At 29.4% G+C, this 144,179-nt stretch overlaps 1 protein-coding gene and 1 long non-coding RNA gene across 2 annotated transcripts; both read right to left on the reverse strand.

The window, feature by feature from the left end:
- Nucleotides 1-5,385: 5,385 nt before the first annotated feature.
- Nucleotides 5,386-19,382, reverse strand: LOC129975595 (sterol O-acyltransferase 1-like). The gene is made up of 8 exons (XM_056088658.1): nt 19,369-19,382; nt 19,103-19,210; nt 16,869-17,020; nt 13,554-13,681; nt 10,440-10,515; nt 8,128-8,227; nt 5,899-6,074; nt 5,386-5,501 (listed from the first exon to the last, which is right to left on the reverse strand). Exons 1-8 carry the CDS (start codon nt 19,380-19,382, stop codon nt 5,386-5,388), a joined length of 870 nt encoding a protein of 289 aa, XP_055944633.1.
- Nucleotides 19,383-30,137: 10,755 nt separating this feature from the next.
- LOC129976178 (uncharacterized) lies at nt 30,138-120,359 on the reverse strand. The gene is made up of 3 exons (XR_008785096.1): nt 120,090-120,359; nt 112,238-112,305; nt 30,138-30,664 (listed from the first exon to the last, which is right to left on the reverse strand). It is a non-coding gene; the product is annotated as an uncharacterized LOC129976178 (long non-coding RNA).
- Between the last annotated feature and the right edge of the window lie 23,820 nt (nt 120,360-144,179).

Below are 144,179 nucleotides of genomic sequence, written 5' to 3' on the forward strand. Positions count from 1 at the left end.
CTCACATTATTCTTGTGATAAAAATAAGGAACAAGCAGTTTCTGCGTTTCAGAAGATAGTCGTGTCTCTACTATGAATATTTTTACAAGAATGGTGACTATGCGAAAATTACCTTCAAGTAATCCCGGACGTTACGGGATTTTAGAAGCGGTTCCGGTAAAATAACAGCATTCGGTCTGAAGAAGATGATTGATAAAGCTGAAGAGACGGGCTCATTTGAAGTGAAATGTGGCATAGAGAGGAAAGCAATTGCTTCGACATCAGGGGAGGATGTGGCTACACCACTATAGAAAGTGCCAAGTACTGCTCTGGTAATGCGCAGTATATAGGGAATTTTCCAGACTTCAGACATATCTGTGTGCATGATTTTGTCATTCTTGCAATACTACCCATTCAAAATTACACATTTTCAGGAGTTACTTCCTATTGATCTGTCAAAACGAGGAGCTATTACTGAAGCCGGTTCTTTTTTTTTTTTTTTTTTTTTGCTTCAAAGGAAATGGACAATGCATAGCCATAAATCATTTTGTAGACAAAAAAGCCCATTTAATTCTCCAAAGTTCTATCAACATTCACAATTCCAAAACACTGGTAAGAGAGAATATGTTCCAAATGCAACCATTACCTCTTCATTTTCAAAAGGGCACCGTGTGGTGAGAGTTTACGGCAACCTTTATTATTGATTGCTTAATTTTTGAACAGATTGATATTTTGAATCCTATAACCGGTACAGTCAATAGGATACGTTATGAATCTCTTTTGCGCAACAACTCATTTCAACACTGCAACAGAGTGGATGTGGACATCACAATTTTTATGCTGGGTAGCACTCCCCAGGACATTTCAACACAGCAAAGCAGATCTTGATTCTTCACTTTGGAAATGACAAAATTATCAGTCGCCATTTTCCAACAGCTTGGCCGTTACGATCAACATACTTGAACCCTGTGGAGTTACCTATAAATGTTGTGTACAGACGTCCGAATGCGGTCTTAGGTGAATTGCAAACATGCATTATGCAACACATTTATATTATCACCACTGAAACACTCCGATATGTTGTGAAACATGCAGTTTTGCTCCTTCAGCTGGCAGGAGGAAACGGTGGACAGTATACTGAAAATTTCTCAAGCAAATCATCCCCAAACTTCCTTTTCTTGAAGGTTTTACCAGTTTTGATTTAGAAACAGTTAAAAATCGATTTCATTTTTGCTTTTTTACGGTTTTTAGTCTAAGGACAGCTAAAAATCGATTTTTCCCACCTTATCGGGAAGGTGTCACACCGGATAAGGAACAAAGAGTACCTCGACAACATGTCAGGATTTTTAATTAGCACTTTATGACGAATAGAAGGACTTTCAGGGCCGAATCAGTCAACTTTTGAACTTTATTTTTTATTTTTCAAAGTCAATTTTCATTGTCCTACTTATACTCAGATCTCACTGTAAAAATATCCCAAATTTAATATAGGAAATCTTTATTATAAATTTCCACTCCAAAGGAAAAAAGAAGTTTAATCCATATCTGTTATTATTCGATATGATATAAATGTTATTTTTCAATTTAATATTTCTACTGAATTTAGATAATTTAATATTTTTATTCATAAAGTTTAATGTTCAGTATTAATGTTTTTTAATTTAAATTAATTAAAATACTTTCAACTTTTATATTGATATTTTAAAATCCATTTTGAGGAATCCCAAAATAATTTCACTTATAAACGGTTTAAATAAGGCGTATTCAAAAATATTCAATTCTACAAAAAAAAGCATTCTTAGTTTTGTTAAAACAGGCCAAAGCAGTTTTAAATACTTGTATTAGCTTTATTTGATTCCTTCTATAAACGTGAAATTTATAATCACTTTTATACTCAGTTATACTTGTATACAATAGTTTTGACTCCATATGCATGGCTCAATTTATATATTGAATCTGGAAGAAAAAAGGATTTTCAGATTTCGTAATTGTCGTGGCTGGTTCGTGAGTGCTTTGAAAAAATTAGGCAAATAGAAAACTTAACAAATTTATTGCAGATTCGTTCGTGTTACTCTGCTCAGTAACTCCTTCTCCTCCAAGAGCAAACACTCGAATGACCTCACTCCTTTAATTACACTCGCGCAAGTGGTCTAGCGCCATCTATGAACGTTTATTTCCTAACGCTTCGAAATCCAATCACTACAGTAATATTTACAATAGCTAATTACAAAATATTTATTAAAAGGTTAATTAAAAATTTTCTAAATACGCTTTTATTAGTGTGTTGAAAATTTGAAAATAATTTTAAAATGTGAAGGTGAAAACAAAATCGTGTTATCATGAAGTAGTGAAAACAATACTATAAAGAAACTGAAGCAAAATTAAAATTATAAGAAAAAGAAATTGCAAATTAATATGAAGAAAATTTCTAGGTATTCATTAATGATTTAAAAAATTATGTATATGACATATAATCGGTTACGGTTATTATATCTTGTATTCTGATGTTCTTATAATAAAACGTGCTTTAAGCAGTACAGTACACAGATATAAACGTGCTTTAAATATGTTTTTATTTAGAATAATTAAAAAGTAATTCATGAAAGGATACTTACTACCAGCTATGTAAAATAATGTGAATAAAGGAGGGAATATAAATCTGAGAGAAATGGCTACGATATATTCGTGAACAATTGCAGATAGCATAAAAACTGACAACATAGCAACAGTTCTGCTTTTCAAAATCTAAACAAAAGAGAAGCAGCGAGAAATAATCAAATACCTTTAAAAAGCAAAATATTCTGATGCTTTTAAAAACGATTTAATACAATTAATTAGATTATATTAAAGATTTAATACAATCTAAAAATTATACAGCGTTATATTTTATGTAGAAAGAAATTAATATTTACTATTGTTTCTTCACTAAATTTTTTATTAATAGGCTTTTTTTTAATTATGAATTTGGATAGAAATATCCACTTCAATTCTTTTTTAACTTATAATATCTAAGATTTTTGTTAAGTTTATAAATAGAATAATATATGTGAATTTCAGCTTAAAACTTAACACTGAATTCTTAAAACGCTTATTAAAGATTTCTTTTCTTTTCTTTGATATAAATATTTAAATACCATCAGTGTGGTGCATATTAAATTTAGATGGATATTTTCCCTAAAATACAAACACAAACGCATCATTCAACTTGTCTTCCAAATGAACTAACGCTGTTCTCGAAACAGAGAACTTATAGCATTTTTGCATTATGTGGTTCATTTAAATATGCAAATAAATTTGTTACTTACAGCGTACATATCACAATAGATGTAGGAGTACAGCCAATCATGTACAAGTATATTCAAAGATCGGTAAAATTTTGTATAGGAAGTACAGTTCCACCAATCCTTTAAATAAAAATACACGAGGTATCATCTTTTCTGGGTGCAAGTGACTTTCAGAAATACATTATTTTTTCAGTTCTTTCAGTTATTAGTAGCAGAGTAAAATAGATAAAGACAAGCATCAAAGAAAACAAAATTTAATTTGAAAAAGCAAGTTCTTTTTCACAGGCATACACGCTTGTAGTTTACTGCCTCAATAAGAAACGTTCTCCTAAAGCAAACGTGCATTCATAAGATTTAACTTCATAGAAATGTTCCGAGCCAAACTTTGAAGATATCACTTTCAATTCCAGGAAAAATTGCACAATACTAGAATCTAGATTTCAAACAGTGTAGTTTTAATAGTCTTACATAAGTTCTGTTCATCATGTATGAGAACCTTTTTAATGGAGTTCAGCTCCATGACGTCAGAGCTCTATTATGTCCAGTTCATTCACCTTCTAAATAACGCGATTTTCATTTTTTATTCGTCTATAAACTACTCAGCTATTAATTAGAATCCTTCTTCTCTAGCATGAAACAATGAACGAAAATCATGCGATTACGTATTGGAAGAAACAATGAAACCGATTTCCGTTTCATTCACAGCAATGAAAATATTATTGTGAAATATTCTCCAAAATACATTTAAAACCTAATTATATATATATATAGGTCTAAAAATCTTACAGGAATTAAATTCTGAATCATTGAAAAGATGAAAAAGATAATTGTCTGGTTATTAAAACGATGCAAAAAAAATATTTTTCATATAAATAATTTCATTCATTTTCATATAAAAATATAAATATTTTTTCAGAAGTTACCTTAAAAATCTAAATTATTTTAATTAATTTAAATTTAAATTAAAATTTCATAGAAATCACTCTGAAATGCCCATTCATACTTCTCAAAATCTGAGCAAAATTTAGTAACTCGAGGTCATTTAGAGCGCGCCCACATTCATACATATCAATAGTAGAGATGGGATTCACATGAGAAATAAACCGAAATGACTAGGATATCACTGTGAAATACGATGTACATTAGAAGGTCCATTACACTAACAGCTCTGTTTTCAGCGAGGATGCCTTGAGACTTTATTAGAAAATTTCACTTATACAACATACAAAAAACCTTGGAGGGGTATTAAAGAAAGCTTTAATATCTCTCACAATTTGAAGTTAACAAATTATTTTTGAGAAAATCATAAATATAATTATTATAAGATATTTAATTGAAGTTAAATACAACCAACATACTGAACGAAACATCTAATCGCCGAAGGCGGGTAATTGTCAATTAAATGAACACTCCAATCTATTATAATTTTAAAAATTGTAAACATTTATTGTAAATATATCAAAAAAATATTGGAAAAGAAAAGATATCTACATATAACAATTATAAATGAAATTATAAAATTTGTATGTATAAAAATAGTCCTTGCAATTAAATTTAATAAAAAAATTCGCTTAAATTTAATAAAGTAATCTTGTTTTTTAGAAGTTCTAACCACCACAACAAAAAAATGGAGTTTAATATTTAAGGAAATAAATCAAGTTATTCAGAATTTTATGGGAAAGAAATATACAATCAATATCTGTATTTGATTTCTAGCAATGAAAATTTTAAATTGTTCGCTAATATTAGGATGTATCTATAGAAAACGGTATTTAATCTTATACAATATCGATGTTTAAAACTAGGACAGCTAATGTAAGTAAGAATTTTTTTGTTCATCCTCAAAAATTCTATGAAGCTTCCAGTAAGATGGTTCTTTTTTTTTGTTTGTTTGTTTCATTTACTGCATTAGAATAAACTCAAAAAGGAAGCAAGTAACTAATTGTTTTCAGCTATATTACTTTTTTGGTGGTGAATCATAGACTAATTACTCTGACCCGTTCGAAGGCATACGGAAAAGAATGATTGGACTGCCGTGACAGCAACACTGCCGGGAACTGGGGTTGTTTCCTAAGGGCCATCACCGGCTACGGTACAACCCTTCCCTAAGAAGCACGTCCCATTATCGATGGGAACTAGCCACCCCAACATTTTGTATACCTATAAGGGTGGCGAGAACCAACCACCATGCCAAACGCTTCTCACTTTCAATTACGAGGTGCTCCCCCGTGGGACTTCCTGGTTATGAAAGCAGAAAATCTCGTTACATTAACAAAACTAATCATGATAAAACTGAATACTGAAATTCAAACAAAGGCATGAGAAATACCAGACTCATCTAACAAGTGAGATTGATTTTTTTTAAAGAATTTTGAAAATTACATTTATCACTCACATAAAGCAAAAAAAAAAAAAAAGAAAAAAAAACGTGTTTAAAATCTACATAACAAAAAATCTTAGAAAAGGTCACTCCATCAGCAGTTATTCTGAACATTTATAAACATATGAAATCAGCACGCAACTAGAAAGATACTTATGTCATAAAACAACCTGTCGCCAAACCTCAGCATTTCAGCAAAAGCATTCTGCAAACAGTGTAATATGCGATAAAACGTTAAGAACGAGATCATATTACCTGCGAAGATTGCAATAGCCAACAAACCCACAAAATGAGTGATGGGTATGGGTTCAATGCCCGACTTGTTGAAGCTATTCGCTAAAAAACAAATGTAGACAATATAGTCACCCAATACAATAAGAAATGATTGCAAAAGATTCCAGGCAACGAAACCCCAGCGAATACCAGATGTTCTGAAAATAAAAGAAAAAGTGAAACACTTTTACAAACTTTTATTTAACGTGACTTTTCCATATTTTTAACCAGAGGGAGTAGTCTTTCAAAAATTTTCACTCACAGTCCCTAATAAAGCTGTTAACCCAGAGAGCACCCTGCATGGTATTGACCTATTTTAATTATGATATATTCAACTTTGTCGTGAATTTACCATTTTTACTGAATGCATCGTGTCATTCTTGGCGAGTTTTTTTGGCGACCCATCTCTGACTTGTGTAAAAAGTATCCGAAAATCGAATTAGTATTTTTGACACGTTTTTCTCAACTGATTCAAACAAAAATTTGCTTAAAACTGCTTTTTGTAGTTACAAAATCCCATGCTAAATTTGATATTTTTAAGTCACTGCGTTTTTAAGTTTATCGCGTTTATTTGTTTCTGAAAATACAAACCAATAAGTAGTCAACCTCTTGTTGAATTTCTCTCTAAACTAGATACGTAATTACAATACAGTTGCTAAATTTATGTACTGAGTTTTATACATCTCTCTTCGTTTTGTAGTTATCGTGTTAGCTTGTGCTCTAACAGCCGTACAGACAGACTTCCTCAGAACGGATTTTACAGAAAAGTTGACAGATGGCCAGATATTTTTTAATTGTATTAGTCGAACTAGAATTCTTCGAACGTATTTTGAAAAAAAAATCCGTTCGAAAAAATGCACAAATTTTGTGCAAACACTATATACTAAATTTCAACCCTTTAGCTCAAAGCTTTTTTGAGTTATATTTGTCACAGACAGACGTAATGTCAAAAATGTGTTTTCCAAACTCAAGAATTTAAGTTTAACATATATTCATTTAAATCTAGAGTAAAATTTTTTTTAACGATTGCAATACTTTTTCTACGTGAGGAAATAAAAATGGAACTTTATAATCAATTTTTAACGCACTATAGAGTTTTCAAATTAAGTATACTTGTAAATTAGTAAATTATGCAATATTTAAATATTTCAGAATATAATTATCATACTGCATTTTTTTTTCTGCAATAGTATCACTATCTCATAGTGAATTTGAGAAAAAAATTTGTCTCAAAATTCACTGATGTTTGTGTTAATGAATTATAAAATAATTAAAATAAGAAAATTCCTTTTTTAGTACATTCACACAAGATCGCTTCTGAAATAATTTTTTTACTTAAATTTATTTTAAATCTAAGTTTTTTTTTTTTTTAAAAAAAAGAAATCAATTTACATCGATGCTTCCTAAAAGAACTATTCACCACTGATGAACTTGACTCAATAGTTAAAGTTTTAACATCTCATTTGATATGCAGATGAATTTTATTTCAGTATCGAATGAATTTATGAATAATTAAAATATTTAGAATTTTAAAACATTTATCAAATTAAGGAAAGGATTTTTTAATACTATTTCTACTACGATTTCGTGTATTTTTATTTCTTATATTGAATAAAGGAAAATGAATGAATGTGTTCATGCTATTTTAAAATCTCATCTATGCAACAGAAAAATTCTCACAAATTCATATATATTGTTTGTAAACAACATACCATTGCATAGCAAGTAATATCGTCCTTTATTTCTGTTTTCCAAATATTAAAACTGGAGGAAATAATTGAATTTTTCGCAATTAGTAGCGAATATGGTATGATTTTTATTACATAGACATAGCATGTAGGTCTCATGTTCATACTAAATAGGAAAAGGGGAAAAAAAAAGAATCCCCCACAATCACTCATGTTTGCAAAAAATAAAAATCAGTTTTTTTATTCCATGATGAAATTTGGAAAACAGAGGTGTGTGGTTATTATCTTGTAAGTCGCAGTACATTGCACGTAAATTAACGAATGTAATTTTTTTTCTATTATAGAGATGATATTTTAAAGCGACAGAAATATATTAAAGCATTTTTCAAGAATTTGTCTAATTTTATTGATGATATATATATATATATAAACATATGCATAACTGACTTGCAAAATTCGTAGCTGCAAATTCGTAAAATATCATAAATGAAAGAACGAATGCAAGAATTTTTCCTTCTTTTACCTTGGATAGCTATCCCTGTAAATTAATGTCGGTGCAAATAAAAAATATATCAGTTTTCCTACTTCTGGACAAGGAGGTGAGTTTGATTCCTCATCATCATCTGAAAAAAAATCTTAAACGTAGCTTTTTAATTTTTTAATATGAAAAAAAAACAGTACAAATAACAGTACTTATAAAAAGTAAAGAAAAAAGTAGAGATCATTAAAAGCTACCAAAATTGCGAAATTTCTTTAATAATTACTTTTAGGCATGATTATTTTAAATTCTTAACGTATATAAAACATTAAAAAATGATAAAATTAAAAAAAACTGGAAAGCTTTTCTAACATTAGGCATAATTACTTGTTACGATTCATACGCAGTACTAAAGATTTAATTACTTTTAACCTGATAGTGATTGTTGGTTGCATATTCTCTGTATATTATTTGGTGCAGCATGCAAATTTAAAAATTATTCAAAACTCATGATAAGGCAAATTATTTGACCCTCAAAAATCAGATCTAGTATGTTTTTCGGTAGTACTCAGAAAGAGGTTTATCAAACTTTTAATTCTATTTTTAAATAAAAATTGATTAATAAATTTGTTTTTTTTTCCTAGGCAGCTTTGGCGCATGCTATAGCCAAAAAACCACTTTTACAATACTCTTAATTTCGAAAAGTTGATTTTTCAGTAATACCAATTTTAATTAACGAAGTAATTGCATAAAGTAAAGATGCTTAAAGTATTATCACAATACCATTGTTCGATTCTAGATTTATTTATTGTTTATTAATGGAAGGCTTTTTAATAAATCGCTATCAATATTTTAAATAAGTAAAAAAAAAAAAATTAACTGTCATATTCATACTGCGCATGATAAGAGCGGATTTACACTAAAGAAACTTTAACGTTTAGTTTGATTAAGTTGAATTTATTTTCTGTAGGTGTTTAAAATAAGTGCTTTTGCAGATTCTATCAAAAGAACATTATGTGCAATGACTACACTGAGAAAGGATCTCATTGTTTTGAATCGTAATTAGATGATTAGGAAAACATCAGAGCCACACTCCACACTTTAATTCGAGAATGTCTTGAATATCGACGGCGAGTTTTACATAAAGCTAGCCAACACACACAGTGAATATTCAGAAAAATCGAGTCTCATATTTATAATCTTTTCTTCTCAAAGCCGAGATATCACAATAGGATTAAAAGTCTTGGGAATTCCTATAATCATCTTATTTGTAGTATTAAAATTTTCAGTGGGACACATTTTTGCTACTGAAATACTAAATAGTGCAATATTCGAACGCAATTAAGATTTGCGCACTGGGAAAGCAACTGAATGAATCATCGTCATCCTTGTAACCTGTAGTAAGTGAAATATTTTATCAAGATTTGACATTAAATATCAGCTATTGGTGTTCTAAGCAGATTTTTATCGAAAAACGCAGGTAGAAATGTGTAGCTAGTGTTACACATACATAAAGTAGAAATGACTGATTAAAAAGTGAAATCAAAATAGACATTGGTGATTCAATTCTTTATGATAGGTACTCTTAAAGGCAAGCATCAACAATATCAGAAGATTTATATTGCTTTGAATGAATTGATTCTGCTAGAGATCCTGAGCATTTCAAGCATATTTCCGGCAGGAACTGACATATTAGAAACTGGATTATCAATCTTGGATTAGACTGCGCTGGCTTGGGGAAAGGTTTAAGATCTGGATTCGTGGCAAAGAATTCCAGATGCAAGTGGACTTGGTTACGTTGAATCTGACATCGAGGACCGAGCATCCTCCGAATACTATGGTGACATTTGGAGCAGGTAAGTACCAAATCTTTTAAGTATTCTGCATCCCAAATAACCCTCGTGATGCTCCTGTCAATACTCCTTCGTACAGTGGTTGGCGGGGTGGCCGGCTGTGTACACAAGAGGACCTCGTGATGCATTAAAAGAAAGCGTCAATATAACTTATTCAAACTAAATCTAACCAAACCTTATGTTATAAAAACTGAAATTTGAATTAATAATGCGAGACCTGTGGATTAGGAGAGGGCCACATTTTTTGCCAGTCTGTACTTTATTCTGATTTTCTTTTAAATCTTTTGATGTTAATGATGGTTGCACACGATAATTTATACATGAATTACAGTCGTATAGCTATTTTCTTATATCGTATATGCAATCTAACTTTATTAAAATTGTCATTCTAACGATAAACACCAGAAACGAAAATTTTCTTAATTTTTAACGGCATTGTATAATTTTATGGCTTTAGCAGGATTGAATCACGAAAAATACGAATCAATTGAGATTTCACAATACCTTCATGGAGCTTATACTTTAAAACTCTGGTAATGTTTTCTCGAACAAATGCATAACTCTTCATAAAAAGTCTAGACTGAAATGGAAGAAATACAAAACATATGTTAATATAGATATAAAGCGAAATAAAATATATATAAGTAAAAATTGATACAAAAAATGCTAATATTTTTCCTTTCCAATTTAATATCAATGACAATGAATGAAACGATGAAAATGAAATTTGCAGATAAAATATAAAAAAGATATTTCAAAACTATGAAAGATCAAATAATTTGAAAATCATAATTGTCTTAACTATATTTTTACTTGACAAAATGCTTTTTATCCAGGCATCAGTATGTTATAATAAGAAATAGATCTGTCTTATCAATCAATATCTGCTATCAACGCTGTAGTCTATGTTGCTCTATATTTTACGTCGTCATTATTGGCTTATCTTCATCAGATAGTTCCAAAATGTTGAATATTTCTTACTATACATCAAGGGATATAAACCATTTTTAATTGGACGTCAATAAACATTACGAGAATTAAAAATTTAGAGAGCATAAGGAAAATAAAGTTCGTTTTCCTTAGATTTCTAAAACATTTTTGAATGAATAAATGCATTATAAAAAGGCAGATGATATTATTAGCTTGTATGACTACGAATAATCTATCACTATATGTTCCAAAAAGACTTGTTTTGGATTAATTTGCATAACTTTTCCACTCTATTTCCAAGAATTTTTTTTCGTCGTTCATGATTCTGCAAATTTTTTATCTAATTCAATTGCACAGACTTTCTCTTTTATTGAGCTAACGAAAATGAGAATTCGTTTTAAATTAAGAAAATATAAAACATTTTTCAACTCACTGGAATACAATCCCTTTCATCAAATGCTCTGTTTTGAAAATTATCTCTGCCAAAAGCATCTATTGTATTTCCAATACAATCTTTATTTTTATAAGACTTAGCATTCCTTTATAAATCAATGCTTTGTCATATATCATGTGCTGACTAACCACAGAATTTAGACCAATAAAAATGAAATGCCAACTTCTTTTACTTTCATTTTTCAACAGCTAAACAATACTGATGAAATCTTATATTTTTTCTTTTGGTTAAATTATTCTTTGCTTGGAGGCGAGAATTGGCCTTTGTCAAAAGTTTTGGCTCTATAATTTGCTTCCTACATATAAAACATAACTTTAAATCAAAGTCTTTGAAAAGCACTTTTTGATAGATATTACAGCTTGCATTCATTTTGCTCATATTGCTTCTTTTTCTATAACTTCTTACTTATGAAAGCATTTCCTTATTGAGTCTGTGCATTTACAATCTTTTTTTATCTATCAATTGATAATCTATTAATAAAGTCATTAATACCTTGTTTATCAGGAGGTACATATTCACAGACACTAAGGAAATACTGATAATCTGGAAGCAAATCATCGAAAACTTCAGTGATGAGCATATGGTCACGTATATGTCCCGTAGATTGCTTTAGTTTTAAGTTCTAATTTCTTTTAAACTGGAAATACATTCCGGCATTTGTTTTCCATCGCAAGTAGCATTAAAAATCTTTTTGTAACATACACATACTCACTTTGGATTTGTGCTGATACAAAAAACATATTACTTTAGCAATATTACAGGTCCATTTTCATTCCAGCTAGCTGTGATATCTTATGAATTTAAATAACTTTTCTTGCATTCAGTTAGCTGTTTTATGTCTTCCTCTAAATCGTCATTTATTGCTGGAGCAGTTTTTTTAAATATTCTAAAATAATTCTTCGCTCTGTAAAATTACTTTTGCTTGGAATTTCCATAAATTTCAGTTCTGAGCTCCTTTAGAAAGCAATAATTCAGTACTATTACTTGATTCAATCTCACTATTGTTGTTTCAATCTTAAGTTCAACTATCTACTAAACCTAACGTTTTATTCCTCTGTTTAATTTCAACAAATTTATTTATAACTATAGCAGATATATGGTACCTGAATCCATTATCTGTTAAACTTTTAACCATTTTACTAGATAAGCGATTTTTACTGGATTTCAGATTTGTAAAAAAAACTACTTTCTTATAACCATAAATAATTAACTTGAAAAAGAAATTTATAATCTACAAACTATATACATAAATGTTTTTTTTTCTGATCTTGATATTTAAACTGGTTCCATGTAATAATTAATGACCCTTACAATTGAATATTGAACACTTGTAGTTTAGTTACCACATTATATTGCCTATTATGTACACTATCAGCGAAATAAAAATAAATAAGGCCTCCGAAGGCATAATTCAATTACTATCAAGTATCATATCAAGATACCACTGAGCTAAATAATACAGAAGCGAAAAAAGAATTCTTTAAAACCACATAAAAATATGAAAAGAACTCGTATGCAATAATAATTCATTTACTCTCAATTGTTATTTTTATTGAATGGCAACACGTGGAACTCAAATATTGCGCGAAATGCTAATGCATAAGCCTAGTGTTTAATTAATAATTAAGTCCCGTAGGTCAACTTGGAAAAAAAAGTTTATTCAGTAAAATAAATAAATAGAAAACACACTAAAATTAGAAAAGTTGCACAGATCAATTTTCAGTTACAAACTTCAAGTTACGATAATTAGAAAGGTACTGAACTCTAGAATGATACAAAAATTATAGCTCTCCAATTGCAAACAAAATTATGATGATTCCTAAAATTTCCCAACTATTAATTCTAATTTATCATTTAGAATCAAGTTAATAAAAATTAATTCGAATTTTAAAATAGCTTTAAAAAAAATTCCATTTGGGATAATCCATCTGTGACACATATTTCATCTCGATATACAATATAAAACGATCCAAGATTGCAAAGCGACGATTAAAACGAACATAAAGATAAACCAGATCTTTTATATATTTAGAATATCATCCCTAAATGGTTTTGCAATTTATTAATTAATAGATTTCTGATGTTTCACCGAATGAGAGAAGTATTAATTATAACATAACGTAAATGTAAGAGAAATAAAGACAACATTAAATTCTTATTTAACTTTTAACTTGTATACTCTATTAACTCTTATTTATGTATACTTGGTTTATAAAAAAGAATACAATACCGACCTGTTCCATTACTAACGCGCAAGATGATGCGGGTGGTATATTGCAGTCTATGATTATTTTTGGTGGAATTATCAGCAAAGCCGCTTCATACAAAACGAATAAAATGCAAAACATCAAATCATAAAGGCCTATAAAGAGATTAAAATATCCATTAATTTCATATCTACTCATGTTTATCCATTGTTTTTGTTTCATACGAAGTGAATAAAGTGCAAAATATTGAATCACAAAATCTATAAAGAGATTAAAGTATCCATCGTTATACATACAGAGCTCTAAATATTGAGCGATCATAAATTCTTTAATTCAGAAACGTTCTTTAATTTAATTTAAAATTAATTCTTTAATTTAAACGTAAGCCACTTTATACCAATTTCCCAGAAAAATGAAAAATAAAAATGGAAAAACTTTAATTCGTTGTTTGAGGATTTATATTCATATTAACCAGAATAAATTATAAAAAGTGTATTCTTAATAAATTTACCTAGTTATGACTTGATGTAAAATCAGATTTTGTATATAAAATTGTTGTAACTGGAAAATCGTCTTTTTTAAATTTCATTCCTTTGGTACTGAAAAGCAGAATTATAAAACACCTTTCAGGATTGAATAAAGGATGAGTAAATTATAGTACTGGTGTAAACTTGATATCTTCTTTGCGAAGAAATTGCGAGTTATTTCCTTTATATCAAATAATGAGTTTAAGAAAGTTAGATATGCGCTACATTGGTGATACGTAAAATATCCAATGGCTATTCAGTCTCAAATCTAGTGTTATGGGGCACGCATTTCAGACATTATTCCTCCAAGGATCTTGTAGCGAATGCCTATCATCTTTCCATATGAATCTGTAAACTACAGTCTCCGTCGAGGCTGTGTGTGACGTAATGGCGCGCTGCACATCATCCGGGTATTGACACGCACGATGCTTCTAAAAAGCTATTCTCTCCGTTTTCTTCGGAATGTTCGCGCACTCGCCTCGGTGAAGCTTGTAGTGAATCAAAATTATTTGTTTCATTTCTTAAGTTTAAAAGTAAATAAAATTATTTTTCTAACATGTTGCAATAATTGGAGTCAACCACAACTGCACGTAACCCTAATTACGACATCCTCAAAGCTTATTCATTTTTGGTCTTAAAAGAAATTCATAATTCAAGAGGTTATACTCTGAATTAGATGACACATTTTTTAGGAGGGAGGATATGGTCATTTCCATTCACATGACAACTGAGAAATTTAAAGTCACATTCAGGCGTTCTTTTTTAAATCTTTTAAATGAATTGCTATTTTAACTGAATCCTTTAACGACGTATCATGCATTAAATACAGAATTTACGTTCTTTAACTCTGTATACGCTTATTTAAAATTAATAAAAATATTAATTTAAAAAACAAAAATCAATTAAATTCTCTTAAGAATATGAGATGCTCTTTTCTTTTTTGAAGCAATAGCAATAGAAGTAAAAAATAAAACGTAGCATTTAATTGAAAGCTAGAATAAATTTATGGTTAAATACAGATTTAAAAATGAGAAATTCCCTAAGATTACTATGCTACCCTATCGGTTTAATTCCACCAGGAATTAAAACCGGTAGGGTAGCAAAAAACTGTTTATTCTATTCATTCATTAAAAACAAAATATTAAAAAAAATCTGCACTGTTATGTTTTTGCATTCAACTTTTAAATAATTTCAATAAAAGCGTTATCAAATTGCATGAGTACATAACCAATAACTGAGATTTTCAGCTTTTTTCAAAATAACGACCCGTTTTGAAACTATATTGGAGCTCTTTTAGGATTCAACTTTCAATTTAGAACGCGATTAAAAAATGCAGGTGAAAAGTGAACCACCATATCCTCTTCAAACCTCCGTCCAACTCTAGCAGGAGGATGCTCAATGGATTTGCCATACAACAGACCAGCGTTCAATCGAATCTCTATCCAGCAACCTTTTCAATCTTTAAGCCAAATATGACTCTTGCGCCAAATAAACTACAGAAAAACAACAACAATCAATCTTTAAACTGAACTCTTGGCCATAAACGACGATTCGGTATGAAGGAAATATTGGAATGTAATTTAGTTAGTTTTTCCAGAGTTTATTTATTTATTTTTATAATTTCAAAGAAAAATTTATTTTTGTCATGGAAAGTTCACACATAACAACAACAACAACAAAAAAGTACACTAAAAAATCCAAGTAGAATTTAAAGGATTAAAAAAAATCCAATTAGAATTTTAGGGAATTAAAAAAAATTCAAATAGAATAGGGAAAGCTTTAGAGAGAAATACAGCGCATCTTGGCATACAAATCCTGTAAAGATGAATGAAGTAGCATAAGTATATTTGCTGAATCAAGTCCTAAAAATGATTTATTCAAATGATCATTTTTGGAAAGATGTACTTGAAGTCTGAGTCTGAATTTTGTAGTGCTAACATGGTCTTTTGCATTTCTTTATACACAAAGCGAGACTAACTGGAAGGAATAAGTTTTAGTTATGGTATTTGAGATCATTTTAAAGACCTGAATCTCATAACTAAAAATAAATATCTTAAGGTTCTCTAAAGTCTTATTTGATTAGTTAAAAATTACTTCCAAAAGCAAAATATAAAATGTAAATCACAGTTCAAAGAAATTAGTGCGTTTTAATATTAAAAATATGACACCAAAGTATCTGGAAATTTAAATTTCATATTTCATAAAAATTATGTCTAAATGTTCCGAGCAGAAAACACATTCAGCTCTCGATTCTACCAGTTTCACAAGCATATGAAAAATTCTATCATCATATGAAGCCTTTGTCTTTTGTGCACAACGTTCTCTTTCGTTATAGAAATTTTAAATATAAGATCTTAATCACAAAATAATTAAATTATATATTTTCTAAGGAACTATATAACAATCAGTTTTTCCATTTGCAACTTAACACTAAACTTTGAATTTGAAAGTCATAAAATATGCTGATTTTTTCCTTTTAAATGTAACATGCTTTGAAAAATGATCAAAGATCTAGCAAAGCAACACTGACTTCAAAATTAAATATGTTTATTTCAAAATGTTTTTGAACATTTTGGAAAATATTTCTTTTTAGAAAGCTTAAAAATATAAAATAATAACGAAAATACAAATTAACTTTTTATAAAGAGGATGAATAGTATCACTTGAATCATATGAATATTATCTTACTATCATCATATCTTTCACTTGAGACAACACAAATCATTTCATTTCTACTTTATCCCATATTTTTCTGGACTATTCATTATTTCAATGGCATATTTATTTAAGATACCCAAAAATACTTAATACTTACCCTTCTTCTTCGCAAATGCTCTAGAAGAAGCCCAGAATCGAAAGACAGGATGTAAAAAGAAAACAATCGATAAGTTGATGCCAATCCATACGGCAGTAACAATGTGAAACTGACCAAATGACCATGAAACCAATGCTAAATCTCTCGTTAACCTAAAATTTAAATCACAATAAAATAAAATAACGAATAGAATGCAACAATTATTCATAAAATCATTATTTAAATTAAAAAAAAACTTTATTTGAATTGGATTATGGACTTAAAAAACTAAGGGATATATTCGATCATGTTGCGTAAATAATTTTTAAGTATCAACTATTTTTAAAATATATTTTTGTATTAAGGTAGTTGGGTCGACCTAAAAGCCTCAATGGGAGTAAAGGTTTATATAAAAAAACAAATGAAAAATTAAAACATAGTTCAATTTAGCTTTGTTCGAATAATGTTACTATAAGAAATTATTTGGAACAGATTTCTCAATTTTTAGCAAATAAAAGAACAAATGAAAAATTAAAAAATAGTTCAATTTAGTTTTGTTCGCATAATGCTACTACAAGATATTATTTGGAACAGATTTCTCAATTTTGAACCATGATCAAATGAATAAAAAGGAGCAAAATATGTAATTTTAAAGGTGGAAATATGTTTAACTATAAACAATTTACTAACATATTTTTAAAATAAGATTAAATTTAATTATAATTATAAAAACTGCACCTGACTGGAACACAAATATCTTCTTGAAGTGGAATAGCACAGAAAATAGTTATAATGCAGTTATAATAAATAGTATTCCTCAAAAGCTAGACTGAGAAGAAGGCAAAACATGAACACACTATTTCAATTAAAAATTTCAAATGTTTATCCAAAGAGAACATAAAAAAATGTGGTTATGTGATTTTAGAAAATAATTCGAGAAAGAAATAAAAAAAATGATATAGAACATATGACATTGTATTAATGTAATATGTTTTATAAAAAGTTAATTATGTATATTATTGTGCTTAAATATAAATAATCAACAATAAAATCTGCGTTCAGTGAATTTATTTCGTCAACTCTGTACAGTTAAAATGTTTAGATTATCCAAATATCATAATAAAATTCACATAAAAATTTGCGTCACAAAAGTGTAAAAATCCATCACATATATGAAGACATAAAATAAAGTATATGTCATAAAGAGTGAAGAAATATGAGCGAATAGAAATTTTCATCAAATCAGTAAAAATAAAAAAGGGATTATTCCAAATATTTTAAATAAATGGAAGCAGAGTAATAAAAAAGAAGAAAAAAAAAACGATTAAAATTCAATTTATAAGAATTTATCGTCCAATTAATAATAGAAAAAATATTGTCAATGAACGAATAAAATAATGCAAATGATAATTTGCCCTGAACAAAAGGGAGGAAAATATGGATATCATGCTGTATAGTTTTCTTTAAATTGTTAATCAGTGAATACCTTTCAAAATTGAATTAGGTTTATAACAATATTAAAATTTTTACATGCGGATTATCATCATTAGGCTTGATATGATATTTAAAAGTAAAAACCTTTATTATAAATTGATCAGTGATCCAGTTTAAATTTGTGCATATCATAAATGATCAACTGGCGCATTTCTATATTCTGCGGCATGATTCAGATCACATTGTTTACTGATTTTCAACCCTCCTTTGTATGTTTTTTTTTTGTGAAATAAATCAGGATAATTCCTGCTCTAGATTAAAGGAAATCTTCAATGTCCCTCTCTTCTAAATTCCTCCACTCATTATCGTATTTATTAGGAAAAAAGAAAAGAAAAGAAAAAGAAATCAGATGTGTTATAAAAAATATTCAAGAAATAGAAAGTTTCTTCCAACCACAACAAGCAGCGAAATGACAAATTCAAACCTCCTATAATGATTGTGACATTTAATTTCTTTGACAGCTACGTTCCTTATTACACAATAGTTGTGAAAAAAGTCAATAAATTTACAGTACACCTGTTTTCAGTACATTTTTTGTTCACTAGATGTTATGATGGAAATTTCTATCATCATGCAAAGAAGGGTTAAGTAATGGTATGCTTACGTATTGTGGTTAATAAACAAGTCTATGGTAGGCGAATAAAATAAAAGAATTGTATGTTTATATATACATTTTTTTCAAATGAAGATTACAGCATAGTAACTTCTAGAAACTGAATGCAAACGGAATCTAAGAAAGAAAAAAAAAATCTGGTACTTACCGTTCGACATTAAAGTAATAGAAGATAGCGATGTGCAGGTACAGGAATACAAAAAAAGCAAGAATTAAGTTATATAAAGAGCGTACGTTAGGACTTCTCCAAAGATTTCTGAATAGAAACGGAAAATCAATAATAATAATAATAAAAACTTTTTTTAAATGCTTAATATTTTTAATTTTTGACATTTAAGCATAAAATCAGTTAGAGATTCTTAAGAATTTCTTGATACATTTTATTCGAAATCAAAATTATTTAAAATTGCATACTTTGAAAAAACCATGTTTAAATTTCAGGTGGTATCAACATGCTTGCAATTTTATTTCTTCGTATGCGCAAGTGCATATATAGACATTTTTATTAAAAATTAAACGACACTAAGATTCTCTAAAAATTTGCCATTTTAGATATCGCCGAATTCAAAATAAATCTAATGAAACTATTCATTGAAGCTACTTTTATTAATATGCTTAAACTCAGAATAACTTTAATTTTAATTTTTCTACTCTTTCAATTAATCTTTAATTTATAATTAAAATTATCGTGTAATACGGTAATTATTTTTCTGAAATTATTTACAACGCAAAATTAAATTTATCAAGCCACATACTCCGAATTTTAACACACATTTAAATTCTAGTCAAATTTAGTTAAATTGATTGATAAAATAATAAATTAAGTTTTGAAATATTAGAATATTGCTTTTTTATCGAAAGTACGCAGGTACAAAAATTTTCTAATTTCCAGCATATCAAATGCATGTTAAAATGGAATAACAATCGTCAGTCCTTCTGAACATGAAATAAATCAAATTTAAATTGAATAAAAATTCGTTTTTGAAACTATTTCTGCAGACATTTTCGTATTTGTAAAATAGCATATGTTTTATCGTGTACTATAAATGAGAATTAAGAAAATAATATAAACACAACGAAACTGCATGCATCCATAAAATATATATTATGATTTTGCAGGAATTTCGTAAAAGAAAAAAGTCCCTGTTTTGAAACCTGACTCAGTCTTCTTTACTCTGTTATGAAGTTAGGATAACTGAGCGATATTCACAATTTTTTTAAAATCTCTATTGACACTCACGTTAAATAAAAAACATCGCAAATATTTTCAATTATCGCAGTTAATTAGCTTCGAAATGACCTCGAATTCAGTAAAAAATGGGAAAAAAATTGCAAAGGAATACAGAATACAATTTAAAGATAAAATAAAACTTATTATTCTGGAGCATATCGTAACATACAAGAATAGAAAAACTGTCCACAACTTGTAGGGCATTTCAAAATTCTTCTATGTATTCGAAGAATATTTGAGAATAATTATTCAGAAATGTAAAGAAAGATCTATTATTCTTTAGAAACATTAATTAGTAATAAACAACATTTAAAATGAAACATTGAATCAAGCCACCATCAAAAAGATTTGAACCATGGTTAATCACATCGAGTTCAATATTCAACTAAGACAAGATGGCTGGTGACTTATAAACAAATCTAGGAATCGTGAGCTTTCATTTGAAATTATATATATTAAGTGGTTGTAGTCAAGGAACTATTCTTTGGTTTTCCTCGTAATTTTAAATATTTTGAAACAATAGTATTTATTAAACTTAAAAGTTATCAGAATTAATGATACTTTAGCAAAAATATTTAATGGCATGGCATCTAAAATAAAACATCATTTTCATGGTTATCTGAATGGAGAAAAATATATTTAAATTAAAGTAATAATCTTATGACTTACGTTAAAGTTGAATTTCTTAAAACAAATTCTTTTCTTCGTAATTCCCTCAGAGCTTCAGAATATCTGAAAAATATTTTAGATGAATAAATGTGGATGGAAAACTACAGGCTGAATATGGCGTCGTTCCCTGGTTATGAAAATTCATTCAGCAAAAAAATATATTTAAACAAACAACTATTTTTTGTAAATTATTAATAATTTTATAGGCTGATTGTCAGTTAATTGCAACATAATTTTTATTGCTAGTGTAAAAGTGAAACTCTGCCACATATCTTTCGTTACGCAATAAATTTCTTAGCGCTATATACTTTTATCTATGGAACTACCTATGGATTCTCTAATTCTCACACTCGACTTGCATTTTTACCCCTTCCGACGCCATGAAAGGATGATTTATAAGAACAAATCCAATTTAAGTGATTATTGTCGTCACTTATTCCACCGAGAATCTCAATTTCAAATTCTTGTCTCAGGAACAATGTTTGAAAAGTCTGAAAAGTTTGTTCTGTATAGGCATACAATTCAGGTTTCCTTGAAACGTTTCTGTCCTAGATGCCTGACATGTTTCCCTTGGTGCAATACGAATTCATTTTGCAGAAATGCGCTAAAAAATAATAAACGAGATACAGAAATGTATTACTTCTTTTAACCTGCCACTTGTTGGAAAGTCATCAACAGAACCAGATTTTTAAACTTATTTAATCAATTTTTGATATTAGCTGTTTAAAATAGAGTTCACGACTCATTCCAGTTCTATAGAAATGGCTAATTTCTTTCATGAAACCATATCGTGCTTTATGTCTCACTAATGAAATTTCTTGAAGAATTAATTTTCGATTTAATGCTTTTTGCTCGGCATTTCTATGAAGAGACATTGCCTACAGATGGCGCTACTAATTTATCGTTTTGTTTCCTAATTAAGACCTTCATATAGCGGTACTAGTTCACTGCTTGGTTTCTTACTTTTAATTAATTAATTTCGCCTCTCAGAGAATCACTTATCGTTGGAATTTTAGAACTTTTTATGTTTTTAAATCACATTTGTGTAATACAACTTATATTTATTCTTTTAACCTTTTGTATACTTTATATCCGCATTTTTACGACTTTAACTGCATGTTATGACCTGTAAATGCCTCTAAAAGAAAATGTAAATATGTGGTAAATATTAAAATATATTTTAAAATCAAGCTACATTATATTCATTGGATTTTACCAAACATGCAACAGCTTTAAAAATATTGCAGTATTCTGTTTGTATGACGGATTTGAATGTTTGAGGTACTTAGTTGGTTTTGAAATGATACCGATTCCCTTTACAGTATTATAATCCTCGTCAAATAAGGCAAAAGAGAACAATAGTGTATTTCACATATAGTATATTAATAAGAGATATAATTACTGTTTTGAGACATAGGAAAAAACCTTATCTGTGATTGAAAGATTTGATGCTGTAGAATTAATATGTATTGAATTTTTAAATAATTTTGTTGTCATCCTGTAACTCATTTATTTTGCCAAAAATATGCTAATTGAAATCATGTATTGTTTTTACTAAAAAATTTAATGCAGAAAATGTTAAGAAAAATTGACTTTTAATACTATTTACATTATGAATCTGACAGCAAGGCATTTAATTATATATTAAATGTCTATTAAAGTTTTAAAATTTAAGTTTCATCAGATTTTAAAGATTTACCTTAAGCTGAAATTAATCAGAGATAAAATATTTCATGAAAAGATAGAAATAGAATACAATTATAGACATTCATAGTTGTTAGTTGTCGTTATCAATAATTTCTTTAAAGTTTTGCCAGAAAATATCTCTACATTTCTTGCATCCTTAAACTAAAAATAATAGTAAATATTCCTTAAAATTCACTAAATTGCATCAATTAGGTGCATCATTATAAATATACCCACATTAAATCTATCGAGTCAGAAAATTACAGCGTGAAGTTTGGCTTGCAATGATAAGGACTGTTATTGCTTTCGCCTGACCCTTGATAGAGTGGAGTTCGCTGAAGACACGGAACTATAATACTAAAACGTTTTTGAGACACTTTGTATACTAAAAAGATATTGAGAGGAAAAGCACGAAGGACATAAAAATTCACAAGGAAAAGCGATATAAATAGAAATAAAAATGCAAACAAAATATGATAAATGTAAAATTTATTTATTAATGGGAGATTTCTAGATTAACATTGTCTATTTCGTTCTTTGCATTTTAGAGGCATTTTTCTTCACTATTAATGAACTATAAAAATCCGGCATATTACAAGATATTAAATCAAAAAGAAAGTATCTAAACGCTCCATTGATATTATAAGTCACTAAAACATACATAATATTACATTATAACGAAATAATGTAGCAAAAAATGCTCCAATTTCTAATTACATTTTAAAATACATCTCCGCTTTTTTAAGAATTAACTTATTTCTTACATGTGTTTTGAAAATTTTTTCAAAATTCAGATGTATAAAAAGTTTTGATTTTCTTGGAGACAAAATTGTGTTGAATAAATATAAAAATAATTTTCTGTTTTAAGAGCCATAAAAAAAAACTAAAAATAATAAAAATGCTTACTTGGGTAACGATGGCTTATTTATAAAATCGTTTTGAGGTTTTTTATGTTTTAATTCAAGTTCCACGATTATTCTATTATGGCCTTTCTGGAGCTTGGCGTCGACATCATCCAAAATATCACTACTCGGATCCTAATAAAGCAATGTATATATTAAGAATATTCAAATGAAAAAAAAAATCAATTTTTCATTCAATAAATGAAATTGACAGAATATCTCTCTCTATCTATCTCCTCGTCATCTGACCGCGGTTCAAAATGACGAGGTCCGACCCAAAGTAACCCTAGTGTTGCTTTACAACGGGACGTTAATATAACTAAACTAAGATCCGAACTAGAAGAGACAGCATTCCTTCAATGCATTATAATGGAACAGGAGACAGTGGAAGCGAACAGTAATGGCACCCATTTATTGACATTCAGTAGATGAAAATTAAAAAAATAAACGCAAACAACAAATCTGGATTTATCTCTTTTATACCAATGAGAAGCCAACCACGTAAATACTATCCAGTTTGACTCGATGCCATTCGCATTCATGGAGCAAATGCAAGTAAAAAGAAGTTGCAAAAGAATTTTAAAAAGTTTTAGAATCACTAATGTATGCATATTCTGCAAATAAGACCGCTGGCCGGAATTAGTTTTTTCAAAAGAATATGAAACATCTCGGTACATTGAAAGTTTCGAACCATAAAAAGAGCATAGAAACAAAGATTTCAGAAAAACATCAGGAATAATTCAGTGTATTTTTTATTAATATAAAAAGGCCTTGAGAAACTAGCGCATTGTTGAAATATTTAATGATATTTAAAAGGAATTTATAGTGCAGGATATTATTTTACATATTTATTGATCATTATAAGGGAATATTATGTAAACAAAATTGAACTTATGCTACTTGCATGCCATCCAGTTTGTTGAAAGCACCAAAACTACTAACAAGATTTGTAAAGAATTTGAAAAATGACTATTGCCTAAAATTACTCTCCACCGATAGCTTCCGTATTTCCGAAACGGAAATTTTCAGATAAAACTTTTAATTCGAGTCATTCCACCTCAAACAGAAAAGATATATTTTTAAAGAATAAATTTGAAAATTTTTAATCAATTGGAAAACACTCATGAAATATTCCTCAGTCCAGAAAGTATAGTAATTAATTGATTCATTTACCTGCAGCATTTGCCTTAGTTCCCAAGGCTCTATATCTCGAGCCTTCTTTCCGATCTCCACCCTGCTAGACATGATCCTCAACCCTCTACTCTTGAACACCAACCCTGAATGTGATAAATTTCATACAGAACGATCAACATAAAAGCAAATACAAGAAGTGCACAACAGGTGCGAGCTCGACGGCAGTAAGCAAACAATTTTAGACAGAACACGTGTCCGGTTAAAATCCTTTTCACTACGAAACAATCGTCTGCTCCTAAATAGCAAATATCTGTGTTTAGTTTTACGTTTATTCCTTTCAGTAATTATAATAAAGCTAAGGTCCTATGTTTTGATTTTGTTATTTGCATTTTCAAATAAATATGCATTAAAAATTTATAAGGCATATTTTTTGCAACTTGAGCAATTTATTATTCAATGATAAAAGATTTTGAATAGATGATAATGGCAATTGCAAATATCACTGCATTCCCAGATTTTCAAAACTTTAAAGCTTAATATTAAAAGACCCCTTTAAATAAGCAATTTCAAAACAATCACATAGTTCTTATCTGGATATAAATGCCTTTTTGGCAATTTGAAAGTTTATGAAGGCAATTAAGATGCGATGTTATTTCCAAACACTTTTGTGAACAAACTAAAATTAAATCAACGCCAAGGAAGAGAGATACAAATTTAACTACGAGATTGATGAAACAGAACAATACTTAAAAGATGCAAATCAACGTTCCCATTTATTTTTTTGATTTAAAAAAAAATTAGATTCTATGTGTGTGTGTGTGGGGGGGGGGGGGTATCTATCAAACAATACGTTTCGTAGTCTTTCGATCGGAATAATGTTATTAAAAGAAGATCCCATCACCTTCATCTCTTTTTTTTTTTTTTTTTAAGAAAGAAAGTTTTGATTACTTATTCATTTGCAAGCCTGCTTGCTTTTATGAATGTATGAAGCTACACTGAGGAAGTGTTTTCTACTCACCAACAAATCCTCTCAAGTTTTAGTATTTTTCTACAATGGAGAACAAAGAGAATGAATTATTGATTACAATTTATGGAAGCAAAACACAAAATTTGTGTTCTTATAAAGCTTACCATGTAATGAAATGCAATGCAATTTTGCTTTTTAATTGGAATAAATATATAAAATTTTGTTTTTCAGATCAAATTTCTTTTAACATTGGAGATAATAATTTAGAAATCACTATATTAATATATTGTTATTCATAAGAACACAAAATTCTTTTCATAAATGCATAAAATTATAAATAATGGCGCTCATACCGATTTCGGGATTATTTTTATTTTAATCCATGGAAATTTCTATTCTAAGCTTTACAAGAGACTTAAATTTTTATGCTAATATATATATATATATATATATATATATATATATATATATATATATATATATATATATATATGTATGTATGTATGTAATGATATCTAGTTGAAACATGATTTCCTAATTTTATTTTCATTCAGCCCATCTTATTTTTCTTCCGAAACATTCTCTTGCATCCTGATTTAATTCTTACTTTTTGTTTTGTTTATTGAATTATAACACATTCGAAGTAAAACTGCCGATTCCATAACAACGAAGGGATAAAAATATTAAAATTCTTTTCAAAACACTCCTTTCCAAGTCTGCTCGTGTCCAAGAAATCCCTACCAAAATCTCATAGTAAAATCAATGAACAGAAAAATTTTGCTCTTATGTCGCGATGTAGATAGACGAATTTCTATCACATTTTCGATGTCCATAATACAACTCTCGTGGTAAAACAAATCAAAGTTAAAATTTCAAATATACGTATATATATTCTTATAATTAAATGAACGTAAATTGATATGTAGGAACCTGACCAAATGATAATTTTATCTTAACATTTTAGCTTTTGAAGTTGCAAAATAGTTACACACATATAAATATTCCAAAATTCGAAGTGAATACGGTACTGAAAATTAAATCGATCCCTCCCCCCCCCCCCTACCGATCAAGACAGAACATAAAAATTAATGCAACATCAGAAATTACCTTTTTACATGATATATACCTAGCCTTTGTTTTTATCGACTCTGAATCAATTAACGAATAAATGATCGAGGAAAATTCAGCTGGAAGTAATGGAAGACATTTTCCATTTTATCACTTCAGGTTATTTAGCATTTAGATGGTAATAAAAGAGAAAATGCAGAACTCCAAAGAGCGAATTCTACGCTATGAACGGATGACTCAAACCTCGTATTGAATATTAACTTCGAACCTCCATTACATCTAACTTTAAATTAAATTATCTAAATGCAGTTTTAATGGTCATTCAAACTGTCCATAAAGAGAAATTATTCAATTCTCCAAGTTTTTAATTAATTGAATTACCAGCTTATCGCAGAAAAATCCACATAAATACGGAAGCCTGGTTAGCAAACTGGATGTCAACTGAAAGACGAATCGGCTCCAACAGAAATTCAAGAATGTGTTACAATTTAAATTAAAGTTCTAAATTATTCCTTTTTTTCCCCACCTTCCAGTTTTACTTGGAACGTATATTAATTTCGCGCGATAAGGAAAAGTAATGCACACAATTTCGAATTTCTGCCGATTCTTAACATTCCAGCGGGAGCGCGTATAACAGAATTTATAATAAAGTATAATTTCATTTAACTTTTAACCTTAGGGCAGTAAGAAATCACAATTTCGACTATTCTTCCTGCCTTTAATTGAAGTTTAGAATTCGAGAATTTAAAAAAAAGTTTTATATTACATATACACACGACCCTTAAATCAAGTTCGTGCTCAAGTAGTGCAGTAATTTTTTAAAAATTTACTTACAATCAATTGCCATATTATTCTAAAAGATCTGCGATTACTGCCAAGTGATTTTATAGATGGTATATTTTGAACTATTTATAAAATGACCTTAAACAGATTAATTAAAAAGAAAAGCACAACCAAGCTTCGAATAAGTAAACGATGTACCAGCAAAGAGAAAAAGTGCAAACCTCCAAAAATGACTCGAATAAAAAAGTTTAGCTACGAGTTTTCCCAGAATTTTATGTTTTGAGCATTCGAAACGCATTTACTTGAATTGCAATAAATTGAATACTGAAATCCAATCTTGACCCTTTATCATATCTAAATGTTAATCGTTTTCTTATTCCCATAGCCGTTATTTTGCTAATGAGAATATTTGAAATTTATCAAACCCGAACTTTTTCTAAAAAAATTCTCCTTCTAATGATTTTTACTACAAGAGACCACATTCCGTTACTATACCGTCGGTCATTTAGGATATATGGAATATATTTGAAAATTCAAATATTTTCAGATTATTTTATTACATTGTTTCCGTCCTTTTTAATAAATTATTAAACTTAACCTTACTACAACCTACAGTTGATGATCAAACCAGTTAAATCTTACAAGTTTATGTGCCAAACGCTCCGCTCCTTTCTTGTTGGTATAGATGACGCCTAACTGAGAGAAAAAGTTACCATTTCATTTCTTAAGTCAAGAATCGAAAGATAAGTTGCTATAATATTATAATATATAACTTTAAACATCTTAATGAATATTATTTTTATTATTGATCACTGTTTTTAGCGAATCTTCTTTTATTTATGTCTCCCTTGCCACGAGCGAAGGAAGCGATTAGTTTTACCAATATTTTCGATGATATCGTAATTATTTTTTCAATTTAAAAAACTAGTTAAAATTTAAATCGCTGAATTAAAGAAACTGCCTCTAATTCACGGGATATTATATAATTGAATAGTAACTAATTAAAAGTTGAAATTTCATTTTTTCCCACTTGTTTGATGCTTGTCACGCATCTTATTCCTACCCAGTTCCAGTTATTCTAATAATTTAAAAGGCGACTGCTTTTAGCATACAGTTCCGGATTTTCTGATATTTACTGAGCAGGCTACAAGGTTGATAACGACTCGAAAATTCGTCAACATTCAAAAACATTATTTTTTCGACTGTCATTTAAAGTAATGTTGCCCGAAATGTAGAGATCTTTGTGCATTATTGCTTTTAAAACTTTACCGGGAATTTTCGCAAAATAACAAAATTAAAATCTGGAAACGATCCTATTCGAGATCAAGGAGTCATATTTCTCATTTTATGGGAGCAAACTTGACGACATACGCGTAAAGTTTCGGTCATCAAATATTAAAACAATACAGGGATGTGAATAAAGAATTCGTCGTACACCAGAGAACATGCTTTAAAAGGGATAAAGAACAATTAAACTCGCTTTACGATATTTAAATATAAATCTATTACTTAAATCCATTTTAAACGACCATTTAAACTAACAAAAAAAGGCCTGATTTTATCAGCGCGGGGAGCTCACATTATTTGTATGATTTTAATAAGACTAAGCATTTGGGCCTTTCATACTACTTCATTGCGACTTTGGAGAGCTCAATTAAAAAAATTTACAGAAAACAAATTACGTTTTTTTGAAAAAGAGAGATTTCAATGATTTGATTTGCAAGAGGAGAGTCTTATTTAAAACGACACGCCCAATTAAGCATTAATATCAAAGATGCATAACTCTAGTCGCTTTGGCGCAGATAAAATTTTGAATTTCCACGAGAGAGATTAAACGTCAACCGGTTTGTACTTTCAGAAGCATGTAAAAGTGCTAATTCAAAAATGCAACCTTTTAAATATATTTAATTTTTCTACGTTTTAATTTTAACTGCAATTTTGATTTCAAGCGTTTGGCAAGAAGGCGAATATAAAAAACAAATGCACCATTATTAAGAGTTTGGGGTTAGTTTTTTAGAGATGGTTTCTATAACATTTTTTCACTTAACATATGTAAATTACCAACATCAGCGCAAATGCCTGTCTAAGCTACCTTTACTGACGATAGTTTTTAGAATACAGTTATGATATCGATGATATGAAATAAGTTTGTTGATAGCGAATCAAAAACTGTACATATCATATTTCCATTTTCGTTCAAACTAGGAATTTTGTGAAATAAAAAAACTATCCGAAAGTACCTGGTATAAATATTAAATACAACAATGCTCAAATAGCGAAGTGAAAATATTAATCGCATTTCACTTCTGTTCTTCAGGGATAATAATTAGAATTTATACTGTTTAAATTCAATTATTATGTTTAAATAAAATCCCTCTACTCCAATCTCATTTAAATGACAATTTAAAATAAGAATATAAGGCTTGATTTTGATAATTATTTAAATTTTTCTAAACTTAAGATAAAACCTATATATATTATATATATACTCCCTATATAAGATGGCAAATTTGTCTTAAAAGTCAACAAACTAATTTCTTTAAATGGGAAGAAGATAATTCGCTTGAAACAGGAAGTAGAAACTACAACTACAAATTTAGAATAATACCAGATTTCCATAATTGAAGGAGCTTTAGCGCAAATAAAAGAACACAACACAGACCTACTGACCACACAGCAGTCGCATGCCAGCTCATAAAACGACGTCTGGATGCGAGCGATGCGGGTTTATGGGTGCCTTTTGGCGGCTGTCTATATCCCCTTTTCTTTTGTAGGAGAAAGATGAAGTTATATTTTTTTTTTCTTTCGTCACTTACTAAAAATAGATAATAGTTAAATTTAAATTACAAAATAATGTGGAAGCTCTTGCATGTTTTTACAAAAAGATATTCTTGCATATTGTGAAAGTCCAATGTCTATATCTGTGATAAGTCCTAATGATTTAAAGAATGAAGAAATCCAACACAAAAGATATTTCAACATAGTCTCATTCCGAAGAACAAGCAAAGGAAAAAGTCCAAGAAAGTGGAGAAGAAAGTGTGTTTAAGTCTTCTGAGAAAAAAAAAATGTCCATTGTTCATGGATCAGTAACAAATTCAGCAGATTGTCCTTTCAAATGTCAACAGGTGTCCTTGATTAATACACTATCAATTCAGTCACTTGTAAAAGGTCCTTCATTGAGAGGAGTTTCAGACCTGCACTCCTGTCCGGTATGACCAGCAAAAGTTTCTTCAGCCCAGCTGAATGTTCTTCACTCTCGCTGAATGGTAACTCCAATTGTATGGATAAAGGAAGAAAAATATTAATAACAATGCATATAAAAGGTATCAAAAATATATTAAAACGACAAATAATGGACTAAAAGACCGCATTAGATTATTTTGACATGCGAATCATCTGTGTTAACCAAAGTTAATAATTTCAACGTCTGAAATTAACACTTAACAAGAAGTGAAAGTCACAACACGATAAGGATTGGCCAAATACCAGCTCGCGATCTATCTATGTGCTATGCGAGTATGGTTTAGATTTTTGTTAATTACTTTCTTAAATATTTACCTCATAAAACAGGAATACGTCTCATGAACGAGAATTCTACAATGATATTTCAGTAGCAGGTGCTGTCGACAAGAAGCAAGCCATAAACAAACTAAACTTTCATATCATTAATAAATATAGAGACAGAAACCGCACAACGGATTTATCTGCCTTTGTGGGAAAATAAGCGTGTTCACCGACTGATACTTATTTAAATGGAGAAAGTTTATAATCAGTTTGAACCAGACTTCAAAAATTTAGAGAGTCGTACTTACATTTGGACTACCAGAAAAATTCAATGTTAATTACTTACACAACTTCTGTTTTAATTATAATTGATATCCTATGGCAAAGTTATTTTCCTGTGAAGTTTAATTCCTTTCACAACTACGATAAATGCTTTCAAATCAATAAGCCTAAATATAATTCATCATATAGCAATGCAATGGATACACAATTTTTAATCGCATTATTACGGTAAACCGACAGCTAGCGAGTTCATAGAATAAAGTAGATTTGTGAAAATTCTATCAGATCAAGTTGTTTGCTCATAGTGAATAAAATTATTTTAAATAGAAACAATCACCGAGTCCTTTCGGTTTCGAGTTACCACATACAGCACATAATTATTCTTCGGTGATAAGTACACAATAAAAAATATATTTAAAATTTTAAAAAATGAAATAAATATTTACGGAAGTTAAAATGATTTTCCCCAAAACGACAGAAGCCAATTATAGTACAAAAACCTTAGCGCAAGGCTTTCAAAAAATTAGCTAGAATTTTTATTTAATTCTTTCTCCAATTTTAATAATTTAAGAAACATTTAGCATATTTAATTATACTTTTATATATATTTAAATATGTTTATTTCCTCAACTGTAGAAATAAGATGCATTTCTTTCCTGTTCGCGTGCATTATAGTTGCTACAATTAATAAAAAAAAAAATATACAAAAGATGAATTGAACTTCGAACACTATCGAGCTACCACTATTCGAACTAGAAGAAGGAACCTTTAAATAGAAATTAATAAATAATATTCTTTCATTCCAAACATGAACTGTATTTTTTATAGAGAATACAATGCGATCTTTTAAAATATACAGCTTAATTTTTAACACAATCTATTTTTAAAAATCTTGAAAAATTGATTACTTTTAAAATTTTATATTGTATTTTCATCAATATTTGTGAGATAAAACTATAAAGGAGAGAAAATAAAAGATTTCCAAGCAGATTTTATGAATTTATTCATCGGCATTTATTTTATTAAACTGCGATTGAGATTCGAAGAAATATCTCCAACATTCAGATATTATAGATAAAAAAAATGCCCATTAAAATAGAATTCAAAATTTTGTTACACATTTTACAAACTAAATTTATTCAAAACACTTCAAAATAAGAGTGATATTTTCTATTTTACTTAACGTTAGATTGAATATTAAAGATATAGATATGTATTAATGATATAGATATGAAATGTGTATCTTCAATAGAATAAAAACTTTTCTTCTAAATATTTATGCCATAATACTTAATTTAAGCACTAGTCATAGCTCAGAAGGTAATAAAACCTATGCAAGAAATGCATTCCCCAGTTCGTTCCAACTTTTAATCCAATTTTATTGAATATTGTGGAAACATTTGACCTGTAATAACACTTGAATACAGCATCACATTCCTTACCACACTGTAACAATAAAAGTGCGAATTTATTATAATTCTTAAATGAAATTTGACAAATTAACCCTTTGCATTTGGAAAAGTAACTACATGCATAAATATATATCTAATGTTTACCTTTGCGAAAAATAAACACAATTGTTTTGATAGAATATCCACGAAAAATTAATTCTACATCATTTTACTACTCTTGAATATTCAAGCAATCAAAAGTGAAAAATATCTATAGCAGGTAAAAGTTTCCGTACGGAAGACAAAAATAAAAATAAATTAGCATTATTTCTAAACCTTGTTTTTTATCTTTGTAAATTACTTATATATGGTAAATATTAAGAGGGAGTTTCATAATAAATTTATATTTTTACAAAACGCAGCAAGTTTTTCTGTGTGCAAGTTTTAAGATAACTGATGAAGTAACATGGAAAAAAAGTTTCCGCACGCAATATAATAATTCTTCCTGACGTATTCTATAACTGGCTAGCAGTAAATATTCGAAATTTGATGGTTTCTCAGAGTGAAGAATACGACATAGCAACAGTTGTTTAATTCCAATTTGTAGAAGATCGTCTTAAAATGGAAGTTCAGAAATCTATTCGAGAGTTAGTGATTCGGTTATTAAAAGATGGATTATTTATGAAAAAATTAGTGAAATCATTAACAAACCAAAATCTACATTGCAGTATATTATTAAAAAAATACCGTGAGCTGTAAACATTTAAAGATAGAGATCGATCTGGAAAGACCTGTGTAGTTAAATTGCTTGCATAATAGAAATATGTGCAAGGGGCAATATAATCCCACCGATTAATGCAACTGATTTAATTATTGATTACAATATCAAAGTCGCACCTCAAATGGTGAGAAATGTCATTAAAAAAGGATTGTAATGGGCATGCGGCCAGTAAGAAGCCTGTTATAAGTCCCTGCAACAGAAAAGTGTCTCGAATTTACAAAGAAGCATATAAGTAAGCCTCTTATTTTTGGGAACCTGTAATTTTAAAAATGAATCAAAATTCCATATCCGTAGGTCAGATGGTCGAGTTATGGTCCGGAGGAATCAAAGCAATATATGTTAATTAGGAATTTATGTGGAACTGTTAAGCATGGTGATGGCGGGAACATGGTATGGGGGTGTATGAGTGCTGCTGGTGTCAGACATTTGTTTTCTAGTGATAAATATGGATAGATACATATATCTTGACATTTTAAAACAAAATGTTTTCACCGTTGCAGAAAATTGTCCTTTGGAACTAACTTTACTTTACAGCAGGACAACGATCCTGAGCACACCTCTAAGATATGTCAACAGTAATGTCTCGCATAATATTAAACAACAGCTTCATAGCTCTCCCTAGTCTCAAGATTTAAGGCCTATAGAACATTTATGGGAAAAAATCAGTCATGAACTAAAAGAATATGACACAAAGAACAAGGTTGAACTCAAAGCCATTCAAGACATTTGGAACAGTATTTCTCCAGACACAACAACAACAACAAAAAACTTGTGGAGGTGAAGTCACAACGTTTGAGAGAATGATAAAGCTCAAAGGAAGGCCTACCGATTATTAAATGCAAGTTGGTCAGCACGAAAAAGACCTTAAATGTACTATGCAAATACCGTACGGAAACTTTTTTTGTTCCTTATTAGTGGCATTTTCTGATTCTTTCAATTTACGTATTTAATTTTCTCCGTAGTTTTTCCTTTATAAAATTCATAAATGATAAATAAAATTGTGTTAAACCAATTTTCAAATTTTCATTTTCATAACAAAATACTTAGTGTCAAAAATTAAACTTTCATTAATAGTCATAACTGCGTACGGAAACATTTTTAACCTCTGTATATATGAAACGTCAAAATGATGCAACGGTTTGATTTGTGCCAGAGAAGAGCCATCAGAGTGCAAAGGTTCAAAAAGCCTTAATCTATAAAAAATTAAATACAAATTATTTCACGTTTAATCTTTTGCCTCACAAGTATAACTATATTTGTTAATCACTCTGATACATAGGAAAATTTAAGTCTAGTTTACATACATTTCAAATAGAAAAAAGACGAACGTAGTTTGTCATCCCATGTTAAACATTCCAGTTTTAAGCGACAGGTGGAATACACATAAAAACGAATTTTGCCCAAAAATATCTTTTTAAAAATATTTTCTCGTATTCATAATTACAAAAATACAGAACACTAGACACTTAAAAATATGCTTTCACGAAAAGTGATTTTGCAAATAGTGAAAAGTGATTTTACAAAAAATATTGCTTAGTCCTAGCATCAAACATATTCTCAAAAAGAAATAAAAAAGATACTGAATTCAAATAATTTTAGATTTCAGTTTCATATAGCCCTACAATAATTACAAGACTGAAAATAGTGTTTCACTGCTGGATTTTGAATCAGAAATAGTCATATTACTTTTAACCCTCTGACTGCGTAATTTTTTAAAATTACTATTTATTACTATTGCAAATAAGTTTAAATAATTTAAGTTTTAAATAAAGGGAATTGATACTTTATCTTTAAGATTACATACCGTGTAACATAAACACTCTAAACTTCCAAAAGCACGGGACGCAATTGAAAATGGACTGACTGTCAATCCTCTGGAATCACGGGATAAGCAACTGGAGGGTTAAAATCAGATTTTGAAACATGGCATTTAATTATTATAGGCAAGGTAAAAAGGTTTTGTAAAAAAAATAATAATAAAAGGAAACAACTTTTAAAGTTAGCAATTAAGATTACAAAAATAGATATTTTTTCTTTCGATAAAAGGCCGTTTTTGGGAGAACTATGGTGTAAAATTAAAACATTTACACAAAGATACAAAACTGCAGTAGCCAAAAACAAAGAAGAATGGGACTGTTCCTTTCTTATCCACGTGCTCTGTAATCTAATAATATATTAATCTCCCTTTATAAAATTACTGACCTTCGGTAACACCGCGATTCGCACGAGCATCTAGATTCTTATTTTCAGCAACTAGATTTTCTGCTTCATAGTACAGTAAAGAAAAACATCGGACATCTTTTTTTCTAACCGATTAAAATCCAGATTCTACCAAAGACAATTTTAGTCACAAGATCACATACCAAATTTCATTTAATTATAAACCTCTGCTATTGGGAGTCGTCCCATTTACCTGCATGTGAATGTACTGATTGATTGACGGTCAAAGCTTTGACAGATTTTGTTCAAATTTTGATACTAATTTATGCTTCAGATACAAATTCTGCATATTAAAATTTATCTATCGCTTTGTGTTTAGTTATTTTGTTCACCTGCATTAGGACAGTATAGATACATTAACGTCCAGTTTTAAAGCAATACCAGGACTATTTTGGAACGGACCTCGTCATTTTGAACCTCGGTCAGAAGACGACACCTGAGATGAAGACAGAAATTACGACGACACCTACCCTCTCCAAACTTCTCCACCACTCCCGTGGGAGAACGTTTGGTTCTGACGGATTTAACGTGCGCCAGACCCACTTACACGATGGTTCTTCGGTGGAATCGGCCTGAAACCTTCCGGTTCCGAAGCCGTGACATTACCACCTTTGCATTCAGAGAGACAACCAGCCAGAATTTCTGCGTCGATTTGGAGCAAAGTTCGGTAGAATTTTTTAAAAATTCGTATTAAGATCACACATAAAATTTAAACCATTAAAAACGCTTTTGTGTTATCGTGTTCAGTGACCGGCAAGCAGAGAGACGCCAGGTAGACGTCATTCCAACGTTGGAGGGAGGGGTGAGGGGAAGGAAATCTCATGTTCGATTTTCTTTGCATATATCATATACGAGAACGTAAAAATGGAACAGCTGTATACTGGAGTATTTACTATCGCTTCTTTACAAAAACTAGGATTATTTTTAAATTAATAAGTTGTTTAATTAAGTGGATTAACATAAAAAGTATTTCGAAATTTTCTATTATGCTCAACAATTTATTTCGTACAATCGAGCAACATGAAATAAGAAAATAAAAATAAGAAAAAAATATGATATTATAATTCTTCACGTTTTGCTACTATTGCTCGCTTCTAATTGGGCAAACAAGCAAGCTTATTTTGTATTAATTTCATGATTGAAAATTAGTTAGAAATCTACAAATTTGGTTTAAAGATCTCACACCGCATTTAAGTACATTATAAATGGAATAAGAATTTTAATCGACTTGTATCTTTTCTATACTTACGTTTTGACAATTTTTGCTAAGATCCATATTTTGATTTACAAATATACTTTCAACTACGTAGCTTTCAACTTATAAAAGCAACTTTAAAACCTTTTGATTCTTATTATTTAATTCAAATTTCTTAATTTTAGAAGTCATTGCATTATTGAACGCAAAAGTAAATACTCTATTGAATTGTTAAAAATTCGAACATTAAAATTTATTACTTCATATTTCGACCAACCCGATTCCGAAAGAGGAATTTATAGAATTAAATATGTCAGTCTGATTCAAAAATGTAAACTAGCATATGGCTTTCACAGACATTACAGATCACTTAAATTTCGATCAAATCGGTCAAAATTAAATGCAATTGTGAAAGTGCAATTATCCTGTAAGTGCAATTATCCTGCAAGTATCCTGTAAGGATTTACAGGACAAAATTCTTAGCACCGAATTTAGGAAATATAAGACATTGTATTAGAGAGAGAGAAAGAAAATTTATTGAAGTAAAAGTAGTCATTTTACTTGAAAAATTTTTTAATTTTCAATATACAGTCAAAAGGTAAATGGTAATTTGTAATACTTTAATGACTTGTATGACATATGATTGCAATGGTAAATTCATTAAACGCTTTACTTTAAATTACTTACACGCTTACTGAAGAATTTAGTTTTTCGATGGGCGAACCCCACGTGTCAGGTATGTTTACTACAGCCGCAATCTTTAGATGTTTTATTACCAGTTTTTTTTATAGTTTCTTATAATTACATATTTAGCTTTAGACGAAATTCCTATCAAAGAAAAATCAGTCCCAGAAATAAAAGAAAAGTCCTAGATGGCCATAGCATCACCCGTCAAAATATTTATCAAAATTTTCAAGTCACCGAAAATATCTATACAAATAATTTATCAGAATAAACCAGGAGAATGCGTAAGATGGAATTAAGATATCTGAACTACAGGAAATAAAAGACGAAATCGTACTGTCTGACGCCCCAAGAAGAAACACCTGTATAAATTATTAAAAGCTTTCGTTCAAACCATTATAAGGATGAAAAAAGAATGAAGAGATTACAATTCTTTAAAATACCTGGAATTTATGGGCTTAGCTATTACAGAACAGAAATGCTATTATTTAATTTTTATTTCTTTGAGAAATTAAAGAAACATGTATGATTATTTCAATATCTGCAATATCACAACTTCTGTAACAAAGGTACAAATCGAAACCTACAGAACTTCAATTATAACTGCAATGTGTTTTAAAAGTGCCAGTTTTTACCATAATAATTGGCATTGCAAATGCAATTCCCGCTGCATCAAATTCAATAGCAGGCATTCCACCATTCATTGACAAATTCAAGAAAAACAACAGAAAAGCATTTGTAAAAAGAAAAGCCAGTTAGTTTCGTGGTGGGTATAAACGCACTTATCATTCCCCTAGAAAATACACTTCCTCCTTGATAAACAAGAAAATTTGAGAGAATTTTGCTATTTTCCATATCAAAATATCACAAAACAAAAGACCAAGGTTGGAAATCAAACAGAAAGCTAAAAACTCGTAACCAGACGAAAAGAGTTTACTGGATATCAAATATAATAAAAAAATATTTGGAAGTATTTAAAGAAATGCAATCATAATGAAAAACAAATAAAGAAAAACTGATCGATACTCTGATTACGTAATTTTTTAAAATCAATATTTAGATGCGTTGTTCGCAAATAAGTTAAAAAATTTTTCAAACAAAGTGACTTGATACTATATATTACACGATAATAATATGACATAATAAAAATCGAATCGTAAAAAGACACACTAAACGGGATGCAACAACAACAATGGACTGATTGCTAACCCGCGGAAATATCGGGATAAGCAGCTGGAGGGTTAATTCACTAATGGAATAGTTCTTATAACTTTATACCTATCGTTAACTACTAGACCTGCTACGACTGGCCTCTCGGAAGCAATAGGAAATCCCCGAAAACTTACAATTTCAGAAAAATTATTTTCGTCTCCCTCTTCTATTCCTGAAGATGAAGCTCTCTTACCCCTCCTGCTTCATCAGAGCCTGTAATTCAGTTAACAATCCAGTTCATTTCTCCCACCACAAGTATAGCAAAAGCCCATGCCATCTGGAAGTGCAAAGCTTCCCACAATCAGCCCTCACAAGAGATACTTTTTCCGCAAGTAGATACTCTTTAAACGTCATCTAAGTGTAAAAAGATGAGCTGAAATTAACGTAAATTATCTACCCGCAGTTACCATTGCACTCTTACAAAACGTAGGTTCAGAACTGCTTCTTAATGAGTCTTCGTAATTGCTCTCCTGCAAATCAGTGTTTTCAGAAATCTGTATATATTTTGATATTTATGCACAATGTAATCTTGAAATCAAGCAATTTACTTATGATTTTTCCTACACATTACAGGGCATTGAATTATTCCCCAATATATATTAATATAACTATGAAAATATTTGCTAAATCAGATCATTGTTACGTAAGCATATTGCTCCGCCTCTTACTTGTAACGCCCTCAAGCGGTATGTGTGAAAAACAATCAGATTTCTAAATTGATAGATGTAGCAGCAACGCCGAAAGGCAAAGCTCAAAGGAACTCCCGAAAGAGGAGAAACAAAATCTTTAAAATTCTAAAAAGGTCCGTCATTGTTGAACCTCTCCATTCTGGCCCTAGCGACCCGGAGACGGATTAGCGAAAATATGGATAAAAATAAAGCTGAAACAGCCAAAGAGTTAAATAGCATACGTGGAAGAATAAAAGCCAAATTAACAAGTATTAAGAGGTTTGTTAAAAGTAGTTCAACGGTTGAAGAAGAAAAATTTATATTCAGCTGCCAGAAATAAATGAATTAGAAATTTATTCAAGGATTATTTAGAAATCAACGAAGAAGAAACACTAATCCAGAAGTGCGATCAAGAATTGTTGGATATCAAAGAAGAAAGAAACGAAATAGTGGTAAATTTGAAATGCTTATTCTCTCATTATAAAGTTAAGGAAAATGTAATGCATAATAAAAATGATCAAAATTCAAATTTGAAAGCTTATATCGATCATATTGAATTAAAATCGAAACTTCCGGAAATTCCCTTACCACTATTTTACGGAAAAAAAAATGGAAGAATTCAATAATTTCAAAAATCAATTCATGTGTCTAATAAACGATAATACCGAATTAACGAATGATTAAAAGTTATTTTATTTAAAAGATGCCCTCCGAGGTGAAGCTAAATTTATAGAAACAAGTGACGATGCATTTGAGTCACTATTTGCTGGTCTCAAAGAACGCTTTGAAAATAAGCGAGCAATTGTAGCATATTTTGAATGTGAATATCAACAACTAGAAAAATTAAATTTTGAGTCTGCAAAAGGCTTACAAAATATCAGATACAATAAACAAAAGTCAGAGCTTTAAAAAGTTTGAATATAGAATGCAATAACTTAAATGCTCTATTAGTAAATATAACATTAGAAAGACTTGACAAGAAATGTCCATACAATCAAAACAAATACCTTCATTGAAGGAGCTCTTGCAATTTTTAGAATCAAGAGCGAAAGTACTCGATCAATTAGGGTAAACCCCTACAAATAACAAATTCCACATAGAATTTCAAGGCGCAATATAAATAAGCCAAAAAACTTTCTCCTTAATTTGAATTAACTAAGTAATGTAAAACCATGTATTTTATGTAAAATTGAACATCTTTTGCAAAGATGACCTGAATTTTTAAAATTGAGTGCTTCTAAAAGAATTGAACTTTTAGAAAAATATAACATTTGTAAGAACTGTTTGAAATTGCATAAGCCACCCTGCAAATCCACATTCATCTGCCGAAGCTGTCGAAAATCGGGCCATAATTCTTTGATCCATTTCGATACCAAACCCAGAAGTACGCTCCTTCCAGGCGGCGAGGAGCAACTTAATGTAAGCAATGAAACATCTGGCTCGTCAAGGTCGCCACAAAAAACAAACAAATTTACCCCAATCATCCCTCATAACAGGTGGTTTTAATTAGAAATATCACTGAGCATTTCATGCATTAACCCACTGTTATGTCATGGTATGTAAGAGCGCCACCTATAACAAATATGATCTTGGACATTGAAATGCTGTAATCCGTTGGGAGCAGTTGCACAAAATAAAGCCTTAATAACTATAACATCATCCGTATTTTCTTCTACTATACATCCGATAACACGCCCGCATTTTTAAAAAACTGTAGTGCCGTTAAAGATGTTATCAACCCCCCTCCCCTCCCCCAATAAGAATTATAAACCTTGGGCAAGACCGTCAAGATTACGAGAACTCAAGACTTCTATTTTTAGAATCCCATAAGCGTTTTGCACTTAACAGCGCACAGAAAAAAAAAATCGGTTATGCCATTTTTCCATCTGATCAAAAAAGAAATTAACAATTTTAAGTAGCAAAATGACATAATCAAATTCATTTATCTCAGTTTTGCATTTGGATTGTCGCGGTTACATGTATGCGATTATACAGACTGACAGATGGCCATCTGCTTGAAGAATTTGCTTCAGAATCCGATATTAATCTGCACTACAAGGTGAGTCATCTATCAAATTATAACTCATTTCGTTTAGTTACCACGTTCATTTCTAATTGGACAAAAAAGCAAGGTTTCCCTTTATGAATTTCATTATTCAAAATGATAGAAACCTACAAATTAGGTTTAAATATACCGAATTTTAAGTACATTATACAATTTTTGGTAAGATTCATATTTTTAATTAACAAATATTACTTTCAACTACGTAGTTTGCTGATAAAAGCAAGTCTGAAAGCTTTTAATATTCATTATTTGATTAAATTTTCTTAATTTTGAAGTCAATCCCTTATATTAAATGCAAAAGTAAATATACTATTGCATTGCTAGAAATTCAAACCTCAAAATTGATTGCTTTATATTTCAAAACAATCCAATTTCGAAATAGGCATTTATAGAATTAAATATGTCAATCTGTTTCAAAGATGAGAACTGGCATTCACAGAAACTGGTGTTTCACAGGAATTGCAGACCAACCAAAATTTCGATCCAATCGATCTAAATTAAATGCATTTTGAAGGTTTACTTATCTTCATTATAGGACAAAGGGCCATGCTAAGGAAATCTAAGCGCCATACTAAGGAAACATAAGAGACTGTATATGAAATAGATAAATGAAATTTACTAAAACAAGTCATTTTACTAGGAAATATATTTCCAATATAAAGTCAAGAGGTAAATGATAATTTGGAAAACTTTAATGTCTTGTGTGATTTCTTGTGATTGCACAGGTAATTTCATTTTCACGATTTATTGAATTTATTTTTCGATGGGCGTGCCCTAAGTGTCATGTTTACTAAAGCCGCAATCTTCAGGAGATTTTTTTTATTACTAGTTTTATTTATTTTTTATTTATTTATTTTTTTACAGTTTATATATTTAGCTTTAGATGAAATTCCTATCAAAGAAAATTCAGTCTCAGAAATAAACTTAATGTCTCAGACGACCATAACATCACGAACCAAAATATTTTTCGGAATCTTCAGGTCACCGAATATATTTATACAAATGATTCATCAGAATAAAACATGAAAACGCATAAGATAGTATTAAGATGACTGAAAAACAGGAAATAAAGAAAAGACGAATTCATACTGTCTGGTACCCCAGAAGAAACATCGCTGACAATTACTAAATTCTTTCTTTCAAACTATTGTAAAGATGAAATGAGAATGAAGGGATTACAATTATTTAAAATACTAAGAACTTTTTCGACTTAGAAATTATTGACAAGAATGCTATTATACAATCCTTGGAAAATTAAAAGAAAATGTACGATTATCCCAATATCAAAACCTCAGTATCAAAAGCACTAATCGAAACCTACAGAATTCCAACTATAGTTAGAACGTGTTTTAACCGTGTCAGGTTTTACCATACCAATTAGTATTGCAAATGCAATTCGCGTTGTATAAAATTCAAGGCAGACATTCTATCACCGACAAATTAAGGAAAAACACCTGAACATTAGCAAAGAGAAAGGCCATCTGGTTTTGTGAGCTAAACGCTCATAACAATCCACTAAATAGCATACAACCTTCCTGATAAGAAAATAGAAGAGAATTTTATTCATTTTCCATATCAAAAAGTAACATACCACATTTAGAATTTAAACTGGGTAAGCTAAACAACTCATATTCAGACGAAAATAGCTTAGTTGATGTCAAAAGATATTTAAAAAAAACTAATTGGAGGTATTTAAAGAAATACATACCCCACCCCCCAAATGGATTCTCAGGTCTCAAAAGCAATCACAATTTAACAAATAATGAGAATAAAAAAATCGGATTAATGCATTAATGAAAGAGTTCTCATAACTTCACACCTATCGTTAATTACTAGACCCGTTGTGATTAGCAGTTCAGAAACAATGAAAAATTCCTGGAAACTTCCAAAATTTCAGAAAAATTACTTTCAATTCAATCGTACATTCCTGAAGATTAAGCTCTCACAGTGACTGAGTATTCACCTTTCCACTTACCCCTCCAGTTTCATCAGAGCCTGCAGTTCAGTTGAAGATTCACAGGTATAGTAAAAGTCCATGCTAACCACGAATTACATAGTTTTTAACAGTCGGCTCCTTGACAGAAGATACCCTATCTCGAAGCTGGTGCTCCTTAAACTCTGAATGAAAAAAGAAGCCAAGATGACCTGAAAGTAATGCAATCTATCCCCCTACTCTTAAAAAACGCAGGTTCCGAGTTGTTTCTTAAACGAGTATTTGTAATTGCACTGCACAAATAGCGTTTTCAGAAATATGCTTATATTATATGTAAATATTAAAATATCTTTTCATCAGGCATCGTTTAATTTATTGGAATTTTTCATTCATAAACATATTAAATTGAAAATATTTGCTAAAAAGACCACAAGCGCCACAATATCTTGCGACAGCACCGGCTAAATTACCTAGGACTGGAAGTTATCCGCTTAAGTATTGTTGCATTTTATTCCAAAAAATTATCTTTGGTTTCACGAAAAACGGCAAAAGATATAGAAACTATTAAGAATAAAAGGCATCGTGCCAGATTGGCATTAATTCACAACATATATCATTGGATTAGTCTGAATCTGTGGGAAAAATGTGAGCAGAATTCACAGATTAGAAAATGAGTAGTCTGGTTTTGATTCAACATTTGCATATAGACACGAGTCGAGTTCAGAAAAGAAAATTTGTCTGATTGTAGGATTAGATTCTTAAAATCTATAGAAATTTGTTGCTTATTTTAATATGCAAGCATTAATGAGTACTATGAATGGCGATAATACCGCCAATTGCAGTTTTGAGTAGTTTAGAATAAATATTAAATCATTCAATAGCAAATAAAATCACTAGTTAGACTTCAAAACTATATGCTTCAATGATTCAAGAAAATGAAACTGTTTTTAATATTCAAAAATTCAATTATATTTCTTGCCTTTTAACTAATGAAACAATTATATTAAAACATATTCTGAATTTCTGATAAAAAAACAAAAACAATTCTTTTAAGATAAGAAAGCTATCACAGTCCTTAGTTAAAACTACCATTGGTAAACCGGATATTATTCAATTTATTGCATCCAATTTCCGTATCATTGACGATGAGAGGTGAAATAATGCAGGTTTTAAATCCCTTAACAAAAAGCCACCAACAGATAACCTCAGTTAATTTATATTTTATTATAAAATTTCAACTCTGAAATCCATCGCTCAAAGCCTTTGCCAATTGCCGATAAAAAGTTTACTTCATTTGAAGAAAAAAAAAATCTGGAAATCCTCAATAAAAAAGGCTTTTATCTTTAAGCTTGTGGCAGTAACCGTATTGCAAATACAAAATTTCTAAATCTGCTAAATTCATTCTTACACATTTGTCCAGTGGAGAGCAGCTGTAAAATCCATAAAGTTCCATCTCATGCGCGATAATCGTGAAATATATTTGATTTTTGAGAAATTCATCATCTTCACCATAGAAACAGAATCTTGTACCAAGCCTATATTTTTCATTGCTTTGAGTGACAACTCCAATAACTTTGTCTCACCTCTGCTAACGTCCTTATCGGATAGGTTCTTATCAGTCCTCTCAATGATTATATTCATTTCAATGTTTCGAGTTCTTGCTGGCAAGACTTACTGAAAAAGGTTTCATGATTTCAGGGAATCCAGGAATGCCTTGCCTATATATCATTCGTGCAATCGCGGAAAAAGTGTACAATGTAGACGTAAAAAATTCAACTGAATAACGCTGCGGTTATCAAAGATATTGCTTAGAATTAAAAAACGAGCAGGCAAAGTTATTGAGTCTAATCCTAAAGATTATGGATTAATTTACGTAATAACAATTTGGATGGCTAAGACTGATTGTGAAACTAATCCATCTCCCCTTCAATAATCCAATTCTTGAGAAGATAAATTTTATACAGAGATGTTCCGCATTTCTAAGTTTATTCATTTAGAAAGTGATGTCACTAGCTTACTCACAATTCTTTTTGGTTTATTTAGATTTCCTCCCATATGACTATCGCAAGTTATCTCTCATCTCACTTCTGCCAGACAAGTTATATTTTGCTCATAAACGAGTCTTTGTATCCGTACTCCCACGAGAAGTAATTTTCAGACATTTATACATATTATATGCAAATACTAAAATATAATCTTTAAATAGTTCATCGTTTTATTTTTTGGATTTTCCCACAACTAACGGCTTCTAAAAGATTCCAGACATGGTGAAGTTGTGATCCGATTTAACAAATATTTTCAATTACTATAACAACGCGAAAAAATAAACAATATGTGCTTATAAGAATGATGTAAAAATTCTGCTTATTATTACGTAAATAATAAGCAGAATTTACTGATTTACCATATATTAAAGTATAAAATTCAAAGCTTCAATATCCATATCAAGTTTAGTTGCAAAAATTGGAACTGAAAATATTATGGCAATATTTTATTTAATAGGGCAGTTTACGGAAATTTAAAAGATTATATTTTTGAAACTTATTTACCTGTACATATATTGACTAAAACTATGTTTTAAAAAAATTGTTTACTTCAGGACAAGTATTTTTACAATTGAAGCGTGCACCCATTTCTAAATTAACCATTGAGGACATCCAGTAAATTCTTCTAGAAAAGATTTCTAATCCATAACTGAAAACTTTGAAAATAATACGAAAGAGGAAAGAGTAAATATACGAAGAATTATTTTTTCCCTGACGAATCATGCTTTTCTGTTTTATATAAAGAAGCACAAATTGTGCAAGGTTTTCGAATTTATAAAATTCAATTTGAACTAATTTTATAGATTATATTTATTTTATGTAAAATAAAAATCAACTACCAGTATGCTGGGGTCACTTATGCCTTTAAAAAATTAATGAAAACTGATTTCTCCCGTATCTTCTGCTCATATTTTTAAAAACTTAATCTTAAGAGAAATCTGAAGTTTCCATTATAGATATTCTTTCACTTTAATATTAAATCCAGAAAAATAATCTAGCACAATTTTATATATAGTATATATATATATATAATCTAGTATAATTATATATAATTACGCTTTTCTGTATTATATAATTTCAACAAACTTTGATCAAAATGGCAATATAACCACATATGGAGGTAGAGATGACAAAACGGGAGATTTTAGCTTCTTAGATTAGCACTGATACAAAAAAAAAGTACCAAAGTTACCAAAAAGTCTCAATTTTTTTTTTAAAACTTAACAAATACGGCCTTAAAAATGAATATTTCAAAAAATTATCTAAATACTGTTTTTTTTTATTAGACAGACTTCTAATACAAAAGGATATAAACATTCAATAAATCAGAAATATTTCTGTTGAGGCAACAAGAATCGAAACCGAATAGCCATTGAGAAAAAGCAAAAACACCGAGACAACGAAGACGAACTTTTGATGGAAATGGAGAGATGGGTACTTTTGATGGAAATGGAGAGATGGGTACTTTTGATGGAAATGGAGAGATCAATTGGTCTCGCTCCACGCTAGGTCTGATCTGATTACAGCTTTAATACCTCAATTCTAAGGGATAAAGAATTGCTTTTTTTTATTTTGATAAATAAATTAATTGTGGCAATCCATTCTATTTTACCTCCACCTTCTTTTGTCTTATTTGTTGATTCATTTTCTGTCTTATATTTTCACTGCTTTCTTCCCATTTTCTTAGCTTATCTTAAGTCTCAAGCATGTAAAAAAAAAGCACAGAACTCGAACCCCTAGACTTGAAAGTAAGCAAAAGAAATAAAAGAAAACACAACCGGTAAAAATTATTTAAGGGGATGCTGCAGCTCTGCTGCTCTAAGAGACGTCCTTGATCCCGGATCAACAAGTTAATGCATCGTATTCATTAATACATACCGACATAATTTACAAACTGCATGCTTTTGCTTATATAGACGGTTTGGACAGTTTACCAAATCAATATCAATGATATATTAGGATTCCGCATAATAAAAATCTTATTGAACTAGTTAAATACGTTTGATGTGTATAACCGTCAATACAAATCATTTTGGCACGGTCGAAATGTAATTTTTTTCTAATAAAATCATATTTTTACATTACGTTCGACATGTATATGCGTCATTGCTTGGCTTGGCTTGACTTGACTTGAGGGACTTTAAATTCCGCAGTTAACTAGTTAAGCTAGTATTTTAACTTTAAGAAAACTCTTGCATTCACTAAAAGATCTAAAGGAAACCTATTCAGAAATTCATTTACACTTGAGACGAAACAATCATTTAAAAAAAAAGTCGAACAAAAATCTGCAGCTTTCTTTTGAATTACGATACAAGCACCACAACCGTTAACTACACTTTGGTTACCAACTATTAGATGGAATTTCACCCAAATTAAAATTGTATATTCACTTCGCTAGCACATTCACACTCGAGATGAAACAAAAATCATTTTTAAAAAGGCTGCAGCCTTATTTTTGCAAGTTATTGGCAGAACGAACCGAAATGCACATGGGACAGATAAAAATCCACAAATCTTCAGTTACGTTTAACCAAAGGAACTGCAAACAGTTGAAACATTAAAAAGACTTTTTAAAAATTCTGTTCTGTTAAATTGTCAATCTCTAAAATTCTATAATAGATTTAAAATTTCACATATTTTCTGACTTTACAATAAATTTGTTCACAAACTACTGAAGTGTAGATTGCATCTACTCAGTTTCCAACAATTCTAAATGTTAAAACCTTAATCTCCTCAGTAATGTATTCTATTTTCAAATTCTTTTTATTTATTTCAGATTACAATTTTTGCTCATAAATAAATTATATGTACAAATTGTCCAATATGTCAATTCCTTCGTGATTTGGCTGTATTCTGCCAACAGTTTTTCAGACCAACAGAAACCAAACATTTTTCTATACATGTTTCTTTTTCAATGTTTTTAACCTGAAAATTCCTTGATTAAACGGAAAAAAACCAACTATAGCCTCTCAATGGAATAGTATCATCAGAATCTTAATTATCAATCCCAAATATTTCAGATACAACTTTTGAAAAAAATTTTTATCAAAGAATTTAGATTCCTGGATAATTCAAATTCATTAAATCTATTAAAATGCGAGCCATATTATACGAAAAACGGTGTTAAATTCTATTAAAATAGATTTTCTATTATATTTTCTTGCATTGGTTTATTACACTTTGCAATAAATTTATATTATTTAGAGTTTGAATAGGATACTTCCATCGAATTTCGAGAACTTATAACAAAAATCGTTCAAAAAATTAAATGGAGTAACAAGTATTATCTCCAGCTTCAAAGTCTTTTGAAAATTCTTTGGAAGCTGTGGTAATACAGCTGGATTCACTCCTCAACCCCCACTTATCCCCTTATTAATCGAAAGTACAAAGAAGAGACAAGAAATTGACACTGATACTGCATCAGTATCCATTCTTTTACATTTGCGGAACAGTCCGGGTAATACCAAGTCTCAAACTGGTTTTCTCTTCTTTCTTATAAAAACACATTTCGACTACATTTTTAAGGACTTTTACAGAACCCAACAAAAAAAATCAAGTACTTTTCTGGAACCCAAAATAGATCATAATGAAATAAAAGGATCTTGAGAAATACAGATTTAAATTAAGGTTTGAAATGCGCTGAAAATTCTTGAACACTTATAAATTAAGCACATACGAATGTAAAATAGGCATCATAATTAACAGTAAAATTTATTACGTTACTATGAACTGTATCTGCGGATACACCGGCGTCTATTAAAGCAAAACACATTGTAGGTCGTATATTTACTCTGTCTATGTATTTACATTTAATACGTCGTTTCAAAAATACACGATAAAAAATCCAACTAAAACAGCTGTATAACAAAAGCAAATGAAAAAAAAATTACCGACGAATTACCGACAACACTAGAAAACCGCGCGATTGATAAACGTAATAAAACTTAATACTTCAAATGAAAATAAAGGCAATATAAAATGTGCAACATTTAAAAAAAATCTGATTAGAGAAATGGTCTTTTAGAAAGGAAATTTATGTCACTATAAAGCTTAAATTTTAAGATTTTAGAAAATTTTCTACAAAGACTTCTTCAACATTTATGGTGGGAAAATTAAAATTTTTTTACCCTTATATCACCTCCTCCCCTTTAGAGGGTCGTAGAAACCTTTTGACAGAATAAAAAGTCCTCTCAGCTGCTAAGGAATACGTATACTAAATTTCGTTTTAATCCTTATAGTGGTGTTGCGATTCAAACATACATCTTGTTACAGCCAGGCTGTTACCATAGAGCTAAGCCGTATAAGCATTATTTGTCGTGACTGATTGTTATGCCACTCACTATCCAGCTTCACAAGCAGCCAATTCTCGAAACCTGAACACAGTCTTAAGTCCGGTCCGACCCATTCTTTCCCCTTCTCCTCTCTAGGGGCACACCATGTCGGAAAAATCATGTACCAACAGTCACTCTCCGGTTCACTCACATATTCACAATAGTACAAATATTAGAATTGTTTATCTAATTGCAAATCATTACATTAAACAATTAAAAGTTTCAGCACACTTTGACGCTTCACTTTTCCTGCCGATGCGTTCATTACTAATATAAAAGAATGCATGCCATTCTTGTAAAAATGAAAAGTCAAGCCTTGTTAAATATGAGGGATAATTTTTTGTCTACATAGAATTTGATATTCCAATTCATTTCACATATCGGGAATCGAATGGATGTTGAGGCATTGCATTAACCTGCTCAGAGTTCAAATCTCATTCAGAATTTCAATCCGCAGACACAATTGAAATATTTCAAAAAATAATTTGAATAATACACCGTTAAATTTTTAACTTCGTTTACTGATGCTTCATTTATTGCAATAAAAATTATATATTTAAAAATATGCATTATCTTTCAATATTCATAATCTCATACAATTCAGTACAATTTATTTGGAGATTAAAGCTTAAAATATATCAATTTTTAACAAATACGCCTTTATTATGCTTGCTTCGGGCAGAATTTTAAAAAAAAAGTTAGTTCGCTACAATGCCAGTCATTTTCAGAATATTGAATTCAGAATCTTTCAATTAAACGTTTTATAGAAATTGCCTTATTCACCCCGATTTTGAAACTATAAGAAAAGTACTCTGTTATGCTTCGCATATGTGCAATTAAACTATTCATTTAATACAAACACATTTTTAAATATTCGAATCATTTACTTTTAATTTAATATAATAGTACATTAAATTAAAAAGAATCCTTAAATTTTGCACGCTTAAACATGCTATACAAAAGAAACCGAAAATTTTGGAATTTCGAAAGTTCATATTGAATACTTCAATTTTTTTTATCTAACGCGTATCATTACAGTCGCAACATTTGGCAGAGATAGACTGAAACACAGAGACAAAGGAAGATCAAAAGAAAGATCATTTGACAGTGGTGGCATTAGCACATGTCACAAATTGGATTATTCAGTTTATTATTGTTTTGAGAATAAACTAGAAAGAAGGCTTTCCCCAAGCGTTTTCGAATACAGTCTATTAAAAAAAGTGACAGAGAACAACCGAGAGTTCCAGGTCTCAATTTTTTCATATTAGAAGTAATACCATAGAAATGTTTTATTTTTCAGTTCGTAATATAGTGAAAAACCGTGTATGCATTTTGAACTTTTTTCTCTCCACAAGTTTGAAAGCAAAATTTGACACCTATATAACTAAATTAATAAATATCATATAAGTCGTTGCCTTTTTGATTTATCGCACTGGTGTACGTACGTAAGTATAGATCAATAAACTACCGAACCTTGAAGAAATTTAGTACAAATTCACAATAGAGATCTATACTTAAATACTAAATTTATGTACAACATTTTATTCATCTAGCTCATATTTTCCCAAAGTGGTCCAGGTGGACCCCCAGGGGTCCATAGGAGACCACACGGAGGTCCACATAGACGTGAAAAGAAAACAGGGGTTCACAAGTTGTAAGTGGCAGTCCACCAAAAATAATAAGAAAATAAGAAGCAATGCTTTGAATACTTATTTATTTGCACTATTGTGCGATGAAAATTTTCAACGACTACTCTTGCATACTGAAGTACGCTGATTGTCGAAAGGTACATGCTTATCGAGATTTTACTCACTTTTCGAATCAGTGATAAAGTGTCGGGAAACTAAACACCAGATTTAAAAGAAAATCTGATCAAATATAAAGCGGACATTGCGTACTTAACAGATTTGTTCATAAAATTCAATGACGTTAACTTGCAGTTACAAGGGAACAGCCTTAATTTAATAAAAACAAAGGGTGTAATTTCGGCTTTTCTTGGTAAATTGAAATTAATGAAGCAGAATATTAGTCGGCGCGAATTCTTCCAGTTTCCGCACTTGTCACAGATAGAATGTCTTGATGAGGATATTCATACATACGCTCAACATTTAAATACCCTGCACGATGACTTCAAAAATAGATTTGAAGATATTCTGACGATGGAAATACCACCATGGATCCTAACCCCATTTGATGAGACGAAGAGGCGAATGTGGTATTACAAGAGGCGCTACTTGAGCTCAGCACCAACGAGGAACTGAAAGTGAAATTTAAAAAAGTCTATCAAACATTTTGGCTGCAAGCAGAAATCCCCGAAAAATATCCTGGGCTGTGGGAAATTGCGAGAAAATTTTTGATAGCGTTTCCCTCGTCATGTCTTGTCGAAAGAAGTTTTAGTGCCGTTACCAACCTGTTAACAAAAAAAAAAAAAAAAAAAAAAAAAAAAAAAGGAGCAGATTGAACATCACAGAACGAGGAGATTTGAGATTACTTCTTACGAAACTGAAGCCAAATATTGATTATTTGCTGTCAATTCATCAAGTACATCCGTCTCATTAAAAGTATGGCTAAAAGTATGTAAAAATATGAAAAGTAATTTTGTATAACCACAAGTATTTTAATAAATAGGACACAAGAATAGCTACTTTTTTTCTTCTTAACACCCCCAATTTAAGGTGATATTTTTAGGAGTTTTGGGAATACAGTAGAAATGTAGCAGCAGGGGGTCTACCAAAAATAGTAAAACTTTGAAAGTGGTCCACGAGAAAAAAAGTTTGGGACCCTCTGATCTAGCTCTTTTGTTTTACTTAGTGTTTTACCTTATATTCGAACAATCGAACAAACAAAAACATATTTATTAAAAATTTAATACGAATCAATAAATGTAATGCTAAATGTACAAGCCAAACTTCATCAACCTACCTCAAAACATTTTTATTAGGTTCACATCCATAAGTAAAAAAAAATGTGTTTTTTCTGATTTAAAGATGTTTAAAATGCTGTCGATTCATCAAAATTTCAAAATTTGACAATTGCATCACTTTCTCTTTCAATATGCATTTCTTGACAAAAAAGTTCAAAATAAGTTAACAAGTTCATGAAAATAATCCAATTATCTATGGCAAATCTAGTACAACATAATTCATATGGCCCAATTGCAAGAGAGTCGGAAAATCTCTCAGAAATTCGGGTAAAAAACGTGTAAACATTTCTTTCCGAATATGTTTGGTCCAGATATGAAATATGGGTCAACGAATTCATCATACTAGCGTTTAGGACACTATATAATACTTCCATATTTCAAGAAGGGCAAGGGCGATTCGCTTAACATTAGTGACAAAATGGGACTACATAATATTATTTTAAACAATCACATAACGATCTTCTTTACGATGATTTAAATTACTTTTATTATTATAAATCGAATTAATTTACCACTCCCATCCCTCATAACAGGTGGCTTTAATTAGAAATATCACTGAACATTTCATGCATTAAACCACAACGTTCTTAGTTTGTCTTTCGCGATTTTCAAAGATCTTCCTCTGCAGCATAATATTTAACTCTTTGTTTACTTAAAGTTCGTATTCCCGAAAAAAATTGTCTCACAATTCTACATTAAATATGGCTTAATCCTTTCTTCGAAAATTTGAATTTTTATTTATTTATTTATTTCCCAAATATTTATTTGATATGTCTCATCCCTCATATGTTATCCCTCATCCGCCACTTGAATATGAAATTTGATAACAATCCTCATATTTTTGTTTATTCTTATTCAAAAAACCTGAAACATCTTTTATTGAATTGCAATGTTCAGCCTTTGACTATTACATAACAGAATCGTAAAATAAAATAATAGCAGATTAGAAAGGAAATAAAAATAAGTTTGCTCAGATATTCAAATAATTTCCTTTGATAGTTTTAAATATTTAGATTCAATATTTAATTGCTATAAATCTAATTGTTCTTCTATGTTTCTTTAATCATTCTTTTTCAATTATCTTCATTTCCTTAACGATATTCCTTATTTACTAGCATCGATAACTGATTTCGGCAAAGGAATCAAGGTTAATCATTTCTACGTCATTCCATTCACAAGCTAAATAAAAAGGCCTGTTTTGGGAAAAATAATTTCTTTAACGAACTCGTAATTTAAGAAAATTTCTCTCTTCTTCTATTCTCTTTCTCCCAACTTTTTGCATGCATTAGATTTTCTTGTTACTTCACATTAAAGTATGCATATTCAGCAACTTAATTCTTTAAAACTGGAAATATTTCCATAAATCCATCCTATAATTTCCTTATATTTTTCTCGTACCTCTACTGTTTTTTCTCCTATTTCTTCGTCAAGTCTTTTTTTAAATATTCGAAATTCATGGTTCTTCAGATGTTTGCTTATGATGGGGAACAATTTTAACAGTGGTCTTCACTCTTTATTGCTATTCTTTCCGTTATATCATTGGAATATGCATATTCATTACGACAAAACCTACTACTTCTGCAAATATAGTAAAGAACTCAAAGGAAAAAGGAATCTAATTATACTCTGTTATTCTAATAAGGATCCATAGAAAAAGTCTTTTGCGAACGTTATTTAATATGTTCCAGAACAACAGACGGTCTCAAAACATATTCAACAAGAACCAAAAATTTTAGAAATCGGACAAATAAGAACCAATTAAACATTTTTATTTCCATATCTATTTACCATCTGATTGAGAAATTGATGTAAGGTCAAACCAACAAATGGGAAAGTCAAAAATGATCACCCCATTAAATATTTAAGGATCATTCTCGATGGGCAGCTTTATTCATCAGGCGCCAAGTTATAAAATCCACACTCACTTGCGTAAGAGAATAACAGGAACAAAAAAAAAAAAAAAAACCTTGATAAATATTACATTTCACTGAGGCAGAGAGGATGATTCTCCAAGTTTCAATTGAATAGGCTTCGAATATCCCCCGGTATAGAGGAGATTACCAGCCATTCAAAGAACATTTCTGCTATTCAATTATCGGGACCTATCGTACCGCCTCAACTATCCAGACGATATCCAAAATTTTACCTCTACGGAAGACAGAACAAAATATTTGTTACATTCGAATACTAGACTGGAAGGAAGTCCTTGCAGAAAATCATTTCTCACAGAACAGTGCGAGGCCAAAATTCCTATCTCAGATTAGAACTGGCTAAACATGATATCGGTAACATAATTAACCTGTTTACCAAAATTACAATCTCTGCAGGTCTTAATATATACACGATTTCAAAATGGAAAGAAGAGCAAATAATTTCTTCGTGGTTTTGTAGGTTAACAAATCTATATAAGCGGATAGATAAACTCCATCCTTTATAGTTTGCTCTTGGCAACACACGAAGAGGGCAAGATTATCCGATTCAAATTCTGATCTACTTAGCCAGATTTCTTCCAATATAGACATATAATGTTAAACAGGATCAAAGCGTAGACATTTCAGAAGAAAAATACGGACGAATTAGTGTATCGAGCCATGATTGAAGGAAACCAAGTTCACAACTAAATGCAGCGAGCTACTTGAAGAAATTGTTGTATGTCTAAAGAATCCGGACAAAGAATAGCAAAAATGGGAAACTAGTGGCCAGAGGATATCCAACACACAAGGTATCGCCAATTTCTAGTTAATAGTCTAGGAACTAATTTTATTTGTAACAGGGCATAGCCTATTTCCTACGTATTTCGAAAGTTTAATCTGAGTATAAAGAAGATATATAATCACCCTTCCATGTCACTTTATTCTAAAAAGCTTATTGAAACAGTGAATGAAATTTTTTTATTTGTATACATATTCCCTGATTTCTTCTCTCCCTTTGATGCTATACTAAATACTTCGTATAAAATCCCAACTACAATATCAAAGATCAAAATTATTAGATTAAGATATTCTTCCGCATATACTAAGTCGGAACCCTTAAAAAAAGGAGATGATTGCTAGTTTATTAACGATTTCGCTGTTAAAAGTTTCGGGACTCTTATACGGTAAAAAAAGGGTTCGGAATTTTATTTCATATAATTTCAGAGCCTTCTCTTATTATCTAATCTGAAAATTGGGGAAAAAATGTTTCATATCGTTTCACTTATCTCAAATGACCAGGAGTGTTCTACAATCTAGGAACGGGGATTATTAATAATTATGTATTCATAACAAAGCATGTGGATTTCGCTTATATATTGTATTACAAGATATAAATAAGTCGGTATTTAAAACTATTTCTACAGTACCTCAACGTGCAATGATATTAACAGGCTATTTCGTTGTGAATTACAAAAGACAATTTATGTGGAATGGACGTTATAACAAATTTTCAAACATTTCGCAACTTCTCATTCATTGAAATTCAAAAGAAATGAACTAACCAGATTATCGCGAAAACTGCAGCATATTAAAAGTATAAGAGCTGTTGAAGATAACGCATTAGAGGAGTCTGTGCTCCTCTAATTTGAAAGCAATATGATGGCATGTACTGTGGAATATAACATCTTGCAAAGCGTCATGAAATGCAATAAGGCTGTTACAATGGTTGATGAATACGATAATGGTTTATTAAAAAAAATTCGTTTTGATACTGTACGATGGGATATTACAGTTTAGATAACGTTACAAATATATTTTAATTTTCAAAAAAAAATGCAAATATATTTATGAAAGAAATGTGTTCTTATTAAAACAGACCTATATACCCATAGACTTTAGTAAAAGTAGAATATATGATATTGAGCAAAAAATTCGACACATGTTTAAAAGTACTTGTATTTAAAATATACAAGAGCGGATTAAATTTATTTAGAGGGAGAGGATATTCTATAAATATATACATCTTTAAATCATTAAATTAGAAGAATTAGAATATTTTTAACTATCAGAATTGCGTTTTTACCAGTAATAGCTAAAGATTTTACTAGCGTTGTTTGTTGACATTCAAGACTAATTCCAAAATTTCAGTTTCATACTGTTTTTAAAACAATTAATTGTAGCATGATAAATATAATTGGTTCTTTCGCAGCGAAATTACGTGTTATCGATGAATAATTATCCTTCAGATAATATTAAATAAGCCATAAATCTCAGTTATGTTAAATCTAAATTTTGAAATAGAATAACGTATGAATGTCAAAAATGAAGTAGAATAATGTATGACTGATAAAAAATTAAATAGAATAATACATTAATGATAAAAATAAGATGTTTTTAGAAGTTTCACAAAATTTCTGGCACGCGCTTATGTTAATTTCAATTATTTTTACGCATGATCAATCGTATGCGAAACTATAGCAATTTAGCTACATAACTGTGCAAAGTAACTTTAAACTTTTCAATTATTTTCACTGTTCTGAAGTTAAAACATGTGTCATATTGTTGAAGTATTTGAAAATGTCCAAGGAACGCTGGTTTTCTGTTAAAGCACAAGTAAGCTAAAATTTCGATATTTCACAGAATTCAAACTGATATTTTTAAATAAGGAGCTTTGGTGAATGGAAATTAAATCAGTTGAATTTTTGATTCGTTGTTTTATATCGGTTGACTTATTTTAAGTAGATTTTGTAACAGCATATTAAGAATGTGGATAAATATTAAATCTAAAAATTTTCTCTAACACTGACGTTAATTAGAAAATATTCCTTCTTTGCTGCGACTAAATGTATAGTATGTTAAGTATAACCTTAACTGTTTAAAAAATATCCGACATTTAATATGATTTTTTATTATCAGACATTAAAAATTATTTTTTAACTTTCAATATCTGGTCACCAATTATTTTTAAAGAATTCTCACACAATGAACTTATTGGTATTTGGGATCCTATTCTCGATATCTAAATTTTGGAGAAAATAATTCCCGTAAAAATTTTTAAATCTGTTTTTTTCACTGTCACTATTCTTACTGTTTTTTTAATCAATAATTTTACAAATCGGCTCAATCTAGTAAGTTGATGTAAGGGTAAAAATTTCAAGTAATTTAAACAAAACACTACTTTTAGTATTTTGTTACAGACAAGACTTAAGAAAAAGTAAACTGAGAAAAGCGGGTTTACGGATCCAAAAACATGAACATTATTAGATTTAATCATAATATTAATCAGATTATTCCCAATTATAACGTAATATGAGTAGCAATTTAATTAAGTTTTATTATTTTTCTAGTAATTAATAAAAGTTTAATTTAGGTATATTTGAAAAAAAAAAGAGTTATCATTTATTCATTGTTTTATAATTGATATATTTAGAGAACAATTCTTAATTGTTTTGACCGTATGCTTAATTATACTAAAAAATTGTTGCAAACTATTTAAATAAAAAATTTAAAACCGATTTCGAAAGAAGCAAAGTTAAAAAAAAAATGTATTTAAAAACATACTAACTTTTCAATCACTGTTCTTGTGATATGAAACAGAAATACACCATGAAAAGCAGCTTTAAATTTTGTATAGTTGAAACTAAAATGTTCTACTAAAAGAATTTAACCAAATTTAAAAAGTTTCATTTTGAAAATTTGATTTACGTGTCTCACATTTTCCATCATTTATAATAAAACAATATACGCTTTTGTTAACTCGTAGCGTTGCCAAATTCTATCAGAATTGAAAGTAATCAAAAAAATATGTTGAAGTCTTCAAAAGGCTTCTCTTTTTAAAAATGGTCCAAATCAGATAGGTAGAAATGAACAATGAAAGAATGGAGAGAGTATCAAAATGGCAAACAATAAGTGCGCAATAGCGCTTTTATAAAAGTGTGCTTTGCTTTACTTCCAGATGAAAAAATTGAAAGCCTACTTTCAAAACAAACAATCCAAATACTAAATGCGATATTTTATTCTAAGTAGAATTTAAGGCGGATTATGAAGACTACAATTCGAACATTACGAAAATGAAAACATCCAATAACTTTCTAATAACATTTATTCGATTACAATGTTTATTTAAATTGAAAGCTTTGTTTTTAAATCAAAAATATTAAGGAATGTTTTAAGTAGTTTAAAATGTTGATTAATTTTTTTCAATAAAAATAGAAGTTATCCCAAATGATTTCTTATATTACCTTTAAGTTGAAATACACAGATATAAATACCACGAAACTTTGGTTTCGGAGAAATGCATTTTTCCATCAAAAACATGTTAACTGTTTTAGGCAATTATTTAAATAATTGCTTAAAACAGATATTATTTAAATGCAAAATGTTTTATTTTGCGTAATTTCTTTGTTAAGTTTATTTTATCAAATTATTAATTTCTTAAATCATTACATAACAAGAATTTAGGAGTAATTTATCAACTTTTACTAAATGAACGGATTTTTCATTGAATATCTATTTCCGACATTTTATTTTAAAATAATAAATCTTAGAGGTTTTGGATTCCTTTATGTTTTCTATTAATACGATTACAAGTGAACGGGAAAAGAAATTAAATTCATTCACTTACAAAGTGATTGATTCAGAAGGTAAAAATTTCTAATACTAGCTTCGCAATCATTACAATAGGGTTGTCAACTGAAATTTTGACACAGATCATTAAGATATTAACATGACAGTCGTCACTTAAATTGAACTCTCAAAACTTGAATTCAACTGATAATCACTAAATCAATCGAGCAGCACTTTCAATTCGGTTTAAAATTATAGATTATTCTTAGTAAGTAAAACTGATATGAATTCATGCTTTAGTGAATATTTTAATTGCCTCCAACACTAAGAAATAATCAAAATTGAAACAATTTTTAGATGTTTTAAATATATTCAAGATATCCATCCTAACGAACTGAAAAATCGTTTGAGCTAGAGAGAAAAATAAGGTTAAAAAATGACTTTGGGAGAGATTCAGTTAAGCAGTAAAACCATCTAACATTTAATCGAATGTACATATTGAAGCGCAATAGCTTGCCAATGCAGAGAAAACGCAGTTTTCTAACTTTTGACTCCTTATATATTTGTTAACAAGATAAATACACAGCGCTGCCTGAGTATAAAACACTCATGATTTTTTAACGTAAAAACTGGCTTTCTACAAAAAATTGTCATTACAGTTCTAGCTTTTTGCGTATTGAATTTTTCTATTTGCAGTAATAATATCACAAAATTCTTTTTTCTGAAACGTTTCCTTAAAATATCTATAGCGCAGATGATTTAAAAACCATCAATAGGTGGTTTTCCCATTAATTTGAAATATTTATTATATTAGTCCTGCACATTTTACTCATGAATGCTGAAATATAAAAAAGGTTTAAAGATCATTTTTATGGCATTAAATAATTTTCATTCATAAAGAACTTGAAAATAAATAAATTTTTTCTTATACTAAATTGTTAATCCCCTGCGTTTCTGAAGTTCTCTTGAAATATGGTTCACGAGGTTTAGCAATAACTATTAGTGCGTATTTCTGTTTATCAACGATAAAAAATTAATTTTATATTTTCACGAAATGTTTACTTTTGAAATTCTTCGTATGAATTGGAGCACTGCCCTTATGTTCTATTTTGATCATCATTAAATCACTACCTTACACCCTTATAAGGGTAGAAAAATGTTTTAGTACCCCCTTTAGAGGACCGTAGAAACCTTTTAATAGAACCAGAAGTCCTCTTAGGAATAAGTATACTAAATTTCGTTTTAATCCTTTTAATGTTGTGTAATTATATAAGGCTCAAACATGCATTTTGTTACAGCTAGGCTGTTACCACAGAGTTAAGCCGTATGAACAATATTTGTCGTGACTGATTGTAATTTTTTTGACTGATTTCTAGCTTCAAAAGCAGCGAATTCTCGAAACCTGAACAGTCTGGTTCGACCCCTCCCTCTTTTCTTTTCTTTAAATGCACACTATGTCGGAATAATCATGCGCCCGTAGTCACTCACAGATTCACAATAGTACAATTATTAGAATTGTATACCTACTTGGAAATTATTACATTAAAAAATTTAAAGTATCTGCACACTTTCACGCTTCACTTTTCCTGCATATGCGTTAATCACTAATATAAAATGAAGTCAATTGCTATAATGACAGCTGGTAACAAAATATCAGTTCTTGAAATATTTCTGAAGAAATATATACCATTCTTGTAAAAATTAAATAAAATAAAAAGTCAAGCCTTATGAAATATGTGGGATATTTTTGTTCACGTAGAATAATATTCCAACTCATTTCACATATCGGGAATAGAATGGATGTTGAGGCAATGGCTTGACCTACTGAGAGTTCGAATCCCATTCAGAATTGCAATCCTCATATACAATTGAAATGTTTCAACAAATAGTTTGAATAATACTCCGTTAAACTTCGTTTACAGATGCTTAATTTATTGCAATATCAATTATATATTTATGAACATGGAAAGGTACAGCATAGTTTTAATCTCATACAATTCAGTATAATTTATTTGGAGATTAAAGCTTAAAATATATCAATTTGTACCAAATATGCCTTCATTATGCTTGCTTTGGGCAGATTTTTTTAAAAAATAAGTTCGCTGCAATGCCATTAATTTTCAGAATTTTGAATCCAGAATTTTTCCATTGAATATTTTATAAAAATTGCCTTATTCACCCGGATTTTGAAATGATCAGAAAAGTGCTCTGCTATGCTTCGCATATCTGCATTTAAACTCTTAATTTAATAAAAACACATTTTTAAATATTCGAATCATTTACTTTTAATTTAATATAATAGTACATTAAATTAAATTCCTTAAATTTTGCATAATTAAGCAAGTTATAAGAAAAAAAAATTGGAATTTCGTAAGTTCATATCGAATACTTCAAATTGTTATGAAAATGCATATAAATAGTGCGCACAAGAAAGCAACTTTTTACAAGTCAGGATCAGTTTTCTGCTCAATGAAATGATCACGAATAATTTGTATCACTTTCTTGCCGATCCCATATATAATTTCGCGACCGGATCTAACAGAAAATCATGAGAAAAATACGATTTAAGCCATATCATTACAAACGCACCATTTGGCCGAGACAGACTGAAAGACGGAGACAAAAGAGAGACCGAAAGAAAGATCGTTTGATAGTGATGGCATCAGCGCATGTTACGAAATGGATTAATCAGTATATTATAGTTTTGAGAATAAACCAGAGAGAAGGCTTTCCCTAAGCGTTTTCGAATACAGTCTATTAAAAAAAGTGAGAGAAGTACCGGGAGCTCCAGCTCTGCTCAAATTTAATTTTAGAAGTAACACACATAAATGTTTTATTTTCTTCCGTTTGTAATATAGTGAAAAACCATGTATGTATTTTGAACCCCCCCCCCCCCAACAAGATTGAAAACAAAATTTGACACCTACATAACTAAATCAAATAAATATCATAAGTCGTTACCTTTTTGATTTATCGCTCTGGTAAAAGAACCTAAGTATAGATCCATAAACGACCGAACCTTGATGAATTTGGTACAAATTTACAATAGATATCTATACTGAAATACTAAATTTATGTACAACATTTTATCCGTCCAGCTCTTTCGTTCTAGTTGGTGTTTTACCTTATATTCGAACAATCGAACAGACAGAACTAAACATATTTCGACAAAATTTAATACGAATAATAAATGTTAATGCTAAATGCACAAGACAAACTTCATCCACCTAGCTCAAAACATTTTTTAATTAGGTTCACAGCCATAAATAATTCCAAAAATGTATTTTTTCTGATTTAAAGATGTTTCAAAGGTAACGATTCATAAAAATTTCGAGTTTAAAATGAGCTTAGAAGTTCATGAAGCTAATTCAATTTTCTATGGTCAAACCTAGAGCAACATAATTTGTAAGGCCGAATCTCAAGAATGATTCGGAAAATCTCCCCAAGAAATTCGGGTAAAAGCGTGTAAACATTTTTTTTACGAATATTTTTGGTCTAGATATGAAATATGGGTCAACGAATTCATCATTCTAACATTTAGGACACTGTATTATACTTCCTTATTTCGAGAAGGTAGGGGTGTCTCGCCTAAAATAAGGGATAAAATGAGACTACATAATATTTCTGTTAAACAATCAATTAACGATATTTTTTAACGGCGATTTGAATTATTTTTACTATCGTTCATCATTAATTTGCCACTCGTCTTTCATAACAGGTGGCTTTAATTAGAAATATCACCGAACATTTCATGCATTAACCCACAACGTTCTTAGGTTGTCTTTCGCGATTTTCAAAGATCTTCCTCTGCAGCATAATATTTAACTCTTTGTTTTCTTCAAGTTCGTATTCCTGAAAAAAGTTTTTCTTACAATTCTACATTAAATATGGATTAATTCTTTCTTCCATAATTTGAATTTTTATTTATTTATTCAGTATTCAGCCTTTGACTATTAAATAACAGAATCGGAAAATAAAACAAATGATAGCAGATTAGAAAGGGAAAAAAATAAGTTTGCCCAAATGTTCAAATAATTTCCTTTGCATAGTGTTAAATATTTCGATTCAATATTTAATTGCTATAAATCTAATTCTTATTCTAGGTTTTTTAATCATTCTTTTTCAATTATCTCCATTTCCTTAACGATATTCCCTATTTACTCACTGATAATTGGTTTCGGCAAAGGAATGAAGGTAAATAATTTCTACGTCATGCCATTCGCAAGCTAAATAAAAGGCTGTTCTGGGAAAAAATTACTTCTTTAAGGAACTCATAATTTAAGAAACTTCCGCTCTCTTCTTCCACTCCCTTTTTCACAACCATTTGCATACATTAAATTTTCTTGCTACCTCACGATATTCAGCAATTTAATACTATAAAACTGGAATAATATTTGCATAAACACACCCCATAATTTCCATTAAATTTGTCCCGTTCCTCTACTATTTTCTCCTATTTCTTAGTTGTTTTTTTTATAAATATTCGAAAATCATGGCTCTTCAGATGTTTGCATATGATGGGGAGCAATTTTAACAGTGGTTTTCACTCTTTATTCTAATAATATAACGGAAGGAGTAAGAAACTTATTCCTTGAATAGAAAATTAAAATGATTCAATAGGTTTCTTTTCCACTGAGGAAAATATACTCGGTCATATTTGTAAGTTTAATTATTACCACAAAGGGCTATGAAAGTTTTAAACAATACAACTACGGAAAAATTCTAATTGTAATTCATTGCGTTATCGACCAAAATAACAAAATCCAAAATTTTCTACAAAATCCAAATTTTTTTAGGATTTTGTAGAACTTAAATAGCAGATATTAACGAAGATCACCTCCCCGGAGAAAACAGCCATCAAGCGTTCATAAAAGCAATTAAATGTCTTAAATAGAGAAGAAAAACGGGCCAGAAAAAATAGTGACAAAAATCAAACAAGAACGACAAAACCTACTACTTATGCAAATATAGAACAGAACTCAAAAGAATAAGCAACCTAACTATACTCTTTTATCCTTCTAAGGATTCATAGGAAAAAAAAAGGCTTTTGCGAACGACTTCGTTATTTACGTATGTCCCAGAACTACAGATAGTCTCAAAATCTATATTAAACAAGCACTAAATGTTTTTTTAAAATTAGACAAATAAGAACCAATTAAACACTTCTATTTCAAAATCTATTTACCATCCGATTTGGAAACTGATATAAGGTCTAGCCATCAAATGGAAAAGCCAAATAAGTCACACTTTTAAATATTTAGGAATCATTCTCGATAGGCAACTTTATTCATCCAACACCAAAGCAAAAAAGCCACAATCGCATAAGAGAAGCAGGTACAAAAAAAAACCTTGTAAGATATTACACAAGATATTTCATTCAGAATGATTTTCTAAGTTTCAACTACATAGGTTTCGAATATCTCTTCTAGGACAGAAGAAATTATCCATCCAAAGAAGATTTCTTTTATTTATCATCGCGACTTATCGTACCACCTCAACTGCAAGATATCCAAAATGTCACTTCTCTATTCACTTCAAAATTTCATTAGTTAGACAATATTAAATAGGCCATAAACCTCAACGAGTTATGTTATATAAAAATAATGAAATGCATTAATACATGAAAGGAAAACATAAGATAGTTGTAGAAAATTCTCAATTCAAAATCCCTGGCATGCGTTTATGTCAATTTCAATTATTTTCACATATAATCAATCGTAACTCAAACGATAAAAATTCAATTATGTAACAACTTTCAGTTATTCAATTATCTCCCTATTCTACGAAATTAAGCATAACATGTATCGTATTGAAGTATTCGAAAATATCCAGGGAACAGTATTATCGCTAGTTTAGTTAAAGCATATTTACGTTAAAACTTTGTTAGTCCACCGAATTCAAACTGATGATATTTTATAAACGTCAGTGTTAAAGAAAAATTTTAAGGATGTGGATAAATATTAAATTTAAACAAACTGTAGCAAAATATACTGTTTAAGTAGAATCTACTACAATAAAACTTTTTAGTTAGTTTTTTTACAGATGCAAAAAATTGAACTAATATGGTTTCCATTCACCAAAGATTCCTATTTAAAAGGGACTTTCTACAATTTCTAAAAAAATTGCCGTTTCCTGTAGTGATTACATGTAAATTGCTCAGAATTTTAAATATTAAAAACCATTTTTTATGCTCAAATCTTTGAAATTAAAATTATTATTTTCCAATAATCACCAAATATTTTTAAAGAACATCAATGAACTTATTGGAATTTAGGATCCTATTCTCACGATTTAAATTAATTTCGAAGAAAATATATTCCCAAAAAAGTGGAGTTTGGTTTTGGAAAATTGTTTTTTGTTTCACTATCACCATTCTATTTTTCTCAATTATAGCGAAGCATGTAATCGAGAAGTGATTATTTCATAGAATTTAATCGTTTCTCTAGTAATTAATATTGCTTTATTTTAATTATATTTGGAAAAAGTTAAAATTATTTATCAATGGTTTCATAATCGATAGATTTAGGAAATCATTCTTAATTTTCTCACTGGATGCTTATTAATACCAAGAAATAGATTTAAATATTTTATTTAAAATAGTTTACAACCGATTTTGAAACAAGAAAAGTTTTCAGAAAAACGGATTAAATAAAAACTTGTTTAAGAATATTTATATTAACTTTTCAATCACAATTCTTATACTATAAAAAGTTTTAAACTTTGTCTACTTGTCTACTAAAATGTCCTAATAAATATTCAGAATTATTTCTTTCACTTTAAATAAAGAATTCAACAACCTAAGTTAAATTTTTTCATTTTGAAAATTCCATTTACTCGCCTCACATTTTCCTTTATTCATAGCTAGCCGCCTTTGTCGACCAGCCGGTTCGTCAATCTTAATGCACGTTAAAATTTTAATGATTAAATATTTTATGGAACTCCCATTTTAATTGCTTCTTCATTAAAATATTTTAAAACTTCAAATTTTAATAACCATATAATTTACTCATAATATTATAAAGGCCTTCAACCATAACGTAATATGTATCTCTAATTTTCGGTTAGCTCCTGTAGAATTTAAATCCCTTTAAATTAAAGTGGAAATGATTAAATTGCAATAAATATATTTTTTTTTACTGAAACGAAGCATTTTTTTTAAATACGAGTACTGAAAACAGAGTCGCTGAGTATTTAAACCTTATGGGCACTAAAGAATATTTTACTCAATTTATATAATATCTGAAGAAGTTTTTCAACAAAATTTTCTCAGATTCATCATGAACAGATCGATTAATTAACAATGTTTAGTTTTAAATGCATCAATCACTTAAAAAATAAACGGAATTCTTTGAAATAATGTGCCGAAAATTTCTTAAGCCTATCCTTTTTAGCGTGAGAAAAAAAATTGAAGCTTTACTCATTTGGCGGTGGAGAAATGAAAAGATTTTTTTGGCGGGAAAGTTAGTTTTTAATTAATAATTAAAATTATAATTAAAAATTCAAAAAAGGGACACCAGTGGCATATTCCCGACCTCCATGGTATGCATGTGGCAAATTTGGTAGCTATAGGTCGAACGGTCTGGCCAGTAGAGCGCCAACACACACACACACACATTGAGATTTATACGAGTATAGATGAGACAATGCCTTTTTATTAACTAGCAGCGTTTCCAAATTCTATCGGAATTAAAATATTCAATTATGCTGAAGTCTTGAAAAGGACGATTTTCTTTAAAAATGATCCAAATTAGATGGACAGAAATGAACAATAAAAGAATGGCGAGATTATTAAAATTGCAAAAAATGAATGAACAATAGCGCTTTCATAAAAGTGCGTTGCTTTACTTCAAGATGAAAAATTTGATGTCTACTTTTAAAACAAACGTTCGAAGTATTAACTATGATTAATATGATATTTTAATAAATTTTGTTTGAATATGATATTTTATTCATACGTAGAACTCCAGACGGTATATGAAAACTAGAATTCGATGAGTAAGAAAATGAAAACATCTAATAACATATATTCGATTACAATGTTTATTTGAAACGAAAGCTTTAGGTCTTAAGATTAAGAATTTATTCCGTTAAATTATTTTCAAATATATTAAAAAATTTGTTTTACAGTAGTCTCAAACCTTAATTTTTTTTTTCAATAAAGATAGGAGTTATCACAAATGATTTCTTATACTACTTTCTAGTTGAAATACACTGATAAATACACGAAACTTTGATCTCGGAATAATTTTCCATCAAAAATATACTAAATGTTTTATTAGTCACGATAAACAATAATTTAAATGCAAAATGCTTCATATTGCGTAGTTTCTACTGATAATTTATTTTTATATCAAATTATTAATTTCTTCAATTATTACACAACAAGAATTCAGGAGTAATTTAGCAAATCTTACGAAAGGCACAAATTTTTCTTTGAAACATCTATTCCCGACATTAAAAATAGATCTTAGCGGTAGCGGATTTCTTTGTCTTCTATTAATAAGGTTGCAAGTTAATGGGAAAAGGAAATTAAATTCATTCAGTTGCTAAATGATTTAATCAAAAATCTTTACAATTTCCAATAACAGCCTCGCTATCCTTACAACAAAACTGTCATCGGAAATTGACGCTGTTCAAAGATATTGGCATCACAGACGTCACTTAAATTGAACTCTCAAAACGTTAATTCAACTGATAATCACAATCCATCGAGCAGCACTTTCAATTCGGTTAAGAAATATAGATTATTCTTAGCAAGTAATACTGATATGAATTCAAGCTTTAGTTAATATTTTAATTGCCGTCAATACTAAAGAAATAATCAAAATTAAAACAATTTTTAAATGTTTAAAAAAACCCCAGATATTCATCCTAACATATTGAAAAACACACAATCGTTTGGGATAGAGGAAAAGCTCAATTTAAAAAATGACAGATTCAGAATAGTAGTAAAACTATAACATTTCATCGAATGTAAAGCGCAATAGCTAGCCCATGCAGAGAAAACGCAGTCTTCAAACTTTTGACTGCTTATATACGAGTAAACAAGATAAATACACAACGCTGCCTGAGTATAAAACCCTCATGATTTTTTAACATAAATATTGGCTTTCTAAAAAATATTTTTTTTATCATTACAGATATAGTTTTTAGCGTATTAATACTGCAAATAGAAAGATTTAATATCACAAATTTTTTTTCTGAAACGTTTCCTTAAAATATCTATAGAGCAGAGATTTAAAAACCATCAATAGGTAATTATCTCATCAGTTTGAAATATTTATTATATTTTTCCTGCAAATGTTATTGATGAATGCTCAAATATAAAAAAAAGTTTAAAGAACAGTGAGAGTATTGAATAATTTTCATTCATTACAAAACTTGAAAATATGTCAGTAGTTTTCCTGATGCCAATTAATAATTCCCTCTACTTTTCAGGTTCTCTTAAATGATAGCTGATGTAATCTGGCAACAGCTCTTTGTGCGTATTCTTGTTTATCAAAGATAAAAAAAAAAATATTTCTTTTGCTCATAAAGATATATTTTTGCATTTATTCGCTTGAATTTGACCAGTGCACTTTTGTTCTTTTTCAGTTATCGTTAAATCACTACTTTAAAACAAACAAGAAACATTATAAACAGTTATGTATTAACGTGAGACATTAAAAAATGTATAGAAAAGCCTTTATATTTAGTGGCAAAGAAGTACCTCTAAATATCCATAGCCTCCGCTAAATGTTCTTAAAAATCAGTATCGATCAAAAAATTAAAAATAAAATTGACATGGTTGAAAAAAAGTAAAGTTTGAATTTTTAAATGCAAGTAAAAATATTTTCTGGTATAATTTTCTCGGAAGTTATTATAGACAAAACACTCAATTTTGGTTTTTCCTCATCGCTAGAAGCTGAAATTGACCGTTTATTAGCTTTTTCAATTACTGACGAAAGCTTTACTTTTCATGCCTCTGATTGAGAGAGTGAAGTACGTTTACGTTTTGGCAACGTTAAAGTATTTAAATTCCATTAAAAATGACTACATGTGAGTACAAAATAAAAGAATTCTTAAAACTAGTGGTATAATAATTTAATAAGTTGCCCAGAAATGTATCTACAAATATTCTTATGCCAAAATTCTCTGCGATAAAGTTTCTAAATAATTGAAAGAAAATCTATGCAAAAATAATGATATTTGTGAGGTTAAAAAAGTAACATTTCATGCTGCAATTTACTGTTAATTCTTCTGAAATTCTGTAGAAAAAAAAAAGGTCAAAACCTAAATAGCCTGCAGCTGTTGCTATCAGTGTGCATCTGTTTCATTTACTTACAAGATTGCAAATTATTTTTCTTGAATGTCTGACTCACGTTTGTATTGCTAAATCACTACATGCAAACAATTGAAAACAAGATGAAATGATATGCATTGAAATTTTAAAAATTAAAATGCTAAAATAATTTTTTAAAAAAATTTCAACTGAGAGAAATAGTGTGCAAAAATATAATTGATCTCATTAAAATAGTTAACTTTTTAATTTAAAAAAAATACCGTAATATTTTTTATAAAGTTTAATTCGAAATTATTGCATAAAAAGGTAAAATTTCAGTTAATTTCTAATTGAATATTTAATTAACTTCTGTACTTTAAAAAATATAGCATTTTTTCTCCTGTTTTGAGGAACAAATGTGTTAAATTTGATGAAAATTGGTTTAATCGTTTGGACACACAACACCTTAGATTAAGACTGTCGACTCTTTCAGCTACCAAACATCGCGGTCGGTAATCGTTAGTAACCGGAAAATAGATTTCATTCTTGAATGACTTTTCCAAATTAACAACTTAAAATTTTAATTTACGTTTAAATTTACACTAATAAATTAAATAAGTATAATTTAAATTGATGATAACAATTTAAAGTAATTCCAATCATCTGATTCTGATACTCAAACAGTGCCCATACTCAGATATTTCAACCATCTATGATATGTTAAAGTAGCCTTAGCAACCACTGCTCCAGCTATGTTTATGGGTTCTGTTTGCACGTACATAATATGTATAATTTCACGTCGTAAAACTTTTAAAATCGCATACTCAATCCTTTAAGACGTTTCAGAGTCCTCAATATTAATTTCATTAGCAATTAATATTAAAGATTTTGGATAAACATTTACACTGAGTCTTTCATTTGTCTTATGTAAAGCTTCCTTGGACTTCCCACTGTAGAACTCTTCAATACGCATTTCAACGTAAAAAGAAAAGGACCTTTCTAATTTAGAAGTTAAGACGCGTAACAATACATACAAATCTCTAAATATTAAATGCAACTTAAATAGAATTCCGATAATTACAAAATTCAAATAAGTAAACAATTTTATGGAGCAAGGGCCAACGTGCACTCAGCGGAATGCCAACACGAAACATGAAATTAATGTTTTTATTTTTAAATAACTGCGTTTATTCATAAATATTTTTGTGGGAATATTCTGATTTCGCGGAAATTCCTTTATTTACATTCACACCTATATTGATTTAGGAAGAATGGTATTCAATTCTTTTAATTAAATATTCACATTCCAGTGTTTGAATCTTGAACTCTGATATTGGTTAACAGCGAGGGAAAATGCCTCAACCGAAAATATCACCAAATTAAAAAGAGGCCGGAACTTTGTAGTTTGTTAAAGCTGGAAAAAGTTGTCCGTTACATGTTTCTAAAATGGAAGACCTGTGTAAGAAATGTGAAACCGTTGCAATTAAATATAAAGTTAATGAGACGCAATATAACAAAAATTTATCGAGTGAAGTTCTTATTCATTGGGCTAAATTTAAAAAAAAAACAATCATGTAAAGGAATATGTCAAATAGGACATTAAAATTTTCAAAACACTAAAATATGGAGCAAAAATGATGCAAACAATAAAAGAAAAATTCGGACAATTTTGAACAACAGTATTTAAAGATAGACTGCATTTTCTAAGAAACTAAAAGGCAGAAGAAAAAATAATTTTAAACATTGGCAAAAATTACGTATGAGAGATGCGATTTATAAACTGTTAAAAGGACTCAATACCCCCAAAATTCTTTCCAGAATTTTCAACATACTTTTCAAATGTTGTAATTGATGTTAATTGTGCAGATATTAAAATTTCTAAAATAATTTCCAGATTCAAAAGTTACAAATTTAAATATTTTGAATTAAAAAAAATATTTACCCTTTTTTAAAAAATACTTCTACGATTTTCAATATTTTTCCCCAAATTTTTTTCAAAGGGGCCTCACAATGTATTTAACAGAATTAGGGAGGAGATTTTTAATATCTATATTAGTTTTGGAGATAAGAAAAATTGCTCAAAATATTCTGAAATTTTTCGGGAAAAAAAAATTCTAATCAAATTTTTTACAAACATATCCCTAATTCTATTAAGCATGCATTTAACAGCGAGCAGAAAAAATTCCTGCAATTGCAATAAAATGTGATTGACTTAACATTTTGCAACAGATAGAATTTTAGAAGAAAGCAAATTAAGATAAACAGCTTTAAAATTTTCAACACAATAAAAAAAAAAAAAAGGAAAAGGAAAAAAAAGTTTTTTTCCTCAGAGCAATAATGTGACAATTTTAAGTCCTAAGATATCAATTTCGTTAGTATATATATTATATTTTTTTAAGGACCATTATCGTATATAGGGATTATTAGAAAAAAATTCACTTTTTTTATTAGATAAAAATTTTTTCGTCAAAATATTTATTAAATTATCTGCAGTTCTGTTTATCAAATATCTTAATACACTGCGAAAACTCTAGACCATTTGATTAAAATTCAAATAAAAGTTCGGAATTTTGAAGATTATTATAACCAGCAAGAAATTCAATCGAAAAGAGAGCATTAAGACTATAAACAATGATTTAACCGTTACTGTATGAAACAACTGTCCTGCTTTTTATTTCATGTAAAAAATTAAGCGGCTTAGTTACTTGCACATGAAATATTTTTGACGTAAACACTCAAAGTGGTCGTGGCACAGGATATCGCGTTAGACAAAATAATTCCATACCTCACTAAATACTTGCCCAACGATTTTGAAATTTTTAAATTAATAAAGGTTCAAAGGCCATTTTTCACTCAAAATTGGAAAAATCGATATATTTATCGACTACCCGAAATCCACAGGGTACCGAGTACCCTTAATTAGGCTTATTATTTTAAAGAAAAAAGGCAGTGTTCTAAGTTGTGTGTAAATTAATACTGATAACTGCTTAAAGTAGAGAAATAGTTGTATAGAAGTAAATTTTATGTCACTAAATAATTAATGTTTTGAATTGCAAAAGGATGTGAAAATTTTTGTATTATGTCTAATAATTATGACGTTATAACGTAAAATTATATTTTCATTTAACCCACGGTAGAAATTTCAATAACGCAGTTAATGCCTCTGGTCTTATGAGTTTGTGTTTTATGGCAAAAATCTCTGGCTAATCCTCGCCATACACGAGATATTAAGGAATGTAAATGTGTGAAATTTGACTCCTTTCTGTATTATATATATAAATTATTCTGTATAGTCTTTGACGAGAATCCAAGGTGACATTCCAATCCAAGGAACTTGCACGTTTGCTCAAAGAATAGGAATTGGACAACTAGAGCAAAGTACAATTAAGGTGGCCTATTTTTTTAATCCGGAATTCTACCAATACGTTCAGATAACAGTTCTTCGTTTGAATTTTTGTTTGAGATTTTTAATCTTCATATGCCATCTAAATGTTAAAATGTTTATGAAAATGCTTCACTTTCTTTGCCTTTTTCAAACCACCTGTCTACGCAATCCATAAAACTCGCTTTTTACTATTTCATTTCGATTATTCAAGTTTGTATTGTTTGTATTTAGTAAATTCTGAGCATTATAAATTATTAGAATGTATTAAAATTTAAAACTTAACAATTTTGAGATATTTATTTACATTATTTACCACCGTTCAAGATATTTAATTATTTTAGTTTAATTCCGATTAAAATTTAATATTTAAAGTGTTAGGAGAATGAGCATTTATTTTTCATAAATATTAAAATTAATTTATAAATAATTTTACTTCACTTGATAAGTTTCTCAAGATTCTTTAACATTGTGTATCAAGGACTGAACCCTGACATCCCGATTGTTAAGTGACAGAGCTGATGACCACGCTATTTCGAAGCCATGAGATGAAAACATTCCAAAATATAAAAGCAATGCCAGAAGCCCATTTCCTTGAAATGGACCGACTATTGTATTTGGAACATTTTAATGAACGAATCTAAATGTATATTATTATAATACTAATTTCCCACTATATTATATAAAGTATTTTTAACAGTGCAAACATATTTTATCAGATGCTAGTCCGAATAGAAGAATAAAATCTTGAACTTCGATTTATTCCATCCCGGGAGGCGCAATTTATGTACGAGAATAAATGGTAAAAAATGCATCAATCTACATCACGGCCCAAGAGCAGAAGAGCAAAAGATAGCGAAATGTTTCCTTCAGTGGTTTTTACAATGACAATTTAATAGGGATTTCTTCGACACGTGTCGATTTATGATAGGGAAATTTAGGTATCTTTAAAAGAATATGCTAAGGATTAAGGATTTTTATTCCTTCCCTCAGAGCGTGAGAAAATGCAGAAGCATTTATACAGAGTGCGTGTAGCATTAATTGAATAAAAAGTAAGAATTGGATTAGGAAATAAGAGATTTTAGAATGAAGTTAAATTAAGATAAAAATTTGGAAATTAAGATTTACATTCGATTTTAAAGCATTATTATATATTATTCCAATACATATTTTCTATTTGAGAATATTAATTCAGGCCGTCTTAACAATTTTGGGCACCGATCAAGATCGTAATGAGAAATGAATGAAAAAAAACCCATAATAACAGAGTAGAGAAAGAAAGAATCTTGATCAAGGCTTGTATATCTTTCAAATCGTTCTTTTCAAATTAAAATGACAAATTATTTTCTTCTCTATCTAAGATATAAATTTTGTTTGCTATATTTCAGAAAGTATTCTATAAAGTATTTAATAATAATATTGAACAATATTTTTAATACTTAGAATATAATAAAACAAACACCTGGCATTTTACTTAACACTAATAAACTTACACGATTCAGAAGTATGCCTTTTAAATTATAGTATGAAAAAGTATCATTAAAACAAATTCCATATTAGCTAAATATATATAATAAGTATACAATTACATAAACATTCTACGAATACATAAAATAATACACCTACATAAAATATTTTATAAGTAATAAATAATAATAAGTAAAAAATACGATTACATAAAATATTCTACAATATTTATTTGTACAATCAATTTCAGAATCAATACAGTGAATTTTTAGGCGCTCTTACATCACTGGCACTCCTTGTTACCTACTTATTAATCTAATGCAATAGATTAACCTGGCATTAATGAATTTTCTTTATCAGTCTTCAACTTTTAAAATAAATGCGAAAACTTTCAAATTTAAAGTTTCTTAAACACAATTACTCTCAAAGAATTTTATGATTACCTCATGATTTTTGAATTTTTATGATATTATGATTAAGAGAAACACATGCAGATTTCAATACTTACCTCAAGCCGTAGAAATTTAAATATTAAAGCAAAATGTACCAATAAATTCACCTGTAAGCATTACTTACCTTCAAAAGAAATCAATTAACTCATTAAATATCAAAATTGTAATACAGAGATTTAATATGAAATCGCATGATTAAATATAAACATGCAAATGTGAATTTTTAACACAGTTATTGAACTGTACATGCGTAAGTAAAAGGAATTCTTCCTCTAATCAATGTGACGATTGTACCGGTGTCGCTCTGGTATTGTTCTCATTTCGTTGGAGCGATTCATACGACGAGACAGTCCTCAAGAAGGAACAAACCGATCTCGCAGTGTTGACCAAGCAAGAACTTTTGTTCCTGCAACACGTTTTATTGGTGGAAAGGGGTGAAAACGGATATTGCACAAAGGCGGAAAGGATTTGAAACCGTATTTTTGATGACAACGATTTATTTGTAATTATTCGTTCAGATAACATCTTGCTTTAGTAATTGTCAAAAATGAACACCCATCAGCGGCATGATTATAGTAGCGAGAGACAAGTGCAAAAGGAGATCAATGGGGAGGCACACCAAATGTCAAGCAGAGAGGGTTCCAAATAGGAAGAGAAGTTTTAACCCTATGCCCCCGGAAAAGTAATTTGATGCATTATTATTCACTAAATGCAGGGACTTGTAAGTTATTCAAAAAAAATTATTTTGAGTTGAGTTTTTCAGAAAAATTTATCTACATCATTTTACTACCCTGTAGGTATTGCTAATAATTAAAATAAAAATAAGATGCCTAAATGATACACTGTCTTGAATAGTGATTGAAAGAAGGCATTCAATTTTAGTTTAGTTATATTCAGGTCCCGTTCTAAAGCAACACCAGGGCTATTTTGAAACGGACATCGTAATGTTGAACGGCGATCATATGACGAAAGCGACACTTGAGCTGGCACCTTACTCGCCAAACTTCCACACCACACCAGTGAGAGGACTTTGGCTTCGACGAATTTAATCTGTACCAGACTCCCTCATACAACTGTTCTTCGGCGACATCGGATCTCGAACCTGAAACCCTCCGGTTCCGAAACCGAGACCTTACCACCAGGCCACCACGGTCCGAAGACATTGGACCGAAGTGCAAAGATTTAAATTTTTAAACAGTTGTAAATTCGGCGTTGGATTTTGGTGTGGGCACTTCTATATATTTCAGCATTGGGGAGGGGAACAGTTTCAACTTCTTAAAAAAAAATTCTGGAGTTGAGTGCGTTTAAGTTATGAAAATACATTTTCAACAATTTATAACTTTGACTTTTACGCAACCTCCCCTCTCTATATGAAACTTAACAATGCCGCTGACGGTATTGAAGGATATTAAATTTTTCGGGATGTTTGGCGATTCCCAAATAGAAACAATCTGCAAAATTTTACAGATGTTCGGCGACGAAGCGATGGTTTATACGTAGATAAACTAATGATGCAAACATCTTCAGTCTCACATTAGTGGAGAGAGAAGCTAGTTCTAGTAGGACTCCAATATTCAGGTCTGAGATCGTTACTGATCCAGTTTGGTTTCCATTGATGCAGAATCGATGAGTCGGTATCAGAAAACTTGGATACAAAAAATTAGCATTTGATCTAAAAATTCTCTTTTCATATAGGGTCAGCGTCAATCAATACATCTATCACGATAACGCAGCCATTTATCTCCCACCCCCATTTTATAAGTGTTTGGTCTAAACCAATATCCATACTTTGTCAAGATTCTTACTCATACGATATGAATCTTTCCACCAAGCATGAAAAATAATCAGTTAATTCACTTATGAATAAAAGTTGGGTATTATTTGAACAGTGGTTATAATTTCTTCAGTAAATATCGGAATCCTAAGCTAAATCGTTGAGAAAGATGCATTTAACATTTTTTTATCTAAGAGATTACAAAGATACTTTTCAAATTTTTACTTAAAACTGTTTTCAAAGTTTAGCCATTTCTCCACAATTAATTTTTTTGATTTGTTAAATAATTCAGCAATAATTTCCTCCAGATCATCCTGCTGACATCTAAAATTGTGCTAAAGTTGTAACTATTTCTAGCATGTATCTTTTGGTACTTTAAGGATTCCACCATGATTTTGTATGTAAAGTTACGGTTTCATTAGATGGACAAACGATGAATTGATAACAATAAAATTGGGGACGAGGGGTTAGCATTTGATCTGTTAATTCTCTTTTGTGATAGGTCATACACTAAAACTGAAAAAAATAACACCATTTTGTAGCACCATTAAATATAATTAGATTGGAAAATCCCTGTTTAAGTTGCAATGGACAATACAGAAATTGCTGTATAATTTTTATCTTTGCATCTCCGCCCGCAAAGTTGCATTTTAAGCTAGAACATTGTAGTGATTAATTCTAAAAAATGCAAAGATTTAGATTTTTTCCTCTAATTTTGGTAGCGAGTTCGCTATCTGAATTGTACTCCATGAATTGTGTTTTCACTCGTGAAAATTTGTAAAAACACAAAACACATTGAAATTAGTATTGCAGATATGCAAATAGTAGAAATAATACTGGTAATCGTATATTTTTGTCATATATTTTAAATTACTGCCTTATTCTTTTTAGTTCCGATTCTCCGGATGTTTCGCATTTCACGAAGGGAGAAGTTATTGTAAAAAATAAAAATTAAGAACATTCTGAAATGGATGAAAGCTTACAATCTGGAAGTGAAGAATTGAATAATTCTTTCAAAAATGTCGATGAATTCGATGTCTATTATGAACATTACTTGTCACTCACTAATAAAAAGGAGGAAAGTTTAAATACAAGTAGAATGGCAGAATAGAATGAGATTGTTGATAGATCTTGAAGAGGACACTGACGGAAGCAATGAAAAACAAGATATTGAAGCTACTAATGATAGAACAGTTGGTGATATCCAGAAGAGGAGCATGAAACAACATGCTCTTCTGTAAGGCCATCTTTTCAAACTATTTTCAAACATGTATCTAATCAAACTGGATACACAAAATGAAACATTAAGCAACAAGGTGTGCACCGTATTTTATTTAATGCAAATATGTCAAAAGACATTTTCTGTTCGAAATAGGTATACATAAAACAATGACAGATACAATGGTAAGTAGAAATTGCACTTATTAAAAAAAAATTTAACATTTAAATGTTTTATCCTCAGTATTTATTACAAATTCATTCGTTTCCAATTACTCATAAAATGAAATAAAATTTAATTTTTGTTGCATGGTTAAAAGTCCAAACATGAAAACGCTCAAGAAATCCTTTGGAATATTTAGACAAAGAAAAATCCAACTCGTATTTGGATTTAAGGTTTAAGTTCGATTATATGATACATGGATAAAAATACAGAAAATTATGCCTCATCTGTCACACAATTTAGTTTTAAAGACTGGCGTCATTTCATGTCTCTAAAAAATTGAAGTTCTGAAGCGTCTCTTTAAATCACATCTGCAGTACACTAGATAAAATTCTAAAACTATATTAATTATTATTAGAATGGGTTTTAGCTTGTAATATTTCATAAATTTCTATATTCTTTTTAAAGTTATCAAAATTTTATATTCCAGGAAAAATATTTGATATTCAATAGAAATGGAGAGCTTTTATTTGTGAAAAAAAAACTTTATGATGTAGGCATGAAACCAGATTTACGCGTTTTTCAGGCAAACGCGAAAGAAATATTTTTCTACTCCTTGACATAATTCGTTTTGAATAGGTTCGGTTAAAATGGCAAATTATTTCGTCAATAAAACTTTGCAATATCTGTTGTCTTTTGAATACTATTCCGCGCATCACCAAATTAATTCTGTTTGAAACGAAAAAAATCTTTCTGAAATGTCTGTATTCAGAGGATTAAGGAGATAAAAGAAAATGGAATAATTAAATCACTGGCCTCTACCCGAAACGATTTTCGCATGAAAAATTTAAGATTCATCGCAGGAAAATTCTTTAAACTATTTACTTAAAAACGAAATTTTACAAAAATTCATATATCTGAGGACTTAAATGATGGCATACATTCTTTTCAAAAGTGAAATAAAAAAGAAAGCAACATTCAAAACTGGCAACGTTATAACAGTTTTACTTCAGTGAATGAAGAAACATTGATTTAACTTGAGAAAAAAAGTTCACTGCTTTATAATTTTGGATTTTTAATAATTTGAATACAATTAAATTATCTGAGCATTTGTAATTTCGAGAAAATGTATGCAAATGCGATCGAAGCAAATGTAACATCGGGAAAGAGCTATTAAGTCTTTTCAAGTGGGAAAAATTAAGTGTTGCATTTCTTTCAAATATATTAATGATGGAATAAAAATCGACAATCAGGAGAACTGCAGATCAAAGATTTAAACCATTACATCTTAAAAACATTTACTTGCTCCAAATGCTTTGCTGTTGAGCTTAATTGAACAGAAATTCATCAAAAGGAGGAAAGCACTTGAACTACAAAATAAGGAAGAGTTGGTTGCTCTCTCAAAAAGAAAGCACTTCTTAAAAGCAAGGCAAAGTGAAAAAAATATAGCTTCGACATTTTTAAAAGTAAAAAGAATTTAAGAAAGAAGTTGATTTTTTTTTAAGGAAAAATGCAGAAACCATAAATCTTGAGCTCAAAAGTATTTTATTAGAGTCTATATACAACCCGCTTCCATTTAATGAAATTTTCTACAGGACTCCGACTTCAAACGGCATTTGCGTGTTATTTAAACTCGCCTTTGTGAAAGATATTCTCTATTCAACGAAGTTCAGCTCGACTCATTTTTATTCCAATATTTGGCGATTTTTCATTTGTCAATTCCTAATAGAACCAAACAAACCGACTGCTGTAAAAATAACGGCATTTTCTAATACGCAATAACTCTCATTATTTTCTTTACACTGATTGCAAACTCCTCTTCGATGCTAAGACAGACTGCGAAATGTTACGAAGTATAACGATACTCCAGTGAGTTATGAAAATTGTAACGAAGTATTTATTTAAAAAATAAATGCCAGCGTCTCAATTTCGAAAGAGAATATTAGCATTATTCTTAACATAGTACAAAGTACGATTAAAATTTTTTCCATAATTAAAGATACGCGCTAAACGCTAAAAATTGCGCAACTAAGACTGATTTTTTTTTTTAAATTCCTTTAATTTAATTCCTGTATAGCGAATTGGAAACCGGACGTTATTAATACATGTCATCCAGGATAAAGAACAGTTATAAAGAATAATTACTGAAGATCTAAATCGAATCTAATTTCATATTATTCTTTACACGGCTTGAACAGAAATCCCAGACAGCAACATTATAAAAAGGAAGCCTAGGAATCTTTCTTCGTAATTTACTACAAGAGCGAAAGAATGCAATGACAATTTACAGTCGCTTATTTACTTTTCTACCGAACTTAAATTCAGAGACAGTGGCTCGCTTAAAATTGTGTTCATTTTATTGCATTGACTCTCTAAATCTTGAATTTCACAAAATTTTCTTGACATTGATATTCGTAATCCTAAATATTTTAAAATGCCTTAGAATACTTGTAAAATTAGTTTTTAATATAATTTCAATGTTCTTAAACGCTTAGAACTTTCAAAACTTCTTTTTTATTATTATTTTGTGTCAAGCCGCACTGCAACTGATGATCTTGCAATGAAGAATATCTTAGAACAAATAAAAATAGAGATATACTCAAACTTTTTGTCTAAACATGGTACGATCACCGAAATATAATGAAATTTTTATGTAATTCCGCATCTAACTTAAGACTAATTGCTTGACTAGATAAATATGCTTCACTTTATAAAAAGGAAATATAAAATTAGTACAGCTCATTCAATTCAGATTTCTTTATAAATTAACGTAAAGATATATTTTTCTTATTCTTTTTAGTAATATATAAAATCAATAATTAATAAAGAGGATAACTTTTGTAGAATACGTCGAAATCGAATTGTAGAATTGTATTTGTAAAATTAAAATCGAATGAGCTTTGCTTATTTTCAAGGAGCTCTTCAGAATTGACACTATTGAGTTGCATGGCCTGCATTTCTGTTTTGATAAATTATTCGAAGTGCCATTTTAACAGACAAGGAAGGAGTAAAAGATTTATAACCTTGAAGAAACTTGACATTAAACGTGCAGGTAATTTGAATAAAAGCGAACATCCATATCAAAATATCAAGCTTCAATGCAATTTGATTCGCCGTTTTTAGTGTGCAAAGGAATAGTTTCTTTTCGAACAGTGGCGTTTCTTTTCGAAAGATTCTCATATTTATTAACAGAATATTGTCATTTGGGTCAATTTGGTTCAGAACTGTCTAGTGAAAAGTTCCATCTATTCTCATATAATATAAGAGAAACTTCAAAATTCTTTTGTATATGATTAGCTCTTCTTGAAGCACTTCGTCAAGGATAGTAACCATTCCTTCTACACGCCTTTAATACCTATCTGCGCGCCGAACTCACAACATTGTAAAGGGACATTGCTATAATCTCTTCTCTCACTGCTAATATTTTCTAAGAAAAAAAAGACGTTACTTCTTCATATATTATATATTTATCAGCGTTTTTACGACTTTCTAGACATTAATTATTACATTTTTCTATGAACAATAAGCCAAACAAAATATGATTAGGAAAGAATTCAATGCATTGAAATGAGACAAAGAATCATTTCAATATCTCCAATTTAAAATAATTTGATTTCTTAGCAGTTTTGATTGTGCAATATTGAATAGTAAATATTACAATCAAATGATTTTTTTAAAAATTCATTTTAATTTCAAGATCAACATGTTAATCGGCGAGTTATGTGGCGGGATACATTTATTGTTTATTAGATAATTTATTCTTCTTTCGAGTTATTATGTAATTACTGCATCGATAAAATTAAAAATATCGATATGGCAAATAAATTCTGTTTTAATAGTATCAAAAATAGTACTTATAGTACTCTAAAAAAATGGAATGTTGCCTTTTCTACCCTCTGGGGTTTATAGCTTTGTGGCGCAGATCTGAAACACAGACATCTAAATTTTTAACTCTTGACGTTAAAATCCTTTCAAAATTAAATACAAGTATTTTCTTTATTTCAACACGAAATAAATGCGCGACACTTCTATTATAACTCCATATCAGAAAGTATATACTATGTAACATAATGATAAAATCATGGGGTATATATTAATGATTACATTATTGCACCGCGTTGCTCATATCTGTACGTTTGGCTACCATTACCAGAATAAGCATTCTGCGTTGCTGCTGATCAGGATGTAAAAATCTTAAAAAATATAGCTTCACCGAAATGTGATAAAAATAGTATAAGGGGTATTACTTTTCCGAAAAACTATATCATAAAAAGAAAAATTAAAATAGAGTTTGAGATGTGCATGGTATACAAAATATTATCGTTTAGGAAAGATTTGCATGCATATTATTCACTTGCTATGAAACTATTCATTTCACTTTCATATGAAAAAAGCGAGTTTTATTCATAACTGCTCCGAAACTCTTAGTGATGTTTAACCTCCAGAGTTAGAGGGAAATTATGCAGAAAATATTTTCCCCAGTAGATTTAATTTCGCGAATCTAATTTGTAAATTAATTATTGGATTAAATTTTAAATGAACTAAAAAAATTTCTGAACTGTAATCACGACTGTTCAGAAGATAACTGCTGAGATAAATCAGAACTCTAAAAGAGTTGAACTCTAAATTCTTTCTTAGCATACAGTAAAAAACCATGAAATATTTAGAAATAGTGTTTTGTTTTATGATTGCAAATGCTGCATATGATATTTACGAAAGGAAAAAAGAACTTTTCATTTTAAAATTATCATTTAGCCAAAGAAGATAAGTATTTGAGAAAATTAAATTTTCAATCTTCATATTCCATTTCTGATGTTTCGATTTAACCGCATTTCAACATGCGCAGATTCAAAAAAAACCGTATGAAATTTCATTCATTGTATAAAAATATTTAAGGTAAGATCAATGGATAATTCAACTAAAGAAGAAAATTTTCTCAAGTTCAAATAAAAATAATTATCCAAGTAACGTGATGTGGTCTAATCAAAATGTAATGCTAATCATCTGCCTATGAATCACTAACCAGTCGATCATTTTTTTTTTTCACATTGTGGTAATAATTTCTATTTTTAATTACTTCTTTAGAGAATGAAATTTAGTTTAATTTCCCATTAAGAAGATATAGAAATTGTGAACTGCAGTCAGATGAAAAGGATGAGACGCGAGCTGGAATCTCTGCCAGCGCCAATGGGAGAAACTAAAGATTTAGCGAGTACTAGACCAACTAATACTACGGCTCTTCGGTTGAATCCAATCTCGAAATTGAAACATTCCCGCTCCGATGGCGAAATCCTACCACTAGAACGTCGCTGTCTTTCACAAAATAAAGAAACTGGTTAAAGTTTTCAGGTTTCTTTTCACCAGAAGTCTAAAAATTTATTAAAGTGAATGAGATATTTCCACCAGAAATTAAATATTAAAAAAATGCCCGACATTATTAATATGATACAGACATATTGCAAAGAATCAGAATCTTATAAAAATAGAAGCATATATTAAATTTCCAATTTGAAAATAAAAAAAAATTCAGAACAGTATTATTTATTGACCATGTATTAATAATCTATTATAACACTTAAATAAAGAAGAGACCATAATAAAGGGCTTTATTTTAGTGTTATATATCAAGCTAAATGTCGAATTCGTGACCTATCAAACGAAAGGCCAGCATTTCATTTTGATAAACTTTTGTAGAAAATGAATCAAATTTTTTTTAAGAATATTTTTGTTGATGATTCAGAACTATGCATAATTTTAATTGATGGATTATTCTCACTTCCCTCAAAATTCAAAATTATTTTCAATGTTCTACAACTTCCCATGAAAAACTAACTTTACTTCGGTTTATAATGAACTGAACAAAATTCGTAGCTTTAGACAAATGAAACTAGTTTTAAACAAGGCAATTTTAAATGAATCAAAATAAAGGATTTGGGGGCACCTTTAATGCACTGAGAAACATAACACGAAGCATTAGTAAAATCAAGGGGCGTAAGGCGGTATTAAATGGTTATTAATCTTACTTTTACAAACTTTTATAAAAACTTTAATTCGAAGTGACCTTATTTTTTGCAAATTTCAGTTAAATATATTTGCCCAGTCTTGTAGTGAACTGAATAAGCAATAAATGGAAACGGAAAGTCTTAAGAGGAATTTAAATTTTGTGGATGCACGATCAGTTCATATTCCTGTATTCACAGGATATTTCATGCTCTTAGGAAGGGAAAAAAATCTCAGAAATAACTGAAAACAATATCAAAAAATTAGAAACATTTCTTCGGACAAAAAGGCTTTCTTAGTTATATACGGAATTACTGTATCGTCATCACACACGGCAAAACCTCAATATAAGATGAAGTTTGTTAAATATTAATTTACGTTTACAGCATTTCAGAGAAAATACAAACAGATGCCTTTACAAGTCTATATACTAAATAAATAATTTATTTAGTATGCCTTATAATACTACATTAAAACAAAAATCATACTTTAGTATAGAAAGAGTACAGGTTGCTCAAATGCTCTGTCGTAATGACAGACTAAAGTTACGAAGACTAACTACTTTAAAAAGTTTAATATTGTAACAAAAAACATTGGTATTTAAATAAAAATTGATAAAAAGTATTTCTCAATTCAATCTTTAATATATGCATTTTTCAACTCACAAAAACTAACTATCTACTTATCTTCATAGAAGTGCGAATGAATCTCTTAAATGCATAATATAAAACAGTTTAAAATGTGCTTTTTATCAAGCTTCTTAGAAAATTTTAAATACAATTTAAATGTACTCAAATAGAGCATAATGTCAAATTTGCTTATCTCTATCCGCCTAATTGTTTAAGGATTATTTTTAAAGAACCACTGACATACGATTCCAAAATTTTTTCCAATAAAAATGCACTAAAATTCAAACAAAGCAATATTAGAATATTCCTTGTATATAATATACAAGAGAATGAAATACAATACGCATAATCAATTATAAATTATTCATGATAAATTATTATAATGAATTATTACCATGAAATAATGTTGGTAAATGTAATTTGATTTCAATTTTTAAGCACAAAGTACAGATTATGACATCTTAATTATAGCAAGAAACATTTCTGAAGTTCTAACAAGTGTTAAGAATTCAATTTCTTAAAATTTCTTCCAATTCATTGGTAAAAAATGATTTTAACAGGCACTTTGTTACACTACGTGTTTTCTCTGAATCTTAAAAAATTCTTCTTTTAATCAGATTTTTAAATTATAAAAGTAAAATTTCAATATGCAAAACGCACATTTACACATTTATAATTTCATACATGTTGAAAATTCAAATTTTAAATTTAAAAATTTCACAATTAAGTACATACATATCATTTGCACAAAAGCATTTGTAATGAGATTTCATAAAAATTTCTACATTATTTTCAAGTGTCTCTTTGGGGAGCAGGGATTTTTTTTTCTTCTTTTCCCTCCTTCCTTCTGGTTTTTTTTATTTCAAGAGACAAGAACAGCAGTGAAATATACAATATTCATTAATTGCATAAAAATAAGATATTTTTCATTTTAAAGGCTTAGGAGAAGTATAGATCAAACAGCTCTAAAAGCAACCATTTAAAACATTACCAATCTCTGAATGGGATCCAGTTTTAGATTTGGTATATGCACGATTTGAGAAATTTCACACCGGATATTAAAACATTTTTTTTTTAATATTTCTTAAGAGTTTAACAAAATACAAACTTGGACATTATAGGAGCCACGACAGAAAGGAGGCATTCTATAAATTTCAGGTTATACAGAGGATTTCATAACTGATATTCATAAAAGGTTTTCGAAATTTCAATGGTATCCGAGCTTGCCCAGAAAATTGCTTGGAAGAGCTACGTTCTGGACAGATCGGCCCGTGCAATCTATTTCAATGAATTATATTCAAATTTCACTAAATAATTTATGGAATAAAACAAAATATAGCAAACTGAGATGTCAAAACGCCATCATTACACAACTTGTGAGCAATACAGAAGAGAATATTTAGTGAAATCGAATTTCTAATTTGTATAGACAAATTTTAATTAATGCAGCAATCCTCGAATGCAGTTTTTTTTATTTACTGACCTCCATTTTATGTAAATTGAAATAAAATTGGAACTTTATTTTATCCGTTAATAAAAAAAATTGAAAGATCAAAATTATTAGGTAACATTCACAGATTTATTTACGATATTTCATTTACCAAATATGAAAGTATAAATACTATTAAATTTTGCGCCAGTACTTAGTATTGCATATTTAAAAAGTATGTGAGCATTAGTATTGCATTGTTGAACAAATATATAATTTAATCTTATTTAGTGAGTTTACTCTTTTCGAATAAACAATTATAAAGTTTTTTTTCCAACTAATTAGATTATAAATATTGTATTCAATACTTTGACATTCATTTGTGAAAAATACTATTTTTGAAAACTGCAGCATCATATAAACATACAACATGATTTGTTATACATTTCAATTATTTTATTCATCACCATCTTCTAAACACATTTCCATCTGCAGCATCAATTTATAAATACCAACACAAAACCAAAAGTTTTTTTTTTTTGAGCTGGCTGTTTATCAAATTGAATGAATAGATTTCCACATAAGAGTTCTAATTAAAGTTCATTCGTATTAGTTTTTAATTGGTTTCAAAGGTGCTTGATAAATTTTCGAAATCACCTTCAAAACACATGGCAGATGAATATACTGAATGCAGGAAGATAGTCTTCAATTCGGTTTTTTTTAAATGTTAGCAGTGTTTATGTGTCCAACTTTTCCTGCTATTGAATATTGTTTCATAGAACATACGCATTAGAACAGTCTCGCACTTCGATCAAGCCAGTTATGCTGCGCTCTTCCCTTAAGTTCGCAGGCACCATTATGATGAGGAAAGGTAATTATTGGCGACGAAGTACATTGGGCAAATCCAGTATAGTCAATTCAAGAGTGAAGGCCATTCTTTGCCCAGCTGGAATATCAGGCTTTAAGTTTAACTATTCTCAAGGCAGGCACTGGCTTAGTAGGTAGGCACACGCTGTAGATCAAATGTTTAGTTTGCACACACAGATCATATCATTGGCAGTCAATCATTTGAAGACAGACTGTTCGCTTTAATTTGGCTGGCAAATAGGCTATTTCGTCCATTTCTTTGAATGGAGAAGACTTCTGATCCAATGAAGTCGACACCACTGATATCCCGAACTATAATTGCCAAAAACTGTAGATGGAAATCTTTGTCTGCACATACTGACCATATCACTGTCAGAATGGTTTGAAGACAAATTATTTACTTTAGTGGGTTGGCAAATAGACAGTTTTATCGGACTTCCTCAGTGGAAACTATTTGATACATTTAATGCAGACAATGTTGGATCCTTAATATGAAAATGACATATCCCTGTGTGGAGCCCATATAAATTGTACTCGATGACGAACAAGCAAGACTGATAAGCAGGCTGGAATATGGTCCTGGATGGCAAGTTTGTCTATGCAGATTAGTAATTCCTTGAGCTTGCATGGCTGAATTCATTTATCCAAAAGATGTCCAGTACTTGCCATGAGCTTAAGCGATTAAAAAGACTTCTGCACCACAGAAGTTTCCTACATATTTCTGCAGATTCGAAAGTAAGGACACTGCTGGATACCAACAGATATGGCGTTATCAGAAAAATGGCAGTTTTGTAAACACTTTTTTTTTTTGTACTTGGAACACGAACATTGGACTGACTGCTTAAAACTTTGAAAGTTATTTTTGATCAGTTCCACATATATAAGGCTATCCAATAAAGATCCCAGCATTGGGAGTTTGATGACAAACAAGTTCAAAGGATGCAAAGTTCCAGATGTTGTTTTCAAGTGACAGTGCATACAATGTAAATCTAATACTGTTCACAAGCTACAAATATCTAATAAATTGCAATGAAAAGGCATTTTGGCAAAGTAAATAATATCCATCAGCAGTAACAGTGCTGTAAATTTCATACTTTTGAAATGCTCAAATAATTTATGAGGCTACAGTTTTTGAAAAACAGTACATTTCATACATAACTAACTATATGCAAGTTTAAAATTTTGGAAGACATTCTAACAAAGTCAATAAAGAAATGCTTTTTATACATGCATCTCATAAATAACTCATGTTATTTTTAAATACAGAACTCAAAATATTATTTAAAGGTTTACAAATATAATTCAAAACACTTTTTAACATATTAACGACAGTACTTCAAATATGAAACGAAATATTTACAGATATGGTTTCTGCATTCATAGCTGAATATCTAACGATACGTATAACACTTTAAAAATAGTGATATATATATATTCTATTTAGAATTTTTAATACGTACAATACAATATTGCATACGATATTTTTATGACTCAAAGGCACTGCAAATATATATTAAAGCATACAAATATATATATTAATTATTTTCTATTTGCATTTCAGAATAAAATAAATGCATGTATACAAGCAACCAAAATGAGCGTTTCTGTGAGGTATTTTAAGATAAAGTTAAGAAAAAAATTATGAAACAGCTCAGCAACATTTTCTGAAGTAATGTTACTTTGCTTTCTTTTTAAATTCGCACTTTAAAATTTCAAAACAGGCTATTTTAAGGCTTCCAAGTTTCATTCGATTTTAAACTATTCAGTTTCAAGCCTTTTCTTTTAATTTCGAGCTATTTTTTAACTTTAAATTATATATAATTTTAATTTTTCATCCAGCTTTATTTCAATTAACAGCCATTTTAATTTCCGGCTGTTTTTTTTTTTTTTATTTCCAGCTGATTTTTTTTTTTTTTATTTCCAGCTGATTTTTTTTTTTTTTTTTATTTCCAGCTGATTTTTTTTTTTAATTTCCAGCTGATTTTTTTTTTTTTAATTTCCAGCTGATTTTTTTTTTTTTTTTTAGTTTCCAGCTGATTTTTTTTTTTTATTTCCAGCTGAGTTTTTTTATTTATTTCCAGCTGAGTTTTTTTATTTATTTCCAGCTGAGTTTTTTTATTTATTTCCAGCTGAGTTTTTTATTTATTTCCAGCTGAGTTTTTTATTTATTTCCAGCTGAGTTTTTTATTTATTTCCAGCTGAGTTTTTTATTTATTTCCAGCTGAGTTTTTTTTTATTTCCAGCTGAGTTTTTTTTTATTTCCAGCTGAGTTTTTTTTTAAGTTTGCATACAGTTTTACTCGATTTTTAAACTTTTATTTGAATTTAAGTATCTTTTTTAATTTCAAGATACCGATTAAAAGTTTTTCGGTATCTTGAAATTAAAAAATTTCAAGATACCGAAAATCGATCGAAATCGATTTTCCAGTTTACGCCTTTACAGATTACTTCGAGTTTAACAAGCAAATTATATAATATATATATTCAAAACTTCACAGAAACGCTCAATTCATTGACATAAATGATAAAGAAACCAATTTCCAAATTTGCAACCTAGGCACTAACGCAAAAAGTTCTATTCTCAAAATCTAACGTACTGCATTTTGACATCTCAGTTTCTTCAGAATATTTATACAGACATAATATCAATGAATTCTTTAGTGACATTCCAGATGCCTATATAAATATTACAACATTCAATATTAATAAGCTTAACAAAAACTTTGGAATCATTTTCTTCGTAGAGACATTTAGGTTTTAAATAGTTTTTAAAAACCTGTTTACTTTGCAACTTTCTAATTAAATTTCTAAATGGTAATCTTTAAGAAAGCACATGCATTTTTTTTAATTTAAAAAAAAATTAAAATCTGCTGTTAAAAGATATTATCAACAGTTTAATGTCAGCAATTCTTAATATTAAAAGAACCAGACATTGACAAAAAAAATCTTTATTTAAAATTTAACAAAGATTTTAACTGAATTATTCAACAGCATATATTTTAAGCAAATGAGTACCATTTTCTTTACACACGCCGTCAAATGATTTAGGAAATTAAGTGAGGAACCATAATTATGCATTTATTTAATCAAATGAGTCTTCGTCAAAATAATATTCATAATGTAACATACTAATAGTATAACCGTTGTATATGCTGTAAACGTAAATAAGTCAATTTTATAGAAAGTAGGTTTAAATACAATTATTGACTGTATTTTGAAAAATAAAAGTTTATTTCGTAACAATTCCGTTCATTTTAACAAGATTTGTAACAGCAAATCACTTCATTTTAATTCAGCATATTTCGGCGAAATGCATTCGCTCATCTTACTGTATAGAATTTGTAATCAAAGGAAGTGAAGGGTCTTCAATGGAAATGAATATTAAATTATCAAACATCTGCAATGTATACATGCATTCGTAAGATATTTGATGATCTTATGAATAAAAGAAGTTGCTATAAATAAATTTCAACCAATCCCAAATCAACAATAAGCGTTTTTACCAACGAAAAAAGTTCCTCAGTTGTGACCATAAAGTAATTCCAGATAAATCTCACAAGGTGACTAACCAATACAAGACGAAATTGCTGCAGAAAAGTGATTTTTTTATATTTCAGCTTTGATAGCTATTTAAATTCGATTTATTTATTCTAATTATGAGCTTTTTACAGGTGTAATGCCACATTTGGCATATACCTAATCATCAGAATATTTCAGCACTCGTGATGCAAGACCTGCATCTTATTTACAGTTAGTGGTTAATATACGAAATACGTTACAATAGGGAATATTGTAATCTAGTTCAGCATAACTTGTATTATAGAATAAAGTAAAACTTTCGTATATACGTTAGTGGTGCATACGAAAGTTAAAATTTAGCATACAAAAATTTCAGGTTGCTCAAATAGGTAGTCGTATCTCTACAATGGAAATTCCGTAAAAATTAAGTACTTTATTAAGTTATTCATTAGCTTTAAAATTTCTAAAATTCGATTTAATTTTAAAATTTATCGGAAATACTTTTCAACCCAATTTACTTTTGACTCAGATTTGTGCATCTTTTCATTGCTCATCTCCATAAATTTTTGGATTTTCAAGAATATAAGGAATATTAAGCAACTATGAAAATTTATCTTTTATCATGTTTAGAAGAAATTACTTAAAATCGAATACAAATAGCCTCATTAATATAATAATATTTATTCCATTATATATATATTTTGAAAATAATCACTAGTGGGATTCCAAAATTTTTTACACAATGTAAAAATTGACTGCCATTACACTGGAATTCGAGACAATACACTGAAGTAGTACATTTAATTCTCATAATTATATTATTGGAAGTACATACCATATATTAAAACTATTATTAATACAAGAATTTATAACCAAGAAATATTATTGGTATGAATAATTTCAATTATATATTTAAACATAATGCACAGAAAGGCTACACTTAACTATGACTGAAACCTTCAACTTCTAACATTATTATAGTTGGTTATTTACAAAATAAACTTCAGTTTTCATTATTATTATTATTATTTGCTAATAAGCACTATTACTTCAATTTGTAACGTGCAATCTTTTGGGATGTAATGAAAATTTGTGGCAGTCAAAGTTTTTAAAAAGTTACAAATTTACAATTTATATATGGAAAATATATATTAACATATTCATAATTTTGCAGTATTCCAAATACAGTTCATATATTCAAAAATGTAAAAAGCCATCAAAATAATTTTTATTAAAAGTTAATGAAACTTAAAGAAATGCTCTGTATTTATCATTGTTTTTTTTTCCTTTTATTCGGAAAGGGAGATTTTTTTTTTCTGTTCTCGCCACTCCTTATTTCCATTTTTTAAAATCTTCAGCAATAAAAATAAATATCTGAATAAAATAATTGAAACAAAATTTATTTAGTCCAGTAAAAAAATTAAACTGTCCTAGTTACATTAATTTGGCTAAATACTAGTAGTTATTTTTTTTCATCTTTCATTTTTAAACGCAGAGCAGTTATAAATCTTACAGTTCCATTTACAACCATTTGAAATGTTACGAGTCCCAAAATGGGATTCGTTTTTCCAATTGACATACAAAATTGATATTTTCTTGTAAATACTTTAATAATTTGAAAAAACACAAATATGGAAATAGGGCTATGATAGAAATAAAGCATTTTATAAATCCAGACACAGTGGTATTTTTTGAAGGAAATGTACGAGAAGTTTCCGAAATTTTACTGTGGCAATTAGCTCAGAAAATGACCCATAATCCATTTTCCGGAAAAACTCTTGCAGTTCATTTCAATAAATTAAATAAAATTATAAGCAATAGGTTTATGCATTACTATATATGAATTATGGACTGAGACATCAAAATGCAATCACAATTCGTTTAAACAATTTGTAAATAGTTTAGACTAATAAGAATCTTAAGACGGATTTTTTTTATATATAGAGTCGGATTTTTTTTTCTTTCTATTTCTAAAACAATATGATGTACATTCTCCGACAGCCAAGGAAGTTTAAATAAAATTACAGCATTTCTATACATTTAAGAATCAGAGCTATTAAGAAGAGTACACTGAAATTTACCTGGTAAAATATCGGGATTGCTTTAGATAGCTTGTTAAATAAATTTTGCGCCAATACTTAGAGAGACTGAATATTTTAAGATATCGAAGTTTACCAAGAAAGTGAATAAATTTTAAATCCATTTAGGTAATTTCTTTTCATGAATACTTTTTGAATTTAATTCTTCTTATAAACATTATATTTAATATACGCCATTTATTTTGTGGAAAAACTGCCTCTTTGAAAACTGCATCACCATAGAGAAATTGTACAATAGATACTGAATAACAAGTCATTTTCATTCACTGTTTGGAAATTTCATATTAATCATTTCTGCATCTTCTGATCACATTACAGTCTTCAATGACAACTGCTGGATATTGCAGAAGAGAAAGGTTACCACGTGTTCAAGAGAAGCTGTTCATCTTGTGGGAAATCCATTCGTCCAATTTTAAAGTTCCGAGAAAAGTTCGTTTGTACCAAGTTTTTAGATTGCATGAGAGACGTTCAGTAGATAATCGAACTTTTAAATTTTCTTTTCAAACGGCATGGCAATGAATACACAGAATGCAAGTGAATGATATTTGTTCAATTTTCAACGACTTTTTTTTTATTGAAGGTAACAAAGTTTTTCAGAAATTCCCAGAGTTGATTTAGGAGATATTTTTTGCTGTAGATTACGTAGTATCTTAGGGCATATGATTTTGAATAGTCTCGCACCTCGATCTTTCCAGTCATTCTATGCTCGCTCTCTTTAACCCCATATGTATCAGAATGGTGGAGGAAGCGGATCTTGGGTCAAGCGGAGAAGGTCATCGGATATGGTATAACAGTCAGCCAAAGTGTGAAGTCCATTCTATATCAGCGGATGTGCCAGGTGCTTAGGTCCAACTATTCCCAGAGTCTCAGAGCTGCCATCAGTGTATTTTATTAGTCAAAAGTATTTGGTTTGCACATTTTGACCTCATCGTTAGCAGATTATCATTTGAAGACAGACTATATGCTTCGACTTGGTCAGCAAAGACATGTTTCATCGAAGTCACGGAATGATTCAGTACAGCTTGCCGGACGCCATTTCTCAAATATGAGATTAACTGCATCTCTTTGCCTTTCTGAATCCAAGAGCTTTTTCTTGGAAAATTTTTGAAGTTTCCAGCTTATGGTTTTTGGTGGACACGGGAGATTGTCTATAAAATGGTTGTAATTTGATAATTACGCAAGTAGATTCATTTAACCAAAAGGTATCCCGTATCATGCAAAGGCCTCCACGGCTTCCGAAACTTCAATTTTACAGGAATCCTCGTAATTAGCGCTAAGAAGCTAGTCCATAAAAATTTGTCTTGCTTTTGACTGCAGATTTTCCTAAGGATGAACACACCTAAACAGTAACTGCACCATTTTTTTTTTTTTTTTAGCACTGGAACAAGAATCTTGGACCGATTGGAACGTTGTGTCATCTAGCGAGACTTATTACTATAGCATTAAGTTTATATATAGGTTGATGAGGTTATCCAGGTCCTTGAAAGGGAGTCGTTTTAATTTTCTTGTGGAAAATAGTAAGTCTCGATGCATAGGTTCCAACATAAGCTTTCACGTGAGAGTACATACGATGTTATGCAGATGAGCGATTGTTATTCACAAGTTGCAAACAGATCTAGCATCAATGAAAGTTTGAAAATGTCTCGGCACAGGTACATAGAACTACCAGTGACTGTATAGGCACACAGAACTTCATGAGTCATTTGAACATTTTAAAATGATGTTGCAGTTTTCGAAAAACAGTATATATTTCATTATCAAATTTTTAAAGTTAAGGCAAGTGTTCTACCAAATGCTGTGTTAATTAATGGAAAAATAGCTTTATATTTACATCTGACCAAATTACTAGCGTAGTTTTAACACAGAATAAATATAAAATATATACAAAATTCAGTATTTGAAATAAATTAAAAGAATATTTTCGGATTTATAGCGAACTTTGAATACATGTAACTTACATAACATTACATAGTACATCTTGCCCTTTTAAAATTTCAAGCGATTTTTTTTTTTTAATTTCAAGCGCGCGCTTTATTTTTTTTTTAATTTCAAGCGCGCGCTTTATTATTTATTATTATTTTTTTTTTTAATTTCAAGCGCGCGCTTTATTATTTATTATTTTTTAAATTTCAAGCGCGCGCTTTATTATTTATTTATTTTTTAAATTTCAAGCGCGCGCTTTATTTTTTATTCTTTTTTTTAAATTTCAAGCGCGCGCTTTATTTTTTATTCTTTTTTTTTAATTTCAAGCGCGCGCTTTATTATTATTTTTTTTAATTTCAAGCGCGCGCTTTATTATTATTTTTTTTAATTTCAAGCGCGCTTTATTATTATTTTATTATTATTATTATTTTCAAGCGCTCGTTTTTAACTTCATGTGAGCACTCTGTTTTTAAACAGGGAGCGATCTCTAATTCAAATTATTTAAAAATTTATAAAAATCATTTAAAATTGAACTAAACTTTATACGAAATTTTTCATTAATTAATTTTTTTTTTAAATTTCATAGATAGTCTCAGTTCGCTCATGCAAAAGATAAAATAATAAAATTTTCTATCTATGCACTGGCGCAAAAATTAGACATTTTCAGAATCTAAAATATTACAATTTGAAGTCTCAGTTTTTTCAAAAAATAATCATACAGACATAATATCAATACTCTTCAGTAAAATTCGAGAAAAATGTTGCGATACTTGATATATCATTAATATATATATTATAAACATACGTACATATACATACATATTATATACACACATAACTTAAAATTTTGGAATCATGCTATACAATTAGGTGATTTTTGTTTTAAAAAGATTTTTTTTTAAATGCAATTTAACTAGCAATTTTTAACTCAATTTTAAATGAGAATGATAAAGATGCAAAATGCGTTTCATCGCATTTTTTTACTGAAAATAAAGTTATATGTTTGCTTTTAAAAGATTATGGTAAATAATTAAATGACAAAAATGTACACGTTGATAGGAGAGATATTAATAATTTTAAAAATATCCTTCACATTATCTTCAATTTATCAGAAGGTTGGAAGATTTTAACCGAACTTTTGCAAACTGATCCAATTTTATTTGAATGAAATGCCATTTTTTTACTCCCACTGTTAAATCAGCTGCGGAGTTAAAAGAACAACAGTTGTATATATTTTATATAAATGAGTAACCGTCAATTTTATAAAGAACGTAAATTTTAAAAACAAATAGTACTAATTATATTTAAAAATATAAGGATTCCTTGCTAAAATTATATTTTTTTGGCAATCTTTATTCAGTTACCAGTTTATTGTATGAGAAATTATCCGTCCAATGACAAATAAGAAATCCTTTTAGTGTATTCTTATTGGATGCTTATTAATTGATAGGGGGTGGGAATTTTCACTAGAATATTTTTCATTGCTTTATGTTGCAAAGCCACATTCATATTTCAAAATTCAGGATCGCTATATAGCAAATTTTGCCATAATTATTAGCCTTTCTGGTCTTAAAATTTGAAAGCAGGCATTTATTTGCAGCTAAAGTATTTCATCTTGCATAGAAAACATTTTTAAATTTCTTGCTGGCTAGTATTAATGACAAATATTTTCCTTTGGAAACAAATTAAAAATGGAACATAAGACTGAGTAACTTGCAACTCTCTGAGAGTGTGAAAACGGTAGTGACCGAATTATTCAAACGCCTTGATCTTGAGAAAATTAAATTCAAGATACAGTTCACTACAAAACTGTTCAAAGTACGGTGAACTAAAAATAATTTAAACTTATGCATCTATTTTCAAGAAATAAGTTCGACGAAATAGTAAGATAATCTGCAGAACACGAAGTTATAAATTTTGCTTTACGACTACAAGCGGAATACAGGAGTTTATTTAAACATGAGAAAAAATTCTTTAAACAATTAACGAAGTCAATGATCTATCTTAGCTTTAAAATACTAGTTCTTCCAGAATTAAATGTTGCACAAAAATGGGTAAAATCAGATTCAGTAATGAAATTTCGAAAAAGAAATATAGACTGATTCACCTTTCTTTAATGACATTGGATATTCATTCACAACAAATTCAATAAATCAAACACAAAAAGTGTTTTTTATTTAGGTACGTCTCAAGTTATGATGCAAAACAGCATCAAGATTTAAAATACAACTTGCGCAAAGCAGAAAACAAGAATGCAGTATATTAAATAGAATTTTAGCAGATATGTATTTGCTAAAAGGTACCCTATAAATTCATCTCAGACCACTTATTTTTGGAGGAAAGTGAGAATAATACATTGCCATTTGGAAACTCCATCAGTAACGATCGAGTCCAATAAAATTTCTAATTTACATAATTTATAATTAAATATTTAATATAAATTAATGTATTTTATTTTCTTGAGTATCTAATTTGTATTTACTTATATAAGGTTTTGAAACTTTTTACCTACTATTGTTTTAAACAAAATAAATAGATTGCATTATTAATTAGTAGCAATTGAAAAGCAGGGCATCTGTTAAGATGATACAGAACTGTCCGATTTTCTTCATATTGATGAAGATACAGCGATTACTATAATAAATGATCACTAAGAAAACATGCATATTGAAAATCTTACGAAAAATAATGAAAACAAAGATGTTAATAAAGAGATTTAAAAAATCTTCACAAGAAATCCAAAGGAATTTTTATACAATACAAGGGAACTAATTTCTAGAAAACGTTGAAAGTAACTATTTCAGTCTTTACAAGATTGGAAGAATTTATGAAAAGAATAGACTTATTTAAATTTTTATTTACTTTTCAAAAATTTTTATGCGGAGCGATAACATTATATTTTGTGATAATAAAGACTGAGACCTTTTCAAATAATCAAAGTAAATATCCAAAAGCCAATGTGATACACCTGCATTTAAAAAGATTTGATAAGTTTCAATAGTCAAATAAAATATGAACACATATTTGCCCCTTCGGGATACTGTTGATAAACACATTCATCAGAAGACTTTCTGAAACTCGATGAAAATTAAAAATAATATTCAAAAGTGAATTGAAGTGAAAAGTGAATTGTTTCTTATATAATTATGATTCGTAGGCAGATGATTCACTCTTGACCGACAAAAATTGCCGGTTCGAAATTAATAAAAAATTTATGAAAGCATTTGTAGTCAAGTGGAGTTGCATGTCTAACTATCAACCGAACCACAACCTATCCCAATCAGTTCACCAGCCTTCTTTGAAGTAAAACCGTGCTAATAAAACTACACATTTTATCAAATGCATTGACTGCTTTCAAGAAAGTTCGGAAACACGAAATATAGAACATTTATGCTACAGGTTAAAATCTAAAAAGTTTCCGACATGGAATATAAAGAATCAAGATATTCAGTTAAGTGTCTAAATTGTTGGAATCTGAAATAATTCTTACACGAATTTCTTTTTCATTACACTAAAAATGTCTTATTATTTCAGTGTTCTTTTCTGAAAACCTATCTCAAAACTGGATTTTGTTAAGGGTTTTTCCTGTCGTAATAAGCGTTTGAAATCGTTTTGTTTTCAGCTGGAGAAAATTGTTTCATTTGAAAGGCACTATTTTCCCATAATTTTTATTTATTGGATAGGCATATGCAAGCATTTTGGTATTCTTTTCTAGAAAATCTATTCAGCTTTTTAATCGATGTTTTCCCCTCAAAATATTACTTTATATTTCCAAATTATTTTTTAAATGTTTTTGTCGAATTTTATTTAGAAATACATTATAGGAAACTATACATGAATTGCAAGTACATCTTGAATAGAGTAAAAGCCTTCGCATTTATTAAACATGAAAATGTAACAATCCTTAACATGGAGAAAATTACATTTCAATTGTCACTATCGAATGCACTTCCTTTATCATCGTAAATTAAAATTAAGTAACTATTTAAATACTAAAGAAGAGATTGTTAATGATATAATAAAAAGAATAACGAAATAGGCTTTCAAAATAATTCGTCTAATTTTCAGGCACTGATTTTTAAATTCTTGAAGAGAAATCAAACTTGAATCAACTTTTTAAGCCGATTCTTTTACAACATTAATTTTTAAAAATAATACATGGATTAGATTATTTTTTGTCTTGTTAATTTATACCGAATGACAATTTACAGATTTGGAAATGAAACATCGTTTAAAATCATCTTAAAAGAATACCAGCAAATCAATATTTAATACAAATTATTTATCAATAATTTAATATTCACTTTTTAGTACATTTAAGATATCTAGAAATTCTAAACGAATTTTCTTTGGATAAATGAATACGCTAAGGATTTTTTTTTTTTAAGTTGCATCTTTTACATTTTTGTATGAAATATTTTGTTCTCTCGGCAGGCCTTTAATTATTTCAAGAAGTTGTTTTTAATTTTAAACGCTATTTGTAAATATAACAAATTTCCATTTTTTTTTTGTTGTTGTTAAATAAAAAAAAATGTTTCAAATTCATTTTAATTTAATTTTTCAAATTTTTTAGACAGTATTTCGAATTTGTTAAAGAAACATTCTTTGAGTTAATTAGTGAGAATTTTTTCCAAGTACAGATATCGAAAGAAAATCTAAATCGCAAACAGCACTTTCTAGTTAAACTTGAGAAATAAGAGGGAAAATGTGATCTCAAATTTTGCTAAAGACACTCCACTATTTTTAGTAATATTTGTATGCAACACTCTTAACCACTATCAAGATTTGAAGATAAAGCAATAAATCGTTTGATTCGGGCGTAAATCGATATGTATTCATGCATTCCTATGAATCAAATTGTTCATTCGGTAAGTTTGAAATTATTTCAAAGAATATATTCCACTTGTCGAGAAGATACATGCCAAAGGCTATAAAAACTTTTAACGTTCAGACATTTTTTATATTCTTAAATTTTTATATAATAAAATATACCTACATTAAATCTCTATAGATAAGAGGAATGTTGAAACGGTACGTTTATTAGATGAACTTTACAGAAACAAAGCGTCTCATCCTCAACTTAAATACAGGGGTAAACTGAATTTCAGGTTTCTGCTTAGTCTTTTTTTCCAAAAGAAAAGCTATATTATGCAAGACTAGAAATATTTTTCTGTAAAAATTAAACTATTTATAGCCAATGAAGACAAAAAAAAAAAGCTTTCCTATGAATAGCTCGATTTCCATCCCCCCCCCAAAGATACACTTTTCTCCTAACACGCAAAGAGTATTACATTAAAAATAAAAAAAAATCAATATTTTCAACCCATTTAAAAAATATCCCTCTAAACAACCAAAATCTATCTTCCTCTTCTAAGAAAAGCATAAACAATTTTAGTTACATTAACGTTATGTTTAAAAGCAACTTTAGGGCTATTTTGTTACGGTTCTGGTAATTTTGAATTACGGTCAGATGACGAGGCCGAACCTGAGGTGGCACCCCCTCCCTCTCTCTCTCCAAACCTCAATGCCACAACAGCTGGAGGACGGATTTAACGTGCGCCAGACCCGCTTACACGACTGTTCTTCGATGGAATCGGGTCTTGAACCTGAAACCATCCGGTTCCGAAGTTGACACCTTATCACAAGGCCACCGTGGCCCATAAAGGCATAACCAGAAACCTACTTTTGAGCTCAAGACTATATTGTAGAAAGGAGATGACAACAAGTCGAATAAGAAAATTTCTATCAAATTATCTATGTTTAAAATATTATAAATTACAGCGATAATTCATAATATTGAAAAATCTTACGAAGTTACTTTCCTTTGAAATTCATAATTACTGAAACATGCAAGTTGCCAATTAATCAAGAGGCTGGATAACATGGCAAAAATAAAAATTTTCGATAAGAAATACAGTACAAAATATGCCACAATTTAAAACAAAGCACCTAAAAATATCGATCGACGCATAACTGATTATTTGACAATGTTTGGATTCATTAGATCAATCTGTTCAATTTATGAACATTCAACAAATAATTTGGTATTTTTATATTGAAAATGAGAACTGCTTAAATAGTGTCTCAAATCCATCCAATTGAAAGTAAACTAGTGGATTATATTGAAACATCACGAAGGATTGTTTGCTAACATCTCCCGTGTTAGCAAGCGAGCATGTAAAGAATCCGAAAATAACCGCATCACAAGAAACGAGTTTCTTTTTACCTTATAAGAAAAACTTCTGTTGAAGAACTTTGTTTTTTGATTATGGATTGCATTTCGAATAAATTTTTACTTTATTTAAAAAAGTCGCAGGGAAGAGGTTTTACTACATTCTAATGAAATGCCACAAAACCTATTTAAATAATCAGAAACATATGCGTGTCTCTACTTTTCAACCATTCACCCGTTGTGCATATACTCCATTTCATCATGAATTTAAAATATTTCAAGTTTCTTTTATTTCTACTGAACTTTTCTTCACGATACCAAACTTGCTTAAAGCTTGTTGATATGTGATGGCAAGCAAATATTTAGGACAAATTTATTTTCTTTAAAATGTTTCAATGTTTTAATATCAATACGATTTAAAAATATTAATACCTGTCACTGTATTTACTTCCAATATGCGAGCTGAAAAATCCTGATTTACTTTATAATTAAGTAAAGTATAATTTCCAACTATTCTCTACAATGTTAATTGTATAGATTTCAGTATTTAATTATATATATTCCATTATTTGTCATAATTTTAGGGTTAAATGAGACCCACTACATTTCGTTTGAAGTCCAAATGATGTATGTTGAAAGAGAAGAAATATTCAGCATTCCCGATAAGAATGAAATTCAAAAAATGATGAAATTCTTATAAGCTGTCAATGGTACTTTAAAATCGCTTATTATGACTTTCTATACTTTTAAAGGTCATCTGAAATACTTCCCCGAAGTTAGAAATATGGAAACTACATAATATTAGTATTATCTTATTCAAATTTCTTTTTGAACCAGAAAGAGAAACAAAACCAAACTTTTATGTAGTCTTCAAAGTCTTTCGAGTCTTAAACTCACATTTTATGAAAAATTTCATCTTCAAGGACAAAACTTAAATATTGCAGGCAGCGTGTACAATTCTAATATTAAATAAAGGAAATGAATATGCCATCTATTGTAAACTTCTATATCATCTACAGAAGCCAATGGCGAGACTTAATATTTTGTCGAAAAACATACGCTACCTTCAAATTCGGAAAAAGCAACTTTAGGGATTTGCAACAAAAATATTAATCGAAATTCTTCGAATAAAAACTAACCAACTGGATTAATAATGTATTTTCTATTTAAGCAAAATAATTCAAACCAAGATAGAAGAATACTTGGGAATTCGGTTTCATAAAGAGTCCGAATGAACTCCATTGTTTGAATTAGCATTTCCAGAAGAGCGCATGCATCGGCATCAATCATTGGTTTTAGTAAAATTATTCCCCAAAATACTTGATTAAATGAAAAACTACCAGAGCTGGCCAGAAATTTTTCAGTACAAAAAACAAAAATCAAATGTCAGTTGTACAGTCACTAAAGCAAACAGTGTGTATGAACTACAGTCTTGATCAGAATACACCTATCATCCCTGAATCAAACGAGTCTTTAGGCTTTTAAAACGCTACAGGGACGACATAATCGGAATTTTTGAAAAAAGTTTTGCTACTTTTTTTTGCTTTTGCAAAGAACATCAAAGACTTACGATTCAGTGTTCGATTTTTTTGTATTTACATTTTTAACTTGCCAGGTATTTTTCAAATTTTCTTTCAAAATCATTGATTTTTTTTATTAGCAGATTGGTTATTTATGATTTTGTTTCGTTTTGGTCTTTAAAATTAGTTCTAAATTAGGTTTTCTTTCAGTTTGAATTCGTAAACAGGCCTTCACTGTGACAATATTCAGCATAATATTACATAGTGAATGTTCAGACAGAATTTTATTGTACTATAGCCATAATTTCTCTTCATCACAATTTTTTACGGTTTACGACATATTCTTTTAGATCCAAATATTCTTAAGAACTTCATCTCATGTCAGTTGCTGCCTGTATTGAACTCATCTAAGATTTAAACTGGACAGATTTATAATTCGATATACATTTAAAAAATTTGCACCACACAACTGCCTATTTTCGCCAAATAAATCCATCATTTCTCTTGGCTTCAATAATTGGATCTTGTTAACTATTTTAATAAGCAACTATTAACTTAATTATTAAATGTGCTAACTTTTGATTTTTAGATGTAAATTTATTCTAAGCGATGTAATACATCTTCAAAATCTTGTATCTGAATGTTTAGACATCAGTGAATGAACTGATGACATCAGTTGCAATGAACTGATGTAATGGAAAGATTACATTTTTTCAATTCTTATGTAAGAAATGTACGTCATTCAAAGAAAGAATTCATCAGCTTTGGAATAATTTTTTGGATGCTACAGAGAGCTGGGGTAAGAATTGAGGTAAAATTTTCAAATACCAGATGTTTCTTAGGAATGAACAACTCGCATGAAACTGTAAAAGAAATTCCAATTTTAACTCATTCACTGCTACTGTTGGATTTAGCAAAGTTTTTACTTCTGCTTTTCACGAACCAAAAGTACACATACAAAAGGTTCATAGAGTGTCGAAAAAAAATAATCTTAATTATTCTTTTTATTTTTATAACTGAACCAAACGATGTACTGAACCAAACTTCAGAATGATTGAGCAATGTGTTTTCCTAAATGGGAAAATAAGATCTTCCGAAAAAAGGATAGGTAAAAGGTTTTGCTGTTTTATGCTTCATAATTGTACTCGTCAAACTTCAGTTTCAACGTGTCTTTAGTTTCTCATGTATATAAAGCAGAAGGAATGCATTGAACGAACCATTATTTCAGTCTATATTTCGTTTTCTCAGATGCAATAAATATTTGTATTTCAATATTTTTTCATCCAGAAAATTACCAGAAACAAAATTGCGTTGTTTTCTTCCTTTTCTTTAAGGACCGATGTGCCTCCTTAACATTACCTTTCCAGTCGATCATGGTTGCTATGCAAAAAATGCGTCTTCAAATTAGACATCTTCACGCAAATCGCCACATCGCTGTGGCTTCCGTTGAGTTTATTCCCATTGTATTATTTTTTGTTTACATTAATCACATGATTTAAAAGTGGGTGTCGAGCATGAGAATGAATGCACAATAAAAAATTTATGAAGTGAAACCTTTTTACGATTGATACATTTACCAAAGACGTTGCATCCTATGATAATAGTGTTGCAAGGTAATTTTGTTTACATAACACTTTTAGATCTTCCTGCGACTGTATGGTATTTTTTTTTATTTTGAAATAGTCAATATTATTTAAGTACTAAATATATACATGAATAACACTGGGATCATAAGAATCGAAAATTCGTCAGCTTTTGTGGGTTTCTCAAAACCATCGCAAACCTTTCTTGTGAGTTCGAGAGAGAGTTTCCTCTCTAGAGTTAATTTTTTCCAATAATAATTCCCATAAATTTCTTCAAATTGTGCTTTTGAATTCTCAGTTTTTAATTAAGATATTCGAATACTTTTTCAAATAGTTATTCCTTTAATTACATGAATTCAGATAAATTTATTACTAGAACTACTAATACCGCTGCTAAACGTCGTAGACAAAAAAAACAGCAGAGAAAAATTAACATATATATATATCTGTTTTTAAATTCAAATCCCTGCCATGTTAAATTGTTCAAACCCGAGTTCTGTTCAGTTAGATTTGCTTTATTTTTAAACTGAATAGGAAAAGAAGAAAAAAATACGCTGGTGATATAAGAAACAAGATCTCTATAAACAGTTGCAGAAAGAATAACACGTCTCTTCCTAAGCAACTCTAAAGTTACTTTAAGAGATGCTACTTTGCGTATTGCATATATACATTAATATTATAAAATTCAAAATAAAATAGAGTATTATGTATCAATTGTATAAGAAAAATAATTACATTAAGCTGTTATATTCATTCGATTCCTTCCTAAATTTTGAGTGTTGGAGAGAAGACGTTTGATCCTAAACCGCGAGTTAAATTCACGGCTATTTGTTAATAAGGCATCGTATTCATTTTTCAATACAAAATAATTTAAAAATATTTTAAATATCAATTTTTTTTAATATAAATATTTTAAACGATCAAAAAATTTACATGCAGCGTAACTATAACATGAAATTCATTAAAGGATCAACACTTTACAGGCTAATTTTTCCCCCCCCAATAGAAAGCAAATTTATCCTCCCAATGAAATTAAATGAGAAAAGTTCACATTTTCAATTCAACCAAGGCGAAATTCAAGTCAAGTGAGGGTTCCGCAGAATGCATTATTTTCGATAATTCTCAGGTGACTGGACATTAGAAAAACATTCTTAACATATCTAGCAGTGAATGAGTTAAAAATGGTTCCAAATTCTGATCCAAGACTGTAGCCCAACGTCTTGTAAAAATACGAGATTCAAATTCGTTCTACCTTTGTGTCATCTCAAATTTTCAGCCCTTCCCACTAGATAAAACGCGTTGCAGAAACAGAAGTTCATGCTTGACCAACACTTAGAAATCGATTTGTTCCTTCTCGAGGACTGTCGCGTCGAATGAATCGCTCCAACGGAACGAGAACAACAACAGAGCGACACGGGTAGGAGCGTCACACCGATTAGAGAAAGAATTTCCTTTTACTTACTCATGCGTAGTTAAATAACTGCGTTAAAAATACAAACTGCATTACATATCTTTTTAAATGAGATTCCACTACAAATAAATGTATTGACACTATTACAAAATAAACCTTTTGCATTCCGATGGCCACTGGGAAAAAATGCGAATACTAAAGCTACAGAAATGGAGCAAATCATTTTCGGAAATTTTTTTATACAATCATTTCCCGTGGATAGACATTTACAATCTTTTCCCTGTTTCTGATCAACTAGTCTTAAATCGAAAAATTTTAGGTCTGCTTGTACAATTACTAATTATACAAATGTAGTATAATAATTATTCAATTAATTTGGGTAGACTTTATGTTGTGTTTGAGTGTCTGTAAATTTACTATAGGTTTTTTTCCCCTCATTTGTGCATTTTTGTTATTTTCTGCTGAATTACTGCTTATTTTGAAGCTACATTCCCTAAATGTTAGCTGATAATTCTGAGTAGGATTTTCATCGTGCACAAAAATATAACTTCAGATTTACATTAATTAATTTCTGACTTTACTGTCGTAACAAAATCCTACAATAAGAGTCGTTTTGATAAGAGGGTTAATTAACCGTTCTTCATTCATTTAAGGATTCATTCGATTAAGCCATGCAAAACATTTTTGAAATCAAATTATTTCTTCACTAGCGAATCAAGTTCTTTATTTTTGCGAATTTTCCCATATTTATTAACATATTATTGTGATATTTTCCTTCTACGTATAGAGAGACATCTCAGTCATTTCTTTAAATCATGTTTATTTCCCCCCTTTCATAGCTTATACAAATAATTTAACGATAAAATTGCCAGCAAAAAATTATATACCGTTTACATTAGATGATAATAGTTGAGATTTCTTAGTATTCTATTTAGATTACAGAGTTAAAAATTTTAGTTTAAGTGAGTAAGCCTTGGAAAATTTGAATATTTTTTAACGAAGTTTAACATCTACAAATGATTTATTTGCTGTTTATAAATTTTATTTTATAAGCTCAAAATATCATTCAGGCACAAGTGGCACTTGAGAAAATGATTAATTCTACTGTTTTAATTCGGTTTACTAAAAAAACTCGCAACTTCTTTGAAATAACTAATGCATGGCATTTTCTTAGCCTGCACTCCGATCAAAAGGATAACTTTTGAAACTTGCAAAATTTTACAAACAAGGAAAATAAGAGATTTCTTAAAGCTTATGCAAAACGGATCTACATTTTTCAAAAAGAATATGTTGAAAAGAATTTTAAACAGTTCTCAAACTCGACTATTATTTTCAGTAATAGAGATTTAAACATGAAATTTTTACATTTAAATTTCTTTTTTCATTTTAACAAAAGAGAAAGGATTCAGTCATTTAAAGGCAAAGCAGATTAAGATACATTCATTCGTTCGTTTTTTGAAGAAAACAGGGTCCAAAAATTAAAAGCAAGCGCTGATATATTTATAATTCAAAATATTATTTACAGATTAAAATTTTTAAATTGTTAAGGTCATCTGTATGGAACTTGATATCCTAAAAACCGTTGGAATGAAAATTTTCAAACCATTTCTAAACTTTTGATTAAGTCTTCGAAAAATTCGAAAAAATATTTAGTCAGTGATGCAATTGTTTTGGTAGGTGTTATCGTCGCTCCTTATTTGGGATAATTTTACAAAACAAAAACAGCTAGCATTTTTAAGGTATCAACACAATTCCGTTATTACTTAAATTTCGAAAAGGTTTGAAAATGTTCTTTTAATTAATGAAATATCAATTAAAAGATTTTCAATGAAAAAATTTTATGTGAAATGTCAAGACAAAGACGATAAATCGGATGTTTCAAATAAATCAATTTATAAGAGATTTCAAAATCTGAGAGTCAAATTCGTTAATTAAATCAAAATTAAAGACACTGCGGATACAACTAAAAATTTCAAAGTCAATATTTGGAATAGCTCTTTACATTACAGCACTGTTCCCAGCAAAAAATTTTGCGATTAAAATTTTTGCAGTGTTTTTTTTTATTCCATGTCTTTCTGAAAACAGCCGACCTGTTTCAAGACTTTCGTTATTTTTTTTAATAGCTTACAATTATTTCACTGCTTTTAAAAGAATAAATTTAATATAAAGGAGAATGACTTTGTAAATTCGTCGACTAGAAAAATGTTATCAAATAAAAAGTTTTTAATTTTTGCTTAACAATTACTAATTATATTGATATAGTAACAATTATTAAATTGCTACTTTCCGATTTAAACATGCTTGTTTATTATAGAGAAAAACATTTTATATAAACCGGTTTTATAAAATTTGTGTTTAAACCTTTAAAGTTCTCAATTTCAATTTTTCGAAATCGTCTCCACTAAAATGTCAAAAATCGTAGCAGTAAAAGGTTTTAAGAATAAAAATGGAGCATTCGAATTTTGACCGATTGAAATTTTACAAAAAAAATAAATTCTCGGCTTCCAAAATCAAATCTAATTTTAATAAAGATTTTATAAGAATTTTAAAAAAATGTACAGCAAAATTAAATATTAACGGAAATTTTTCTAAAAAGGACTATTTTTTTAAAAGTTCTTAATCTTAATTTTCTAAATATGAAAAATATTTGAAAATATTAGTTATTGCACAATTTAGATGCAATTATTGCAAAACAAAGCAAATTTGATCCAAACTATCATCAAAAAGAAATTTTTCCTTAAACGAGGTAACATTGTAGTTTTCACCTAATTTAAGAGCTAAATAGTTTTAAAAGCATCAAATACGTATACGCAGTCTTTTAAACCGCAACTATCTATTCCTGATGCGAAAGTATGGTAAACGTTTTGATCTTGAAACTTCGGCTAAACATACAGCCTAGAAAGTGCTTTAAATTAATGATTTTACTATCTTTGTAGATTGATACATATCACCTTGTAATTATTTTAATAAAGCCAACTTTTATGAAAAATCAATGAATATAACTGAGTGTAACTATGAATTTGACAATAATGAATACTCATTTACGAATTGAGGACTCAATTTTTCCTGCATATGCAAAGGAAAGAGACAATAACTGAATAGGATTAATAACAATTAAAAATATTGTATATAACTCTTTTTGAAAAAAAATATTGAAGAATACGATAGGATAAACAGTTTTCATTTTAGTATTCCATTGGTCATTTTAAACAAACATAAAACAATTCAAACGGCAAAATATTTTTTCCAGCTAACATTCAGCAGCAATTCATCGTTAAATACAACTGAAAAAGTACTCAAGTGAATGGTTTATATTGATACAAGTATATATGCGTTTAAAGAAATTTTTGGATGTTTCATCTTTGCTGATGGCATAGAGCAATTAAATATCGATAAAAATGTACGACTTCATTCTATTACATTTCTGATCAAATTAGCTCAATTTTCACGAAAGAGGCTAAACAAAAACTAGGAAAAACGCTTGGGATCTTGGTAAGCTCAACAGCAAAATTATTACCAACTAAAACTCTTGAACCTTCAATGATAAAATAGTTACTTAATGGACTTTCTAGGTTATTTAAATAGAAAAAAATGGAAAGCAGCAATTCAATCACAGCAATTAAACAGTCCTCAAAGAAATGACCGAAAAAAAAAAAATTCGTACCTATTGCCGATAACCGAGTTGTTTATTGCTCGAAAGATATTTTTGAAAAATATAAATTGGGACAATTTAGAGAGAAGACGCCTATGATTGTCCTGAATTCTATCTCAAGATTGTATATGCATCTATTATTTGTTCCTATATTTAATAAGAACCCTGAATTGTCCTTTTATTATAAAATAGTGCTCATTATCCAAAAATGACCAGGCGTAATTGTTTTTTTTAAAGTTAATTTAGAAAATCCTCTTTTCAAGTTTCTCCAGTTTAATAATCACTGTAAATGAATATTAAAAAAATTTTACGCAAAATGCATCTTATTTTTAAGTAGAAACTAGTTTATTTTTATCTGATCTTTTTATTATTAACAGGAGATTCCTCAAACAGCAAATTCACTCATTCATTAGTGTTTAGAAAATGTGATTTTAACGATGTCCTTTATATATGATCTTCACATATAAATTAATTTTAAAATTTAATATCTGAAACTTTTTAATATGACTCATTATTCCAGTGACGAATTTAAGCTTTTGTATCCCTACGCATGGGCATTCTAACTCAATAAATTACCTTTATCTCATATTTTTAGCTTAGAATATTAATGCTTTATTTTAGCTTACATTTTTATTTTAGCAGCTTTGTGAAGGTATCCTTATTTTTAATTATTTATAGTAAACCACGACTGCGCGGTCTTGACGTTTGTATTATTTAAGCGGAGGCTCAGTTTTAGTAAATTTATCCAAGATTTATGTGAACGTAAGGAAACGGATAAGAATTGACTATTTGTATTTGATACACTATCAATATATTTTAATAGTTCATGGAATTTCTATCAAATTCGTAAAAAAAAAAAAGAACGTTTCTAATTGATCAGCTTACAGTCTAATGCAATAGTTTAACCTCTATTCAAAAAATAGAAATAAATTATTCCAAAATATACCAATTTTAATAATGCACTATTATTCAACCCAATATCAAAAGACCGAGACTCGAAGGAAACTTAATCAATTCGAACCGAAATTAAACAGAATACCGAGAAATACCCGACTTCACAAAAGAAAATATGTGTGAAATCTATGAATGTCTTGGTAAAGAATATAAATGCTTAAATAGCATGAATTTGCTTTATCACCAATGACGGTTAAGGGGAAAAAAATGCGCCAGATGAAAGGCAATCCGGGAATTCAACAATATAAAGAAAAATAATGAATATAATGTATTTTAGAGGACTGGGTTTGGTAGATAGTATTTTTACTTTAGTAGATAGTATTTTTTTTAAACTAAGGGAATTCTAATCTGAAGGACGCTTATTTATCACAATGGCCATAGAAATGCAAAAGGCACATATCCACAATTAAAGCTGTAATTCAAAATACTCACATGACGGTATAAACTGCTTTCATACAGTCTAGGAAGCTTACACAGTATGCAACTACTTACCTTCATCAATGTTCTTTTACATAAAATTTTGTAATTATTCACACTTCATGATTAAAATTCACTGTCAAATAAAAGCATATTTACAACAGGACAATTGAAAATAATTGGTACATTATAACTAGTACCGAAATTTTGCGAGACTAAAATCATACTAAGAAACGATCAAGTTATGTAAAAAACTATGTTGCGTCATTATGTCTCCTTAAACTTTTGAAAATAAATTTGTCGAAGATTAGATTTAAATTGATTATTCTATCTTAAAATAACGCATAATTACAGAAAGTGATAGAGAACAGTCTAGAATAAATATTATCATTTGAAACTAGTGATCTAATGACATTTTTGAATCGTCTAATCAAAAATTTTAGAAATACAAAATTACAAAATACACTAATAAACAAAAACCTATTGTTTTCAGTAAAATATCATCTAAGAATCTTGGCTAAAATAAATATAGAAACAATAGGAAAAGAATTAAAACTATTAAATAAGCAAATATAAATTATATTTAATATTTATATGATAATGTAAAAAAACAATAAAATTTTCATAATTAAAACAGAAGTAACAATGTTTTGAATATTTAGATGGATCATCCGCCATTTATTTCATATTCTCCGAAATTCCATTTAATAATAAATTCAGAAAGAATTTTGAAAAATGGGACACAATGATTTGCATTAAACAAGAGGAAAATTGTTACAAGTTTTACCAGGAAGCAAAATTTAAAAATATGCGTATATATTTTTGCTTATGCTTTTATTTCGTCTTTAGGTTCTAACAAAATCCGTCAATTTTTCCATGTGTCAGTTTAATCTATTGTAATCCAAAATAATGTTATTCTCCGTTTCGGAGTCAGATACTTTGATATTGTCTGACAACGACTTTCATAAATAGTAGAAATGGTTTCAAGCCAAGTAATCACTAAATGCTTATAAATTGGAACCAAATATCAAATTGATTTAAAAAATTCCACAAATTATCGAATTTTAAAAATATTATGTAGTTAACAGCAACAAAAATCGTACCAATCATTTTTTTACATTCTTGAATAAGAAGTAAGCAAAGAGAATTTATTGCAATCATTAAAAAGTTCATGCTCGAAATTCTGACGAATCCCCCACATTTCATCCTTCTAGTCCGATGAAATCCTTTTTGAACTCGTATAACTCAAAAATACTTAGAGCCAGATGAAAAAAAAAAAAAAAAATCGCGTGAAGTTTGTAAATCAAGTTTATTAATTTACATCAATTTCTATTCAAAATCCGTTAACGGAAGTTTGAGTACAAAGAAACAATTATAGAATTTAGAGAGTTCCATGTATCGAATCTGATACATGATTGGCGCCCTTACAGTGCAGATCCGTACTGGATTTCGACTGAACCCTGTTTAATGCTTGACCGTCTTTTGGTACATTCATTCTCACGCAAGAACTCAAAAACGCAATCTATATAAATTAAATTTGGTATATGACCTTGTAATTCTGTGTCAAAGTTTAGTTTAAAAAATTTAAATAAAAGCCATCTAAAATGCATACTCGGGTTTCTTCATTTTACGACGAAGCATAAAACGCCCTTAAACGAATCCTGGGAATAAAGACATTAAACACACATGGCATTTCTAACCTGTCCCAAGGTCTAGTATTAATGCGGTTTAAGGAGAGAAATCACCGCCACATATTACAGAATATGTGAAAATTTCAAGCACATAAGCCAATTAATCTATTGCATTCTTAATTCATTGTTAAATCATCCGATGATTATTGCAATTGGACCACATAATTATGACCCTAGAAAATCAATTAAAAATTTTGCACGCTACATAAACAAGACAATTTTATATTTAATAATAGAATACACCATATAAGGCCTTTTATAAGGCCATATTTCTAAATTTACAAATAACTTTCTGTCGGAATTGGACCTCCAACATGTTATCCTCCTATCCAAAGCTTTTTAGTGCAATTAGACAACAATTTCAGCAGACTCTTGCGTAAGAAAATTCCCCAAAAACAAAACCGATACCACCTTCTCATTTCTGTAGATACTAGTAAATGTTTTTTTATATAGTAACTACTTGAAATAATTTTTTTTTATTAGTCAAGTGCACTTATATATTTGGCCAATCCTTCACAAAAAAAAATTGAAATTTGAATGAAACTTACATTGATGAAGAGATGAATGGATGAAATGATGAGTCGACAAAATGACGAGTCAAAATGATACCACTTGCCTGAAAGAATAAGTTTTATTAATAAAAAACACAAATGCAGTGACTGGGTATAAGTATTAAAAAACATTTATAAAAATAAAAATAAAACACATTAATAAAACTAAAGACATTTAAGAAGTGGCAGCTACTTTCAATACAATACTGAAGAAAAAATAACGAAGAAAAATGGATACAAATTGCTATGGATTAAGACATTTTTAACAACATGCAGTGGGCATATTTAGGCTTCTCGTTTCATAGTTTTAGACAAAAACAAATGATCAATTTAGTTTAACATTTTAACACTTATTTTTGCTTCACATTCTATGAAAATATAATTTTATGTTTATTTTAATTATGAAAACATTTGCAAATAAACGTTATTCAAGCAGATGCCCAGTTCTTTTCGAATATTAGAAAAACAAATTGAGCATAATGAAGCAAATAGAAAACACAGCAATTCTATTTGTGAAGGAATTAATAATTGTCATTTATGTTCTAAAGAATTCGTAATATTTAACTAATTTAGCAGCTAGGCAAATAAAATCGTTTTAATAAACCCCTTCAATGACGCATCTTATTTTCGCGTCGAATTACTGAATTTTAAATCCATAGATTTAAAATACAAAAATCGCCTAAAAATGCTTATGCAAAGTTTCTTATATTATTATAGGAATTAAAATAATTACTGTCCGAAGAAGGATATGCCTCATCTAATTAGTTAAATAAATTCGTACGCCAAGGGGCTAAATCTCATCTCAGTCCACCGGCCTAGATTGCTGCCTAATCCGGAATTCTACCACTAAATAGTGGATATTGGTTGGAATAGCATTTCGAACCTGCAGTCTTCCAGTCACATACTTAAAAATCATCCATAAATTGATTAATCTACTTTTACAAAACTATTCTATTTTCATTAAGTTTCAATTGCAGTCCTTTTCTTACCTTTTGCATTTACTTTAATGTAACATTTAAAACGATGGTAAATTTCAGTGTGATATTTTATCAAATTCCTTTACCATAAACCGGAATTAAAAAAAAAGAAAGTTTGGTAGTTATTATAAAATAACTGAAAAAGAACAAAAAAATGTCAACCTATAAAAGAAATAAAGTAAAGCATGACAAACAGGGTACAGGTTAGCTGCATGTCTAAGTTTTTAAAAATGATAAATTTCACGCTAACATAAAATCAAAAGTGGTTAACAGCGCGTTACAAAAAAAAAAAAAAAAAAAAAAAAAAATCAAAAACTATATATATTATGCGTTTAATGATGCATCTAATTTTGTTTTTTTTCTATACTTAAAAGTAGTTTTTTTCAAATAACAGATTTTTATTTTCAAAAATGTAGGTTATTTAAATTGACACAGATGTATTGTGATTTTTTTTAACATTTTATATAAATACTTCCATAAATACTTAAAAACTTTCCAAAAACGTCATTCTGTTTTAAAAAAAATTAAGTTAAACAAAATATTGACAAAAATTAAACAAAATATTGAAAAATATAATTAATTTTTAGAAGAATAAATTACCTAATGCAATCGCTTACAGGCGATTTTCTATTTTCGATAAAATTTCAGTCTTCTCTTTGCACAGAGGATTTCGGAGAATTTTTTAAAAATTATTTTTCGGATTTAGCCCAAACCTCATCTCTGAATAACGTTACTTGATCCAAGAATTATCCATATACTTACAGAAATCTGGTCTAAAATAATGCACATCAATTGTTACATACTGTGACAATACATGCTAAGACGAATAAAACACAATATCGGAGAATTTTATACGAATGTATCCATTTTAAGTACGAATATGAACGCTCGCGACTTGAAAGCGAAATAAACGTCAAAGATTTCACACTGCTCTTCAGATAAAGATTAAAATCTGCTGTTCCGAATAAAAAAAAGTGGAAGAACATAGCAGGCAGTCAGCAAGCTTCAAGTGCCAGCCACTCCAATGAAATTGCATAACATATGAAAGGCAAAACAATTCCTAGCTAGACTGAAAAATTATCAGGGTAAAGTTCAACCTTGACTTCTGTATGACGCCCCTAAGCAATATCTAGTCATAACATCCCGTATACTTACAGAATACAGAATTCTGGATTGGGCAAAAGTAATGCATAAATACTCTTTTTAATACATAGTTTCGTTTGTATTTTTATGACTTAATCGTCCCCTATTTTGATTCATCTGAGAGAGGTTTGTATAAAGTAAATATAATTTTATGAAACTAATAATCGGCAGATCCCATCGCTATTTATCTCAGGCCGACTTCTTTTAAAAACAATTTGACAGGCGCAGATGAAAAAAAAGGGTTCCATTTGCAGAAGTTTTGCCTATTATTATTCATGAGATTCAAGCCAAACTTCCCGTCAAGAAATGTTACGATTAGTAGGCGTTGGTATTACTTTTGCCAATGCAGCTGCTGGAAGAGATTACAGAAAAGACTAAATAAATGAGGCAACTGCAGACTATTATTCTAAATAATTTCAACCATTTGGTCTTTTACATTAAACATCTATTTTGGAAATCTCCAAAGTTTTTAAGAAAATGTACAAACAGAATATTTCAGCTGATAGTAATGATTAAAAAAATTTACCGAATGAATCGAAATTTGATTTCAACCCTTAACTGGGGAGGTGAAATTTTAGGACTTAACTGGGGAGGTGCGGTCTATGAGACCGCATTTCATTTACACTAAAATTAAATTTTTTAATGAATGTATTAGTATGAAAAACTGCCAATATATTTTGCAGATATTTTTCTTGATATAAAGACATATTTTAGAAATTTTCCGAAATATATTATCAAAAACAGCAAATGCGTTGGAACATACATTTTCTTCTCAAATTACATGTTACAATAAATAATATTCTTGAAAAAGCATATAACTTTTCACTTTTTAAATTATATTTATTTTTACAGTATATGGAAGAAGACAATATAATGCAAAATTCAACAATTATATGAAAAATAAAAATGACAATGGGTAAAATTGGCCCTTTTTTTTATCGGCTTGTATGACTTTCATAACACGGTTTTCTAGGGCATTTTAAATATACAGGTTAAGAACTAGTATAAAAATCAACCTATAAATTCTGTATATATATCTCTTGGTATATTTTATAAATTTTGAAAATACATTACCACTAGAAAATTTAATTATGTTTGAACATACATATCAAAATCAGTTCAATGCAAACTTTTATCGAAAAACTCTTCTGTACAATTATCCTTATCACTAAAATCACTTTATTCTTCATTTAAAAGTGTCTGGAGTACTGCTTCATAATAAGATCAGTAAACTGGATGATATTTCGGGGCCCAAGTTTTAGCGCCAACTGCTAAGCCTTGTTTATCACTGGGACACTAACAGGGAGATGCGGTCTTAGAGACCACGCTCGAAGAAATAAATAACTGAATTATTTTAAAAAGCATCTGCTGAAATCGGTTCAAAAAGTGTACGTGTATTCAAGGTCATAAAACAGGAAGCTACAGGGTCAATACATTCAACTGAGCTAAAAATAGAATAGGGGTGACAGAAAATCCATCGCTAGCGGTCTCACAGACCGCACTTCCCCATTTAAGGGTTAAAAAACGCAGTTATTTACTGAAGTATTTAATCTCAATTGCATTGGTAAATAGGCAATCATACTCTGTGTATAAAGAAAATTGAGAAAGGGAATTCATTAAACTTAATGCTTTAAATGCGACATTTCAATAAATTGCTTACTTATAATGTATGCGAATAAGGGGTAATATTCAAATGTAGGGCAAAAAGAAAGTTGTAATGCAATAAATAAAATCAAGTTATTGAGCTTTTATTTTTAAATTTTAATTCGAAACGAAGTAATTTTACCTATAATATTTATGAATTAATAAAATCTGCTTATACAACAAATGCCTTTATTTAATCAAATTCGTGGGGCTGTTTACATGTCTCATTTCATCTACATCTAAATTCTACTTGACATATTTCGATGCACTACTCCACTAAAACGAAGCTTTTTAGAAGTCCACTGAGAAATTACTTTCAAAAACAAATATTGTAAAAAAAATTTGAATAATTTGCTCCAGAAAACAAGTCGCTGTAAAAGTGAATTTTAGTGTGTCCCTTGCTGCCCCAACAATACCAAGTCGCCAATAAATATGGCGAACAAAATAAACAAATACTTCCGCGGAACAGTTATGGTTACCATTTCCCGCCATATAATTAGGACTTTTTACTGATAAGTATCTTTTCCAGACTGCCCGGTGCCTTCCACAGATCTGTAGAAGGCATCGGGCAAAATTTTAACTTAAAAAACATCCTACGGCTTCCGCTAGCAGCGGGAGCGGCAACCTAGTAAGCTTCACTAGCACATTGAACATAAGGACTGTGAGGATAACAGGAACAGTACATAACCAAAAGAAAAGAATGGAGAAAAAAGCAATCGGAACATTCTCCTTACAAAATTTCAAACAAACATCCTTTTCCCAACTTCATCAACTCGTAAAAATATATTCCACTCACCCTTCATCCATTCTGCCTGTTCGATATCAAACCATTCTCCATATAAAATTTCAAACAAGCATCCTTTCCGAACTTCATCAAATCTTAATTATATATATATATCGCTCCCCTTCATGCATTCTGCAGGTTCGAAATACTGTCTTCCATCCCATTTACTTGACATCCATTCTTGCACAATTGCCATCATAAATTATGAAGGGAACCAACCGTTAGAACACCAAAAGAATTACTAGAATTGCGAAGTATTCCATTGCAGCTGTCTTTTAAAGTGAAAATACAGACGATTTCATAAAGTAGGAATTCAGACGATTTTTTAAAGCGCATACTGACAATTAAAAATTGCAAAAGAATAAATATTTTCTATTCGTATTCACATTAAAAAAAGAATATAACTTAATTATAAGCTTAACTTTATTAAACTTTTAATTATAATAAAAAACAAAATTAAAATCGCTAATCTATATTTTTTTAATATTTTTAATTTAGCATTTTTCAAAATATAGTAGTTCATGTACAACTCAACCATTGCAAAAAGTAATAAAAACAGCATTAGGGTTGCGAGAAGAGCTTTCCAATGGGTTGTCATATGGGCGACAAACTCAGGGGCACACTATTCTTCACTACATCCCATGTCGCAAAATTGCAAGAATATTAAAGGTTCAAATATCATTTCTAGTGACAACGTAAAACTCGCGTACAACATCCTTTTAAGATTCTGAATAAAAACTTTAAAATAAAGTCATTCAGTTTCATATGAATCATTTCATTACAGATTGTTTTAAAAATCTGGTCATTTAAAGAGGTCAAGTATAAACATGCATTTGATTCATTCATATCAATCAATAGTAGAAGTTGATTCTAAAAGCTAAGTAAGTTTCAAGTCATTTTTGTAACTTGTAAATCGAAATAAAAGTAAATTACTAAAACGACTATCTACTTAAGTTGTAAAATTTACATCACTATCCAATAAAATAATTTTTCGTAAGAGACGTTGTATGCAATAGATTTTGCAGTTAATGGTCGTTGGTTTATATAGCCACGAAAAATGGTATTCTAACCCTTAATATTTTTCAATTTTGCGACCTACAGATATTTGACTAAAAGTGATCCCATTAACAGAGAAGAAAAATGAGATGTTCTTGTCATAAAATATCTGTATAAGGTAAAACAGCAAATATCAATAAATTGTCGGCATGCAAAAAATGTTACAAATTTACATGAACATTTTATACTGTAATAGAGATGGCCTTTTCCCTTCTACAATTATTTTAGCTGTATACCGATGACACGAGTAAAGTTTGTTATGCAAATATATAGTTTATTCATCACGAATATGTTATCTTTTTTGGTGGAAATTCTTAGAAACCTTTGAATTGTAATTGACATATAATTATATGCTACATTTGCACATATATATATGCAAGCGATTGCTTTAGACATACTGATTATCTTTCATATCATTACACTTTAATTATTCATTTTTATTAACCAACAGAAAAATGATTCATCCAGCCGATTGTACTGAAATCTACAGAAATGTATTTTGAGAAATTCTAATGAATTACAAATCTTTAGTGAATAATTTCATAATGTTCTAAATTAAACTACTTAGCCTACCTACTACTTTTTGGTATTCCATCTCACTGCAAATTTTTCAATTCAATATACTTACATAACAATCTAAACAAATATGTTTTTGGTATTCTAAAGGTGCTATAAAACTCAATTTCAATTCCATTCCAAAATACAATAAGGGCGGGGGGGGGGGACAGAAAAAGAAAATGTATAATTCACCAAGTTCAAATACATATACAGATTAATTGGTCTGTATATTTTTATACACTGACATTACACAGGCAAAAACTAAAAAAAAAAAATCATAGGATATTGAGATCTGGCAACAAATACTAAGAAATAAAATAAGTATGACTAATTGAACAATAAAACGAATGATAAACAAAATATTTTGAATTATTATATAAAAGAAAAAAAACATTACGAAAAAGAAATTCGCGAATTCCATTCAAATGTGCCGTCAGAGACCAAAATGCATTTCACAACGCCAAAATTTAATTTTTAATAAAATATATCATATTTTATCATTTAACACACTAATATACGAGTATAAATATTAAATGCACTAATATTTGCCGTAAGAGAAACTCCAATGCGAATCATCCGAGTGCTTTTTTTTTCCAAAAAAATAACAATAGTCTGACGCACAATTTTCAGGTTATTTTAATTTCGTAGGACAAATTACACAAACCTTAAAAGTGTAATTGTATCCCGATGGCATATATTTTTTTTTAAAAACTAAACAGCAAAAAATTTAACTCATTTTTATAAAATAAGAAAAACGATAACCAAGAAATCACATCTGAAAATAGATAAAAACAGCCATTCACTCATTATTGAATTGTACTCGTTTTATTTTTCATCTGATGTACTCGGATACGAAAATTTGCATTAAATGAAATTTAATGATTATCGTCAATAACAAGAGCAATCCGTTTTAATCATAGCATGCTCTCGAATATGAAAGTATAATGCGTATCAGAAAAGGTGACAAAGTAAAACCACACATCACGACTTCAGGATTTTTCACAATTGATAAATTAACAGAAAATTATGTGACAATTTAATGAAAAATAAATGACAATACATTTCACTATCTTTGAAGATTCAAAGAGTACCATTTAAAAAAAATTCCATATTTTTATTTTTCAAAACATAAGTGAGAAATTTTAAAAGAGCTTAACACGATTCTTGGTACATTAATTTTATATAAATCGCAAATAATCAGCACATCATGTCAAGATTTTAAAATTAATTACTAATGTCATGCATATAAATACAATAAAATAAATGCATGAATAAAATTGGATAATTTTCTTCCCTAACGATAAACATTTCATTTCAAATTCCGATTATTTCCAATGATTATAAAATTACTACATTTAAATTAATTTTGTTACATTTAATTTTTAATAATCAAAGTAATCAAACATGGGTTTTAAACACAATAAACTTAATGTCTTTCCTTGAAAGACGTACAGTCGTTCTTTACTGTCCATGCAAGAATAACTTCAATTTTCTCCAATACCTATTAATTACACATTTTTAGTCTTAAATTACATCTAGCAATAAAAATTGCATTCAGTTATAAAAATTATTAAATAATCAATACATCAAACACTTCTGTATCCGATACTTATTAAAAAAATCGCAAAATTAAGAAGCGTTATAGCAACCATCAAAGAACTAAGACAAGAAAAATGTTAAAACTTACCAAATACGCATGCAAGAGAACGTCAAGATGGCCGGTAATTTAGAAGTTCGAAGATGCCATTTTTTCTTTTCTTTGTCCAATATTTTAGCAAATCCACAGAAGATTAAATTAATCTTGATGTCTCTTGATTGTTTCAATTGATAATTAAAGACCTATTTCTTGCATTCCTTGGGAGATCAAAAAAACTTGAACAGAAAAAAATTGCATAGCATTTCCAAATTTGAAATTGAATCGGAATACACGAAACGAACAGAATATCTGCGACATTTCTCCCACCACCACAACATAACAAAATGATTAAAAATGCGAAAGCAAAGTGTAATGCGCAGACAATATGTTAATCAGAATTTTGACGTCATAGTTTCCAGAAACTTCTCTCAAATTCAGCAAATGGTTTTCAAAGATGATAAAGCATAATGAAATCTGCATCACATATTATCCAATCGGGAACGAGTGATGTTTTCAAAGAATATTTTCTAATATCCGTCTGGTTTTTTTGCATAAATGTTTTTTTAATCAAATTAAATGTTTATCACCTATTTGAATGTAGAACAAACTTCTGAGCTACATTCTCGTCGGTTTGGCGAAATTTGTTTTCAAAAACGTGGCCAAAATATCTTTCTGCATTTCATTTTATGAAGAATTTTTGTGTTTGATAAAAAATCGTTTTCAAGTTCACGATATTTTAAACTTAATTAGGAAATATAATGCAATCTAATAATTATTAAAATTTAATAAAAACACTACATTTTAGTTCAGATCAAATTCATATGCTAGACAAAAAAATAAAGAAAGAAAGGAAATTCGGGATTAACAGCTGAATTTTTTTTTTTCTTGACTACGCAATAGAATTTTGTATAACAAGAATTTGCTATATTTCTTATTAAAATAAGGGAGTTTATCTTTGTATCACTTAATTACTAATCATCTTTCAACTTTACATAAAATTCATTGAATTTTCAGATGTGAATAAATATCAAAATAATATATCAGACCGATTGAGCCTAATTTAATATTTTAACCTTGCCTCGTAGTTTGCGATTGCATATGCTAATCTTATAAATAGCTCAGTTATGAAATTAATTCGGGATGTGAAAGCAAAGAAAGTCGATACGAGGGGTGCTTTTTTAACTTGTGGCGGATTGGTATGAGTGACGGATTAGTATGAGAACCTGGGACCTTGTGGTTCGCAGTCTGTTGAAATCACGTCCGGGTCACCAATGTGGCGGATTGGTATGAGTGAGGGTAGAACCTGGAACCTTGTGGTTCGCAGTCCAGTAACATGACCATGATACAAAAGCAATTGCTCATGCAACGTAGTTGTTAACTGGCTTATAAACTTTCACCACAAACTGAGATCGGTTAATAAGAATAACACCTATACAAATAATCCTTCCAAATCATAACAATGTTAAAACAACAGTCCGATTTTCCATGTTGAAAAATGCGATTTAAAAATAATTTTCATACGAGTTTGGGCCACATTATATATATTAACAGGAGTCAGATGTCTGAAAGCTTTAAAGAGTGCGTGAGATGCACAGAATGGATTATTATGAATATTTTCAATTTAACTTACTATGCAATTTCTTTTTTTACTTTCTCATATAAGGCGCATAAAAAAAGGAATGCTGAAATATTGCCAAAAAATTCGCCTACGAGATTTTGACGAATCACCACCACATTTTCAATCTAACCGAGTTTGAGTTCAGTTCAGCTCAGTTATATTAACGTCCCGTTTAAAGCAACGCTAGGGCTATTTTGGGACGGACCTCGTAAATTTGAGCCTCAGTCAGATGACGAGGACGACACTTGAGCTAGCACCCCCTTCTCCACACCATGCCACACCAGCGGGAGGACGTTTGGTCATGACGAATTTAACGTGCAACAGATCCCCTTACACGACGGTTCTTCGGTGGAATCGGGACACAAACCTGAAACCCTCCGGTTCCGAAGCCGAGACCTTACTACCAGGCCACCGTGCCCCTTCCCCGAGTTTGAAAAACATAAATTCAAAATTATGTTTGTCTGTATATCTACAAATACAATAATTAAAAAACATTTTAAACTAGATGGATGAAATTTGTTATTTGGTCTTTACACCAAATTTGTAGATTATTTTTTATCAAATTTTAAGCGAAATACATTTTTAGGGAATTTTTCTGCCTACTTGCCTGCATATTTAAAAAACGCAGCGAGTGGGAAAAGTAAAATTTGTATACAATCTCACAAATTTATACACAAGCTGAACTGTAAATTGATATAAAATTTAGAAACAAATCTGAACAAGTTTGACCGTCTGTAGACCAGCAAATCCGCATGCATGTAAACACGATGACTGAGAAACGCAACAACGTAGATAAACTGAAGGGAGTTTATGATTCTGCTACTAAAACTGTAGTTTTGTGTCCAATTTTGTTGTCAATCTGTCGACAAAGAAAAGCACAGAATGGACACTTAGGTGCAGGATTCTAAATATATACTTGTGTCTCCTTGATCTAATTTTTATGTGCAAGGGGATGAGGATAATATAAAATCGTTATTTGGGCGTATACGAGATGTTTCGGAGAAACCACACCGCTGATTGTTTGGTTAGCTTCTGAGGGTAAAGACTCCTGAGCACCCGAGGGCAGAAGTCTGACTTCTAGCTCAAACAAAGATAGCACACACACACACTTGCTTGCAGAACCCCTTTTTACGGGGAGGGGGGGGGCTCATTCACGCACCTCGTTGAGAAAACACAAGGAAGAGAACAACCATGCCCGAACTAGGACTCAAACCCGGAAAGCCTAGATCGAGGGGAAGACGCGCTACCCCTAGGCCAGGACGCCGGCTTGTAGTCCTTTTTATAAACAGATTACATTTCATTTCTGTGGTTAAACTGAACTCGTTTTGTTGTGTCTTTTTCGATTTATATAAGAAGTTAATAAGTTTTTTGAAGATTCTGAACCGGTATATGCCACCAAACAAAAAAAGTGTTTTTTATGGTTCTATAAAAATAATTTTTTCTTTGAATAATTTTTCGATAATTTTACAACTTTTTTTTAAGTGACCGTAAGATTGTTTGCGTTTGATATGCTTATATGTAACAACTTACATGCAAAAAAAATCTCTTGCAAACGAAATATTTTTATCTCCTTCATCTTAGTAAATGATAGCCACTATTGTTACACATAAATACGTGCACATTTCACATCTCCACCTATATAACCGGGCCTAATTAAACCAAACATCTACATTTAATACTTATGACAAAATTGGCATCAATTTTTCTAAGCGCAAACAATGACTAAACATCCAATTAAATGGAAATTAACCAAATATCGTCGTTTTTACTGCATCGACTTCGAAACAAATACCACAAGAAATATTTTTCTGCAATCGCAAAATCAAAAGTTTTGTCTTTTCAATAAAACCAATTCCTTCCAATGAAGTTTTGCTTAAATTTTTATTCGTTCTATAACATTTCATAAATGATTTGATAGATGCAAACGGTTTTGATATAAAGAAATTTGTATGTATTTGTTTGTACTATTGGTAAACAACAATGAGAATTAGAAATATCCATAATTTTAATACTACTATTTTACTTTTTAAATACTTTGGCAATTTTTTTATAGATTTTAAAAGACAATATATACAATACTTGTAAAAAACTTTTTTTTGTTGATGAAGAACAAGAATAACACGAAAAACTATTGCTAGAACTCATTGGCAAAATTCTGGAAGAACATAAGAAAAAGAAAAAAAATTAAAGTAGATTATTAACATTTTAAATCAAAAACAAACTGTTAGTCTGATTTATTAATATGGAGCAAATTAATTTTTGGCATTTTAAAAAAGTCATCTGATTAAATTAATATTGTCATTTTAATTTAAAAAAAACTTTCAATCGATGAAAAAATTACTTTTTTATAAAGTTTGTACACAAAAATAGTTTTTAAAGTTAAAAAAACACATGAAAATTATTTTTATCCTAATCAAAACTGAATGTGTTAATTAGTTTCATTTAAAAATGTAATTATTTAAAGACGATTTCTAATTTTTTACAGCCGTTTCTGTTTCTAAATACAAATTTGTAATAAGGGAGAAAAAAATTAGCGAGTAGGATGCGAGAGAGAAAAGCTTATATCTGCGTATTAATTCCCTTTTTTCAAGGTTATAAAAACACGAATCCAGCTGTTCGGCTGCGAGAGGCTGTGATTGCACTAGCTCTTTTATCTCTATATTACTTGCATGGGGTCGAATCAAACCAGTTTTGCTTATCTTTATGAGATGTCACAAAATTTATATGTATTTCATCTCGCAGTGAATTGTTACATCAATTGCCTTTCTTTTGGAAACACGGAGTCAATTTAACTTCTAATATACAGTCACTCAAAAAAGTATTGGGACACTTGGCGTGAATAACTACAAAGCTATTTATAAAACTATTTATCATATTAAAATATAAACAAAGTAAATCAATAAATATTTTAACATTTGGTGTACAATTTGTAAGGAAAATTTATTTGGTATTTTAGAATTATAATTTGATATAACTTTCCAAATATAATTCAAAGGCAAATAAGAGTCAAAAAAAGTATTGGGACACTTTTAAATTGAGAAACTCAGCAAATATATAGCACATCAATAAAATTGAATTTAATACCACTTTTTTTAGACTGTAATTTTAAACTTAAAAATTTCAAGGAATAAGAATGCTTATAGAAAAAAAGTGGAGAAACAAAGATATATCGGTTGATGTGCGAAATCTTGTAATAGATCACTGAAAAACTGGAAAATCAGTTCTCTGTATAGGACATATCTTGAAATGGAGTAAGTCTACTGTTTCTAACCTTAGTCACAGGTTCAAGAAAACAAAAGGTATTCAAAACAAGGAAAGATCAGGGAGTCCAAGGACATTTAATGAAAGTGAAAAGAGGTAGATTGTGATATAAATTCACTTTAATTCAAAAACTAGAGCAGTAAAATTGACTCTGCAATGAAAAAGTAAGTTTGGAAAATCTATAAATCTTGAAACTGTCAGAAATATCTTAAGAAAACAAAAATATCATGGCAGAATACCTCAAAGAAAGTCTTACATCAGCAAAGCAAATCGACAAGCTAGGCTGGCCTTTGCTAAAAGTATGTAAAGCAGACAAAAGAATTTTGAGAAAATGTAATTTTTGTTGATGAAAGCAAATAAAACAATTTCGAATCGGACGGCAAGCAAAAAGTTTGGCGGAAAACAAATGCAGCAATGCATATCAAAAATTTATGGCCAAATTTAAATCAAATATGGAGGTGGCAATCAAATAGTCTAGGGTTGTATGACAAGCACTGTTGCCGGGTAATTACATTTTTTTTTGATGGAATGATGAATAAATATGTCTCCCTTGACATTCTCAAGTGAAATTTAAAGCAGAGTGCAAGCGAGTTGGGAATCTGAAGACATTTTAAGATAGACCAAAATAATTATCCGAAACATATTTATAAGTTATGCTGATATTTACAAGTTATGGGTCCTCTACCACTGTCCCCACTTAGTGTTATTAGGAGCCCTGCACAAAATCCAGACCTGAACCCAATTGAGCATGTGTGGGATTATTTGCAGCAAAAACTGTATGAACATCAAATTTCTAACAAGCAGGATTTAAGAAAACATTTGGTCGAAGAGTGGGCCAAAATCGATGGATCATTTTGCAAAAAACTGTTCCAATCCAAGCCAAATAGTCTACGGGAGATCATAAAAACAAAGGCGGCCTAAAAAACTCTTTACCAAATTGTGTGAAGATTAAAATGCCTGAAACATTACTACGCATAAAACCTTTTCATGTCAAGCTAATAAATTTTTATTCTTTGCCTTATAATTAGAATGTGTATTAGAATTTAATCTTAAAAGTTGTTCTCCCAGCTTATAAAACAGGTCAATATATATTTTAAAGTCGATTCTTCTAAATGGTTGTATGCAAATTTTATTTGGCTTTGCTTGTTTGCGTTTTTTTATACCAGAGCGATATCTGTATAAACAAACTGCGTAACTTTTTATATACTAACTCTTGTTTATAAGATATGATATTAATATTATTTTCATTAATACATTAAACTAAACTTAGGTTAGGAACCTTAAATTTTCTTTATAAATTTTAGAAAGCATTTTAATTTGTCGAAAAATAAACACCTGTTTGATTTTTCATTTATTTAAATTTATTATGTAGTTTATCCAATGCCCAATTCTCTCTCAGGATTTTAGCTTTACAACTTCCTTATTAAGATTTTTAAAAATCTCGAGATTCAGTTTACAATTAGTCTAATAATTTTTAACATTTTGCATGGAATTTAATTTAAATTGTTGCATGAAATAAAAATTGTTCATAAATACTTTATGAACAATTTTAATATTTTATATAATTGAATAAATCATGAAAATACAATTTTTGTTTCTTATCTATGAAGTATTCATTCTACATTTGACTATTCTCCTGATAAGAAAGCCGCCTTTCCTATTCTAACATGAAAGAAAAATTTCAACAGTAATAGATAAATCATATTTTTGAAATTCCCCTCGCTTGCTTTTGCCTGCCATACAGAATTGTATATACCTCCGAATCAGCATATTTAAGAAATGTTTATTGATTCTCTTCCCACATTCAGATGCAGATGGTTGTGACTCACACACATCACAGCTGCTTCTCATTAATTATTTTTTTGATTCGGACAGATGAAAAAATGTTACTGAGTGCTAATTCAACAGTTTATAATTACTCGAAAATTGTAAACTGATAATGTAAGAATCTTTATTTCAGCTAATGCTGTGTTTTCCAAAATTCCTCGAACTATGCATATATTTTATCGTATATTTTTTGATTAGCTTATTTTTTATCCCTTTGGTGGCTGATTGGTAAATACTCCAAAATTTCCATACTACACACACAAATACTCCACACACACACACACACACACACACACACACACACACACACACACACACACACATATATATATATATATATATATATATATACATAAATCAACAAATAATTTCTGTTTAATTTGTAAATATTATTATAAAGAACTTTTAATTAATGAATATAACTCTAATGCAACTTATATGTTAAAGAACACCGGGAAAAAGGAATTAGATAAAAGAATGCTAGCTTTCGCAAAAAAAACACAACCAAAACTAAGACTTGCTCTCTTAACTATCCTTATTTATTCCCAACAGTTAAATTTCATAAAAATCCATTAAAATTCAGATTCGTAACCTGTAGCACTGGCAATTATAATTACTATATGGGTAAACATTTCTTTAAATACTTAAAAATTATCCTGGACAAAATAAAAAATGAAGACAACTTTATTATTTCTAGTAACAAAGAAGTATTGGATTTCTTAAAGATAACAACATTAATAAACTTAATACTTTTGATTTCGAAAATTTATACACTAATCTACCTCATGAAAAATTAATAAAGGTCTGTACTTTTATATATGACGAATATTTAAATGAAAATCTCATTCCTAAAAATAACTGGCTTGAGTTATGTAATTTTAATATTACTGAAAATTACGTGTTCAATGGTATTAATTTTTATAAACAAGTCAAGGACATTCCAATGGGAACATCTTTCTCAAGTGCTTTAGCTAATATTTTCCTGCATTACTATGAGAAAAAAATAATTAAATATAATTTAATAAACGGGTGGAGATATATTGATGACCTACTTTTGATTAACTTCGACAATACTAATATTATTACTAATTGCTATCCAAAAGATTTAATTTTAAAAGATACAAATAAAAATCAACTTGAGGCTACCTTTCTGGATTTAAAAATCGAAATTGCTAATGATAAAACAATAGTTGGTATATACGATAAAAGGGATGATTTCAACTTTAAAATAACAAAACTATGTAACTACCATTCCAATCTAAACTCTAAAATTTTCAAAATTCTAATTTCCTCACAAGTTAACAGGATCAAAATGGTTTGCAATAATAAAAATTCTTATATTGAAACATCAAACAACCTCCTTAAAAATTTAATTAAAAATGAATTTCCTAGAAATTACTGTAATGTCAATTTTTTAATTAAACAAGGTGTGGTTTGGGATTAATCCTTTGGCTTAAATAAAAATAGAACTTTCCTTGCATATTGGATCACTCAATAGATAGCGCTGGGAGCCTACATCTGTTTACATAATTTACCGTTAGTTTTTTTAAAAACAGGGAATCACAATCGATGTTTAAAGTTTCCTTGACTGTTGATGGTATGTCCTGGCCTTTTCGTTTTTAATTTTAATTTTAGTTATATTTTTTGTTTTTATTGTTATTTTTGTTATTGTATTTTTACTTTGTTGTGGTTATTTTCTTCTAATTTGTTGTTTTGTATTTCTTTCTGTTAAAATGGTATATCTCTTGAGCATAATTTCAGGGGATTTTCGGGTCACGAGGAATCATTATTAGACAATGTCTGTATGTCCTCACAGAAAAAAAATCCCTTTCTTTGAATCCCTGCCTGAGGGTGACCCTTGAAAAAGTCTTCAGGCCGGATTCTTTTTTTATATTTTTTATAATTTTTTTGGTTTAATATTTATTTGATTTTTTGTTTTTCCTATTAACTTGATTCTAATACTTATATATATATATATATATATATATATATATATATATATATATATATATATATATATATATATATATATATATATATATATATATATATATATATATATTTACGTACATTTAGCTACTGTATGATTCGAAGGAGTCTTGAAAGTTTATAAGAATAGTGATGCCATATTTAAGTTAATTGTTATCAATAATTACATAAAATTATGTTTGCGATTGTTACTAATATAGGATGTAAGTAATATTTTCTCTGTCACTTAGATAGCAACTAATCTAAATAATATGTAAATCTATCCTTAATCCTACGTTATAAACACTTGAATTAAAATAATTTCAAATCTAAGTAATGGAATATTTTTACCGAATTAAGATACCTCTTTTGCCAATTTGTATCCAGTTTTACACCTTTTTGGTAAACTCTGAAAAAAAAAAACAACTACGATTTCTAGGCAGAAAAAACGAAGACAAAGTTTAGCCACTTCTGTTGAAATTATTTACTGAAGCTCTAATCGTATTCCTACGGTTAAATGTTGCAATTATATTCTGCGAGTTTAGAAAGAGAATTCTTCAGAAACTATTTTTTCTCTTACAAATAAATCTAACTGTTCAAAATTTTTAATGTTTACGATTACGGAAAACAGTATATATCATTCAAATTCGAACTCGCTCAAAGAAACTGAATCTATTTTGGCTTATCCGAGCAATTCGACACTTCATGCATGATTTATCATAGGAAAATAAATATTTCAAAATAAAAATAATCAGTTTGCATTACTCATTCATCGTCTAGTTCAGATATATAGTATATTAAAAGTGACTATTTTGCAAAAATGAATTCAATTTATTTTACATATATCAAAAATTGAGAATTCATCAAAAGATATTTTTTAATTAAAAATAATTAAATTCCTTTGTATTTTTATCACGAATTAATTTTTTAATATGGGATTGTAGGAATATATATATATATATATATATATTAATATGAGAATAATTTAGTTAGAAAAATTTGAGCCAATACAGGAAATAACATTCATGGACAGTAATTAAAACAAAATGTTGAAGAAGTCAAATTTAACTTTAACCTTTTTTACTTTCTCTTACACGAAAAAAATATAAAATATGTGTCAAAAGATATGTATTGAAAATCAAATATTATATATATAAAAAAATTATTTTGTCAAAAAATTAGAACTTAAGATGTTGACGAATTTTCATGCTTCTGAATCTGAAAAACCTATTATTGTAATCCTGTCTCTATAGGTACACGATAACTCAAGAATGTTTTGAGCTAGATGGATGAAATTTGGATGGTATATATTTTTTGTATATTTTTGCATTTGTATTTTTTGTATTACAAATTTGTATACTTTTATTAAATTTTGACAGAAGTTCATCCACAGGAAGTCTGTCTGTGCGGCTTCCGAATAAAAGTGAACTTGATAATTGCAGAAAGTAAATAGATGAATATAATTTGGAACAAAGTTTTAGTAATAAAACATATATACTTATTAAATTTTGATCCAATGTTAAAGAATCGACCGTCTGACCAGTAAATTCTCATGCCCTGCATCTAAACACAATAAATCAAAATTACTTTAACGGAGATAAATTAAATTTGGTATATAAGCTTGTCATTTATATTGTTGTTTAGTGCCAAATTTTGATTTCATTCCGTGGATTAAATGACTTACAAATGCACACTCAATTTTCTTCGCTGTACTTTGAAGCACAGAACGCTTATGTGTGGGGCACTTAGAAACAAAAATCTGAGCAGACGTGGCTCTCAAAAAACCACTCCTGCCTAATTTCCATTGTATTTAAACCATATATTGTTTGAAATTGTTGAACAATATTTTTATAGTAAGATTTTTATTCTTTTAGACGACTTCAGACAGATTTAAGAGCATTTAAAAACATTTTTCGACAAATTTGTTTTCTTAGATAAAACTGAATTTTAAAAAAAAATCATTTAAATATTGATCTGTGAAAATTTTTGTCAGTTTATCCCTTCCATATGACACCTGTAATTTAAAAATCATAAAAATTTTGCTCACATTATAGAAAAACATACTTTTTTTAAAAAAAAGGGGAAAATATCTTTATTTTTGTTTATGCTAATCATTTAATACTTTATCAAAATCAACAACGCAAATTAAAATTAGATCACAAAAGAAAGTTCCTTGAGAATTAAATAAAGGAAAAATTGCGCACTTTGTGGACGGATTTTTCGCTTTCTTTTCATCTTTTACATTTTAAATTTAAACTGATGTTCATTTTTATTGTAACTGTTAGGATATTTGTTAGCATTTATAAGTAAAATTGTTATAATATTTGACTATATATTTGGGATTGCTAAAAAAAAGCATTACCTATATTTTCAGCCTTTGTATTGGTTTTTAAGGAAGATCCAATGTTCTCGTAAGACAGAATTTCTTGATTTTATTATATACCTCTGAACAAAGGATTCCCAAACTTACGATCTTCTTTTTGAAATCGGATCTCTTAAGATCCCCTTTATCTTCGGCGTGTTGAAACTTTGTAAAGACGAATAGCACGAGTTCTTTTAAAAGTTTTTTTGGGGGGAGGGGAAGGGAGGAACATACTTTAAAAAAAACTGACTTCCGACCCACAATTTGAGAGCCCCGCTTAAAGCAAAAATATAGCTCAAATTCAGCATACGATGTGTACTGATGCATATATGTTTCATTTTGCAACTTAGTCTTTGTGAAATTAAATCTGAAAAATGTTTAACGAACAAAATGTTTTAAATTGAAAATTCATAATTTCATTTGGTTTTTCCTATCGTCTGAAATCTTGAAAAACACGTTCTTTTACATTTTTCCTGAAGATTCCTAGTATTATTGTATTATAATATTGCACGGATGATGTGTATATACATGACAATGGCCAAATTAAAGTAATCTTTGTCAAACTGTCTGGTATACTTTTTTAATTAAGCATTATCTCTCTTCGCCTGCACATAAGATTATGCACCAAGACTGTGAACACCATGAGTGTTCAGATTTTTATATACAGAGTCCGATACTTAAGAGTTGCGTGCGTCGTCGTAAAGTAAAAGTATTATAGTAAACAAAGTATGCACTTGAGCATTAATTATATGGCTTAAACGAACAATAATTACAAAATATCGATCTTTATCGTGAATCTAGTGTGCGATCTTTGGCATTTTTTGACGATAAATCACTGTCATGCTTTTTATACACAATCGACATTTAACTGTCTGGTATATATTTTGCATGTCTTTTTTCTGACCGAATGAAAACAAAATTTTACAAATACTTATAATTGCAGTCACAAAATCGCATGCCGAATGCTATTGATTTAAACTACTACGTTTTTGGACTATTGCGTTTACATGAATTTGAAAATATAGACCAACAGACGGTCGATCCTTTCTTAGATTTTATTCGAAACATCTCTAATATTCAGAGTTTATTCCTGTGTTCAAAAACTATTAAGCGGGGGTATATATGGGGAAGAGATGAGTCGTTCCCCTCCTGCTGCTCATTTAAAAGTCTAATTTTCTAAATAATATGGTTGTGAGATTCTCTATAATGTACAATTTGCATCATTAATAATATTAGAATCATGAACAAACAATAATGGTGTTTCCTTTTTAGAAAAAAATTCATATTGAAGAAGATTTTATTCTGACAATCTACTCTGGTTCTATCGATTTACCTTCCATTCAAAATTCTGCTATATATAATACAAATATTGAAGATGCAGTCTTCTTTATTTTGTTCCATATCGTACATGGAAATGGGAAAATAATAAAAAGAGAATGGATAAATTAACAGTTAAAATAATGTAAAAACTTTCTTCATGAGAAAATTCTAGCTTCTTAAAAATTATATAATTTCCAGTCAGGCAATACCTAATTCATTGGTTCCATTACAAATGTCGGCGTCCTGGCCTAGGGGTAGCACGTCATTCCCGCGATCTGGGCGTCCCGGGTTCGAGTCGAGGTTCGTCTATTCTTCGCCCTGTGTTCTATCTATGAGGTGTGTGAAACAGTCCCTCTGTGAAAAGGGTTTGTGCAAGTGAATGTCACCTTCATACGAGATAGATGTCAGACTTCTGCCCTCGGGTGCGCAAGGGATCTTTGCCTTCAGAAACTACTGCGTCCCCTTTACGTGGTAACGCGAACACGACATCATCATCCAATACCAATCATTTGCTGATACACGTTGCTTTTTCCTTTTACATTGTTTTAAATCGTGAAATAATCAAACTCTTTCAATTATTTAGATTTAATTTGAATTTAGAGTTGAATGAGGAAGAAACAAAGAGAAAATGCAAAATGTAACTTTAATAGTATATTAAATAAATAAAATCCTAGAAAAAAATTCCAGAAATCTTTCTTTGATTCAAAATAATATTTCATATGAACTTACCCTTTTTTATTTTTTGCTAGTTAAAAAATGAAGATAAAAAATGTCGTTTGCAACAAAATAGCTGAAACGAAACGAATTATTTTGTCATTAATATTAAATTTATTAATTGTATATTTATTTTGCATTTTAAACCGTTAGGTATCTCTGGCCTTGCTGACGTGAATAATTATTTATAATCATTGGACAAAGTATAGATTTACACAACAATTAAATGAAAGTCGCAATTTACCGCAACATTTCTGTTGGTCATACTTCCTTCTTCAAATAGAAATGCCGCTTTCATTGAGCAAATTTTCACTTTTGTGTTTATTTAAATGTAGTCCTAATAATTTGTCATTAGTCTTATATTTTCTATTTCAAACAATGCCGTCTCACTTATATTATATGTCCTGCATTTGTGAAAAGAGACTTTCAACACCTGGAAACGTGATTTGTTTCGAAATAAATGGAGTCTAGACATTTCTGAAATTAAAGGGAGAAATCTCTTTCGAAATATATTGTCTTGGTGTCGAAAATGCAATTTTAAATTCCTAACGCTTTTAGCTAAGGTAGACGAGTAACGCTATTTTTAGCTCGTAATTGCAAAAGAATATTCTGATTGCCGAAATATCTGATTAAAACATTTAAGTGATGCGAAAAACGAATACGAATTTTTATCGAACTTGAAAAAATATTCAAACAGTTCTTATTATAAATAATAATAATTAAATAATAAATATAATATAATAAAATATCCAAAATAAAAGAGATATACATAAATATCGGGAGATAGAACTCTCAAAATTAGAAAATTAACTGTATTTTGTAAATGCTTAAATCGAATATCGGCCTTTAGTAATTTTTTTTTCAAACTGAGAGTTCTATAATCATAGAAAGGGGAAAATAATCAAATAGAACAAAGAATATAAAAAAAAGAAAAGAATTCAAGAATGCAGCTGCACATCCAGTCATTCTGGAAAGCATTAGAATTTGCCCCTTACTTATAGTTGTGGAATACGTTGAAAGGCAAAATTGCAAGTTTTCTCTTAAAATTTTTAAAAACTCATATCTAGCGGTCAGTCAAAGCTATTTTGCTCCTCCGTCTATCCTAAAACTTGCTTTCTTTACTTGCCTTTCTTGTTTCTGCTTTTATCTTTCTGTATCCGTAATTTTTGTTTTGTTTTACCGTTTATGTTACTCAGATTGCAACACAGTTCATTTTTGCTAGAACTTTTATTTTTAATAAGATCTAGATTTTTTTATTTTTGCTAGAAGCATTTAATCGTTAAATGATCAATTTCTAATTCTTAATACAAATTGAGGTTGTTAAAAATGTTAACAACTTAAAGATTTAAAGAAAAAAATTCTTTGGATAATTTTTTTATTACTTGATTTTAAATAGTCATATCACCTCCGATTGATTTTGAAACTGTTTTCAGCAGGGAAATAAGATATTTCATTGTCTACGATAAAGATCAATCATTCATTTGCTATGCTCTTTGGTGTTTCATGCTAAAGCAGTAAACACCAAGTGAAGTTTTGCTTTGACAGATCTGGAATTTTGTCAAATTTAAGCTGCCACTTAAAATACAGACGAATAAAAGTCGAATATCTCAAATTCAATCTTCTTAATTCTAAAGTACCCAATAGCACTTTCTGCGAAATGATATAAAAGTTTTCTTGACCAGCATGGGTCAAATGTTCGGTCGAAAGCTTTAGAATAAGTTGGCGGATGTATAAATAGAACTTTAGGATCCATTTTAGAATATAAATATAAATATTAGCTTTTTAAAAATATATAGAGAGATGCAATATAAAGTATCTGAAAATAATACGTTCAGAGCTACTAAAAAGGCCATTTAGCATTTTAAACCTTTATTTAATCTCTTTTAAAAATATCTATGCCATCTTGAAAGGAAAGCTAAAAAGATGTTAACGCAGCTAACAGTTCTCGGCTAAGCTTTGATATACAATCAGTCATTATGCGCTTTGCGAGGCTACCAATTTTTCGGTAGCGCTTTGTTTGGAGTTACATTGCTGCCATTTTTTTACTACTTTTTGTTCTTTGCCGTTTTTTTTTTTTTTGGGTACATTCTATTTTACTACATTTATTTATCTATTTTTATATTTCTGTTAATTTGCTGCGGCGTTCATCGGAACTTTATGATTGGAAAAGCTATTGCTGCCGTTCGAGCCACATTTGGCCATTTTGCTAAAATTTGGCTATAAACTTTTTTTGTGTGTGAAAATGATTCTATATCAAAGCTGCTCTATGAAATTACTAGCCACCTTCGGCGACCAGCCGGTTCGCCAATTTTAATGTTTGTTAAAATTTTAATAATTAACTATTTTATGCAATTCCTACTTTAATAGCATCTTCATCAAAATATTTTAAAACTTCAAATTTTGATAGTCAAATAATTCACTCCTAATATTATAAACGCCTTCAGTCATAACGTTATATGTATCTCTCTAATTTTCTGTTAGCTCTCGTAGAATTTATATTTTAAATTAAAGTGGAAAGGATTAATCTGCAATTAATATATTAATATTTTTTACTGAAACAAAATATTTTTTTGTAATATGATTACTGAAAACAGTCACTGAGCGTTTAAACTTTATGGGCACTAAAGAATATCTTTCTTAATTTATGTAATATTTCAAGAATTTGAGAACAAAGTTTTCTCAGATTCATCATGAACAGATCGATTAATTAACAATGTTTAATTTTAAATGCATCAAACACTAAGAAAATAAAATGAATCGTTTAAAATAATCGGTCGAAAACAGGTTGAAAAAAAACTACTTAAAAAACGATGGACTTAAAACTATATGCATATACAAAAAATATATAACTAACATAAATACACTTTAATTACAAAAGTATGCAACTAATCTAAAAATAATTTAAATCATCCGTTGATAATGGTTGTCATGTCAACAACCAGAACACAATGCGCATGCGTGAATTTTCAACGCCAGTTACGGTAACGCAAATGCGTGAGTTTTTCTACGCCAGTTGGGGTAACGCTATGCAGATTAGAAATTTTTAATTTCCTTTATTCGGTTTTATTTTACTTCAAAAATACTTCAGAATAAATCTGAAAGATCGATTAATTAACAATGTTTAATTTTAAATGCATCAAACATTAAGAAAATAAACAGAATCGTTTGAAATAATCAGCCGAAAAATCTTAAGACTAGCCTCATTACTGTTTTGAAAAAAAACTGAACCCTCACTCATTTGGCGGTGGGGGAATTGAAAAGATTTTTTTGGCAGGAAAGTTAGTTTTTAATTAATAATTAAAATTCTAATTAAAAATTTAAAAAAAGGGACCCCAGGTGCACTTTCCCGACCTCCAAGGTATACATGTACCAAATTTGGTAGCTGTAGGTCAAATGGTCTTTTCTGTAGAGCGCCAACACACACACACACACACACACACACACACACATTGAGCTTTATAAATAACTAGCCGCCTTTGGCGACCAGCCGGTTCGCCAATCTTACTGTTCGTTAAAATTTTCATAATTAAATATTTTATGCAATTCCTACTTTAATAGCTTCTTCATCAAAATATTTTAAAACTTCAAATTTTGATAGGCATATAATTCACTCATAATATTATAGACGCCTTTAGTCATCACGTAATATGTATCTCTCACATTTTCTGTTGGCTCCCATAGAATTTATACTTTAAATTAAAGTGGAAAGGATTAATCTGCAATTAATATAACAATATTTTTTACTGAAACAAAGTATTTTTTTTTTGTAATATGATTATTGAAAACAGCGGTGAGTGTTTAAACTTTATGGGCACTAAAGAATATCTTTCTTAATTTATGTAATATTTCAAAAATTTGTCAACAAAATTTTCTCAGATTCATCATGACCAGATTGATTCATTAACAATGTTTAATTTTAAATGCATCAAACACTAAAAAAAAAAAACAACGAATCGTTTAAAATAATCGGTTGAAAACAGGTTAAAAAAAACTACTTAAAAGACGATGGTCTTAAAACTATAAGCATACACAAAAAATATATAACTAACATAAATACACTTTAATTACAAAAGCATGCAACTAATCTGAAAATAATTTAAATTGTCCGTTGATATTGGTTGTCATGTCAACAATCAGAACACAATGCGCATGCGTGAATTTACAACGCTAGTTACGGTAACGCAAATGCGTGAGTTTTTCTAAGCCAGTTGGGGTAACGCTATGCAGATTAGAAATTTTTATTTCCTTTATTCTGTTTTATTTTAATTCAAAAGTATTTCAGAATTAATTTGAAAGATCGATTAATTAACAATGTTTAATTTTAAATGCATCAAAGATTACGAAAATAAACAGAATCCTTTGAAATAATCAGCCGAAAAATCTTATGCCTAGCCTCATTACTGTTGGGAAAAAAAACTGAACTCTTACTCATTTGGTGGTAGGGAAAATAAATAATTTTTTGTCGAGAGAGTTAGCTTTTAATTAATAATTAAAATTCTAATTAAAAATTCAAAAAAAGGGACCCCAGGTGCACATTCCCGACCTCTAAGGTATACATGTACCAAATTTGGTAGCTGTAGTTCAAATGGTCTTTTCTGTGGAGCGCCAACACACATTGAACTTTATATATAAGTATAGATGTTTTTTTAAAGCAAGCTAAGAGGGGGGAAAAACTATTCTAAAAAATTGGGTAAAGCAGCTGTTCTTATTAAATAATTAATTTTTTTTAAAAATTGAAACGAAAAAGTGGAAAAGTTATTCTATAAAATTGTGTAAAGCAGATGTTCTGTCTTAGAAACTTCTTTTCCCTTTCCAGCTGTTTTGCCATAGAAACCGGGGCACAGCTGTTTACACGTTTATGTTTATCTATTCAGATTTTATAACATCTAATCAGAGTAACGGTGAATATCAGTGTGTTCGTGTTCGTCAATAAATGTTAAATTTTTTTAATAACATGATTAACGAAAACAGAGTCTCTGAGCATTTAAACCTTACGGGAACTAAAAAATATCCTTCTTAATTTATGTAATATCTCAAGAATTTGTCGACCAGCCGGTTCGCCAATCTTAATGTTCGTTAAAATTTTTATATTTAAATATTTCATGCAATTCCTACTTTAATAGCTTCTTCATCAAAATATTTTAAAACTTCAAATTTTGATAGTCATATAATTCACTCATAATATTATAAAGGCCTTCAGTCATAACGTAATATGTATATCTCTAATTTTCTGTTAGCACGCGTAGAATTTATGCTTTGAATTAAAGTGGAAAGAATTAATCTGCATTTAATATAATAATATTTTTTACTGAAACAAAGAATTTTTTTATAATCTGATTAATGAAAATAGAGTCACTCAGCGTTTCAACTTTATGGGCACTAAAGAATATCTTTCTTAATTTATGTAATATCTCAAGAATTTGTCAACAAAATTTTCTCAGATTCCTCATGAACAGATCGATTCGTTAACAATGTTTAATTTTAAATGCATCAAACACTAAGAAAATAAAACGAATCGTTTAAAATAATCGGTCGAAAACAGGTTTAAAAAAACTACTTAAAAAACGATGTACTTAAAACTATAAGCATATACAAAAAAATATATAACTAACATAAATACAATTTAATTACAAAAGCACACAACTCGCCTAAAAGTAATTTAAATCGTCCGTTGATAATGGTTGCCATGACAACAATCAGAACACAACGCGCATGCGTGAATTTTCTTCGTCTTTTACGGTAACCGAAATGCGGGAATTTTTCTACTCCAGTTGGGGTAACGCTATGCAGATTATACATTTTTAATTTCCTTTATTCTGTGTTATTTTAATTCAAAAGTACTTCAGAATGAATCTGAAACATGGATTAATTAACAATGTTTAATTTTAAATGCATAAAACATTAAGAAAATAAACAGAATCGTTTGAAATAATCCGCCGAAAAATGTTTACCCTAGCCTCATTACTGTTGGGAGAAAAGTCTTATTCATTTGGCGGTGGAGAAAATGGAAGATTTTTTTGGCGGAAAAGTTGGCGGTGGGGAAAATGGAAGATTATTTTGGCGGGAAAGTTAGTTTTTAATTAATAATTAAAATTCTAATTAAAATTTCAAAAAAAGGGACCCCAGGTGCACATTCCCGACCTCTAAGGTATACATGTACCAAATTTGATAGCTGTATGTCAAATGACCTGGCCTGTAGAGCGCCAACACACACACACACACACACACACACACACACATTGAGCTTTATTATAAGTATAGATTATAGATTTAACTAAAGAAATGCAATGTACTATTGAATTAAATAAGATTTCCAATTATCTATCCGGATTGGAATGAGTGAATGAAGAGTACATTTAGCTTAACAGTTGGATTCTCAATGTAAGGGACAGAACGCAAAGTATGAACTGTAAAATTACAATTTTATGTTTCTGTCCCGCTTTTGGTAAGAATATATTTTATTGTTTCCGAAAATCTATAATGCGAATTTAATTATTGACTAAGAGGAAACAATATTTTTGAGTAAACTGGAGAGTATTCAAATTTGACAATACACTGAAATGCAGACATAAAAATATATTTTATCTTGTCCAAGGTCTGATTTTACAAGCTGAATAGGATTAGGTTAGTGAAGACTTAAATTAAAGAGTAAAAAGTAAAAAAAAGGGGAAAGAGTGAAATTCATTGTTAAGAAGACAAATTCGTGGTTTAGGACAGCGTTTCTCAATCTTTCAGTATTCGTGGCCCAGTTTTCACTCATAACTTTCATCGCGACCCCCGTTACAAAAAAAATGTATACAACAATAGTGTATATTGAGTATTTTGGATTCTGTTTTTAAATTATTTTTAATTCACTGCCAAAACAAGAGTAAAAGCTAGCCAACGTTGGCGAGAAACATTTTGCATTTTGGACAAGCGGACAGTAAACAGATGAAACGAATGAAAGCGGAGAAAATTTAAATATTATATTTGAAATGAAAGCCAAACAGGGAGATAACGTTAAAAGAATATGAAAGTAGAAAAATTCGTCAATGAAAGTTTACCTAGACGGGGTGAGCTAAATTTAGAAAAGGGGAATACATTTTTTAGAATAATAAAAGAAATAAAACAGAAGCATGGCAAAACAAAAGTAAAAAAATAAATAAAAATAGGAATGTTTGTGCAAGGGAATCCACACGATCGAGGTCGTCTCGAGCATGCGCGGAGTAAATGTTTTCTCATAAGAAGAAGGAAAATATTCGATACGCAAGTTTCCATTCCAGCCAGTCTCATTCGAGTCGATCCTTTAATCGCTATCGAATCAATTGTGAATTTGTATGTTATATATGTTTTCGTGTTAATTGGAATTCACCATATAAAATATTCACGGCAGCAGATTTATGAAGACTCATGAATAAATTTTTAAGCGGAAGTAAACAAGCATTAGACGATAGTCAAGCATCAACAAGCACACAGACGAGCGTGGTTCCGAAAATAAAATCAAGGAAACATTTTCAAGAATACTTAAATTTTGGGTTTATTAGTACTGACGTAAATGAAGAAGAAAGGCCCCTGTGTATCATTTGCTCAAAATTTTTGGCCTCAGAAAGCATGAAACCTAATAAACTTAAACGACATTCGGAAACGCTTCATAGTGAGTACGTCAACAAACCCAGAGAATTCTTCGAATTAAAATTAAAATCATAAAACAAGCAATAACAATCATAACAATTTGCGTGACAAATTGTTTTCAATACGGCTTGACGAAGCAACAGATAGTAATAAAGATGCTCATTTAATTGTCATGTTCGAATTTGTGGTAATATGTCAGTAGTAGAACTACTTTTCTGCAAACCAATAGAACTCAAAACATCAGCACTCGCATTATTTGATTTTAGGAACGAGGCAAACATAAAATGGAAAAAATGCGTCAGAATATGCACCGATGGTGCTTGTTCAATGTCCGAAAGATTCCAATATATACAAGCACTTTTAAAACAAAATTCGCCTCAGTGCACACATTGCATGATCCACACAGAAACTTAGGCTTCGAAAGAAATGAGTCCTGGTTTGAATATTGTGTTAACTACAGTTGTAACCGTAGTAAATTATATAAAAATGAGACCCCTGAAATCGAGAATCTTTTCCGAACTTTGTGAAGACATGGGTTCAGTACATGCAGCGTTACTATTTAATTGCGAGGCAAGATGGTCATCACGTGGGAAATTTTTGAATTAAGAAAAGAAATCGCCATTTCCTAGAGGAAGAAACAGACAGGAGGCCTAGTATTTTCACGATAGTTTATTTGTGATGAAATTGAGGTACTTGGACGACATATTCGAGAACTGAGACTGGCTATTTTTAATACTAAGCCTTCCTTCGAAAAACTTTGCTCTGCAAGAAAGGCCCAAGGAAGTCACGAATAAATATTAAATTTGTTTTTAATTTAGTATGTTTGTATTAAGTAAGTTATTTTACTTCAATAAGTTATTAAATATGTCGAAATGTATTTTATTTTCTATGTGCATGTGTGCTTTGCTTTCAGTCATAATATCTTCTCTTTCAGTCATAATATTTTCTCTTTTTCTCTTTTAAATAATATTTTCTCTTGGATATTCTCGCCCCCCCCCCTTCTAGTATGTTCGCGCCCCCCTAGGGGAGCGCGCCCCACAGGTTGAGAATCGCTGCAACAGGAATGAATTCGGCGCATGTGCGTGAACTTGACTACTAAAATTTCTCTTGAATATAGAAATATTTTGACAATAAATTTTATTATAGTAGTATAAGATTTGGAAAAGCTCGTAGTAAGTGTAGGAATAATGGATAAAAATATCTTTAAAAAATTTCAAAAAAAAAAATATATATTAAAAAAGTTTTCAGTTTCGAGAATTGAACTGAAGATCAGCAAAACTAGGCGGCTCGCGCTGCCGATCTGGCCACGACGCTTCGTATCCGCAGAGCGTCTGAATGATCTAAGACTCTCGTTATGATAATCCACTAAAAGTTTTAACATAGTGTCAATCTGGTCTAAAAGAACAATGTTTTGAATAGGAATGAATTCTGCGCATGTGCGTGAACTTGACTCCTAAAATTTCTCTTGAATATAGAAATATTTTGGCAATAAGTTTTATTTTAGTAGTATAAGATTTGGAAAAGTTCGTAGTAAGTGTGGGAATAATGGATAAAAATAACTAAAATAATTTAAAAAAAAAATAAAAGAAAAATAAATTTAAAAGTTCACATTTTCTGGAATCGAACTGAAGACCAACAAAACTAAGTGACTCGTGCCGCCGATCTGGCCACGACGCTTCGTACCAACAGAGCGTCTGAATGGTCTAACACTCTCATTATGATTATCCACTAAAAGTTTTAACATGTTGTTAATCTGGTCTAAAAGCAACAATGTTTTCAATAGGAATAAATTCTGCGCATGTGCGTGAACCTGACTCCTTAAATTTCTCTTGAATATAGAAATATATTGACAATAAATTTCATTTTAGTAGTATATGATTTGGAAAAGTTCGTAGTAAGTGAGGGAATAAAGGATAAAAAAAATCTAAAATAAATTTAAAAAAAAAAAATAAAAGAAAAATATATTTAATAATTTATCATTTTCGAGACTCGAACTGCGGTCCAGCAAAACTAGTTGGCTCGTGCTGCCGATCTGGCCACGACACTTCTTACACGCAGAGCGTCTGAAAGGTCTAAGATTCATTATGATTATCCCCTAAAAGTTTTAACATGGTGCAATCTGGTCTAAAAGCACAATGTTTTGAATAGAAATGAATTCTGTGCATGTACGTGAACTTGACTCCTAAAATTTCTCTTGAATATAGAAATTTTTTGGCAATAAATTTTATTTTAGTAGTATTATATTTTTAAAACTTCGTAGTAAGTGTGGAAATAATGGATAAAGATAACTAAAATAAATTTTTAAAGAAAGAAAAAAAAATATATTTAATAATTTATCATTTTCGAGATTCGAACTGCCGACCAGCAAAACTAGTTGGCTCGTTCTGCCGATCAGGCCACGACGCTTCGTACCAGCAGAGCGTCTGAATGGTCTAAGACTCTCATTATGATTATCCACTAAAAGGTTTAACAGGGTGTCAATCTGGTCTAAAAGCACAATGTTTCGAATAGGAATGAATTTTGCGCATGTGCGTGAACTTGATTCCTAAAATTTCTTTTAAATATAGAAATATTTTCACAATAAATTTTATTTTAGTAGTATAATATTTGGAAAAAATTGTAGTAAGTGTGGGAATAATGGATAAAAATATATAAAATAAATTTAACAAAAAAAAGAAAACAAAAATATGTTTACAAAGTTCTCATTTTCTGGAATCGAACTGAAGACCAGCAAAACTAAATGACTCGTGCCGCCGATCTCGCCACGAAGCTTCGTACACACACAGCGTCTAAATGGTCTAACACTCTCATTATGATTATCCACCAAAAGTTTTACCATGGTATCAATCTGGTCTAAAAGCAAAATGTTTTGAATAGGAATGAATTCTGTGCATGGACGTGAACTTGACTCCTAAAATTTCTCTTGAATATAGAAATATATTGACAATAAATTTCATTTTAGTAGTACATGATTTGGAAAAGTTCGTAGTAAGTGTGGGAATAAAGGATAAAAAAATCTAAAATAAATTTTAAAAAAAGGGAAAGAGAAATATATTTAGTAATTTATCATTTTCGAGACTCGAACTGCCGTCCAGGAAAACTAGTTGGCTCGTGCTGCCGATCAGGCCACGACGCTTCATAACCGCAGTGCGTCTGAATGTTCTAAGACTCTCATTATGATTATCCACCAAAAGTTTTACCATGGTATCAATCTGGTCTAAAAGCACAATGTTTTGAATAGGAATGAATTCTGTGCATGGACGTGAACTCGACTCCTAAAATTTCTCTTGAATATAGAAATATATTGACAATAAATTTCATTTTAGTAGTATATGATTTGGAAAAGTTCGTAGTAAGTGTGGGAATAAAGGATAAAAAAATCTAAAATAAATTTTAAAAAAAAAGAAAAGAGAAATATATTTAATAATTTATCATTTTCGAGACTCGAACTGCCGTCCAG

Source organism: Argiope bruennichi, chromosome 7 (assembly GCF_947563725.1).
Source record: "Argiope bruennichi chromosome 7, qqArgBrue1.1, whole genome shotgun sequence".
Taxonomy (NCBI): Eukaryota; Metazoa; Arthropoda; class Arachnida; order Araneae; family Araneidae; genus Argiope; species Argiope bruennichi.

Bases quoted from the DNA above. Each gene is read 5' to 3' on its own strand.
- LOC129975595 (XM_056088658.1), bottom strand. The intron at 13,682-16,868 runs GTAAGTATTAAG...ATCTCTTTATAG, and splicing joins AGCATTTGCGAAGAAGAAGG to GCCTTTATGATTTGATGTTT. The intron at 6,075-8,127 runs GTAAAAGAAGGA...TTTTATTTTCAG, and splicing joins TACAGGGATAGCTATCCAAG to AACATCTGGTATTCGCTGGG.